At 38.5% G+C, this 144,179-nt stretch overlaps 4 protein-coding genes and 1 pseudogene across 5 annotated transcripts in view; 4 read left to right on the forward strand and 1 right to left on the reverse strand.

Annotated features, from left to right (window-relative positions):
• Nucleotides 1–5,319, forward strand: part of Ccng1 (cyclin G1) — a 7,339-nt gene extending 2,020 nt beyond the window's left edge. Inside the window, exons 3-6 of the mRNA XM_020184015.2 lie at nucleotides 1,314–1,567; nucleotides 2,566–2,644; nucleotides 2,725–2,823; nucleotides 3,040–5,319. Of these exons, the coding sequence (XP_020039604.1) occupies nucleotides 1,314–1,567; nucleotides 2,566–2,644; nucleotides 2,725–2,823; nucleotides 3,040–3,231 (624 nt within the window). The 3' untranslated portion in view covers nucleotides 3,232–5,319. The remainder of the gene's footprint in view (nucleotides 1–1,313; nucleotides 1,568–2,565; nucleotides 2,645–2,724; nucleotides 2,824–3,039) is intronic.
• A 4,862-nt stretch (nucleotides 5,320–10,181) lies between these two features.
• Nucleotides 10,182–20,124, reverse strand: Nudcd2 (NudC domain containing 2). Its single transcript, XM_074057715.1, has 4 exons — nucleotides 19,872–20,124; nucleotides 17,357–17,405; nucleotides 16,999–17,150; nucleotides 10,182–13,192 (listed from the first exon to the last, which is right to left on the reverse strand). The coding sequence occupies exons 1-4, from the start codon at nucleotides 20,058–20,060 to the stop codon at nucleotides 13,109–13,111; spliced, it is 474 nt and encodes a 157-aa protein (XP_073913816.1). The 5' UTR covers nucleotides 20,061–20,124; the 3' UTR covers nucleotides 10,182–13,108.
• Nucleotides 20,125–20,586: 462 nt separating this feature from the next.
• Nucleotides 20,587–54,810, forward strand: Hmmr (hyaluronan mediated motility receptor). The gene is made up of 18 exons (XM_074057714.1): nucleotides 20,587–20,742; nucleotides 24,403–24,501; nucleotides 24,857–24,936; nucleotides 26,561–26,608; nucleotides 28,268–28,456; nucleotides 29,550–29,636; nucleotides 29,720–29,820; nucleotides 33,401–33,475; nucleotides 33,594–33,769; nucleotides 34,211–34,359; nucleotides 35,819–36,033; nucleotides 39,038–39,154; nucleotides 46,205–46,351; nucleotides 47,323–47,475; nucleotides 47,557–47,656; nucleotides 48,971–49,147; nucleotides 53,254–53,416; nucleotides 54,063–54,810. Exons 1-18 carry the CDS (start codon nucleotides 20,697–20,699, stop codon nucleotides 54,080–54,082), a joined length of 2,142 nt encoding a protein of 713 aa, XP_073913815.1. The 5' UTR covers nucleotides 20,587–20,696; the 3' UTR covers nucleotides 54,083–54,810.
• Nucleotides 54,811–56,049: 1,239 nt separating this feature from the next.
• LOC109699091 (phosducin-like protein 3 pseudogene) lies at nucleotides 56,050–56,894 on the forward strand (annotated as a pseudogene).
• A 14,205-nt stretch (nucleotides 56,895–71,099) lies between these two features.
• Nucleotides 71,100–87,704, forward strand: Mat2b (methionine adenosyltransferase 2 non-catalytic beta subunit). 2 transcript variants are annotated; one of them, XM_074057716.1, is made up of 7 exons: nucleotides 71,100–71,349; nucleotides 79,092–79,286; nucleotides 80,707–80,821; nucleotides 80,984–81,136; nucleotides 83,217–83,410; nucleotides 86,297–86,410; nucleotides 86,770–87,704. In XM_074057716.1, the coding sequence occupies exons 1-7, from the start codon at nucleotides 71,320–71,322 to the stop codon at nucleotides 86,938–86,940; spliced, it is 972 nt and encodes a 323-aa protein (XP_073913817.1). In that variant the 5' UTR covers nucleotides 71,100–71,319; the 3' UTR covers nucleotides 86,941–87,704. The 2 variants fall into 2 exon arrangements, with proteins under 2 accessions (XP_073913817.1, XP_020039217.1); XM_020183628.2 differs by lacking the exon at nucleotides 71,100–71,349 and adding an exon at nucleotides 73,993–74,183.
• Nucleotides 87,705–144,179: the final 56,475 nt, after the last annotated feature.

Here is a 144,179-nt window from a genome sequence, read left to right on the forward strand (position 1 = left end):
ATGTTCAGCAAGTAACTGAAACACACTGCATTAATGTTTCCTTGTCTTAATCAAGAGTGCTACATCATTTATTAGATATATTCTGGGATGGAAAAGTTTAATATCAAACTGTTAATTGCAGTTTTCCAGTAGGAAAGCTGGCTGTTTAAAAGAAAAAGAAACTTTCCTTGGTAGATTGGATATTTCCATTTATTTACAATTGTTTTTAGATTTAAAGAAGTTTGTTAAAGTCAGGACGGTAGATTGCGGTTAAAAATTAGGATTTATTTTTTAATCACTACCTATATATAAAGTTCTAATTGTTTTTGGTATTTGACATTTCCAGCTGGACTTTGTGTATAGTAGAGAAGGGAGTATCATGAAGGAGTATTTACATAGTTATTTCCCTATACTGGATAAACAAAATATCTGTGTAGCTCTTTAAACTTAACTGTTAAAGATACAGTCTGCCTTCCCTGTAATACCTCAGGTCACTAGAGAATAATGGAATGTCACACTCAGAATGAAACTCATGTTTTAGCTCTTAGTGCTTCGTGTATAGGAGGAACAAATACTTTGTTGAATGGTTCAAAAAACTTGCTCAATAGATTGATCAAATGACTCTTTAGACACTTACCATGGGTAGGCACTGCCTTTGAATCTCTAACTTGCACAAATGAATAATATACAGCTGTCCCTTAACTATAAAAGTCAAATGTGAGATGACTGCATAAATAAATGTCACATAGCATAAGTCAATACACCTGTAAAGAGGCATCTGTTTACTGCTGAAGGTTGCAAGGGGAGAGCACGGATACTGGTAAATGCTTCTTAAAGTTTCATTTGAGCTATAGCTTAAAAGACTGAATAGAATTGTGATTACACGTTACACAGTAGAAGTTTATAAAATGAATAAATGGGAGTGGTAATGAATTATAGGCAGAGTAAATAGCTTGTACTATAGCAGCATTAAAAAACTTGCATATCTGTCACTACAAAGAAAACAGCCTGAAAAAAATACAAGGTCCTGGAAATAAACCTTACATGTTTCAGTCCTCAAGTTGTCATTGACCAGTTTATTTAGTCAAATTATAACATAATAGAGGCTTATATTTCTATAGTGATAAGAACACAGTATGAATTTTTTTATGCAAGCCAACACAGTGAAACTTGGTTCAATTGGTCAAAAAATGGTTCCAAGTGGGGTACACATGGTTAAGCCACAGTTTAGTTAAAAGTGGATGTGAAGTCCATGACAGCTGAGAAATATGTCTCAAAGGTATAATTTCACAATAGTGTAGGCCTATGGTTGATTTGTTATTTTCTTTTTTTAGGTACAGCCCAAGCATCTTGGGTGTGTTGGACTGAGCTGCTTTTATTTGGCTGTAAAATCAATAGAAGAGGAAAGGAATGTCCCATTGGCAACTGACTTGATCCGAATAAGTCAGTACAGGTTCACGGTTTCAGACTTGATGAGAATGGAGAAGATTGTCTTGGAGAAGGTGTGTTGGAAAGTCAAAGCTACTACTGCCTTTCAATTTCTGCAACTCTATTATTCACTCATTCAGGAGAACTTGCCGTTTGAAAGGTATGTGACATTTGTTTTGAACAAAAGAGGTTTGGAAAACAATCATATTTCCTGGATATTGCATAGAATCAATATCCTCATAGAATTTTAATCAAAATTAGGAAAATGACAGCTGTGGCTCCTTGAATTTTACTGCCTAGCAAAAGTAGAAAGTCACAGTTGTCAGTAGTTTCATAAAGGCTCATTCTTAGAATTAAATCACATTTCAACTTTTCTAGGTTGATTCTACTAGATAAGAATCTAACACAAACTTATAGTAAAAAGAGATTCAATAGGTGCAGACATAGATTTTTTTGAAAAGAAATCTTGAAGGGCCAGTTCTGGTGGTGTACATCTGTAATCCCAGGTACTTAGAAGGCTGAGAGGGGATTGTGGTTTGTGGTTTGAAGCCAGCCCTGGCAAAAGTTAGGGAGACCTGGTATCAAAAAAAATTTTTAAAGACAAGCTGGGCATAGTGGTCCACACCTGTGGTCCCAGCTACTCAGTACAAAGCCAGCTCAGCAAATTCAGTGTGAGACCATCTCTGAAAAATGAACTAAAAAGCAAAAGGGCTGAGGGCACGGCTCAGTGGCAGAGCACTTGAGTAGCACAAAGCCCTGAATCCAATCCCGAGTGACACACAAACACGCAGACACCTTTGTACCTGTGACATGATACTGATTTTTTTTTTTTTTGTCCCAAATCATATAAAACTTGTGTTTGGTGCCTTTGAGAAGTTAATGTCTCTAATAGAAGGGAAATTTCTTTAGTTTAAAACTGATTTTAATGTTTCTAAAAATATTTCTTAACTAGATATAATATTATCTACATAAAATCAATGTTACATGAAAATGGAAGAATAAAACATGTTGATACTATTCCAGGGATGGGAATAGGGGAGATAAAGGAAAATGAGGGAGGGGGTGAATTCAAGTACGACATAAGAACTTTTCTAAATGTCAGTGTATCCCCAGTACAATAATAAAAATAAATAAAATCATGTCACTTTCTTTCTAAAGGAGAAATAGCCTGAATTTTGAAAGACTAGAAGCTCAACTTAAAGCATGTCACTGCAGGATCATATTTTCTAAAGCAAAGGTAAATATTTTATAAAGATTAAGCCTGTTTATATAAACCTATTTTGTATTTGACATTTACTTTATATTTATCTCTTTCAGCCTTCTGTGTTGGCATTATCTATCATTGCTTTGGAGGTCCAAGCGCAGAAGTGTATAGAATTAACAGAAGGAGTAGAATGTCTTCAGAAACATTCCAAGGTATGTCAAGGTCATAGCAAAAATCCTGTTAACAGCTGTAAACTAAACTCAACCCCTTACACTATCTCCTGAAGTGAAATGAAGTGCTGTGTGGTTATTTGAAACTTAAGTAACTATCCTCACGTACTTTTGAAGAAAGACATTAGTAAGATTGCATTTATGACTGGAAACGCAGTAAGACTTTTAATTGATTAATATTCTTAAATTTATGTACAGATAAATAGCAGAGATTTGACCTTCTGGCAAGAGCTTGTATGCAAGTGTTTGACTGAATATTCATCAAACAAGTGCTCTAAACCAAACGTCCAGAAGCTGAAGTGGATCGTTTCTGGGCGGACGGCACGGCAGTTGAAGCACAGTTACTACAGAATAACTCACCTTCCAACAATCCCCGAAACGGTTTCTTAATCGACGCGTTTCATGTTTGTCCTGTGTAGAGAAAACTTTCCGGTGATGTAATTGTCCTCCATAACTGAAGAATTGAAATACTATCTTTAAAGTAAACAAAATGGAGTTTGTCTAGCAAAGGGGAAAACAACTTCACTGATCCCGTCAGCTGATATTTGAAATCATTTACTGTATCTGAGGCCCAGTGCCGAGAGAAAGGAGTTACCTAACCTCTGCTGTGTGTGTTAACCTCTTCATTAACTTAGCCTAGAAAACAGCATCCTCCTCAAAGTAGCCTGAGTTTTTACAGTGTTTTCTTAAATGCATATCGTCTTGCTGTATGTAGACACACGCTTCAGTTCATTTAAAGTTACACAAGCTGAAGTACAACAGGACTAAAGTCTGAACCATATATGAACTCATTTGAGTCTGCTAACATACGCAAAATCATTATGAACTTGGTACTGTACTTAAAGAAAAAGTAGTATGAGGCAAAGGATCTCCACACGTTTCTGGAAAGTGCCGAGGCGTCCCACACTGTAACACAACACTGCTGTAGCAGCAGTTGGGCTCCTAGAAAGCAGTTACATGCATAAAACATGTCAGCTTGGTCATTGCACACGTTACACATTCTTGCCATCTAAATTTGTTAACACAGTAGTGCTTTATCTTTTTTGTGCTCAAAACTCTTAACATTTAACACACTTACATGTGACATGAATCTTAAATATTAACCATTCACTCTTAGCAGTTAGTGGTATTTAGGTAGTTGGTTTGTTGTTGTTTACTTAATATGATTGCAGCAACAACAAAAAACTCTGAGAAGAGAGCTATGGATTTCATTAATGTTACAATGGATATAAGTTTTAAAACCTTAAAACATCACAAATAAACTTGGGAAACCTACCTAATTAACACTATGCTTAGTGGAAGTATGTTTAGATTTGAATTCATCTGTGAAACATTCAAATCAAAGCTAAAAGCATAAATGTGAACTACTAGAAACGAACCTGAGAAGGTAAACTGTGAATCTTCATTTTCTAGCATTGATCTAACTCTATATTGGATCAATGTACTGTATTTAGGTTGTAGTGAAAGTGGTAAACAACATAATTTAAATGTAGAATTTTAAATTATGAGGTTTACATCAAAACCAACATTTCCCAAGGCACTTTTAAGGCATAGTAAAGGTTAATATTCTAGGCAGCAAATGGCTTCCTAGCACCCATAAAGCAAGTTGATATTTCAGAGATGAGGATTTCACTGCTACACAGAAATTACAGTTAAATTTGCAGGTGTTTTATATATACATAAATATAAACCTCACAAGTTTGGCATATTCATTAAATTATCTTTAATATTTCTTCTACAAAACAGGTGATGTTTGGATCCATGATAAAATTTTTACATAAGATCTACTGCCTCTGGTCCCATGAGAGAATTACTATCTATTGTATTGTAACAAAATAAATTACCACTCTAAAAACTTGTTTTCCCCCACTAACAGTAAGTTCAAGCGAGATAAAACACTCCAGAAGTTTTTATTACAGACTGTTTTAATAAAGTTACCATTGCTTCTAATACAGAATTTTGTTTTAAAAGGAAGAGAATACACTTTCACAAATGCCCCTTTTGTGTGTCAAAAAAAACATAGGTATCTTCATAATTATGAGATTGCTGAAGACGTGTTCAGCATTTTCTGTCTCAGCCAGTGAGTGTAAGGAAATGGACAGTGTTAGTGTGTGACAGTTATTCAGCGTTATGTGCAGCTGGAGTCCATCCAGAGTGACTGTGACCAATTCTGACATGTTACAGATAAATGAACTCTGAAAAATAAACCAAAGACCCACAGCACATTTTATCCTTAACTTTTGTAAACCATGTTTTATGGATACCTTTAAGTTTCTCCAAAAGGCTGATATATTTCAATATCTTGAAAACAACAGTATTAATTTTAAGTTGGCACGAGTAACCCATCAACTCCCATTATGTTTGGTACTAAGGAAGATACCTTTCAACAAAATAATTGAAATGCAACTCTTTCCTGGGTGGTTTCTTTCTTTTCTGATTTATTTTACCAATTTGATAAAATAAAATGATAAAAAGCTACCTTTACCTTGTGTATTTGAATTTTGCACTAAAGTAAGATACATGGAAGCAGAAACAGTAAAATCTCTTAACAGTTTAGCTGTCAAAGTGACTACTTTGTTTTCTTTCAGTAGATACAAGGTAAAAAAGTATTTGATGTACATTTTTTTAAAAAACTTTGGAGGCTGGAGGTGTGACTCAGGTGGTAGAGTACATGCCTTGTAAGCAGGAGGCTCTGAGTTCAAAGCGTTTATGCCTTACTAACCACTTTGGTCATTTAAATTCATCACTGCCTTGTATGCACATATGAATAAAAAAATAAATAAATTCATCGCTGCATGGATGATGCATATATCCTAGTTAGGATATATGCAGAAAACCAAAGGAGTCAGTAGCAAATTAAAAAACAAACAATCACAGAGTTTAGCAAGATCACAAAACACAAGGTCAACAAACAAAAAGCAAATATATTGTATACATTTGGCCATGTGCTCCTGGAAGCCTGCATTTCAAAAACAATACCATTTACAATCCCCCTGCCCAAAATGAACAGTAGGAAATAAATCTAACCAAAGATGTAAAGGATCTGCAAACCTAGTTGATCCAGAATGCTGATGGCTGAATCCAAACAGGGACAAAAGGAGACACTAACTGATCAGGGACTGAAAGACTCATGGAATTCCACTCAAAACCCAGCAAGATTCCTAGTAGACAGATTGGGCTAGTTCTGAATGTTAGACAGAAAGATAAAGAAACTGAAATAGGCAAAACAATTTTGAGAAATAGTAAATATGAAGGAATCAAGCAATTCAGTTTTAAGACTTACTGTAAAGTTGTGATAATCAAGGCAGTGTGAAAGAGTAAGCATCCAAAACAAAGCTCACAAAAATCTAACGACTGGTATGGACAAAAGTGCAGACAATTCAACAGGGAATTGATCATCTTTTTAGCAAATGATTTTGAAGCACTTCTGCATAATCATCACAGCTTATATAAAATTAACAGAGTTAAGCATAAGAATTATTAAACTTGAAGGGAAAAATCTTTGTGAACAAAGGTTAAAGAAAGGGTTCCCAGGTATGACATCCAACGTGTGATCAACAAACATGATGAATTGGACTTGACGGAAATTAAACACTATCAAGAAAGTAAAAGTAACCAGGCATGTTGGTGCACAACTGTAATTCCAGCACTAGAGAGGCTGGAGCGGGAGGATTGCTGAGGATAGACTGAACTATAAGCAAGATCCTGTCTCAAAAACAAACGAAAAAGAGTAAAAGCAACTCACAGGAGATACTATTTAAAAATTATGTATCTGATCACACACTTGTTCCCAGAATATGTAAAGAACTCTTAATATTTAAATAAGACAATTCACTTTGAGAACCTATATTCAAATAAATTTGAAAATCTAAAAGAAATGGACAGATTTCTAGATACATATGATCATCCAAAACTGAACCAAAACGAAATTAATCACCTGAATAGACCTATAACACAAAATGAAATTGAAGCAGCAATCAAGAGTCTCCCCAAAAAGAAAAGGCCAGGACCTGATGGATTCTCTGCTGAATTCTATCAGACCTTTAAAGAAGAACTGATACCAACCCTCCTTAAGCTGTTCCACGAAATAGAAAGGGAAGGAAAACTGCCAAACACATTTTATGAAGCCAGTATTACACTTATCCCAAAATCAGGCAAAGACACCTCCAAAAAGGAGAACTATAGGCCAATCTCCTTAATGAACATTAATGCAAAAATCTTCAACAAAATAATGGCAAACCGAATTCAACAACACATCAAAAAGATTATTCACCACGACCAAATAGGCTTCATCCCAGGGATGCAGGGGTGGTTCAACATACGAAAATCAATAAACGTAATAAACCACATTAACAGAAGCAAAGACAAAAACCACTTGATCATCTCAATAGATGCAGAAAAAGCCTTTGATAGGATCCAACATCATTTCATGATAAAAGCTCTAGAAAACTAGGAATAGAAGGAAAGTACCTCAACATTATAAAAGCTATATATGACAAACCTACAGCCAGCATTATACTTAATGGAGAAAAACTAAAACCATTCCCTCTAAAATCAGGAACCAGACAAGGATGCCCACTATCTCCACTCCTATTCAACATAGTCGTGGAATTCCTAGCCAGAGCAATTAGGCAAGAAGAAGGAATAAAAGGCATACAAATAGGTAAAGAAACTGTCAAAATATCCCTATTTGCAGATGACATGATCCTATACCTTAAAGACCCAAAAAACTACTCAGAAGCTTCTAGACATCATCAATAGCTATAGCAAGGTAGCAGGATATAAAATCAACATAGAAAAATCATTAGCATTTCTATACACTAACAATGAGCAAACTGAAAAAGAATATATGAAAACAATTCCATTTACATCAGCCTCAAAAAAAATCAAATACCTAGGTGTAAACCTAACAAAAGATGTGAAAGACCTCTACAAGGAAAACTATACACTTCTGAAGAAAGAGATTGAGGAAGACTATAGAAAGTGGAGAGATCTCCCATGCTCATGGATTGGTAGAATCAACATAGTAAAAATGTCGATACTCCCAAAAGTAATCTACATGTTTAATGCAATTCCCATCAAAATTCCAATGACATTCATTAAAGAGATTGAAAAATCTACTGTTAAATTTATATGGAAACACAAGAGGCCACGAATAGCCAAGGCAATACTCAGTCAAAAGAACAATGCAGGAGGTACCACAATACCTGACTTCAAACTATATTACAAAGCAATAACAATAAAAACAGCATGGTACTGGCACAAAAACAGACATGAAGACCAGTGGAACAGAACAGAGGACCCAGATATGAAGCCACACAACTATAAGCAACTTATCTTTGACAAAGGAGCTAAAAATATATGATGGAGAAATAGCAGCCTCTTCAACAAAAACTGCTGGGAAAACTGGTTAGCAGTCTGCAAAAAACTGAAACTAGATCCATGTATATCACCCTATACCAAGATTAACTCAAAATGGATCAAGGATCTTAATATCAGACCCCAAACTCTTAAGTTGATACAGGAAAGAGTAGGAAATACTCTGGAGTTAGTAGGTATAGGTAAGAACTTTCTCAATGAAACCCCAGCAGCACAGCAACTAAGAGATAGCATAGATAAATGGGACCTCATAAAACTAAAAAGCTTCTGTTCATCAAAAGAAATGGTCTCTAAACTGAAGAGAACACCCACAGAGTGGGAGAAAATATTTGCCAACTATACATCAGACAAAGGACTGATAACCAGAATATATAGGGAACTTAAAAAACTAAATTCTCCCAAAACTAATGAACCAATAAAGAAATGGGCAAGTGAACTAAACAGAACTTTCTCAAAAGAAGAAATTCAAATGGCCAGAAAACACATGAAAAAATGCTCACCATCTCTAGCAATAAAGGAAATGCAAATTAAAACCACGCTAAGATTCCACCTCACCCGTTAGAATAGCCATCATCAGCAACACCACCAACAGGTGTTGGTGAGGATGCGAGGAAAAAGGAACCCTCTTACACTGTTGGTGGGAATGTAGACTAGTACAAACACTCTGGAAAAAAATATGGAGGCTACTTAAAAAGCTGGACATCAATCTACCATTTGATCCAGCAATACCACTCTTGGGGATATACCCAAAAGACTGTTACTCCAGAGGCACCTGCACATCCATGTTTATTGCGGCACTATTCACAATAGCCAAGTTATGGAAACAGCCAAGATGCCCCACCACTGACGAATGGATTAAGAAAATGTGGTATCTATACACAATGGAATTTTATGCAGCCATGAAGAACGAAATGTTATCATTCGTTGGTAAATGGATGGACTTGGAGAACATCATTCTGAGTGAGGTTAGCCTGGCCCAAAAGACCAAAAATCGTATGTTCTCCCTCATATGTGGACATTAGATCAAGGGCAAACACAACAAGGGGATTGGACTATGAGCACATGATAGAAGCGAGAGCACACAAGGGAGGGGTGAGGATAGGTAAGACACCTAAAAAATTAGCTAGCATTTGTTGCCCTTAACGCAGAGAAACTAAAGCAGATACCTTAAAGCAACTGAGGCCAATAGGAAAAGGGGAACAGGTACTAGAGAAAAGGTGAGATCAAAAAGAATTAACCTAGAAGGTAACACCCACGCACAGGAAATCAATGTGAGTCAATGCCCTGTATAGCTATCCTTATCTCTACCAGCAAAAACCCTTGTTCCTTCCTATTATTGCTTATACTCTCTCTGCAACAAAATTAGAAACAAGGGCAAAATTTTCTGCTGGGTATTGAGGGGGTGGGGGGGAGAGGGAGGGGGCGGAGTGGGTGGTAAGGGAGGGGGTGCGGGCAGGGGGGAGAAATGACCCAAGCCTTGTATGCACATATGAATAATAAAAGAAAAATGAAAAAAAATAAATAAGACAATTCAATTTAAAAATAGAAAAAGGATTTGAATAACCATTTGAGGAAAACACAAATGATCGATAAGCACAACAATGACTGCTAAGAGTCTGTAGGGAAAGGTAAATAAAAACTACAGAGATACCACTTCATACTCACAAAATGAGTACAATTAAAAAGTGGTTCTCTTTCTCACTCTAGAGACTATCTGCTTGCAGTCTATTAAACATGTATTCCTTTTCTAATAAACTTAACTATCACTTTCACTAAACAGCAACAACAAAACAAGTGTCAACCTGGATGTGGAGGAACTGGAACCTTAAGACACTGTTGGGAATATAAAACCATGCAGCTGCTTTGGAAAATAAACTGAATTTCTCAAATGAATAAACATAAGAATTATGGTACAACCTAAAAATTCTAGTCCTAGGAAAGAAAGCACATATACACATAAAAACTTGTACATAAATTTTTATAGCAGCATTGTTTAGCATAACCAAAAGATAGAAACATCCCAAACATCCAACTTACAGATTTAACGAAGTGTGACAGAATCATACAATGGGATATTATTCAAACACAAAAATGACATCAGTACATATGCTAGATACGGATGAACCTCTAAAGCACATTAAGTTAAAGAATCCAGTAACCAAATGCCACATATTGTATCATGGCACATATACAAAATGTCTACAGGAAAAATCTATGCAACAGAGAATTAGTGGTTGTTGGCTGATGGAGAGTTGGGGGGAGGAAAGAGATGACAGCTAAAGGGTACAAGGTTCCTACTTGAGATGAAACTGCTCTAAAATTGAGTATGGTGACGGTGGCATTCACTGTGCATAATTATACCTTGAATGGGTAAATGTACTGTATGTGAATTGTTTCAATAAACCTAATTTTTAAAGGTTATGATTCCATTTATATTATATATTCTTGAAAAGATAAGACCATACAAACTAGATTAGTGATTTCCAAAGTTTAAAGGAGGCTGGGTATAGGACATTTCGGCTAATAGAAAGCATTTTAGTATTTGTCAGGTCACTGGACTATTTTAGGGTAATTGCAAAAGTGTTCACATATACCTATGTATGTGCTAAAATTCATCAAATTATACACCAGAAAGTTATAATTTTTCTCTATGCTTATTCAAAATACAAAAATTATGTTAAAAAAAGCCAAATAAAAGAAAAAAAATCTCTTCCCCAAAAATCCATTCCAAAAATTACTGGGTAGAATGAGCAAAATAAGGATCACAGAGTGAGCAGGCTACAGTGGCCCAGAGTGAAGTGCTGGAGCTCAGCACAGGACACGGGAGCCTCACAGGACGAAGGCATTTGCAGGGGGAGATGACCAGCCATAGGGAGTCACATATGTTAAGGACAATAGGAATCAGGTTTATCACTGCTCTTGAAAGGACTCATAGACATGCAAAAGGAAAAAAACTAAAACAATCCTCAAGGGATTGGAACTAGAAGTTTAAGTGTGAGCATACGGTTTTCAATATACAGATACAATGTGTGCATTCCAAATATACACGAACAATAGCTAGACAGTGGCACACAGAGCTTGGTGTTTAAACACTCTTGTCTACTACAGAGAATCTGAGTTCTGAGTTAGGCATGGTGGTACCTGCCTATAAACCCAGCACTCAGGAGGCTGGGGTGGGAGGATCTCAAGTTTAAAGCCAACCTAGGCCAGCCTGGCTATCTAGTGAGTCTCTACCTCAAGAAAAAGAAAGAACCCAGGTCCTTTGGGGAAATGGCTGACTGTTGGGCTAGGGCAGGAATACACGGTAAGTCTGGTGTATCTTGGGCCAGAGAGTAAGATACCATTTAAATAATGATGGGAGCATGTCAAAAGGACACAGAAGCCACCTAGAATGGTCCTTCCACTGTACAGTGTACAAAAATTTCAAGCATCAAAGTAATGAGAATAATAGATTTTAACCCACTGAATAAAATAGAAAATTATGTAGCTATACAAATAAACTCATTCTGCTTAGAAACAAGGAAGTACTTTGAAACTACCTGCTCATAAAATTCTTGCGGAGAGGTACTTTACAGTGGAGAAATCTGCAAACACAACCTTAATTGGCCATCTGAGTGATACTGCCAGCAATGGGATAAACTGAAATTATTAATTCATGATAGGATATGATAACAAGACTTCACTTCCACCATATTCCTGTCAATGATGCATGACCTGAATCTGATTATAAAGAAACATCAGACAAAATTAGCCTTTAATCTTAAAAAGTGCAAAGGTTGTGAAAATCAACAACAAAAAACTAGAATCTGTTCCAGCCTGAAATAAACCACTGATACCTGACATCTCAAGGCAAGTCACAAGGACATTATTGTGACAATTAGTTCAATGTGAATGGACTGAAGGCCTGAGGACTAGACAGTCATCAATGTCAATTTCACAATTTTAGCAGTTGGACTGTAGCTGTGGAGAGAACGTTCTTTCTTGAAGTAAAAACACAGTAAAGTACTCAGAAGTGGCATGTATCTTCAATTTATTCACAAAGAATTTGGGAAGGAAAAAATATTCTATAAACTTCACTTGTAAGTTTCCTATACATTTGAGATTATTTTATTTAAGAATTCAAAAAGACATAAAATGAGTGAAAGAAAACTTGAGTAGATAATTCCCATCTATACATTTGGATCACTAACATCGCAATGATGCCACTGACTTAAGAGTCAGTGATGTGAACTGCTCTCTGCCCCTCACACAGGACACACCAATAACCACACTCACTTAGCTGCTTCCTTTTGTATTAATTCACTCATATAGTTAAGCTTCTAATTACTCTTCCAATTTCTTCACATAAAGTAATCCCGTAAGGAATAATATGCTAATTAAGAATTTTCATTAACTTTCAACATTAATTTACCCAAAATATCTTTGTGAAATGTTTTCCTTTCTTAACATTTTTTTTCAGTATTACAGTTTCCTTGCGTGATCTGGGGTATATAAACAAAGGGGTACACAATTCCTATTCCTGCATCACACTTAACAAAAGATAAACTTAATTTTCCCTGAAGGCACCCTTCATATCATATGATCTGTAATTTTTTTTGTAGTAAAAATACAATTAAATATGAAATCAGTAAAATGCAGCATATAAAACTTCATGCTGAGCAAAAGTAAGTCCAAAAAAAGGTTACCACATATCCACAGAACAGTTCCATGGCACGTGTCCTATGTAAATCATATTTGAATGCAATTTTTAGAACCATATTTAAACATATTTTGCGATTGTTAACTGTAGACGTCCTATTTCTCTTCCACCACATGATCTGATGCTTGGATTAGGTTGGCAACATCTGCAACGATCCATAGAATGTAGCAAAAAAAAACAGAACAGCATTTATTTCTCAAGGTTTGAGAAATCTGGTCCACCTTTTGTGTAGTTTCCTGAGATTTCTGCTCCACTGAAGTCAAAACCAGGATTCTAAAAAATATGAAAAAAATTGCAGTAAGATTTATAAGAAGCAATTGACAGAAAAGGAGATCTAAATGTCCAAAAATATATGAAAAGATACCTGGGGGAAGGAGGGGTAAAGGAGAATGATGGAGGGGTGAATTCAACTATGATGTATCATAAGAACTTTTGCAAATGTTGCAATGTATTTCCAGTACAATAATAAAATAAAGTAAAAGTTAAGTGACCATAAAACCTAAAAAAAGATAGCACACTTCACTGTAGTCACCAAAATGAAATTTAAAATGAGACATATTTCAGCTTTCAGATTTACACTACAATGTTGCCAATAGTATTGGGGAAAAACATATACCTAAATACCTGTGTAAACAGATTTTAATAGTACGTATTTATTTATGTATGTATTTATTTACTTATTTATTTGTTTGGATGTTGCTGTGTATTGAACCCAGAGCCTTGCAAGAGCACAACAGGCTCCCAAGTAGCTGGGCGTACAGGCATGTCCACCATGACAGGCTGACACTAACATGTTTTGAGAAGCTGTGATATGCAGTGTGGGTTCTAAGAGCTACACACATGTTAACACATTTAACAATCAAGACAGTCCTACGCAGTAAGTACTTCCTCAGATTTTAGTCCTTCCAGTGGGCAACTGCATCCATTTATTTAGCTCTACTGTTTGGAAGACAACATTAAATGCATGTGGAGCTTAAGAGTAAACACAACAAAGGTTTCTGCTCTAGTGGAGCTTAAACTACAGCAGGAAGAAACAAATAATAAACAAAGTTTTCTGTAAAGAAACAGGTAATAAATACTTCAAGCTTTGCAGACCACAGTCTCTGTTATAAATGCTCAACAACACTCAACATGAAACTGCTGTGCAGAAAATAATATAAAGCAAATGAGCACAGATGTGTAGCAGTAACACTTTAACTACAAAAGGAGACCATGGGCTGAATTTGGCCCACAGGTTCTAGTTTGTCAGTGACTGACCTAGTGTGTTAAAAGTTCATAAGTGCTGTAGAAAAAATAAATAAAAAGTAGCACAGGATAAGGGAATGGGAGAAAATTATTGCATTAAATGGGATAATCAAAATGTATTTCATTGAAATGAGCTGAAAACAGTGAAGAAGTCAGTCACACTATGGGAGAGCACTCTAGTCGGAAAGACCTCAAAGGAACAGTTTATCATGTTTAAGAATCAGCAGACAGGCCAGTTATGACTATAACAGAATGACAGAGGAGGACATCAGTAAAAAAGAAGAGGCCAGCCATCAGATTACTACAGAAGAGGAACAACTTACAGAGTTCTGAGAAGTGGCATGATGTCATCTGCATTTTAAAAGGACGTCTCTACATGATATTTTGAGAGGAGTGTGGCTATGCAAGAGTAGAAACAGGAGACCAGAATGTAATTGAAGAAATCCAGACAACACACATGAAATGACCCTGATCAGAGTGATTATAGTAGAGTTGGTGATGAGAAGTGGTCAAATTCTGGATACAAATGGAAAAGAACACAAGTGGATTTAGTAACAAAATGGGCAAGGTGTGAGTGAGGTAGGAATCAAAGATGTTTACAAATTTAAAAATTTTTTTTGCTCCCGAAACTAGTCTCCATGAACTGCGGTAAGAAGACTGAACATAGAACAACTCTGCGAGGGAAATTCAGGTGCTCAGTTTGGACATGTTGAATTTGATATGTCTGTTAGTTAGCCAAGTAGAAATGCTGAATAGGTAACTGGACATGCAGATCCAAAATCCAAGAGAAAAGTCTGGACAGACATTTAAAAATCACCATGAAATAGAAGGAAATTATCCACTAAAACTTCTTTAAGTAATTCTTCTCCTAGATGTTATCTTAAAGATGACTATCTTGAGCATAGATAAATGGAACTTCATAAAACTAAAAAGCTTCTGCTCAACAAAAGAAATGGTCTCTAAACTGAAGAGAACACCACAGAGTGGGAGAAAATATTTGCCAGCTACACATCAGACAAAGGACTGATAACCAGAATATATAGGGAACTTAAAAAACTAAATTCTCCCAAAACTAATGAACCAATAAAGAAATGGGCACGTGAACTAAACAGAACTTTCTCAAAAGAAGAAATTCAAATGGCCAAAAAACACATGAAAAAATGCTCACCATCTCTAGCAATAAAGGAAATGCAAATTAAAACCACACTAAGATTCCACCTCACCCCTGTTAGAATAGCCATCATTAGCAACACCACCAACAACAGGTGTTGGCGAGGATGTGGGGAAAAAGGAATCCTCTTAGGCTGTTGGTGGGAATGTAAACTAGTACAACCACTCTGGGAAAAAATTTGGAGGGCTATACATTGATCTACCATTTGATCCAACAATACCACTCTTGGGGATATACCCAAAGAATGTGACTCAGGTTATTCCAGAGGCACCTGCACACCCATGTTTATTGCAGCACTATTCACAATAGCCAAGTTATGGAAACAGCCAAGATGCTCCACTACTGAAGAATGGATTAAGAAAATGTGGTATCTATACACAATGGAATTTTATGCAGCCATGAAAAAGAACGAAATGTTATCATTCGCTGGTAAATGGATGAAATTGGAGAACATCATTCTGAGTGAGGTTAGCCTGGCCCAAAAGACCAAAAATCGTATGTTCTCCCTCATATGCGGACATCAGATCAAGGGCAAACACAACAAGGGGACTGGACTTTGATCACATGATAAAAGCAAGAGCACACAAGGGAGGTATAAGGATAGGTAAGACACCCAAAAAACTAGATAGCATTTGTTGCTCTCAACGCAGAGAAACTAAAGCAGATACTTTAAAGCAACTGAGGCCAATAGGAGAAGAGGACCAGGAACTAGAGAAAAGGTTAGTTCAAGAAGAATTAACTTAGAAGGTAACACACATGTACAGGAAATCAATGCATGTCAACCCGCTGTATAGTTATCCTTATCTCAACCAGCAAAAACCCTTATTCCTTCCTATTATTGCTTATACTCTCTCTTCTACAAAATTAGAGATAATTGCAGAATAGTTTCTGCCTGGTAGTGAGAGGTGGGGGGGGTAACAGAGGGTGTAGGGGAAGGGGGGAGAAATGACCCAAACAATGTATGCACATATGAATTAAAAAAAAAAAAAGATACCTATCTTGGAAGACTTGAACAGTTTCAGAGATGAATGTACAAGTTTGTTTAAGATAGAGAAAAATAGAACAAAAAAAAAAATAATAGAGAAATCAAAATCATATCAAAGAGAAAGAGTTAAAGAAGTCATTACGATACATTCAAACTAAACAACTAAAGCAAGGAATAAGTTTTACCTGTACGCCGTAGAAGGGAAAGAGACCCATGACATACTATTAAAGGAAAGAACAACAGTAAAAGCAGTAAACACAGTGTGAGCCTCCATTTATGTTAAAAAGGAAACAAAAAGGCTAATAAATAAAATGAAAATGAGACAGAGGTATGGAATGGGGGAATGACAGTGAAGGAACCATTCACTTTTTTAATACTATGTAAGTCTATATTGGCTCAATTTTTATAATTTTTTATGAATTGGTGGTGTGCACTAAGTAAACATAAACTCAGATATCACAGCAGTACAAATATCACAGGAGTGCAAACATCCTTCTCAAGAAGAAACATTAGAAGTCCACACATATACCATTCTTGCCACCATTTACTTTCAGTATTCCTCCAAAGAATTTTCATAACTTCTTATAACCACATTTGAGCTTTAATTTCAAACAGTAAAATTAATTTATGATAGTTAGATTCTTTAACTACAGGTACTTATGTACTCCTCTGACTTACTTCTTTCTGGAATCTCTCTAACGTTAGCTTTCTCTGCATTTGGTCTTGTACCCAAGGGTCAGCTGCATATTCAGATTCCAGAAGGGAAGTCCAGCAATTTGCTGCATCTCTCTTTGTCTTTGTAAGAACAATGCGGACCATTTTCCTATCCTCTTAAAAAAAAAAAAAAGTTACAAAGCAATTAGAATTCATCATTGAATTTTTTATTTTTTAAGACTCATTAGGCAATTTTGACAATTTTTTAAACACATTTCTGTCTTTCAAAGCTACAAAGACAAAAGGACTTGATAAAAAAGGGAGAAAGTTACTAACAACCAACACAGAATTAATTTTAAGAGATTCTATGAAGTATTCTTACCCAAAGTCCATGTTCCCTCATCAGCTATTGTAGAATCAAAGAGTTTGCCCTGAAAAATAAACATAGGAATGCTTACACAAATTTTATAATGCAAAAAAACAAAAAATAAACATGAGGTACTAAAAATATAGCATTTCATCAAGTTTTATAAAGCTTTCATGATTAACATGTAACTAATTTCAACCTAAGCTACATCTTATACCATTTTACCACATTTCTAAGTGCTCTTATGCTTCTTCCTAGTGAGTTATACAGAACCCAGTTTAAAGAATTTGGAATATTTACTACAACAAAAAACACAGCATTTTCAAAAGAAAGATGAGGTCACCTTAATTGTTACATGGTGAAACACTACTGATCATTTTGGCCAAATGTGAAAATAACACATAAAATGCTTCAATTTTACCAATTAAAATGAACTATGAGAAGGGATCTGCTAAAATTAAGAAATGCTATATATATATATGCACACACACATATAATTTGGGGGGGGCAGTACTGGGGTTTGAACTCAGAGCCTCACACTTGCTAAGCAAGCGCTCTAACACTTAATTCACCTCCCAACCATTTCTGCTTTAGTTTGTTTCTCAGATAAAGTCTTGTGCTTTTGTTCTGCTCCTACCTCTACTTCCCGGAGTAGCTGGGGCTACAGGCATGTACCAGCACACCTGGCAGAAATGCTATCTTTTAAAAGAAACTTTAAAAAAAACTGGTTCAATCTTTTTTGTTAGGCAATTGATATTTTTAAAAAAGCTTAAAGCTTATGTAGATTTGATGTTAGACTAGCTATGACTAATTTTTCTTTTTGAAACTGTCATGCTGAGGGTACAGTGTGATGCTTACAAAAGTACTTACAATACATCAAATACACCACAGTCAAATTTACCCCCTCCATCATTCTCCTTTACCTCCCTCCTCCCATTCCTGGAATAGTTAACATTTTCCCATTTGCATACATATCTGCACAGTATTCTCACCATACAATTTTTCAAACTCTTTTAATGAAATCGGAGGATTTCATTAAATCAAGTGAAAGAAAACTCCTGCTTAGCAAGTACAAGACCCTGAGTTCAAACCCCAGGAACACCAAAAAAAAAAAAAAAGATACAGTCTCAAAAATATTTTAATTTGTTGACAAACTGAATTTACAGAAAATGAAATTAAAATGTCACCACAATAATCTATAAACTTTGTACTTTTTTCCCCTACTGCTTGAGCCACACCTACAGCACCCTAGCCTTTTCTTTTTAAAATGTTCATACTAATGAAAAAAAAAATCCTACTGGTACATATGTACATCTAAAAGTCCCACAGTTTTTGCTAAATTTACATTAGTAAACTTTCTAAAGTAAATCTGAATTACCATCTTAAACCCTAACTCAGGAAACTGAATTGTACAGCTATTCTGAAGTCACTGTCATCCGAGTGGACAAAAACCAACGTCCTTCCCATGAACCTTCTCAGCACTCCCAGCACTTCTGCAAAACAGGAGCTGAACTGCAGTGTGGGCTTCTTGACAGGCCCAGCATAGTCCAAGTCCTTCAGTGAGGTGGAGACCCCGCTCTGCCAAACCAGCCCGCCCATGACAGCTGACCGTAATGACCATGTCCCCGACGAGGAGGAGGCCACCTGAGACGCAACCTCTAATCCAAGGCCACAAAACCAGAGCCTTAGCAGAGCCGGTATCCCACCGTGTGTTATCCCTTCACGCTGCCCTAAGGGGCCATTAAACATCTAGGGCATCGACCTGAGAATGAAATCCAACTTCAAAATCTTAATTGAGCTTTAATATAGAATTAACATGACAAAGTGGGCCTCGGATTCAAAGGGCATCGGGAAAACAAAACAAAACAGGCCCTAATTACTGCATCCACACATCTCTTCACTGTCTCCTTGACCTCCTCACAAACTTGCAGGAGAATTTCTAGTTTTAGATGAGAAAGTAAACACTGACATGGCCTCCAAACCCGCCTCCTGTTACCCTAGCCTCTCTCTGATGTACTTTCCTACACCTGGGACACCTTTACTAACTATGAACGGAGGCCACCGATCTCCTGGCCTTGATCCCTGGAACACAGCTCACGTGCAGTACCTGTTAAGCTGTTCCCAGAGAGGACCCTCGAAGGAATAAGCAGAAGCAGGCTGACTTATTAGTGAGATAAGCCGGAAAAGAAGCGCGACGGTGCACGCCTGGAACCCTCGCCACGTGGGAGCATCGCGATCAGAGGTCACCTGGGGGGCGTAATTCCCGAGAGCCCATCTCCGAAATAACCAGCGCAAAAACGGGCTGAAGGAGTGGCTCAAGCAGTAGAGCACCCGCTTTGTAAGCAAGGAGCCCTGAGTTCAAATCCCAGTTCCACCAAAAAAAATAAAAAATAAAATGAGATCTTCACACATTTCCGCCACTGGATATATGCTCCTATCAGACCAAACCAAGGCCATTTTCCCGCTTTTCCCGCCTGTCCCCCGGGGTCGGGGAGAAGACTCGGAGCCCCAGCCCGACCTGTGCCTCTACCTTCAGGATGTCGCGGCCGCCCACGGCCAGCGCAACGTGCCGGCTCTGCAGCCCGCACTGGATATCCTGGGCGCGGGTGCCCGGCGGCACTTCAACTTCAATGAACACCTCCTCCAAGGTTTGGTACCACTGGCCCCACGGCGTCGCGCACGGAACCACCCCACTGCGCTCCTCAAACGGGGCTGACATGCTACAGGCACCTCCCGGTACGGCCGCACCAGCGCGCCGTGCGCGTGCGCGCGCCCCCCACGCTCGGGTGACGCCGCGGCCTCGCTCGGGTCACTGCGCATGCGCAGGAGCCCAAGCCCCGTCCTCCGTGGGAGTTCGTTTTCCCCTTTCAAAGCCCATTTAGGACACTGACAGGATCCGTTTAGAAAGACCCAGAAAACTTGACATCCAAAGAACGATGAGGGAGGGTTGGAACCAGTCAGGCAGGCATCACCCGCTCACGTATATGACGCCAAAATGAGAGATCTAGAACTCGCCAGTTGAGAGGTGCGCTTGCGCAACTGCCGCTCCTGCACAAGTTACGGTTGAGCGTCGTTAGAAATGATTGGGCGGGGTTGCGGCGAAGAGTAACGGCCTCCTATTGGCTGGCAGTCTAATCGTACAGGTCACCTAATTGGATGTGAGAAGACCCTACTGCGCATACTCCACTGCTGTCCCCGTAATGGATTGGTCAGCCTCCGGCTGTCAGCTTTCCAATTGGCTTACGTCGGGGTGGGCGGAGTCTGTGCTAGGCGATTCGAATTCAAATGCGCAGGCAGTGATGGTCCGCCGGCAATTCCTGAGCGATTTTTGCATTTGGAGCCGGTGGCCGCCAGAATGTCTTTTTCTAAGGCGCCCCTGAAAAGATTCAATGACCCTTCCGGTGCGTACGGCGGGGAGGAGCAGGGCGGGAATGGGAGACGTTCTGACCCCCCTCGCCCTCCTTGGTCTCCTTCCCCGGCGGCGAGCCAGAGGCCATTTTCGGGCGGAATGGGGCTCTCTGTCTTTATTAAATGCACGTCACACGTGCGAGCGGCGTCGGGATGCCGGGTGCACCCGAGAGCGAAGCAGCCCCTGCCCCCCGGAGCTGGCCCCGGCCTGGCCGGCGTGGCGCAGGCGCTCGGCGGCGCGTTCTCGCCCGGGCTTGGGGACGCCTGCCGCTCGGCCTGAAGGGTGAGGGGAAGCCGCTGTGGGGTCAAGTTAGAGAGCAGCGCGGACAACGCCTGGAATCCAGGCCGCCGGGAGTACAGAGGACAGAAGTTTAGACGGGTCTCTCTCTCTGCCTCCCCTCTCTGTCTCCTCTCTCTCTCTCTCTCTCTCTCTCTCCTCTCTCTCTCCTCTCTCTCTCCTCTCTCCCTCTCTCTCCCCTCTGTCTCTCCTCTCTCTCCCTCTCTCTCTCTCTCCCCTCTCTCCCTCTTCTCTCTCCCTATCCTCTCCCTTCCCCTCTGTCTCTCCTCTCTCTCCCTCTCTCTCTCTCTCCCCTCTCTCCCTCCTCTCTCCCTCCTCTCTCTCCCTCTTCTCTCTCCCTCTCTCTCCCCTCTGTCTCTCCTCTCTCTCTCTCTCTCCTCCCTCTCTCTCCCTCTCCTCTCTCCCTATCCTCTCCCTCTCTCTCCCCTGTCTCTCCTCTCTCTCCCTCTCTCTCTTCTCTCTTCCTCTCTCTCTCTCTCCCTTCCCTCTTCCTCTCTTCCTCTCTCCCTTCTCTCTTCCTCTCTCCCTTCTCTCTTCCTCTATCTCTCTCTCCCCTCTCTCTCTCCTCTCTCTCATCTCAACCAATGAGAGCTGGGTGCGTAGCGCCTGCGCACTTGTCTCCCTAGCTACATCCACAGGACCGTTGGGTGCTGGGCGAAAACCTTAGACCTTATCCAAAAACTGAGAGCTAAGTGGGCTGGGGCGTGACTCATGTGCTGGAGAGCCTGGCTAGCAAGCTGAGGCCCTGAGTTCAAACCCCAGTACCACCCAAATAAGAATGCAGCATAAGTAGAAGTAACTACCATCACATACCACAACCAACGTACTATTGATATGCATCAGTTGTTGCTTTTTAATTTCCCAACAACCCCTGGGTAATCCTATTCACTGTTGTATTGGTAAAACACTGCAACTTACTTTGGGACACAGTAATTCAACTCTAGATAATAGTAATGTTCTGTATATCCCAAAAAGCTAGAATGGATTTTAGTGTTTTCACCATTAAGAAACAATGAGGCTGGGTGTCTCAGGCCTGTAATCCTAGCTGCACAGGAGGAGCACAGCTTTATCTCAGAAACACCCAACACAAAACGGGGTTGGTGGAGTGGCTTAAGTGATAGAGTGCCAGCCTAGTAAACTTGAGGCAGTTCAAACCCAAACACCACCAAGGAAAAGAAACAACGAGAGAGATGTTAATCCTAATTTAAACATTACACCATATATACACGTCTGGAAATGCCACATGGTGTTCCATAAATATATACAACTTATGTGTTTTGTGCATCAGTTAAAATTTAATTCTTTTTAAAGTAAGTGAAAAGATAAAACAATGGGACTAAAATTTTCTCACTAGTATATGAAACCAAATTTACAGAACTAGGGTCTGATTGCCTGCTCTTAACTGCTGCAGTGTCTCAGCATTATTAACTTAGGTGTGCTTGGTATCAGTTAGTAGATGCTAACATCAACATCAAAGCCCACTATTTATCCATTGTAATACTCAACATTAAGTGGTCACTCATTTCATCTGTAACTTACCAGCCAACATACAAATGGAAATGTGCTCACTCTGTTCACAAAGGAAGGCCAGTAAGTTTGTCAGCACAAGCTCCTTTTCTTAATGAAAGGACTCAAGGACCATATTGTGTCCTAAGTATCAAAAGAATTACCCTGTTTCTTTTTTTGGGGGAGGGGTTAGTTGGTTTTGTGTGTGTATGGTGGGGGAGAAGTACCAGGGCCTTATGCTGGTCTAGGCAAGTGTTCTTACCAGTTGAGTCACATTCCCAGCCCTTTTTGTTTTTATTTTATCTTGAGATAGGGTTTCCTAGCGTCTCCTCACTTTGCCCAGGGTGGCCTCGAAGTTCTGCCTCTGTCTCCAAGTAGCTGAGATTGGGGTGTGTGCCATCACGTGGGAGCTTCTCTCCCCTAATTTCTAACAGGTTGTATCAGTGATCTAGTACATGCAAGTGCTGGCAAGGAAACTGCACAGAAAATTGCATTTGCCACAATCTCTTAAACAGTGTTGGTAAGTGCACAGGCTGGGACTTGACCTAGTTCTTCTTGAATCCAAATCCCCATAACTAAAATTTGACTAGAATCCTTAGGGAAGAGTTTTTCAGTATAGTCGTCTTAATTGTTCACAACTTGGATGATGCTGCTTAGTCACTGACCACTGTCCTACTTTTACTAGTCCTTAAGTTCTTTGAAAGTATGGGCTCTGCTGGTGGAGTGGCTCAAGTGATAAGAGTGCCAGCCTAGCAAGTGTGAGGCCCTAAGTTCAAACCTCAGCACTGCCAAAAAAAAAAAAAAAATCCATATTGAGGGCATCATTAAAAAAAGAAAAAAAAAAAAAGAAGAAGAAAGTATGGGCTCAGTGAGGACTAGAATACTAGAATTTGGATTTTTTTCCCTGGATGTTTGCCAGCTTACAGCAGTGATTCCTACACTTTTCCACAGAAGCATCTCTAATAACAGCAAAGGATGACAACCCCTGTTCTCTTCCCCCCAAAAAGCAAGTAGTGGTAGAAGTTTTATCTGAAGTCTTTTCACTTTTCAAGTACTGTATGTCCCAATTACCTTCTTTCTCTATCCCAAGTGAATAAAATAGGTAATCCACACTTAGGCTGATTTTAGGGAACCCCTGTCACCTCACTGTTCACTTTAGGGTGTAAACAGTTGGTGACATGTAGGAATTCTGACCTCGCCAAGATCAACAGTCACTTTAATACTTTTTAAACCATATATCAGAATGAGATACACATTTTATATTTCTGCCTAAGATATTGTTTAGTATTTCTACAAATATAACTGAAAAACTCTACAAAATAATGTCTAACCTGTATGTCATCCTGATATTTTCTGTTGTATTTCACTTTGTTTTAAATGCTTGTCAAGATCCATTAATAAGCCCCTGTCATTTGAAGAGTACTTAGGGGACAACAGTAGTTGCTATGGAATGGTCAATACTCCTTCCTGTTCCTTTTTGTGCATGAGATTCTCGACTGAAGTAAATAGCTTTAATTGTTGGATTCAAACCAGCTAAAGAAGTTTTCTGCTAATAATATTTTTATTATTGCTGATAATAATATGCGTAAGCACTCTGAAATGCCTTCATATTTAGGACTACATTTTTAGTGAGACTGCACAGTGTAAAGATTTTACTTTTTTTCTTCTTCTAGAGACATGGTCTCGCTTGTAGCCCAGACAGGCCTTGAGCTCAAAATCCTTGTGCCTCAGCCTCCTGTGTGCTGGGATTACAGACGTGCACCACCACACCCAGCTTTTAATAACATGTCTTTAACTTAAAACCATAAATAACATTAGATGACATATTCATGTCTTATGTTTTCTCTAGGATGTGCGCCATCTCCAGGTGCTTATGATGTTAAAACTTCAGAAGTATCAAAAGGACCAATATCTTTTCAGAAATCACAAAGGTTTAAGAAACAAAAAGGTAATCATAGATGATAAGATGCTAGTGCATTTCTAAACATGTAAAGCCAAAATTGTATTTAAATTTTATTTCATGATTTTATGAAAGGATCAAGTACAGAATAATGCTTCATCTTTATACTGTGTATAACTAGGAGAATTAAGCAAAACACTACATAGATACATACTTTCCATTTTGGTAATTACCTTAACCTTTCTGTTGGAATATTAGAAAAATCAGAAAGATATTAGATGTATGGTAAATGTCATGCAATTAGTTACTTGGAAATGTATAATCAAAAAAAGAATTTTATGTTGCTTTATATGTGGTTAAAGTGTGTAAATGGCCATGATTGTTTCAATTCATTTTTTTGCAGAATCTCAACAAAATCTTAATGCTGACACAGATACTACCATGCCTACTTCAGCTAAAAGAGCTAGGACTTCAGAATTCAAGGTGAGGAACTTTTATATGACAGATGGCTTAACAACAGTCTTCTAGAAAAGGCATTGCATTTGATTTGAGTGGACAAGTGTATGAATCAGAGTTATAAATAAATCTTTCAATTTTTGAGATAAGTTATCATTAGGCAAGTTTTACATTCTGCCTTGGTCATTACCAAATCTGTTTAAATGTACCCTTAGTTCACAATTATAAAACGGTCACCACTTCTTAGTCATTTCTATATCTAGATAAATTTACCTTACCTTGTAAGCCCTTAAAAATCATGTGATGCTTTGATTTGTCAGTTACCACTGTGAGTTGTTTCATCTGTTTATTTGTCTTTTTGTTTGTGAGGAAGGATAGGTATTAGTGAAGAAAAAGGAAAATTCTGATGCCTAAAATAAGGTTGGTACTCAGAAACTGCTAAGTGGTGGGAAAATAAATTCTTAGTAGCTTTTGATATTGCCTTTGCAAGAGCTACTATTACTATTTACAAATATTTCTGATGAAAATTTTCATCTGAATTGGATATTCTATAGGTGTGAAATACATGGAAATTTTGTATAAGCATAAAATACCTCAATAGTTTTATACCAAGACTATTAGAAAATTTAATATATATGGCTTGAATTGTATTTTTTTTGGACAGGGCAGACATAAACACTCTTTTTTAGAAATGAATGTAAATGGCTTGACTTGAGTTCCTGGAAAAGCAATTCTGAAATTTCTCACTAGTTATAGAATTCACAAACTCCCATAGAAAGCTAAATTACATACAACTGTATATAGAAGCCCCAAATAAAAGACCATTTCCAACAGAAAATGCCATCACTTTTGAAATTAATAAATATGAGGTTGTTGTGCCTTTCCCCAAACTTAGAAACATATAGAACCGATTTTGCTTAAGATGCCTGTGCATTTTCTTCCATTTTTAGATGGCAAAAATACTCTATTTCTAGCCATTGTGTCAGAAAGACTGTTGTAAATGAAAAGATACAGTGTGGAAAGTATATCTTATTTACAATAAATGCTATGAAGAAATTAGAATCAAAGATTGAACTGTTGGAGTTTTTTTTTTTTTAATTCTTTGAAACTGAATATTTGTTTTTCTCTTTGAATAGTAAAAGTTTAAGTTGATTTCATTTGGGAGGGCTCTTTTCTCTATGAGACAGCATAATTAAGTACTCAAAATGTGTTGCTGTTTATCTTTAGATCAGAGGTCATCCAGTTAATAGCTTTATCCGTGAAGCTCCATCTATTTTCTTTTCTTTTCATTGGGCTTCTTTGGAAAAGCTGTAGATTGCTCAGATTGAAATCTTTTAAATGTGAGGTTTTAAGAACCTTTTTCTTCATGTACCAGATAAAAGACCTATAAAAATATTTCATAGACTCACTGCAGTATTTAAAATTAAAACGGGCATAGTGGCACATGCCTGTTAATCCCAGCATGGTAGAGGCTAAGACAGTATTGTGAGTTTGAGGTCACCCTGGGCCTCAAAAGACCAAATAAGTAAATAAATAAATTAGAAATTAACTGTTTAGAACTTTTTTTTTTCTGGTAAGTAGAAATCAAGTTTGGTTGTGATATTCTTGACACTTAAGTTTATTTGTAAATTTTTTTTTTACTTTAAAACAGAAGGAATCTCAAAAGAATGATAAAGATTTGAAGAGACTGGAAAGAGAGGTAAGCAAAGCTTTCAACTTACTGCAAAATAAATTAAATGTGCTAGATAATGGGAAGAATTCTAGAGTGAGAGACTAAGATTCTGTTACACTTTGAGCAGTCCTGCAATGAAGTAAACATGCTGTCCATACCAGTACTGACAGGAATGGCTTATTGGCTTGATTATCATACATCACAGCCTATCTGAACTATGTCATTGTGATATCCTGACAAAGTCAAGTTTGTTAGCATGACAAGGGACAAATTCAAGACAACCCACTTCAGGAAAACCAATAAATGTGTGTACATTTCATAAGATTAAGATTATATATTAAGATTATGGGGATTGAATATTGATACTTACTTATAAGCACACACTCTTCCTATATGCTAATCTGTGTTAAGACAATATAGGGAGAACTGGTGAACTGGTTTGTTGAACATGCAACCCTAGCGGATTAGTTGGATTGTGATGAAGTTCTGTTAACGTGATGCACTGTTCTGCACAATAACATATGCCTTCCTCAAGTAGAGGTATGCTGCCTAATAGGATTGCCACTCAACTCATAAAGTGGTTTTTAAATTAAATAACATTAAACATATTTAAGAACTCAGTTGCCACATGGAGCAAGTGGCTGTCATATTAGACAGTGCATTTTTACCATTTCTGTTTAGCAATGCTGACCTAAAGAATCCACTTGCCTTCCTATCCAGTGCCAAGCTGCTCACTGCAACTTTCCTTCTTTTCCAGTCTTTTCTGTGTTTCTGTTATTGACCAACTCTTCTGGTGAACTATTCTTTTAATATATTAAGATTTGCATATGATTACAGTTAAATGCTGGCTTAGGATCAAGAATGTGTGAAGATAATTGCAGATCTCTACTCTGGTTGCTCTGATGTGTTTTATTTCCTTAAATAATACTAGCTTCATTTTATTGAGGATCCATGCCTATAAGGATATATGTGGTTGATATTTATGCATGTAATAACTGAGTCTCTGACATCGCTGGTGAGTGGCAGTCCCAGGATTAGAACTGATCATTTTTATTAGTTATTTCATTGGGTATAGAATTTTAGGTTGGCAGATTTCCCCAAAAACATTTTAGGTGTCATTTATTTCTCTTCTGGCTTACACATTTTTTTTTGGCAAGTACTAGTCTTTTCGTTTTGTTGTTTGTTAATCCAGTAGTAGCAACAGGACTGATGACTTGCTGACGTAACAACTACTACATTCTACAGAAGCTTCTCCTAGAAGCTCTGCCTCCTTAAGATAAAAACCATGTTTAGCATTTCAAAATGTAAGTTGAATTTGTGTAATTAGAACTAGAGAAAGCAAGAACCTTATACCTTCGAAGCAAATAAGCAGCTATATTGAACTCGTAAATTTATTGAAATCAAAATCACTCTTTTCTTAAAATACATTTTTAAGATGGCAAATATGATTATTCACAAAGCTAGTAAAATTAGAATATCTATGAGCATAATGTTAAAACACGTGGCTTTTCTAGAAGCTTTCATTACCAGTAGCATCTACTTTATTTTTTTTTTGTATGTGAAACTTCCTAATATTTGATCAATGCCAATTTGAAAACTTTAAAAGTAATCAGAACAAAACATGTTTACAAGCCAAATTGGCATTATATCAGTGAATCATTTATCTATCACCTTGTTTTCTTCCAGATTCGTATTCTTGTTCAGGAGCGTGGCACTCAGAACAGACGGATCCAGGATATGGAGTCTGAGTTGGAGAAGATGGAAGCAAAGCTAAATGCTGCAGTCAGGGAAAAAATAGCTCTCTCTGCAAATAATGCTTCACTGGATAAACAGCTTATTGAACTATCCAGGACCAATGAACTGTTAAAGTCTAAGGTATTCGAACCTCATGAAAACACTTGAATAAATAATTATCATGTTTCTTATCACAGTTGTTTGGAAACTAAAGGCTCCATTTTAGCCCATTTCCTTGACTAAATGTATTTTAATTATTAACCTACCTCAAATAGGATTATTTGGTTTTTTTTTTTAATTAGGTAGGGTGCCTGGAACATGAGAGATTATAAACAAACAAATTACTGTGTTTTATGTCTGACATTTTCTCACTCTTCAAAATATGACCATTAATAAAAATGATAGAGTCACTTGAAGTCACTTGAAAGATCTTTCTCTGGCCAAACATGGTAAGATCTGCCTGTATCCCAGCACTTGGAGGCTGAGGCAGGAGGATTCTAAGTTTGTGGCCAGCCTGGGGTACATAGTGAGTTCAAGGCCTGGCCAGGCTACATAGTGAGACCTTGTCTCAAAGAAAAAAAAAGTTTTTCTGTAATAAATAATAGCATAAAAGCAGGCTTCCATCTTAGATTCTTTAGGGAATGTAGTGGGAATTAATTCGTGGAATACATATATTCAGTAAATTTGTGTTTATCAGTAATTAATGTACTAGTAGATCTTAAAGGGCTTAACATAATCCACTTGTTACAAGGAGTAGGTAAATCACTGTTCAGATTAATAATAGTGTGCTGGGCTCTTTGCTTACAAAGGGAGTAAAAGTGCATTAGAATCAGACATTGAGAAGGGAGCAGATTGCTTGGCCTCATCCCAGGAGATTCTGATTTAGTAAGCCTAGAATGGGCCCCTATATTCTGCATATATCAGATATACCAAACAATTTAACGTTAATTTTGTTAAGCACATTTCAGTAAATCCTTTTTAAGAGGTTTGCAACGGACTTTCCAGCATATAAAGGTAAGTGACCACACAAACTACTTCAGAAATAAACCAGAAGGTCACATTCAGGAAAAGACAGAAACAGTACTAGCAGGCAATCAGCTGTTGTACTGGTTGAAAGCTGTTTTCTCTACTGAAGTACACTACGGGCAAATAATAGACATGATGGTAGGTAATCAACATTTAAGTGATTTTTGTATGAAATACTCTGAATTTTTTATGTGTTTGTCATACTTAGTTTACTGAAGATGGTAACCAGAAGAATGTGAGAATTCTAAGCCTAGAGCTGATGAAGCTTAAAAACAAAAGAGAAACAAGAATGAGGGTGAGTGCTGCCTTTGGTGAGTTGTCTGGATCTGGGGAGCTCCATGTTCCTCATTTTCTAAAATGGACTCGTCTGTTGTATAGAGTATGATGGCTAAACAAGAAGGCATGGAGGTGAAGCTGCAGATCACTCAGAGGAGTCTGGAAGAGTCTCAGGGGAAAATAGCACAACTCGAGGGGAAACTGTAAGTGACTAAAAGGAAAGAAATTGTGAAATGTAACCAATTATTATTTTTTCTTCATTTAATAATACGTAAAACATAAAAATTATATATGTTAATGGAGTGCCATGTGATGTTTCAATACATGTATACATTGTGTGATGTTTAAATTAGGTTAAACATAGCCATCTCAAACATTGATCATTTCTTTATGGTGAAAGCATTCAAACTCCTTCTGGCTTTTGGAGCTATCCAGAACATACTTTTCTATGGTGACCTTACTGTGAAGTAGCCCACCAAACTTCTGACTCTCTAACTTAGGACCCATTGGCCAACCTTTCACCATCCTTGCCTTTCCCTTGTTCTTCCTACCCCCAGTAACCTTTGGCATTTGCACTCAACTTCTGTGAGACGAGATTTTTTAGATTGCACATGTGAATATGCTCATGTGGTACTTGTCTTTCTGCACCTGGCTGTTTCACTTAACATAACGAACACCACTTCATTTGTGTGGTTACAAATGACGGGATTTCATTCTGTTATCTAATCTTCCTAACGTGCTGTTGGATTCTGTTTGCTAGTGTTTTGTTTCGGACTATTGTGACCACGTTCATGAAGGATACTGGCCTAAGGTTTCTTTTTTTTTGTTATGTCCTCATCTGGTTTAGGCATAGGGTAATGCTGGCCCTTTTAATGTGTTTGAAAGAATTCTTTCCTCTTCAATTTTTTTGGAAATGATTTTTTAAAAATTGGTATAATTTCTTTAAATGTTTGGCAGAACTCAGTAACGAAGCCTTCTGGTCTTAAGTTTTTCTTTGATAGGACAATTTTTTTTTTTTTTGGCGGCACTAGAATTCGAACTTAGGCCTCAAACTTGCAAGGCGTGCACTTTTCCACTTGAGCCACTCTACCAGCCCCTAATTTTTATTTGTAATCTAGTCTTTTCACTGGTGTATATGGGCTTTCTATATGATTCAGTCTTGGAAAGGTATGTATGTCCAAAAATTTTTCTATTTCTTCTGTGAAACCAAATTTGTTGGGTGTACCAGCAATCTCTAAAGATATTTCTGTGGTGTCAGTTCGTATGTATCCTTCATTTTATTTATGAAATGGATTTACCTATTTGATTTTGAGTCTTCTCTTCCTTAGGCTTCCTAAGGATTTAATCAGTTTTTTGGATTTTTGTTTTAGTCATTCAAAGATCCTACTCTTCATTTCATTTATCTTTTGTAATTTTTTTTGTCTCCATTTCATTTATTTCTGTTCTACTAATTTAAGTTTTAGTTCTTATTTTTCTAGCTCCTAACAATTCTTTTTTTTTTTTTTTTTTTTGGTACTGGAGAAGCAAAAAAAAAACTCAGAGCCTATACCTTGAGCCACTCCACCAGCCCTTTTTTATGATGGGTTTTTCGAGATAGAGTCTCACAAACTAGTTGCCCAGACTGGCTTCAAACCATGATCCTCCTGATCTCTGCCTCCTGTGTAGCTAGGATTACAGGCGTGAGCTACCAGAGCTCGGCTGAGTTACCGTTTCTTGATTTGCCTTTCTTAGCAAGCTATTTTTTACTAATCTTTCCTTATTATGTAACTTACTGCTTCTTTAACTACCCTGTGTCTCTTCTTAAGTGACAGTTGAATCCTAGTCATTCTCAAACATTGTAGGAATGTATTACTTTCATACAACTTTAGTACTAATGATGAGGAGTGGTCTTAGATTCTTCTAGCTAAGAGGTTGTAGTCAGACCAAAACTGGTACAAGAACCTGCTATTATTACTGAGTTGTAGTTTAAATATGATGCAGTTCAAAGCACAGATAAGGATTCAATTTGATGACTTTTGACAATTGTAGACACTTGTGTAACCATTACTAAACAGCGTAGAGAACATTAGCATCCCCTTAGAAAGTCCCTTCATCCCTTCTTGTTCCCATGATGCTGCCACCATGATGCTCTCTACGTCCTCAGTGGCTTTTCCCTTCCACCATCATAAATTTGCCTCTCTGGGGAAGTTCATCAAGCGTGGGATAAGGGCTTCTTTTGTTGAACATAATTCTGGGGGATTTGTCCAGACTGTTACATGTATTCTGTTTCCCCTTTCTATTTCTAATGAGTATCTCCTGTATGAATATATCCCAACTTGTTTACTGTTTGTTCTTTTGTTCTTTTGATCGTTATTTGGGTTGTTTTCAGTTTCTGGCTATGCTGAGTAAGACTGCTACGAACATGTTATGTCTTTGTGGACACATTTTTATTTCTCTTTAGTAAATATCTAGGAGTGGTATTCTTGCATTATAGGATGATAACACATGTAGAACAATTATAAAACCTCAAAAGTGTTTGTGTATCATTTTGTATTTCCTCAGGCAGAGTACTATAGTTCTAGTTGTTCTGTACTGTTACCACCATTCGATGCTGTCAGTATGTATCATGTTGTAATTTTTAAATTTTTTTTTTCCTGGTGATACTGGATTTTGAATTTAGGGGCTCGCACTTGCTAGGCAGGCACTCTTACCATTTGAGCCATGCCCTAGCTCTCTAATTTGTAATTTTTGTCTTGTTTTGTCATACACACACACACACACACACACGTGCTTATAGGCATAAAAAAAATTGCGTAAGAAACTTCTAGATGTACCCCTGGGGAAAGCAGTTGGAGTCAGATACCAGAACAGTGTTTTCATTTTATACTGTTTGGGACTTCTTATTATAAATAGTATTTAAAACATAAAATTAAGAATGGAGTCTCCCACTCAAACATTATGAAGCATTTTTTAACATACATTTCTCCAAGATTTATATTTGATTTTCTTTAGAACAAACTGTACTTATGGTTTTGCTGTGCTTTCTTCCATACATTGTTTTGTTTTTGAGACAGTCTTACCACCTAGCCCAGGCTGGCCTTGAACTCTAGATTGTTCTGCCTCAGCCTCCCAAGTTGCTATGATTATAAGTATATAGCACCATGCCCAGCAAAAATTTGCGATTTTTTATTTCTTAATAAAAATAATGAACATTATTCTTTGTGAAGTGTGTTTTCAAATATTTTGTTCATTTCTTGCTAGGCTGTTTGGAAGACCTAATTACATAACTAATTAAATACCGTCAGCCTGACCAAAGCTATTTGAGTAGGTGAGGAACCAGGAAGGCTACAAGATAAGATTAGTTCTAACATTTGGGATGATTCTCATTATCATAACTCTTGTCAAGAGTTCACTTTCTATAAAATCTTCAGCCTCTGATGTGCATGTATATTGTCAACCTGAGAAGTCACATAAAATAGTGCTGAAGAATGTGAACTCTGGCTGGTCGTGGTGGGGCACTCCTATAATCCCAGCTACTCAAGAGGCAGACACAGGAGGATTGCAGTTTGAGGCCAGCCTGGACAAAATTAGCAGGAGACACTATCTGAAAGGAAAACAGGACTGGAGATTGGGGGCCGGGGGCTGTTGGCTCAAGTGGTAGGCCCTGATTTTAATTCCCAGTACCACAAAACAAAGTTTGAACTCTGGAGTCAAGGTACTTGATACAGTAGTACATCAGAAGTATTTCATATGATCATTAAATAAATAAACTAGTGTGTACTAACATCCTTTTTTTTTTTTCAGTGTTTCAATAGAGAAAGAAAAAATTGATGAAAAATCTGAAACAGAAAAACTGTTAGAATACATCGAAGAAATTAGGTAATGTAAATATTAGCTTTAGGTTGAACCTTATTTTGCTGAACACTGATGGATGCACGATTTTAATCACTTTCCTGTTAATTTTCCCTCATGCTATTCCAAATGTGTTTTAATGCAGTTGTGCATCAGAGCAAGTGGAAAAATACAAGCTAGACATTGCCCAGTTAGAGCAACAGTTGAAAGAGAAGAATCATGAAGTTTTAAGCCTTAAGCAATCTGTTGAGGAAAATGTCTTATTTTCTAAACAAGTAAAAGACCTGAATGCTAAATGTCAGCTGCTTGAAAAAGAAAAAGGTATTATAGTATTTATAGTTTCTTTATTTTAATAAATACTACATATCATAATTAAGAAAAGTACTACTATGTTAAAACAACTTTTTTATAATTATGTAATCAACAAAAAAGCCTGTTCTATATTTTATAATTTGTTTTCTGTTTATTTCAATATATTGCATTATTTGACAGAAAACCGTTGTGTAGTGTCATATCTTTACCACTAGAGGGCCATCTAAAATTGATAAATCACAGAACTAGGTTTGAAGGTTTCCTTATATAGCACCTAATGTATGTTGTATTGTGTATAGTAATGACACAAACTTCACAGTGTAAGGTTTTCATCCTTTGGAGACACACTCTGTATAACATGTTAAAAAAAGTATAATGAGGTATTATGGGAATTTAGATTTCTTAATGTTAATATCTAGTTGCAGTATTTTTAATGTTTTCCTTTTATAGAAGGCCTTGTCAACAAGAGTAGAGAAAGGGATGAAAATCTAAATGCTGAGATGGAAAACTTGAAAGAGAAGCTTACTCTTGAGAAACAAGAATATGAAAAGCTACAACAAAAAGAATTGCAAATTGAGTCACTTTTCCAACAAGAGAAGGTAGTGATTACAATGTTTAAAAAAAAAAAAAGTGCTTATTGTATGTCATAAGTTTTCTGGATGTCAGAGTGTATATTATGTGATCCAACAATTCTTAAGTTTAGAATCTTACCCTGAGTAAATAATCATGGATATAGTGAAGATTTAGTCACAGATCTTCACAATCTGTTCATCACATTTTAAAACATTTTCTTGGTGTTTATTGGGATCAGGCAGACAAGGTAGTTGTTTACAGTTTTCTTATTACAAGAATGTGTAGCATTGGGGAAAAAAAAAGACTTTTAAAATGCAGATTACATGAAAAACATTTTACATATCATTGAAAAAAGCCCACTTAAAAAATACTAAAAACGGGGCTGGGAGTACAGCTTAAGTGGTACAGCATCTGCCTTGTAAGTTAAAGGCCCTGAGCTCAAACCACCAAAAAAAAAACTTGTCACAGGGTGAAAGCAGATAATTCCCAGAAGAAATTGAGATAGTTTGTAAGCATGAAAAGATGATGTATATCAGTAATAGTTAAGGAAATGGATTTTTTTTCCATTTACAGCATTGCCAGAAATTTAAACATTTGATAATATTAAAAAAACTGGGTAGGGTTGAGCCAATAGACACAGCTGCACTAATGTGAAATATTATGTTATTGTACAACCTGAAACTAAAAGAAATGAGTAGATTAGTATTCACTAGTGAAAGATCTCAACTATTTTTCATACTACTGGGATTTGAACTCAGGCTGCTCTGCCACTTGAGCCATACCTTCAGCCCTATTTTTACGATTTTTAAGTGATTTTTATATAGACAATATATATCAGTCATATCCAAAAAACAGTGTGTGTGTATATGCATATGTGTATATATACGTATGTATGTAAATATGCATATGTGTGTATATGTACACATATATGTATATAAATATGTGGCCAAAGACCAGAAGGCATACACATTTTATACTAGGACTGGGGGTTTGGCTCAAGTCATAGAGCACCAGCCTAGCAAGCACAAGGCCCTTATTTCAAACCTCAGTATTACCAAAAAAAAAAAAAAGAAACCAAACTAGTAGTTACCACTAAAATTAAGTTGGGGAGTAGGCACTTTGAAAAAATGGTGATGCATTTATATAACAAAAATTTCTATAGTATAAAAATCAAATATTTTATGTAACATTGAAGTCATAGGACATTGTCATATGTGTAAATAATATTAAGGTGTAAATAGAAGCCAACTGTAAAACAGATGTGCATGTAATTTTAATCTTATAAGCAGCTCATGTGATAGAGCTGCAGATTTTAATAAAAGAAGGGTGAAGTGACATGGCCCACAGTGTTTCACTCCATGAAAAAGTGAATGTGGTTTTAGATTGTATACTTCATCATCTGTGCTTTTGTGTGTGTGTGTGTGTGATTCTGGGAAACCTCAGTGCCATTTCAGACTATTTTGCTGGTTATCTGTTTGAATGTAGGAATTATCTTCTAGTCTTCAGCAGCAGCTGTATTATTTTCAAGAGGAAATGATTAAAGAGAGGAATGTCTTTAAAGAAGAATTAAAGCTAGCACTGGGTGAGCTAGATGCAGTACAGCAAAAGGAAGAACAAACTGAAAAGCTGGTCAAGCAATTAGAAGAGGAGACAAAATCTACAGCCGACGAACTTAAACTCTTGGAAGATCTGCTGAAAGAGTTTGTATTAATAGAGCCTTGAATTTAAATATGACTTTAGATGTGAAAAGGCATTTTCTGCTGTGCTTTCATAAGATTCTCACATCAATCGTGCGTGTGTGTGTGTGTGTGTGTGTGTGTGTGTGTGTGTAAGCTTGGAATTATTTTATAAGTAAGGAATGCAGAGGGAAAGTACATGCAAAGCATAGACACATTCAAGCAAGTATAGCAGCCACAGTTAAACAGTATTGTCCTTTCCTTTTTCAAAGTTCAGAGATTTAATTTAAAGAGATTTTAGTGAGGCTGGTGGAGTGGCTCAAGCAGTTAAGAGTGCCTGCCTAGTAAGCATGACACCCTGAGTTCAAACCCGAGCGCTGGACTGGAGGTGTGGCTCAAATGATAGAGTGTCTGCTTTGCAAGCATGGAGCCCCAGAGTTCAAACCCCAGGCCCACCAAAAAAAAAAAAAAAAAAAAAAAAAAAAATGCAAACCCAAGTGCTGCCAAAAAAAAGAGACTTTATTAATCAAATGACCAAAGTTTTGTACTCTTTTACTATTAACTCTTACGTTTTCTAAAGTTTGTTGGACATCAGCATTATACTAATGAATTTAGGAAAAAAGAAATCCACCCTTTAATAAAGAAAATTACTTACATTGTTTTTGAGGAAACACAAACACTTCAGAACTAGCAATCAAAAAGCAAAAGGGAAAAAAAAAGTCAGCTGTCAAACATTCAAAAATAAGAAATTTATCAAAGTAGAAAGACAAGTCTCATTTTATATTTTTATTCTTAATTCCTCATTACTTCACTCCCATTACATTTTCTTCTCGTCTGTGTTTTTAAATTAAAACAGGCACTTCAATTCTTGACTTTGAATTGCAAATAAAATAAATGATATTTAAATACATGGGACATCAACACTAAAGCATTTTATAGCAAACAATCACAGAGTTGATGTGAACCCATAGTTCACATCCACTTATAATATCTTATGCCAGTCTCTTGTTGGATACTTTTGTTACTAATCTCTTTTTCTATTTTCTTATGATTAGTGATACAAAAAGGTTTTATGTATCCCTCCTTTTGGGGGTACAATACAGAAGTGTAATTAGAGGGATATTTCTGTAATGCAGCCAGTCTTATAGAACAAGGACCTTAAGAAACTGAGTAGATACCAATTCCAGAGAGGAGAGTTGAGAGAGTTGGTTCTCCAACTCCATTTACTCCAACTCAGAGAACCTTTGCTCTAGCAGTCAAGACATAAGGAGTTTATTAGTAGATCTTAACTACTTTGTGATTCTAGCAAAATAGTTTTAATGGCTGTCATTTTCTGCTTCATTAGATATGAAATAAAGGAATTTTATGAGATAATCTTTAAGGTACTTTCTATACCAGAAATTTCAGGTTTATGAAAAAATCAGTTAAGAATTGAAAATCAAAAAAAAGAAAAAGAATTGAAAGTCATTCTTTTAAGGAACAAGAAAAAGTAGTTTATTAACAAAATCTCTAGTAACATTTGGTTGCCTTTACTGTGGTGTGTATATTTTTAAAAATTTCATACTCATTATGGAATTAATTTGGTCAGCTATCTTACCTCAATGTCTCAGTGTCTTATTCTGTAAATGCACAAGCCTATACTCTAAAAATTTTGGCAGAACCAGGTATTGCTGGTTCATGCCTACAATCCTAGCTACTCAGAAGGCAGAGACCAGGAGGATCGCTGTTTGAAGCCATCCTGAGCAAATAGTTCACAAGCTCCTACCTTGGAAAAAAAACTTCCCAAAAAAGGACTAGTGGAGTGGCTCAAGGTGTAGGCCCCGAGTTCAAACCTAGTACCACAAAAATAAAATTTTGTCGGCATTTTGGTAACACGTTATTTCAAAAATATCTCTGAGCTAGCTATAAGTGGCTGATAGCGGGAGACTCATTTCAAGGCCAGCCCTAGCAAATAATTTGCAAGCTACTGTCTCCAAAAACAACCAGAACAAAATGGATTAGAGGTGTAGCCCAAGAGGTCGATCACCTGCTTTGCAAGTGTGAAGTCTAAAACCCCAGTCCCACCAAAAAAAAAAAAAAATCTAATTTGTTGTATATTCAAAAAGATGATCTAAAACCTATTATGTCAATATAAAATAATCCATTGAAGAAGTTGTTGAAGCCAGATGGAGTGGTCCACACCTGTAACCCCGGCACTATGGAAGTTAAGACAGGAGGATCTGGAGTTCAAGGCCAGCCTGGGCTATACAGAAGAACCTTGTCTCTAAAAACAAAACCAAAAAAAAATTGTTTTATCTTTGACTTAATAACATGTTATGTGGGTTAATCATATAATCAGAGTAAATTTATATAGTTCTATAACTTTCCTCAAAAGAACTTTTAATGCCAAGTCTTTCATTGTACTCATTATTTACTGCCTACGTACAGAGATTTAAAGTTATTTATTAAATCCCAGTGCTGTTATCCTTTAGTCTTGCCTGCTTCTTGTTTTTGTTTTTTGCCCTGTGACACTGGGGTTTGAACTCAGGGTCTCATGATTGTGAGGCAGGCACTCTACCACTTGAGCTGTTCCACCAGCCCTTTGCCTGCTTCTTTAAGACTGTTTTAGAATCTGTTTACTTCTTTGCCCTAAATTTTAAACTACCTGCATAAATGCACATAAATTTTGTAACATGTAAATTTAGATGAAAACAGAAGAGTAGGAAAGATGAACCAGTAGATAAATCAGTACATTAAAAAAAAAAATCATGGAAACCAGGTGTGTTGGTTCACACCTGTAATCCCAGCACTCAAGACATTGAGGCAGGTGGATCATGAGTTTGAGACTGACCTGGGCTGCATGGTGAGATACTACTTTAAAGAAGAAAAAAAAAAATTGCTATGAGCATTAGGTCATAAATTTGGACCTAAGCTATACAGCAGCTAATTGCAAAGATGAAGATAAAAAATATCTTCAGTTTCAGTATATTTTCTTTCTTAAAGTAGTGATTTGTACATAGTATTTTATCTTATTTTTCCTTTTTCTTAGGAAAGAAGATGAACTGGAGAAAAGTAATGATGCTCATATTCAGGCTACCCTGGTTTTGCAGGAAAAGTATAATAGTACAATGCAAAGCCTTGAAGATGTTACTGCTCAGTTTGAAAGGTACATTTCTTTGGATCCTCCACTCTAACCTCTGAGCAGGGATGAGTGTTTACGTACAGAAATCTGAGCAAAGCAATCATGTAAAGGATAACTGGTATTACTTCAAATTCCGTAATGCCCAACCATAAATGGGCACTTCTAGTGTCATCTGGTAATCTCACTGTACTTTATAGACATTTTCCTTTTCTTGCGAGCCAAGTGTGGTGGTGCACACTTACAATCCCAGCACTTAGATGGCAGGAAGATCACAGTTCAAAACCAGTCTGGATTACATAGTAAGACCCTGTCTCCAAAAGAAAGGAGGGATGGAGAGAGGAAGGGAAGAGAAGGGAGAGGAAGGGAAATAATCCTTTTCTTACTATCTACTTCAAATTTTAGGCTAACCTTTACTCCTGTCTTTTCTGATATCATTTTGTTTTAAGAATCCAAAAGTTTTTATCCTCTCATCATACTTAATGAGCATCAGCATCACATTTGGACTCATCCTTGTTTGTTTGTTTTGGTTTTACCAGCCCTCACACTTGCTAGGCTTCTGCTACCCCACCAGCCTCTTATTCTTTTAACCTTAATAATCTCTTACTGTCATTTGATCCTTGTCTTTTTAAATTTTTAATCTTTCTATTCAAATTTTAATCAACATGAATTCATGTTTATATGCAGTCATGTTTAAAATACAGAAATTTATTTTTTAAAAACTCAGCTTTGACCTTTACCCATCATTCCCAGCACTGCCCTCCTGCCAGTTTCTTTGTTGTTTGGTTTTGTTTTTTGGTGGATTTTTTTAGTGATACTGTGCACAGAATTTGCGGCTTCATGCTTGCCCAGCACCTTTCTTAACCCAAAAATTCTATGCTTCCTCTCCATCCATCTTTTTTTTTTTTTTTTTTTTTTGAGGCACTGGGGTTTGAACTCAGGACCGTCACCTTGAGCCGCTCCACCAGCCTTTTCTGAAGGTTTTTTCAAGATAGGTTCTCACAAACTATTTGCCCAGGCTGGCATTGAACCATGATCCTCCTGATCTCTGCCTCCTGAGTAGCTAGGATTACAGGTTCACCATCCATCTTCTTTTTTTTTTTTTTTTATTATTCATATGCGCATAAAAGGCTTGGGTCATTTCTCCCCCCTGCCCCCACACCCTCCCTTACCACCAACTCCATCCCCTCCATCTCCCCCCCACCCCCTCAATACCCAGCAGAAACTATTTTGCCCTTATTTCTAATTTTGTTGTAGAGAGAGTATAAGCAATAATAGGAAGGAACAAGGGTTTTTGCTAGTTGAGATAAGGATAGCTATACAGGGAGTTGACTCACATTAATTTCCTGTGCGTGTGTGTTACATTCTAGGTTAATTCTTTTTGATCTCACCTTTTCTCTAGTTCCTGGTCTCCTTTTCCTATTGGCCTCAGTTGCTTTTAAGGTATCTGCTTTAGTTTCTCTGCGTTAAGGGCAACAAATGCTAGCTAGTTTTTTAGGTGTCTTACCTATCGTCACCCCTCCCTTGTGTGCTAAAGCTTTTATCATGTGCTCAAAGTCCAATCCCCTTGTTGTGTTTGCCCTTGATCTAATGTCCACATATGAGGGAGAACATACGATTTTTGGTCTTTTGGGCCAGGCTAACCTCACTCAAAATGATGTTCTCCAATTCCATCCATTTACCAGCGAATGATAACATTTCGCTCTTCTTCATGGCTGCATAAAATTCCATGGTATATAGATACCACATTTTCTTAATCCATTCGTCAGTGGTGGGGCATCTTGGCTGTTTCCATAACTTACTTGGCTATTGTGAATAGTGCCACAATAAACATGGGTGTGTAGGTGCCTCTGGAGTAACCTGTGTCACAGTCTTTTGGATATATCCCCAAGAGTGGTATTGTTGGATCAAATTGTAAATCGATGTCTAGCTTTTTAAGTAGCCTCCAAAATTTTTTCCAGAGTGGTTGTACTAGTTTACATTCCCACCAACAGTGTAAGAGGGTTCCTTTTTACCCGCATCCTCGCCAACACCTGTTGGTGGTGTTGCTGATGATGGCTATTCTAACGGGTGAGGTGGCATCTTAGTGTGGTTTTAATTTGCATTTCCTTTATTGCTAGAGATGGTGAGCGTTTTTTCATGTGTTTTTTGGCCATTTGAATTTCTTCTTTTGAGAAAGTTCTGTTTACTTCACTGGCCCATTTCTTTATTGGTTCATTAGTTTTGGGAGAATTTCGTTTTTTAAGTTCCCTATATATATTCTGGTTATCAGTCTTTTGTCTGATGTATAGTTGGCAAATATTTTCTCCCACTCTGTGGGTGTTCTCTTCAGTTTAGAGACCATTTCTTTTGATGAACAGAAGCTTTTTAGCTTTATGAGGTCCCATTTATCTATGCTATCTCTTAGTTGCTGCACTGCTGGGGTTTCGTTGAGAAAGTTCTTACCTATACCTACTAACTCCAGAGTATTTCCTACCCTTTCCTGTATCAACTTTAGAGTTTGTGGTCTGATATTAAGATCCTTGATCCATTTTGAGTTAATCTTGGTATAGGGTGATATACATGGATCTGGTTTCAGTTTTTTGCAGACTGCTAACCAGTTTTCCCAGCAGTTTTTGTTGAAGAGGCTGCTATTTCTCCATCGTATATTTTTAGCTCCTTTGTCAAAGACAAGTTGGTTATAGTTGTGTGGCTTCATATCTGGGTCCTCTGTTCTGTTCCACTGGTCTTCATGTCTGTTTTTGTGCCAGTACCATGCTGTTTTTATTGCTATTGCTTTGTAATATAGTTTGAAGTCAGGTATCGTGATAGCTCCTGCATTGTTCTTTTGACTGAGTATTGCCTTGGCTATTCGTGGCCTCTTGTGTTTCCATAAAAATTTAACAGTAGATTTTTCAATCTCTTTAATGAATGTCATTGGAATTTTGATGGGAATTGCATTAAACACGTAGATTACTTTTGGGAGTATCGACATTTTTACTATGTTGATTCTACCAATCCATGAGCATGGGAGATCTCTCCACTTTCTATAGTCTTCCTCAATCTCTTTCTTCAGAAGTGTATAGTTTTCCTTGTAGAGGTCTTTCACATCTTTTGTTAGGTTTACACCTAGGTATTTGATTTTTTTGAGGCTATTGTAAATGGAATTGTTCTCATACATTCTTTTTCAGTTTGCTCATTGTTAGTGTATAGAAATGCTAATGATTTTTCTATGTTGATTTTATATCCTGCTACCTTGCTATAGCTATTGATGATGTCTAGAAGCTTCTGAGTAGAGTTTTTTGGGTCTTTAAAGTATAGGATCATGTCATCTGCAAACAGGGCTATTTTGACAGTTTCTTTACCTATTTGTATTCCTTTTATTCCTTCTTCTTGCCTATTTGCTCTGGCTAGGAATTCCAGTGCTATGTTGAATAGGAGTGGGGTAGTGGGCATCCTTGTCTGGTTCCTGATTTTAGAGGGAATGGTTTCAGTTTTTCTCCATTAAGTATAATGCTGGCTGTAGGTTTGTCATATATAGCTTTTATAATGTTGAGGTACTTTCCTTCTATTCTTAGTTTTCTTAGAGCTTTTATCATGAAATGATGTTGGATCTTATCAAAGGCTTTTTCTGCATCTATTGAGATGATCAAGTGGTTTTTGTCTTTGCTTCTGTTGATGTGGTTTATTACATTTATTTATTTCCGTATGTTGAACCACCCCTGCATCCCTGGGATGAAGCCTACTTGGTCGTGGTGAATAATCTTTTTGATGTGTTGTTGAATTCTGTTTGCCATTATTTTGTTGAGGATTTTTGCGTCAGTGTTCATTAAGGAGATTGGCCTATAGTTCTCCTTTTTGGAGGCGTCTTTGCCTGGTTTTGGGATAAGTGTAATACTGACTTCATAAAATGTGTTCGGCAGTTTTCCTTCCCTTTCTATTTCGTGGAATAGTTTAAGGAGGGTTGGTATCAGTTCTTCTTTAAAGGTCTGATAGAATTCAGCAGAGAATCCATCAAGTCTTGGACTTTTCTTTTTGGGGAAACTCTTGATGCTGCTTCAATTTCATTTTGTGTTATAGGTCTATTTAGGTGATTAATTTCCTCTTGGTTCAGTTTTGGGTGATCATATGTATCTAGAAATATGTCCCATCCATCTTCTTGATAGAACTCTCAGCGTACCGTATCCACTTTCTCAACACCTGTCCGATCTATGTTATTTTCCCTTTAAAAAATTGTGTTTTACAAATATAATGTAACATGTACTTATACATCTTACAATGAATGTATTAATGTTAACATTTTTATTTATCATGTTTACTTTAGATCACATTGGGAGGAGGTATCTTTTGCCTTTAACATTTTATAAATACAAAAGAATGTACAATTCTTACATGAATTATGAAGTATAAGGACAAATTCAATGCAAATGAACCCATAAATGACAGCCAATAAGTAAAAAGATTTTTAACAATTAAGTAAAAGTTCTATCCCTATTCCTTTTCTGATCATATAACACTTTCTTATGGCCTCCATTTATTATTTCCTTGTTTCTCCCTCTGTGTATTATAATTTTATACCATACACGTCCATGTAAACAATGCATTATCTAATTTCACTTTTTTCTGAATGTCACCAAAACAAAAAATTGTCTTAATATATGCCATTTACTGGGACTTGTCTTTTCTTTCTGTGTTATGTATGATACTAGGATTAGATCACATTGTTTCTTGAGCTATAATTATTCAGTCATTACTATGAATATTTGATTGTATGAGTATACCTCAATTTATCCATTCTCTCTTTGAACTTTGGGATTGTTTCTCTTTTTTTTTGATCATCATTTATGGTGTTCTTAAGACAATTCTTGTAAGTCTCCTAGTATACATGTGTAAAAATCTCTCTATGTTTATGTCCAACTTTAAAGTTTGTTATAGGTGACTTGCCACCCTTCTTTCTCATTCCTCACCAAAGCTTGCTAGACTTCTGTAGATTTTGCCAGTGTTCTAAGTATAAGATGGACTTATATTGAAGGTAACTCATCACTATTGTGAATTACAAATGTCTTTTTCCCAGGGAATGGCCTATCTTTCCATTTTCTTTGTGCTTTCTTCTGGTGAGCAGAAATTCTCAATTTTAATGTGGTTAAATTTGTAAATCTTTTATGTGTCTCATTTAAGAACTTTCTATGAATAACAAAGACATTCACCCATTTTTCTTCTTAAATATTTTAAAGTTTTACTTTTAATTTTCCACCTAAAACTAATTTCTGTTTATAGTGATATAGAGGTCATATTTGTTTTTCTTTTTTACCTATGGATAATCAGTTGCCTAACACCAATTCATTTAGCAGTACTTTTTTGTTTGTTCCTATATGTGACATAAAACTTGTTTATATTTGTATATAATTTACCTACAATTTTTACATAAGCAAATTTATAAAAAATATATATTTCTATAATAAACTTTATATAGAAAGGTGCATATATGTTTAGTGTTGATCTCAATCCTTTAAAGGAATTTTCCTTCTCACTGGTTTAACAAATAGTGCTTTAAGAGGGTTTTATACGTTCTTTAATTTCATTCACTGTCAATATGCTTATAGCATTAAGATGTTTTCCAGAACTGCGTGCCAGGGGCTCACGCCTGTAATCCTAACTATTCAGGGGGCAGAAATCAGGAGGATCTCTGTTTGAAGCCAGCCCAGGGAAATAGTTCTTGAGACCCTATCTCGAAAAAACCCATCACAAAAAAGGGCTTCTATTTCTTTCTACCTCAAGTCTCTTGTTATTTTATTGTAGTTTTTTTATTGCAGTCAGTGATACAAGTTTTAGTATTGTTACATGCTTGGAAGACTTAACAGAGTTGAGCATATTTTCTAGCATCAAAGTTAAAGAAAATGGGAATAACACTTGTGTCATTTTAATATTTAGCTTAATGGTGGTGGACATTGATAATTTCACAGTATTTAGAGCACTCCAAATACTTCATGGTGACTAGAAATCTTATCCTTTGAAAGAATTTAAGTATCAGCTCAGGCAGAAAGCAATGAATTTGTTAGGATATGTGATCTTCTGGTTCAAATGGGTACCCATAGTTTTAACTTACTTTTTGTTTTGTTTATGGCTTTTTTTATCATATTGTTGTACTGGGGGTACATTGTGACATTTACAAAAGTTCTTATATAGTAGTTGAATTCACCCCCTCAATCATTTTCCTTTATCCCCCTCCTCCCTTCCTCACTTCTCATTCCATAAATCTTAGCCTCATCCTGATCGTTTACTCTCTGTTATCCCCATTATCCAATATACCTTATTTTTCTAGTCTTTCTTTTGAAAAAGAGACCTTACATCTTTCCAGCACCTTATCCAAGTCTCCTTTATCACTTACCTGGGCTGATAAATAATTGTCTTCCTATAGTTTTTCATCCTGCCACTTCCTTCCACAATCCATCCTCCTCCTATCTCTGGGGCCTTTAATGGCACCCCTTCTTCCTCAGGTGAACCCATTATGCCCTGCTGTGGGGATCAGCCCCACACCAGCAGCTTCTCCTCCTCCTGATTCTCATATTCATTAGGCTCTTAGTGGCCTCTAAACTCATATCATCTTTATCCTATGAAATACTTTCCCTGACTGCCTAGCTAACTCTTCTTACCCATCATGTCTCAGCTTAGGTATAAATTCCTCAGAAAGGCTTGTAACATGTATTGCAAATTTAATTATATATTTATTTACCCATTTTTTAATGAAGTATAAAAGAGGTACTTCCCATCATCTCTGCCTAACTATAAACAGTGTGACAGTATATTCAAAGACTGTTTGTTGTTGTGAACTAGTTTTTCCATGTTTGATAGTTAAGTCATCACTATATGTATACTTCCTTCACACTGTAGCCACTTGATTTTTTTCTTCTATGAATGAGTACCACATGTCATCTCAACTCACTAGTATTTACCTCGGAACACTGAATTCTTACCTGTGTAAATGCATGAATATATTAGGAGGTTGTGTTTGTTTTACCAAAAAGTTTATTAAATATACTGATCAGCTTTGTGTATCATTTATACAGTAGTAAGAAAAATGTTTTTCTTTTTAATAAGCTATAAGGCATCAATAATTGTTGAGATAGAAGAACTTAAGATGCAGAACTCATCGCTACAGGAAAAAGTAGCCAAGGCCGAAAAAAATGCAGAGGATGTTCAACATCAGATATCGACAACTGAAAGCACAAATCAAGAATATGCAAGGTCTGTAGAAAATATACAGACTGTCCACACTTGTAGCCCTAGACATTTTAATGTTGAAGCCAGTTTACGTGATGCAGGGACTTGTCCCATGGCTTGCTTCACAAATTAAGAATTTATTGCTGGGTACAGTGACTTAGGCCTTTAATCCTAGCTACTCAAGAGGCAGAGTTCAGGAACACTGTAGTTCAAGCCCAGCCCAGGCAAACAGTTTGCAAGACCCCATTTCAACCAATACAGAGCTGGTCATGGTGTTGACTGCCCGTCATCCCTGCCAAGTGCACTGGTCTGAGCACAAAAGTGAGACCATATCAAAAAATAACAAGCAAAAAGACCTATGGTGTGGCTGAAGTGATAGAGTACCTCCTTCTCCTCAGCAAATGTAAGGCCCTGAGTTCAAAACCCAGTACTGCAAAAAAAAAAAAAAGGAATTGATTCACTAGGGGAAGGGGACCATTGAGAAGGGGCGACAAAAGGTCATGGGGAAGGGGTATGATCAAAGTGTACATTATGTATACTTACGAAAATGTCATGACAAAACCCATTAAAAACATACCAAAATAATCCACTGAGGGAGGTTTTCAAATTTGATCCCAGTGATGCCTGAAAGGACTGAACTATCTGAGTTTCTGGCTTATAAAACTTTTTCTAAACATTGCAGGAAGGGAAAGGAAAAGAATTTATTCAGTTAAAAAAAATGAGAATTTGTGAAGAGTTCCTTGATTTTTGTTTTTTTGTTTTTGCGGGCTAGTGTTGGAACTCAAGGCTTCACACTTATAAACAGGCTCTCTACTGTTCAAACCACTCCCCAGCCCTGTTGTTGTTGTTTTTTTAAAGAAGAAAAAAATAAGCTGGGGGGAGAGGTGGCCCAAACTGTGTCTACACATGTGAGTAAATGTAAAGACGATAAAAGAAAAAGGACACGATTTAAATGTCTATAAAATGTTTAGTGGATTCTTTCTCTCAAATCCCAGGATGCTTGTAGATCTGCAGAACAAGTCGACACTGAAAGAAGCAGAAATTAAAGAAATTACAGATAGTTCTCTTAAAAAAATAATGGATTTGCAAAACCAACTCAAACAACAAGGTGAAGACTTTAAGAAGCAGCTAGAAGAGGAAGAAGCAAGGTAAATTAGATTTAAACCTGAGTGCCATGTAAATCACTTAAAATTTTCTAATGTTTTGTTTAATTTACTTTTCCCATACAGAAAATCTGAGAATGAAAACAAAGTGGCAGAACTAACTGAAGAAATGAATAAATGGCGTCTCCTTTATGAAGAACTATATAATAAAACAAAACCTTTTCAGGTTGGTCATTTAGAACTAAATTTATGCTGGGCTCAGGTGGCTCACTCCTATAATCCTAGCTACTCAGAGGACAGAGTTTAGGAGGATCACAGTTCCAAGTCAGCCCCAGGCAAACAGCTGGCAAGACCCTATCTTGAAAAAACCCAACACAAAAAAGGGCTGGTGGAGTGGCTCATGTGGTAGAGTGCCTGCCTAGCAAGCATGAGGTCCCGATTCAAGTCCCAGTTCAGAAAAAAGAAAAAAAAAAAACCTAAACTTTGTGGCCCACTACAAATCATGACAGTGATTTGGTTTTTTGATAGGATCATGTTGCTACGTTTTTACGGTTCCAATTTAACTTCCTATTAAAATTTCATAAATTTTATTATGCATAAATTTTTCCAACTTACTGAGATATAATTGACAAATTTAATGGTCATAAATTTTATTTATTATTTTAGAGAATTTTTTTTTACATTTACTTACATGTGTATACATTGTGCCACCTCCCCCTCCCACACCCCCTATTGTCAAATTGTAAGGTTAAAAATGCTTTCTAATAAACAATTTGATGTTAACAGATCAGAAGGCTTTCCTGATATAAACATTTGGTAATTTATTTTACTCTATAATATGCATTTTTGTTATGACTTATTGTTTCTCTAATACACTAATCTTTTCTTAAAAAAAGTATAAACGCTAATGTGGGCACAGTTAGAAGTAACATATTGGTTATAAAGTGGTGATAGAGCTGATACAGATAGAGTAAGCTGGCTGGATTTTTCCTTAATTTTTTCTGTTTAATTTTTTTTTTTCTTTTGAGTCTGTCTCCCTATGAACTTGCAGTTCTCCTGCCTCAGGCTTCCAAATACTGGGGTTGTGGGGGTGTGCCACCAAGCTAGCCTAGTGTTCTTTAAAATGAAAAATACAAAGTTTAAAAAGATTTTCTTTAAGAATCTATGGAGAGCCTTGAAGATATGTAAGAATAATCTATTTTTGTTTGCTTACTTGTTTATTTCTTAGGATTTTTAACTTTAAATGAAACTAGTAAGATTTAAATTTTAATAGCCATGTGCTGGTGGCTCACGCCTGTAATCCTAACTACTCTGGAGGTAGAGATCAGGAAGACCACGGTTTGAAGCCAGCCCAGGCAAATAGTTCACGAGACTCTATCTCAAAAAAAACCATCCTAAAGACCTGCTGGAGTGGCTGAGGGTGTAGGCCCTGAGTTCAAAACTCAGTACCACAAAAGTAAATTTTTTTAAATAAAAAACTAAGACAAAAATTAAAAAAGAAAAACAAAAATCTTCATAAAAACATTTTTATCTTTTTCAGCAACAACTGGATGCATTTGAAGCAGAGAAACAGGCACTGATGAATGAACATGGTGCAACTCAGGAACAGCTAAATAAAATAAGAGATTCATACGCTGAATTATTAGGTCATCAGAATCTAAAGCAAAAAATCAAGCATGTTGTGAAATTGAAAGATGAAAATAGTCAACTCAAATTGGTTTGTAAAATAACATTTATTTTTATTAAAGATATTGGGGTGAAGGGCTTATTATCCTCACTATAATATTTAAGTATAATAAATCTTTGGTGTCACAACAGCTTATAGAGGAGGATTTGTCTGAGAATTAATTAGTGTTGTACAGATGAACAGGTTTCCCAAACCCAATTTAATATGTTGAAAATTACTGCTATAGCTGGAAGCAGTTACACAAGTTTATACATCCATTTCTATTTGCCAAATAGCAAATTCTTTGCTGTAAAAGCTATTAAAAAAAAGCAGTTTTTTGAAATGTAATTCACATCTCATACATTTCACCATTTTAAACTGTATATTTTCAGTGGTTTTTAGACACTCCCAAATGTGTGCACATTACCACAGTCCATTTTAGAGCCTTTTTTATCACCTCAAAATGAAATCCTGTACCCTTTGCCTATCCTTATTCTACCCCACCCTTCAACCCTAAACAGCCATTAGTCTGCTTTCAGTCACTAGGTTTCTCCCTTATATACGTTTTTGTGCTCATGGAATTAAATAATATGTAGTCTTTAGCCTGTCTTCTTTCAATTAGTATGATACTTACAAAATTCACCCATGTCCTTTTTTTTTTTTCTTTTATGGTTTCCTTGACCAGAAGAGATTTATTAATGTAAGACCTTTAACTGCATTTTGTTCGTTGAGGTTGACCCCAACTCCTCTTGTGTTCTGTAATTTCTTTTTTGTTTTGGCGGTACTGGGGATTGAACTAGGGGCTTCATACTTGCTAGGCAGGCGCTGTACCACAAATGCATGCAGTATACTTTGAACAAATTCACCCTTTCAATTATATTCCCTTAGTATTTGGTAAACCTTCATATTATGTATATATGTAATGTACATCCTCCTCCTCTTCCTCCCACTGATCCCTGACTACCACCAATGGTCCCCCTTTTAGTACTTTCTCTTTTTATGACCTAATAATAATTGTGTGAATAAAACATCCATAGATATTTGATTTGTTTCTCCTTTTGTCTTAAAATAATGTTACTATAAACGTGTACTTGATGTTTTGTATGGATATATATTTTTTACTTTTCTAGGGTATGCAGCTAGGAGTGAAATTGCTTGGCCATATAGTAACTATGTTTAATCGTTTGAGGAACTGTTCCAAAATAACTGCCATCCTGCATTCCATCAGTAGTAGTGTATTGAGGTTCCAGTATTTCCATATCCTCACCCTCATTACCTGATTTTGATTCCGGCCATCCTAGCGGCTGTAAAATGGTAGTGTCTAATTGTGGTTTTAATTTGGATTTCCCTGAGCACAAAATATGTTGATCATCTTTTCATATGCTAATTGACCTTTACTTACATCTTCCAGGGAGAAATGTCTATTAAGATCCTTTGTCAAGTTTTTAATTGAATTATTGCCTTTTTTGTTGAATTGAGAGTTCTTTATGTATTTTGGGGGTTTTGTTTGTTTTGGGGGGGGTTGTTTGTTTTTGCGGTACTGGGGCTTGAACTCAGAGCCTTCACCTTGAGCCACTCCACCAGCCCTATTTTTGTGAAGGGTTTTTCGAGATGGGGGTTGCAGAAATTTGCTCAGGCTGACTTCGAACGTTGATCTTCCTGAGTAGCTAGGATTACAGGCCTGAGCCACTGGAGCCCAGCCCAGCTCATTCTTCTTTATGGCTGAATAAAACTCCATTGTGTATTTAAACTACATTTTCTTATTCCATTTATTAGTCATGGGGCATCTGGGCTCCTTCCAAACCTTGGCTATTGTAAATAGTGCTGTAATAAACTTCGGTGTACAAGTGGCTCTATCATATCCTGGAGTACATTCTTTCAGATACATGCCCAGGAGCGGTATTGCTGGATTGTATGGTAGTTCTGTTTTTTGAGGGACCTCCATATTGCTTTCCATAGCGGCTGCACTAAGTTACATTCCCACCAACAGTGTAGAAGTCTTCCTTTTCCCCACATCCTCAGCAGCATTTGTTGTTTATGTTATTGAAGGTAGTCATTCTGGCTGGGGTGAGGTGGAATCTGTAGTTCTGATTGAATTTCCTTTATGGTCAAGGATGTTGAACATTTCTTTGTAAGGTCTTGTTGTGCTGGGTGGGGGTACATTGTGGCATTTACAAAAGTTCTTACAGTGTATCAGATATACTTCTTCATATGTTTATTGGCACTTGTACTTTTTCTTTGGAGAATTGTCTGTTCAGTTCATTTGCCTGGGCTTTTCTTTATGGCTATTTTTTTTTTATTCAGTCTCTTCACTTGTTATAGATCTCTTCAGATTGTCTGTTTCTTCTTTAAGTCAGTTTTTTTTTGTTGTGCGGTACTAGGGTTTGAACCCTAGGCCTACACCTTGAGCCACTCCACCAGCCCTTTTTTTGAGATGGATTTTTTTCGAGATAGGCTCTCACAAACTGCCTGGGCTGGCTTCAACCTGAGATCTTCCTGATCTCTGCCTCCTGAATAGCTAGGATTATAGACGTGAGCTACCAGCACTGTGCTTGAGTCAGTTTTGTTAATTTATGTCTGTCTAAAAATTTATCCATTCATCCACATTTTCTAATTTGTTCATATATAGTTCATAGAATTCTCTTAAAGTCCTTTCATTTCTACAAGCTCAGTAGTGTCTCATCTTTCATTTCTGATTCTTAAATCCAGCATCCAGTTACTTTCACAGACAGTTTATATCTGAGATCCATGTCTGATAATTGTTCTTACTTCAGGAGGGCTCTCAGGTGTCTTATTCCCCATTCTATTCTCCAAACTAGCCAGCCTACAGTTTAGCATGCTTCTTAAATCTCCTCCCAATTCCCTTTTATCATACCACCATATAATACTATTACTTTATGGACTCTTTTTTCCTTAGCTTGTCTACACTAGGATTCTAGAGCTGAAATTGGGGACAAAGGCAAACTTCTTAGTGCCACCCCTGCCTGGGGAGCTGAGTTCTCAGTGGACTTACAGGGAAACGGAATGAGGAATGGCTCAGCTTTCCTCTCCTTTTGTGGAGCCATCACCTTATGAGCCAGAAGGATGATCAGACCTCAGCACTTTAATCACACCAAGCACAAGGGCCCCACCCCCACCTCTTATGCATCTTCCCAGGACTTAACCTCAGCAACTGGGAGCTGCTGCCAAGATGAGAAACTCTAATATCCTGTAAGAAGTCTCTGACTGGAAGTTGGCCCTTGTATCTTAACTACAGCAGTGAGGCATGGATCTCTGACTTACTGGGCTGGGAGTGGGAAGGGAGGGAGCGGTTTAGTTCAAATGCCATAGACTTCTGTTTCCTGCAAGTTTTTTCATAGTTTATCTTTGTTCTGTTTTGTTTTTGAAACAGGGTCTCACTATGTAGCCAGGCTGTAATCTTAATCTCCTGGTGAACCACCCTACCAAGCTATTTCCCTCTGTTGCCTCTGGTGGTCATTTTTATCCAAAAATTAAAATTACTATTTTATGAAACAGCCAGAGTTGCTCAAAAAGACAACTCCCAGGATGGGTGCAATAGAACACATCTATAATCCCAGCTATGTGGGAAGCAGAGATGAGAGGATCATGGTTCAAGTCCAGTATAGGCAAAAAGTGTAGTGATACCCTGTCTCAAAAACAATTGGACATGGTGATGCATACCTGTAATCCTAGCTGTGTGAAAATAGGAGGATTATGGTCCAAAGCTAACTGCCTGCAAGAAGTATAAGACTTTACCTAAAACAAATGAGAGAAAAAAAGGGCTGGGTAGGAGTTTCCCTTAAGGCTATACTATTACTTTATGATCAATTCTGCTTTAAAAAAAATCTAGATTTTGCCTGAATAAATCTATTCTGTTAAAAAAGAAAAATTTGATTTCAGCAGTTTAATTTTGAATTGAACTTTTACCAGAAAAACACCTTCATAACTATAGAAATAAGAAAATTTAAAAGATTTTTATCTCCATTACAACTGTTCAAAATCATTTTGTAATTCAGTCACAACATGTGTATGTAATAGTTATTTTTGCCACTAAGTGTGATGCATGAACAACTGTAGAACCTGCCAGCAATATTGGTAACATATTTCATTACCATGATCTTTAATAATTGTTTATTCTTTATATTTTTCTCATGTAGGAGATATCAAAACTCCGATCTCAGCTTGCTAAAAAGAAACAAAGTGAGCTTAAACTTCAGGAAGAATTGAATAAAGTTCTGGGTATCAAACGCTTTGATCCTTCAAAGGCTTTTCACCATGAATGTAAAGAAAATTTTGCCATCAAAACCCCATTAAAGGAAGGTAAGAAATTAATACATGTATAGAACTGTTATCTTCCTTCATATTTGCTTTCACAGCATTTAGCAACTTAATTTTTCTATGAACTGTGAAAATTTGTTGATACCTTCTGATATAAAAGAAACTCTTTAGTAAGATTGATGTATACAATGCCTTTCTTCCTCCTTCCTACTCGTCTATATATTCAAATCCCCTGCCCTTCAAGCCATTCAAATTACATCTTCTAGCATTCTTCCCATCCCTCAGTGATTCCCTCTGTAAAACCATACATTTCAATGTGAATGTCGCTTAGGTCCTTAAGTTTTTTTTCTAATTTGTAGTCTTATAGAAGTAAATTTTCTTTCTTGACTGTATGTACTATTCACCAAAAATCCAAGTTGATTGGAACAGTGAATAAAGGAATATAAATAAAATTTATGCTGCAAAATGTAAAGCATTGTTTGTTCTGTCTTCAAGAAGATAGGCCTGGGCCTGGGGGGGTGGCTCAAGTGTAGAGCACCTGCCTAGCAACTGTGAGGCCCCGAGTTCAAACTCCAGTACTGCCCAAAAAAAAGTAAAGAAAAAGACTATAGATCCATTTTTATTTATAATGATTAATGAAATCATTTTAATTTAAAATACCAATACTTCTTTTTAATAATCTTTCCAGGCAATACAAACTACTGCTGAGCCCACGTGCCCCCTGAGGAGACATTGCCTCAAGGAATGGATGTCAAAGACCTGTTGAAGATAATTTTATCCTTACTGTTGCTATTTGTTACTGTTGTTAGGTTTATCATGGGTATTTTATAATGTATTTAATTTTAACTACCTATCCTTAGGTACATGAAAGTAGGTTCATTACTTTAACCAAAATGTAATTTGGTTCTTTATTTTCTATTGTTAAGACTTCTGAACCATCTAATTTGCTTTCCACCTTCCAATGCACCCTATCAGATCAACATTTCTTTAAAAATCACAACCAAATTATCTTTCCCCTGTTCTGATCTCCAGATTCAAGGTTTCAATGTTCTAATTCCCAGATTTTTTTTCAACTTGATTCTGGAGGTCTTTTCTAATCTTAAAAGAAGATTAGAAAGGCTAAGCACCTTGGCTTGTTCATTCTGTCCATCTTTGCACTTCAAATAGAAATAGGGACAGTTTACCTCCATAGTAACCTCGTTATCTTTGATCAGAGTCACTGAGTTATTTAATAACTTAAAGGTTCCAAGGCTCTATCCCAGTTCTGAATTAAAATCTATAGTTTGAACAATAAACCTGCATTTTTAAGAAGCTGTTTTGATAATTCTTACACTAAAAATCTGAAAAACTCTTCAGGTAACCTCTTTAGAGAATTTGTCATTTATATGTGTACTGAACATTTGTGTAATATGAAATAAAGTAGTATCACACAGTAAGTCATTTGCCCAATTATTCCATTTTGATTTTATAAAGTTACATTAATACTTCTATTTAAAATGTACTTCTTGTGTCTGTCCCCACCTCACCTTCTCTCTCAGAATCACAGATGATACTACAGAAAGTGGTAATTCTGCCTCTAATATGTATGATTCACAGTTAGCGTGTTATTAAAAGCCACGTTTTTGTAATGTTGATGGACCAACAGGGACAGCCACAATCCTCATAGCTTTTCATAGATTCTTTTGTTAACTCAGTTTTAAACCACGATGTAGAAATTAGAAAAATTGTCCAATAAAGTCAAATGGATCAAAACTGCTTTTAGCTAAGCTAAAGTAAGAGTAAAGCGAACAACCAGGCACCCTGTTCAAAATTCTGCCCACTGGATTTCCCTTCACTGTTGTCATGAATGTATGTCCCAGAAAGTGACATTCAAGCAACTGCATGCAACTTTCTTGTGCCTTCATGGCCTACTTGGGCCCTGTCACATGCATACCACTTCCATGTGGCTTGGTGTGTCACAAAGCACCCAGTTCGTGATTGGCTGCTCAGATTGCATGTTAACTTGTGGTCCATGATCAAGTCTTAAGTTTGTACTAAGGTCCAGTAGCAGGTCAAAAGAAGTGTAGCTATCTGCAGAGGATGGCAGGGCTTTGCTCCAGCATTCTAAGGGCCAGTTCACTACAGGAGCCTTCTAAAGAAACCAATCAACCTCCCCATCTGCAAGTGACACTTCAGGCACCATTGGATCTGCCAAGTTGTATTAGCCTGAGCAGCAATGTAGCTCACACAATAATCTGCACTTGTTGCCTATCCTGGGCCCTCAGGATGGGCCACAGAAACACCCAAATGAGGAACACATGACCTCCAAAATCGAAAGCAGTAGACTAGGCACCGGGCCTCTTCTGGATTGTAGGTAGGACAGGTGCAACCACTTGCCCTTTGTTTTAGGACTGAGGCAGAAGGCCCTTGAAGTTTTTTCAGATTTATTTCCATTCTCTGGTATGCACCTTTCTTAGCAGTACATTGCTACTTCTCACACAGGGGGCCCAGTCAGCATTAGTGTCACAGTGTAAATGGACCAATGTAATGTGTTGTGGAATGAAAAGGCAATCAAGATCTCTGCGTCCTAATTACAACATAAGTCTGCAGAGTTGACATACCTCAGGTAGGACAGGAAGGTGCATTGCTGGCTTTGCCCTCTGAAGGCAAACTGCATCGGGTTGGTTTGTACAACGATGGAGGAAAAAGGGCCCAGGGCATTGGCCAGATCAGTAGTCACATGTCAGGTACCAGGAGCTGCATCTGTTTGCTCAGTGAAACTATGTCTAGTACAGATGCTGCAAGTTAAGCTTATGATATCCACTGGAAAAAGGTAAGAAAATAGAACAGAGACAAGGTGCAGGACCCCAATGCAGGCACTGAGTGGAATGACATCTTACACAAAAAGGGCATCCTGCCTTTGAAGGACAGTCTGCAAGACTCAGAAAAGGAGGAGGAGGAGCAGCAAATCCTCTAGCAGTCAGTGGTGAAAACATGACTTTGGAAGAGCTGGAAGAAAATGAAGATGAGTTCAATGAGGAGGATGAACAGACTGTTGAAATGTACAGGCAGTGAAGATTGGCTGAGTGGAAAACCGCTCAGCTGACAGATAAATTTGGAGAAGTTTTGGAGATCTCAGGAAGAGATGTTCAAAGTTACCAGAGTCAGTGAGGGCATGTGGATAGTCTTGCACCTTTACAGACAAGGGATTCCCCTGCATGCCCTGATAAATCAGCACCTCAGTAGACTTGCCAGGAAGTTTCCAGATGTCAAACTTAGTCAAAGCTATTTCAACAACCTGCACACCCAGTTATCCTGATAGGAATCTGCCCACAATATTCGTTTACCATGAAGGTGGTATCAAGGCTCAGTTCATTGGTCCTCTGGTGTTTGGTGGCATGAACCTGACAAGAGGTAAGTTGGGATGGAAGCTGTCAGAGACTGGAGCAATCAACATGGATCTGGAAGAGAACCCTAACAAACCAAAGACAAGTTGCTGTCCTTGGTGTGGGACTGTTTGTGTGGTACTGGGTACTCATGAACTATACCTTGAGCCACTCCACCAGCACTTTTTTGTGATGGGTGTTTTTGAGATAGGGTCTTGAGGACTATTTGCCCCACTGACTTTAAACAGCGGTCCTCCTGATCTCTGCCTCCTGAGTACCTAGGATTACAGGCACGAGCCACTGGCACCCGGTACTTTGAACTTTCTTGATGTGAAAAATCATCTGGGTTGTTTTGTTTTGTTGTTTTTTAAAGAAAGCAAGAATGAATCCTTTTCTTAACCTTTCTACAATTATGTTTTAAATATTTTACGTTTGAGAAATAATCATTAGTAGAAATTCTATTAAACTTCTAGGAACTTTTTAAATGACATTTCTTTAAAAAGACTCAATTGGATTGTCAGTATGTCAGATATCTGTTTTCCCACATATAGTTTAAGTAGGCCATAAAAGTGTCCACTATTTTTTGACATAACTATATATAGAAAGGAATATGGACTTTTAAAAATTATGTGAATAAATTATACAGTGAAAATTGCAAACTAAAAAGGAACAGAGCACTTGAGATCTGTGGATAAATGTCAAATGACCTAGTATATGGATAACTGAAGCTCCTGAGACAAGAAGAAAGAATGGAAGAGAATTATATGAAGAAATAATTTTCATATTCTTAAAATTAGTAAGACATCAACTTATAAACTATGAAGTTAATCAAAAACCAAAGAGAAGTTTGAGCACATCACAAAGAGCTAAATAACAAAATATCACCATAAGTCACATTCCTTTGGGCATATCCCTAGGAGTGGGATTGCTGGATCATATGGCAATTCTATGTTTAGTTTTTTTAAAAAGCCTCCATATTGTTTTCCAGAGTGGTTGTACTAGCTTGTATTCCTACCAGCAATGTATGAGAGTTCCTTTTTCCCTGTATCCTCGCCAATGTTGGTGGTGATGGTATTGATGCTAGCTATTCTAACAGGAGTGAGGTGGAATCTTAGTGTGGTTTTGGTTGCATTTCCTTTATGGCCAGGGATGGTGAACATTTTTTCACACGGTTTTTGGCCATTTGGACTTCTTCCTTTGAAGAGTTCTGTTTAGTGCAGTTACCTACTACTTTATTGGTTCATTGATTTTTGGGGAGTTTAGTTTTTGAGCTCCCTGTATATTCTGGTTATCATTCCTTTGTCTGATGTATAGCTAGCACCTTCCTCCCACTCTGTGGGTGGTCTCTTCAGTTTAGAGACCATTTCATTTCTTTTGTTGTGCAGAAGCTTTTTAATTTCATGTATCCTGTTTATCCATCCTTTCTCTTAGCTCCTGAGCTGCTGGAGTTCTACTGAGGTTATTCTTGCCTATACCTATTGCTTCCAGAGTATTCCCTGCTCTTTCATGTACTAACTGCAAGGTTTCAGGTCTGATATCAAGGTCCTTAATCCACTTTGAGTTGATACTAGTACAAGGGTGGCAGGCATGGATCTAGTTTCAGTTTTCTGCAGGCGGTTAGCCACTTTTCCTAGAAACCTTTGTTTAAGAGGCTCCATCGTATGTCAAAAATAAGGTGGGCATAGCTTTGTGGCTTCATATCCAGGTCCTCTGTTCCACTGGTCTTCCTATCTGTTTTTGTGCCAGTACCATGCTGTTTTTATTGCTACGGCTCTGTAGTATAGTTTGAAGTCGGGTATTGTGATACCTCCAGCATTGCTCTTTTTGTTCAGTATTGCCTTGGCTATTCTGGCCTTTTGTGCTTCTAAAATCTAACTTTAGGGTAGTTTTTTCAATCTCTGTGATGAATGTCATTAGGATTTTGATGTGAATTGCATTGAACACGTAGTTTGCTTTTGGTAGTATAGCCATTTATACTACATTAATTCTACCAATCCATGAGCATGGGAGATCTTTCCACCTTCTGTAGTCTTCTCTCAGTCTCTTTCTTCAGTGGTTTGTAGTTCTCCTTATATAGGTCATTTACATCCTTTGCTAAGTTTAGGTATTTGGGGGTTTTTTGAGGCTATCGTAAATGGAATTGTTTTCCTATATTCTTTCTCAATTTGTTCATTGTTGGTATATAGAAAGGCTACTGATTTCTTTAAGTTGATTTTGTATACTGCTATATTGCTGAAGCTGTTTATGATGTCTAGTAGTTTTGGGGTAGTTTTTTAGGTCTTTGAAGTATAAGATAGTCAAAGTATCTCTATTTGCAGATGACACTGTTTCTTTATCTATTTGCATCCTTTTATTTCTTCTTCTTGCCTTATTGCTCTGGCAATTCCAGGATTATGTTGAATGACTTTAGGGAAAATGCTTTCAGTTTTTCTCCATTAAATATCATGTTGACTATAGGTTTGTCATATATAGCCTTCAAAATATTGAGGTACATTTCTTCTATTCCTAGTTTTCTTAGAGTTTTTATCATGAAGTGTTGAATCTTATCAAAGGCTTTTTCTGCATCTATTCAGATGATCAAGTGGTTTTTGTCTTTGCTTCTATTAATCTGCTGTATTACATTTATTGATTTGTGTATGTTGAACCACCCCTGCATCCCTGGGATGAAGCCTAGTTGGTCATGGTGATGATCTTTCTGAGATGTTGTTGAATTCAGTTTGCCATTATTTTATTGAGGATTTTTGCACTGTTGTTCATTAAGAAATTGGCCTGTAGTTCTCTTTTTTGGATGTGTCCTTGTTCGGTTTTGGGAGGAGTATAATACTGGCTTCACAGAATGAATTAGGCAGTGTTCCTTCCCTTTCTATTTTGTGGAAAAGTTTAAAGAGTGTTAGTATTAGTTCTTCTTTGAAGGTCTGGTAGAATTCAGCAGAGAATCCGTCAGGCCCTGGACTTTTCTGTTTTGGGATACTATTGATGCTTCAATTTCATTTCGTGTTTTAGATCTATTTTAGGTGGTTAATATCCTCTTGGTTCAGTTTTGGCTGGTCATAAGTATCTAGAAATTTGTCCATTCAAGATTTTCCAATTTATTGGAATATAGGTTCTCAAAGTAGTCTGTTGATTCCCTGGGATTTCCTTGGTGTTATCTCCCCTTTTACATTTCTGATTTTACTAATTTGAGTCTTTTACCTCCTCATTTTAGTCAGATTTGCCAGTGGCTTGTCAATCTTTTCTTTTTTTCCCAGAGAAGCAGCTTTTTGTTTCATTGATTCTTTGTATTTTTTTTTAATCTCTATTTCATTAATTTTGGCCCTGTTTTTATTATTTCTCTCCTGCTTATTTTGGGTTTTGCTTTTTCTTGTTTTTCTAGGAGTTTGAGATGTAACATTAGGTCATTTATTTGAGATCTTTTTGTCTTTTTAATATGTGTGCTCATGGCTATAAACTTTCCTCTTAGAGCTGCCTTTTGCTGTGTCCCATAGGTTCTGGTAGGTGGTGTTTTTATTTTCATTAACTTCCAGGAAACTTTTGATTTCCTCTCATATTTCTTCTATGGCCCACTGAATGTTGAGCAATGTCTTATTCAGCCTCCAATTGTTTGCATTTTTTTCTGCTGTTATTTTCCTTGTTGAGTTCTAGTTTTAATGCATTGTGATCAGATAGAATGCAGGGGATTATTTCTATTTTATTTTCTGAGCCTGCTTAGTGCCCTAAAATATGGCCTATTTTGTAGAAAGTTCCATGGGCTGCTGAAAAGTTGTTGGATGAAATATTCTGTAGACATCAGTATGTTGTCATTTAGTTCTAAGATTTCTTTGTTGATTTTTTTGTTTAGATGACCTAACTATTGGTGATAGAGGGGTATTAAAGTCTCCCACTACCACCGTGTTGGAGTCTATATGAGCTTTTAAGTCCTTTAGTGTTTGTTTGATGAAATTGGGTGCACTGATTTATTGCCCCTTTTATTAATATGAAGTGTCCTTTTTTTTTTTTAATCTCATTTGACCAATGTAAGTTTGAAGTCTACTTTGTCTGATACAAGTATTGCTACTCCTGCCTGCTTTCAGGGGCCTTTGGCTTGGTATATCTTCCAGCCTTTCACCCTAAACCAGGCTTATTTCTGTCAATAAGATGGGTCTCCTGTAAACAACAGATTGTTGAATCTTCCTTTTTAATCCAGTTTGCCAACTGGTGTCTTTTGATGGGGGACTTGAGTCCATTGACATTCAGTGTTAATATTGATAGGTATGTGGCAGGAATCCCTGCCATTAGTTGTTTTGGTTATTTAAGGATTTGATTGTGTGCAGCCAAATTTATGCTACTTTCTGATTACTTGTCTTTTCTTCTGTGGTTTGATGCTTCCCATCCTCTCATGGTTTTGTTTGCTTTTGTGTTCTGTGTGCAGAATTCCTTGTAAAATCTTCTGTAGTGGTAGCTTGGTGGTCATATACTGTTGTAGTTTCTGTTTGTTGTTAAGGATTTTTATTGCTCCGTTTTTAATGATAGTTTTGCTAGGTAGACTATCCTAGAGCTTATTTCATCCATTGCCTGAAATACCGCACTCCATGCCCTTCTTGTTTTTAAGGTTTCCATTGAGAAATCTGTTATTTTGATGGGTTTACCTTTATACATTATTTGTTTTTTCTCTCTTACAGTCTTCAATATTCTTTTTTCTGTTCTCTATGCTTGTTGTTTTAATGATAATATGCTGTGGGGAGGTTCTATTTTGGTCAAGTCTATTTGGTTTTCTGGAGGCTTCCTGTACCTACATAGGCAAAACTTTCTTGAGATTTGGGGAATTTTCTGTTATTTTATTGAATATATTACATATCCCTTTGTCTTGCACCTGCCCTCCTTCCTCAGTGCCCATGATTCTCAGGTTTGATCTTTTGATGGAGTCATTGAGTTCTTGCATATTCCTTTCCTAGCTCTTGACTTGTTTGACTAAGATTTCTTCTTTAATTTCTACCTTATCTTTGAGCTCTGAGGTTCTGTCTTCCAATTGTTCTAGTCTGCTGGAATGGCTTTCCACTGTATTTTTTGTTTGACTAATGTGACTTTTTATTCCAGGATTTCTGTTTGATTATTTTTCTCTGAGGTTTTCCATATCTTTGTTCAACTCTTTTATATTTTGTATTGTCATCTTCAATTTGTATATCTTTTTATAGTGTTCTTTGTTTCATTTTGGTGTTTGTTGACGTCCTCTCTGAGTTCATTTGATTCTGTGTCTTCTCATGTTTTTTATTTTTGGTGTCTTGAAATTTCTTGAGTATGTCTTGTACATTCTGGTTAACCATATCTAGTATCTTCTTCATGAATTTCTCAGATTTCTTCTTTGAGGATGCTTTGTGGGTATTAATAGGCTCCTTACTCACATTTATGATTGTTTTGTTGGGGTCAGAAACTGGGTATCCATTTTATTCATTTCCCTCTGAATCTTGAATTTTTTTTTTTTTGAGGAGAGTGGAAACCCTTCTTCACATCAGTCCACTTGGTGCTGTGCAACTGTGTTGTTGATTGGCTGTTGGTGGTTTTAATTGCCTCTTTTCTTCCCCTTGATTTAATTTTTGTGTTGTGATTGACTTGGTTGTTAGTCAGGTTGATGTGCTCTTTCTGTCCCTGGCCTGGAGGTATAATTTAGCAATAACATTCATAGGTTCTATGCCAGACCAGTTTACATATTATATAGAAACCTCATTGGTGATAATATCTATAAATAGTGGGAGTTGGGGGGGAGGTTATTAGGGTATAGAAATTTGGGAAATTCATAAAGGTGGCACTAAAGGGGGTATGGGAAAAGGGGTGGATTGGTGGGGGAAGAGGAAATGGGGACTGCTGGGTTTTGTGGCCCTTGTGTTTGGGGGTATTTATGTTGTCATAATGGAGGGTGACAGCCTGGTTTTGACAAACTAGTTGTTCTTGGCTCGGAAGGTGTTGGAAAGTCTGCTTTGACTGTACAATTTGTTCAAGAATTTTTTTCTTGAAAAATGTCCTACAATAGAAGATCCTTATAGAAAGAAAGGTCTAAAGAACTGTTCTCCAATTAAACAGTGCCATTATTCCAACTTTGTTAAACCTACTAAATTCAATGGACTTTCCTTAGGCTGTACTCATTAAGAGGCAAATTTAAGCTACTATTACAGTTACTTAAAAGCTGCATTTGCTGAAAAGCACTGACACCTTACTGAGCCAACAAATTATCTGAAGGCAGGGTGAAAGTTTGATATTTCCCCTTCTATTTTGCGTCTCTATCCTTTGCTCTGAGCCATTGTCTCCTGCAATAGCTTTGTAGCCATGAATTCAGGAAAGGACCATCAGGGACTCTGCAGGACAGACCACCTGTCAAGCAGCAATTACTCTCAAGTGTACAAGGCTCCACCTGACCAATCCTGAGGCAACGAGCTACTGTACCATGTGTGGCTACCACTTAAGACCACCTGAATACACCTGTGACTGGGACTGCTTAATAATTAAGCATTCCTTACCCATGCCTTCCAGTTCCTCCTCCTCTGTTTAAACATAGAGCAGAGGACTGTATAAAGAAGATGTGTTGGAATGCTACCTTGCCTCTTCCAGAGACATGTCTGTCACATAATAAACCTCCTTTCTCAGCTCTTTACCATTACTTATCTCTTCATTTGATGTATTTGGGTGAGTGGCTGGATCTGACCTATGGTAGCCAGGAGTTTTGGCCTAGAGCTCCAAACTCCTGTAACATTACTATATCAGTTCGCACATTCTAGCCACTTTTCAGTATCACAAGAGATTTTTACTTACATCATAGCCTTAAAGTATGCAGCTGGGAAAACCAGAGGCTATGTCCAGTATTAATGCTGAGATGTTCTTCACACACCAGTGTTGTACGTGTGTGAAAATGGAATACTCTATGCTGTAACACTGTGTATTGGAGGATTCAATAATGGAGTGAGTTTTTCTTGCTCCTGGTTATTACTGAGCCTAACTGGGGGCCACTGGAGATGCAGAAAAGACACAGGATAGACAGACAAACTGGGATTACATGCGTTGGGCACTCAGATGGAGACACAACCCTCATTGCTTCTTTTCTCTATTCTTTAAGACCTTACTCCTTTGTAGTTCTTTAAAACTTTGCTTCTAAAATCTTCTTTAAAACCTTGCTTAAAACCTCTTTCCTTAGGCTCACTTTATCCCATGTTTTCTCTTAACTTTTAATCTCTGAAAGTCTTTGCCCCCAGGCTTGCACTGTTTTAAAACCTCTGTGCTCGGACTTGCAAACAACAGCCATGCCTAAAAACTGCATATGCATAGTCCTGGTCCCATGTTCTCTTTAGGTTTTTTTAGCTTAGTTTTTCTAAAGTTCTCAGTGCAGACTTTCTATCAACCACTCTTCAGCAATTCCTCTCTAGCAATTTCCCTTCAGTCATTCTTTTCCCTTCCAAAAGCCTTCCACACCAAAAAAGCCCAAAGCAAAAAGCCTTCCCCATCAAAAAGCAAAAGCCTTAAGCAAGAAAAGCCCCAAAGCAAAGGAAAAAAAACCCCAAAGCAAAAACCTTAAGCAGAAAGCCCCAAAGTAAAAAGCCTGGCTTCCTCCTTCATTGAATCTTTTATACACAGTGGTAAACAGGGTGGAGCAGCAGTTGGGGGTGGGGGGGCGCACAGCATGGCATTATAAAAGGAGAAACCTGTGTTCCTGCTTCTCTCAATGTAAACAACTTAGAAGCAGCTGTTCTGCATTTCCCTCTCTGTGGTCCGGGCTGTGCCAATCTCAGCCTACAGATAATCTTAGGAAAAACACTTAAGCTGTATTTTACCTTGCTTCTAACAAGTTCTCATAGGCTTCTTGTAATCCGCTCTCCACAAGATAATGTGAATCCTGGAAGCACCACTATTTGGCATAATTGAAAGAAAATCCAAAGAGCTTCTATAGAGACTACTCCGGTTTGCTTCCCTTCTTTGATATTTGTAGCTTATAATTTTTTAAACAAAAATTTGATGTGTACCATTGTAGAAAACAAGTCCTTCAGCTAACATAGCTATATCTATCTATCTATCTATCTATCTATCTATCTATCTATCTATCTTATCTATATATTTTGGTACTGGGATTTGAACTCAGGGTCTTCACCTTGAGCCACTCCACCAGCCCCTTATTTTTTTGTGAATGGTATTTTGAGATAGGGTCTCATGAACTATTTGCCCAGGCTGGCTTTGAACAGTAATCATCCTGATCTCTGCCTCCTGAGTAGCTAGGATTACAGGTGTGAGCCACCTGCCCCTGGATGGGTCTTTATTTCTTCAGTAAGGCTCCTGCACTACATAAAACTTGTATTGAATAAATCTGTATGCTTCTCTCAGGTCAATTTAATTCTCAAGTCCACGTGAGAAGGTCTAAAATGGTAGAGGTAAAAGTTTTCCTCCCCCATGTTAGCATTTGATATAATGAGTCATTTTTAGGTATGAAATGCTATCTCAAGTCTTCATTTACATTTGCCTCACATTAAACATACTTTATGTGTTTATTGGCCATTCTTACATTTTCCTTTGTGAAATGTCTGTTAAATTTTTTGCCCATTTTAAGTTACAGAGTTGGAGTTCTTTAAATATTTTGAACGTAAGTCCTCTTTGAATACATGTATTAAAATTATTTTTTCCCAGCCTATAGTTTGGTTATTCTGTTTGTGTGTGTGTGTTGCACTAGGTTTGAACTCAGGGTCTCATGGTTGCCAAGCAGGTGTCCTTACTGCTTGAGTCACTTCTCCAGCTCGTTTTTTGTAATTTTTTTTTTTTTCAAATATAGAGTCTAATGAATTATTTGCCTGAGTTGGCTTTGAACATCAATTCTCCTGATCTCTGCCTCTTAAGTAGCTTGGATTACAAGCATAAGGCACCAGCGCCTGGCTGCTTATTTGTTGTCTTTTTTTTTTGCTGGTACTGGATTTGAACTCATGCCTTCACACTTGCTAGGCAGGTGCTGTACCACTTGAGCCACTCTGCCAGCCCTAGTTTTCTCAATGGTGACTTTTATTGGGCAGAAGTTTTTCATTTTGATGAGTTTTAATTTATCAATTTAAATATGTGTACTTTGATTTCTCCATTGTATCTGACAAATACTTGTTTGCTTTTTGGTTGTAAACATATTCCTCTGTATTTCCTTTTAAGCTACATATTTTAGCTTTTACATTTTAACAATGCTAATTTTAAAGATATATTTAAATGGAAACACCAAAAAAATGTTCTTCACAATTTATAGACCCTCTGAAGCCTCCCACAGTTTGCCATGTGGTGCATATTCTAAATGAAGCAGAATATTAAAGTTAAGTGATTTCTTTTTAGCTCAATTTGAATGGCAACTGTTGTTGCTTTTAAATTAGGAAGAGCCATAATCCAGAAGAGTGGTTCAAAACTTAACTGAACATATTCATCACCCTTCAAATTGTTAAAATTACCTTGCTCAACTCCTAGAGATTAATTTCATTCCATAAATTTTTGTGGTGCAGAAGGGTTTGGGAATTACTGATGTAGAAGTCCTTAAAACTTAGCCAAATTTAAGGCCAGCCTGTTAATGGCACTGTGATCAGAAGACTTCCAAATTCTTTGTCCCTTGTGGAAGAATCCATGGCAGGATACATGGGTGTAAATGGAGTTTAATAAAAGTTAGGGAAGGGAAATAAAAAGGGGAGCATAAAGGGGCCCAGGGGAAATCTGGAGGCAGAGAGGGACTCTCCTCTTCAGGTGCTTTTAAAACCTGTGCTGCTGCGCAGAGAATCTCCACTTCACGTTAAACAGAGAAACCAGGAGGGCCCCCGGGCTGCCATACACCCACGCCCAGATGGCTTGGAAAGACGTGGACAAGCTTAAGGTTGATTAGTACACTTTCCATCCCCTCTCACCCTTCCATTCTAAATATCGCTACTGCTATTATTACAAGCCAGAAAATACTTAATTGCACACAGTACAGGGACAATAACAACACCAAGGGCAATGACAGGAAGACAGAAAAAACAGTGAAACCAGTTTCCCCACAGCAAAAAAATTAGTACAGGAACCAGAGGGAAATGAAGAAAACAGATACTTAGATTCAGACTCTAACAAAATGAAGAAAACTATGCCAAAGAATGCAATGAAGCCCACAAGAATAATTTAAAAGAAGACATACTACAGGTACTCAATGAGAATTTTATAGAGATGATACTGGATAGGGTCAACCAAAATGTATAGGAGACACTCAAGAAATTTTAAGACAACAAAAATAAAGAATTTGAAAAAGCAAAAGAAGAAATAAAGGAAACCATAGAAGCACTGTATAAACACCAAAATGAAACAGAGAACATGATTAATAAACAGATAAGTGAACTCAGGACAAAAATAGACAATATTAAAGAGGAAATGACCCAGGATATGGAAAACCTCAGAAAAAAGAATGAAACAGAACTGCAAAACAAAACGGAAGGCCAATCCTTCTGTTCTGAGACAGAATCTCAGAACTCAAAGATGAAATGGTAATTAAAGGAAAAACCAAAGAACTATTAATTTTACAACTCAAGACCTGTGAAAAGAAAATGCAAGAATTCACCAACTCCATCAAAAGACCAAACTTGAGAATCATGGGCATCGAAGAAGGAGAAGAGGGGCAAGCAATGGGAATGCGTAATCTATTCAACAAAATAATAACAGAAAATTTCCCAAATCTAGAGAGATATTCCCATACAGATACAAGAGGCCTCCAGAACAACAAACAGACCAGATCAAAATAGAACTATCCCACGACATATCATCATTAAAACAACAAGTTCAGAAACTAGGGAAAGAATATTGAAGGCTGTAAGAGAGAAAAAACAAATAACATACAAAGGTAAACCCATCAAAATCACAGCAGACTTCTCAACAGAAACATTAAAAGCAAGAGGAGCATAGGGTGAGATCTTCCAGACACTGAATGAAAATAACTTCAATCCCAGGAAACTCTACCCAGCAAAACTATCATTCAAAATAGATGGAGCAATAAAAGTCTTCCATGATAAGCAGAAACTAAAACAATATGTGACCACAAAGTCACCACTACAAAGGATTCTTCAAGGGATTCTGCACACAGAAAGTGACACCCAACTTAACCAGGAAAAGACAGGCAGCACCAAACCACAGGAAAAGAAAAAGCAAGACAGTAGAGAGTAACCTCAACTTAGGTACACACAATCAAACCTTCAAACAACTAAGACAACTAAATGACAGGAATCACCACATACCTATCAGTACTAATGCTTAATGTTAACAGACTTAATTCACCCATCAAAAGACACCGCTTGGCAAAATGGATTAAAAAGGAAGATCCAACAATTTGTTGCTTATAGGAGACCCATCTCACTGACAGAAATAAGCATAGGCTTAGGAAGAAAGGCTGGAAGAAGATTTACCAAGTCAATGGCCCCTGAAAACAGGCAGGAGTAGCAATATTTATATCTGACAAAGTAGACTTCAAACCTACATTGATCAAACGAGATAAAGAGGGATATTCCATACTCATAAAAGGGGAAATAGACCAAAAGGAAATAATAATTATCAACCTATATGCACACAATGTCAATGCACCCAATTTCATCAAACATACACTGAAGGACATAAAAGCATATATTAATGCCAACACAGTGGTTGTGGGAGACTTTAACACCCCATTATCATTAATAGATAGGTCATCCAAACAAAAAATCAATAAAGAAATCCAAGATCTAAAATATGCAATAGATCAAATGGACCTATTTGATGTCTACAGAACATTTCATCCAACTTCTACACAATATACATTCTTCTCAGCAGCCCATGGAACCTTCTCGAAAATAGATCATATCCTAGGACACAAAGCAAGCCTCAGCAAATATAAGAAAATAGAAATTATAACATGCATACTATCTGATCACAATGCAGTAAAAGTAGAACTCAACAACAAAAGTAAAGACAAAAAACATGCAAACAGTTGGAAAGTAAATAACTCATTACTTAATGAACAATGGGTCATTGATGAAATAAAAGAGAAAATTAAAAAGTTCCTGGAAGTCAATGAAAATGAAAATACAACCTACTGGAACCTAAGGAACACAGCAAAGGCAGTCCTGAGAGGAAAGTTTATAGCCATGAGTGCATATATTAAAAAGATTGAAAGATCCCAAATCAATGACCTAATGATACATCTCAAACTCCTAGAAAAACAAGAACAAGCAAATCCCAAAACAAATAGGAGAGAAATAATAAAAATAAGAGCTGAAATCAACAAAATAGAAACCAAAAAAACCATACAAAGAATTAATGAAACAAAAAGTTGGTTCTTTGAAAAAATAAACAAGATCGATAGACCCCTGGCAAACCTGACTAAAATGAGGAGAGAAAAAAACCCAAATTTGTAGAATCATAAATGCAAAAGGGTAGTTAACAACAAACACCATGGAAGTCCAGAAAATCATCAGAGACTACTTCGAGAACCTATATTCAAATAAATTTGAAAATCTTAAAGAAATGGACAGTGAACTAAACAAAACTTTCTCAAAAGAAGAAATTCAAATGGCCAAAATACACATGAAAAAATGCTCACCATCTCTAGCAATAAAGGAAATGCAAATTAAAAGCACACTAAGATTCTACTTCACCCCTGTTAGAATAGCCATCATTAGCAATACCACCACCAACAGGTGTTGGCGAGGATGCGGGGGAAAAAGGAACCCTCTTACACTGTTGGTGGGAATGTAAACTAGTACAACCACTCTGGAAAAAAATTTGGAGGCTACTTAAAAAGCTAAACATTGATCTACCATTTGATCCAGCAATACCACTCTTGGGGATATACCCAAAAGACTGTGACACAGGTTACTCCAGAGGCACCTACACACCCATGTTTATTACAGCACTATTCACAAGAGCCAAGTTATGGAAACAGCCAAGATGCCCCACCACTGACGAATGGATTAAGAAAATGTGGTATCTATACACAATGGAATTTTATGCAGCCATGAAGAAGAATGAAATGTTATCATTCGCTCGTAAATGGATGGAATTGGAGAACATCATTCTGAGCGAGGTTAGCATGGCCCAAAAGACAAAAATCATATGTTCTCCCTCATATGTGGACATTAGATCAAGGGCAAACACAACAAGGGGATTGGACTTTGAGTACATGATAAAAGCTTTAGCACACAAGGGAGGGGTGAGGATAGGTAAGACACCTAAAAATTAGCTAGCATTTGTTGCCCTTAACGCAGAGAAACTAAAGCAGATACCTTAAAAGCAACTGAGGCCAATAGGTGAAGGGGACCAGGAACTAGAGAAAAGGTTAGATCAAAAAGAATTATCCTAGAAGGTAACACCCACGCACAAGAAATCAATGCAAGTCAACTCCCTGTATAGCTAACCTTATCTCAACCAGCAAAGGACTGGTGGAGTGGCTCCACTTGTAGGCCCTGAGTTCAAGCCCCAGTAACACAAACCAAAAACCTATGACAAGCTATAGGAAGTGTTTTCTGTCCAATAATCAATGAGTGGTTCCTAATCCAGGTGAAGGCATGCCATTACCTGGTTCCATTGACCTTTGAGGCAGGGGAAGTAGCTGGGCAGACTCTGGTATACACCTATGTTAATTCTCAGGTTCCCCACCCATGAGGGAAGAAGTTCTCATGCTTTCTAACTTACTGCAATTACAATGGGGCTCTGAAGGCATGTCAGCGATGGATCTTAGTCCCAAACTTTCCCTAATTCTAGCCTGCCTTACATCCACCCACCATTTACTCAAACAGGGAACAGAACAGTGTTAACGGAAATGACAGTGCATTTTAACCTATGTGTACTGTTATCACCAGTACTTTCCTTTTTCTTCTTCTTTTTTTTTTTGTACTGGGGTTTGAACTCAGGACCTATACCTTGAGCCACTACACCAGCTGTTTTTTTGTTTTTTTTGTGACGGTTTTTTTCGAGATAGGGTCTCCAGAGCTATTTGTTGGGGCTGGCTTCCAAAGATAATCCTCCTGATCTCTGCCTCCTGAGTCTCTAGGATTACTGGTGCCCAGCCCCACCAGTGCTTTTCATTGTCCTTTGAACCTTTGAAATGGTTAATTATAAAGCACTGAGAAGAAATGCACCAATTTTATTAAACATATTTTACAATAAGGTGTGATTGAATTAAATATTACAGAACAGGAAGCAATTGCACGGACTGTATGCTTTCCAACTGTTGGCTCAGGCTTTCCTTCTGCAGGAGAAAATTTCAACAAGTACTGAAAGGAAATTGTAGGGGTTTTTGTCGTTTTGTTTTTGTTTTAATAGTTCTGCCATATGGTTTTGGTAATGGATCATTGCTTGGCTGGCATTAAACATGAAACTTCTCATTGGGTATTTTCGTAACTAGCATGGGGAATCAGCTGCCAGCTTACTGCACTGTGGAAAACTGCACGAGATTCCGGGATTGGAGTCAAATGCTAATTTTAAAGGTCAAGTGAAGCCAGTGCTCACGTTTTGGCTGCCTGTGCTCTCTGCAGGCAGAGCAGACAAAGACCCAGCCAGAGGAGGCAGACGCTGAGATCCATCCCTCCGATCCTCTGCTCCTGAAATTTTTGTGGAATCATGCCTGAAATGCCGGAGGACATGGAACAGGTAAGCGCTAGCAATTCAAGAGACATTCTGGAGTAAGTGGTGCTTTAAAAGCATTCCAGAGCGCCTGGTAGGAGCAGTGTGGGTGTGAGAAGAAAATAGAAACCCTCATTGTTCATTTCAGACACAACCTTGGGACACAATAATAAACTGATGTCAGTTACTGACCCTCAAAACCAGGTGAAGTCTAATTAATTGACAAAAATAAAATGCAAAACAGGGTAGTTTCATTTACCAGATTCAATGGAATAATACAGGTGAAGTTTCTGTTTAAATAAGGATTTTATGCATAGTTGTGTGCTCTGGCTTTTGTCTTTGTGACTTGAATCTGCTAATGTAACTTTTCGGTCCAGGCTGCACACATTAAACTTGTCCACCATGGGAGAGGTTGGATGTTGCCTGTAAAGGAATGTCATTGCATACATGTTAGATCCGACCCTCACTAAAGAAAATGATTAAAAGTTATACCTAAGCAATGCCCGGAGAACTGCTTTCAACTTTTACCCAGCAAATATCAAGCCAGATACTTAAATGTAGGCAAGTAAACTTTTTGTTCCTCACTTATAGAATCAAAATGCTAATTGCAGTCCTTGACTGTAACTGTTGAATGTAATTTTTACTTCCTCCAGGAAGATTAGATTACATCACACATTCCAACTAGAAATTTACAACAGAATCCTCCCGTTTTAAGGCTAGAGGGTGAAGAGGATCTTGAATCTGTTCTCTGCAGCCTGACTTTTCCTTTTGGTTAGTTTCTTTTGAGACGGGTCTCCCCTATGTATCCCTCCTGCCTCAACTTCCCCAGTGCTGGGACTACTGAGATGTACACTGTGCCTGGCTCTCTATCTTTTCTTTGTTGCCCAGGCATTATGCTTGCTAACCTTTGGGACAGTCCTCACAATTTAGGAGCAGAAAAAGCCTGACTTGTTTTTATGGTTTTTTTAAATGCAAAGCGTGCATCCTCAAGCTCCCATTAGTCACTGTTTTAAAGAAACTTTTATGTTTACATGAATAAGGAGATAGGTTCTTTAAGGACTAAGGAGCAAGGAAAGTCATGAAGTAGAAAAAAAAAAGTCAATGATGTAGAAAAAACTTTTTTTTTTTGTTTTGCTGTACTGGGGCTTGAACTCACCATTGAGTCACTACATTAACCCTTTTTTTGTGAAGGGTGTTCTGAGATAAAGGTCTCTCAAACTTGAACACTAATCCTCCTTATCTCTGCCTCCTGAATAATTGGGATTACAGGCATTAACGACCAGTGCCCAGCTAGAAAAAAAATTTGGGTTTTTTTGTTTTGTTTTTTTCTGATAAAGCTTTTGAAAAACAAGTTTTTAAAAGGCTGTCTTTAGCTCTAAAAATTAACCAAAATATTATGAAAATAATTGCTTGGGGGCATGTTTTCAGTCTCTGCTGGATGTATGAACCAGGACAAACTGTTGGGTAAAAAGTGGGCGAATCTTCCCTGGTTTTTTTACGAATACATTTCTCAGGCATGGCTGACAAAGGACTTTCTAAAGTTTTGAACCAGTAGGGAATTCAGTTAGGTGCTAGCTCTCTAGCTAGAGAAACAGAAATCAACAATTTAGAGGTTTTCTGATTTGCTTTTAAAAGCCCTGCAAGTGGGTCTTTTTTGGTTCCATCTTTAGTTTTCCTTTTTAATTTAACTTTTATTTGCATAAATTAATAGTACAAATAGGTTTAATTGCAATATTTACAACACGCATACAATTCGCTTTGATCAAATTCACCCCCACTCACTACATTACTTTTTTTGGGGTGGGGTGGGGGGAGGGCAGTATTGGGGCTTGAACTCAGGGCCTACACCTTGAGCCACTCCACCAGCCCTTTCAAGATAAGGTCTTGTGAACTATTTGCCCTGGCTGGCAATCCTACTGAGCCTGCCTCCTGAGTAGTTTAGGATTACAGACTTGAGCCACCTGGCACTTTCTTTCCCCATCTCCCTTCTGGGAGCCCAAAAGCCTCAGTTGTTTCTCTGGAGTCTTGACTCCTGTTAAATCCACTAAATCAAGTCTTGGGCCTTACTATCACAGTTTTTCACTCTGTAGTTATGGATAAAATCTAAGAACCGAGAGTTTTTGAGATTCCTAAACATCTTCCACATCTTTTTATTTTTAGTTAGCTAAAAAGTTTTGCATTTTTGAAATTTTCTCATTTTTTAAAAACCATTCCAGAAAAACAAATAGATTCCTGAGGTGTTGCTGACTCAGGTGCCAACACTTATTTTTATTCCGTGCCTTTTTCTAGACCTTTCAGAAGCCATCTAGAGGTGTATCTAGTAAGTTTGCCCCTCCCCCGCCTCCCTTAACTTTAAAGATAGTTTATTCTACTTTATATGTTACACGATCAGCTCATTCTTAGGCACTGCGTATTATGCAAAGCTAGAACTCTAGGCGAGTCAATCCGATCTTCTTCAGTAAAGAAAAACAAAAAGCAAAAAAGACGTAGGAAAAAACCACACCCTAAAGAAACTTCCTAAACAAAACTGGAATTCATTGTTTGCAGTCAGGCCCCCTTGTTTTGAGTGTCTCTTTAAAAAGCGGCGCGTGGGCTGGAAGCGTCCCGCGCAAGCCCGCCCCCTTTCTAAGGCGTGGCAGAGCGTAGCCAATCAGCAGGCGCGGTTGGTCGGCGGAAGCCGGAAGCGGCGGGCGGAGGTCGGCCTGGGCCTAGGAGAGGCGGGCCGAGGCTGAGACTCGCGGCTGTTTTGGGCTGGAGGTGGTGGCGGCCGCAGCACCTGCGGCTAGAAGACGGCTGGCATGGTGGGGCGGGAGAAAGAACTCTCCATTCAGTTTGTTCCCGGGAACTGCCAGCTGGTGGAGGTAAGGGAGTCAGTCCGAGGGGCTCGAGGTGTCCTGGGCGCGTCCCGCCCAGTCGGCCGCGGGACCCGGGTGGCGCCGCGGTTTGTTCACTCGGCTCGCCGGGCGGGGCATGGGGGGAGTGGGCTTGTTTGGGTTCTGCAGCTTCGTCACCTTTTGTTCCTATTGCTTGATGTCGGAAATAACTTGCTGAACTCTCAGTCATGGTACTCGCTTTGCAGAATCTTGGTGACTGCGACATGTCGTGGCTCCATTTCACAAATGAGTGAACTGAGGCACAGAGGGTCAGCTGTTGGAACAGGTATCCGAGTCCAGGGCTGTTTGACCGCCTGGGGCTTTGGCCCACCACGCTTTGCACGATGGAGCACTGTCGGTGGGAAAGCCATGCTAGATCCCCTCTCCTGCCGCTGTCTCGCCCCCGAACATTCCTGGGTCCCTGAGAAGGACGTAAAGAAAACAGCAAGTGGCTGTTACTGCAGATGCTGTTTTGAACTCAGGGCTTCGCACTTGCAAAGCAGGCCGTCTACAGCCTGAGCCACAACTCCAGCCCTTTTTTGTGATGGGTTTTTTTCCGGAGATAGGGTCTTGAGAACTATTTCCCGGACTGGATTTGAACTTCGATCCTCCTGATCTCTGTCTCCTGAGTAGCTAGGATTACAGGCGTGAGACACAGCGTCCCACAGTGCAGAATTTTTACATTTCCCAAACGTGAAGTGTTTAGTGTTTTTCAAATCACGTTCGGGGACTTGGTAAAGTTAGGACACACTGGCTCTTTAAGCTTTTATGTTGTCTGTTCCTGTGCTCACCTAACTTCTCAGTGTATGTTACCAATTGTATGTGTATGCATTGTGTGTATAAAGGTTAACATATGCCCACAGTGGGAGTCCAGTAAAAACATGAAAATGGCACAGCTAGGAACTTGGCACATACTTGTTGCTCTCTCAATACCTGTAGAACTAAAACTTATTCCACCATCGTGGGAGTTCATGTCTTAATAATGTTAGAGAACCATCCCGGACAGGTTAGGTTCATGTTGGCAACACTGTCTGTTGAGTGCACTTAGGGTGGGTGACAGTAGAATTTAAAAGTTCACTAAAGTGTAAGGTATTATATTTATCCTGAGCTGGGTCTGAAGCCCATCAACTTTTGTTTTTTTAATCTTTAGCCAGGCACCAGTGGCTCATGTCTGTAATCCTAGCTAGCTACTTGGGAAGCTGAGATTGGGAGGATCATGGTTTGAGGCTAGCCCAAATAGTTCATGAGACCACATCTCCAAAATAACCAGAACAGAACCGACTGGAAGTGTGGGTCCAGTGGTAGATTACCTGCTTTGCAAGTGCAAAGCCCTATGTTCAAACCCCAATCCCCCCAAATATTTTTTCATGTCCATAAATATGTCCTAGGTTGAATTCCATGTACCTAAGAGTTTATACAATAAGAGGCAGATATGATTAGAGTAACTTAAGTAGTGTTTGTTCATCTTTACCAGTATAATAAAAATTGAGAAAATACACTGCTTAGGTAGACAAAAATTTTTAACCCTATTGTTTGTGTGAACCAGCTTTTTAATTTTTCCTTCTGAATTCCTTGAAGTGTTGGATATTCCTCTGTTTTGAAGGAAGTAAAGTAATTCATGGAGTGAGAGTTCAAAGTAATATTTAGAAGGATGTTTCTTTTGCTAACAACAAAAACAAAAACTGCTTTTAAAAGCTTCAGGCAAGCTAGGCTCCAGTGGCTCATACCTGTAATCCTAGCTACTCAGAGGCAGACATCAGGAAGATCTCCTTCCAAACCAGCCCTGGGCAAATAGTTTTTGAGTGCCTATTTTGAAAGAACCCAACACAAAAAAAGGACTGGTAGAGTGGTTCAAGTGGTAAGAGCACCTGCCTAGCAAGCTGGAGGCCCTGAGTTCAAGCCCCAGTGCTGCAAAAAGTAAAGCTTCAGGCAAAGTTCAGTTTATAGAAACTCAAAGATAAAAGAGATATTTGTATGGCATCTTTTAATTTTAAAATGATGCATATACATCAATATACATTATTGATGTGCAAACCATCAATAAATTTGGCCATCCAAAGGAGAAAAAAAATCAGTTTTGCTCATATACAGGTAGAAGAAGAGAACTGTGTGAGAAGGGGAAAAGTAAATAAAACTCTTTTTTACCCTACTGAAACCCTTTGTGGTGAGGATCATATGAAAAGCATTAGAATTGTAGACTTAAAAGGTGGAAGAGCTTTAGTTATCTTGTCCAAACGAGTAAGGTCAATGTAAGTGTAATAAATTCTCAGTGCCTCAGTTTGTGACAGCAGATAAAACTTTACAGTCATGAAATCAAATGTAAGTTCAGAGAATTGAGACAAAATTCTGTGTATTTGTTTTGAGAATAGAAACAGTTAAGACTCAAGTTCTGGACCCAGGTTTTCCTTTTTTATTGTGGACAAACCTTTAACAATCTGCTCTACAGGATCCTCACTTTGGAAATTACACAATTCTGTAACACTAGCTAGTTTTCAGGTATGAGGTTGTGTACTATAAGTTCCTTTTCAGTAAATGCTTGCATTTCAGATCGCTACTCTCCTAACAAAAAATTCTTGAGTTTTGGCATCTGACCACTGGTAACTAGTACTCTGTTGCACATTTTCTTCTAGGGACCTTACTCATTACCCCAAAGTATAAGGATGTAAAGTTGTATTTTCCCCATGTAACCCCAGTCCTATTTTTAAGTGATGACTGCAGGTCCTGAATCTGCATGCCTGAATCCCTCTCCAGGTGATTGTGATCATCACTGATCTAAACTCTGCTTCTTGTTTGTTTACTTCCCTGGAGTGAAGTAACAAGTGAGAAACCAAATCATGTTTTGTTTTTTATAGTATTTATCCTGTGAAAATTGTTTCCTTAATTTGTCCCGACTAGACTTGGCATGTTTTTTCTCTCATTACAGTTGAGTCTTTGTAGAGCTGTTTTCTTGCCAAAATTCAAAGAAAATACTTTTCTGGCTGAAGTCCTTGTTTTTATACATCAACTGGCTTAGAGCCAAATGTTGCAACAGAGAGCCTGGATGAAACTTCTTCACTTTTTTTAATGTTTTGAAACTGGTTGAATTATGCAAAAATAATCTTTAAGAGTTTACCTTTATATTATTTTTCCCTGTTAGCCCTTACATTTCATGTGATAGAAGTACCTGATTTTTGATACCCTGAAAAAAAAGGTGTGCAGGAGCATATGCTTGTTAAATAATTTAACTGAAGTAAGAGCTTCAGTTATTGTGCATATAACTTTTTTTGATAGCACAGAATTAGGAGAAATAAAGACTTCAAGTTGATAAGATTTAATAAAACCTCTTTTTATTGCTTTGAGATCAGGTTTCACTTACGATGTAGCCCATAGTGTCTTTTGATCCTAATCCTTTGTAAGTTAAGGTTTAAAACTGTTTGAAAAAAAAATAATAATGCAAGTTGTTTTTATTCAAGGTTCTGGGAGGAAACAGTGTTACTCATCTGGGAAGAGGAAAATTTTGAAAGGGCGCTTTGGATATATAGAATGTTACTGTTGAACATTCTGTGTATCCAAGATTGAACTCGGGACCTCTTGCTTGTCATGCAGCCATTCTGCCACTTGAGCCACTCGGCCAGCTCTAAAATACTGTTTCTTGAGTAGTGGTTCTTTTCAATTTCTGTGTTCAAAGAATTTTTCACTATAGCAACATGCATCAATTTAAATTTTGCCTAATACTCAGACTCATCAGTATGTGAAAGAAAGTTTGGGATTAAAAATTAATTGGACTTGGCATGGTGCCTATCATCCTATCATGCAGGAGGCAGAGGCAGGAGGATCTCAAAGTTGAGACCAGCCTTGGATATATAGCAAGATCTTACAAAACCCCTGAAGATTAGAAATGTTAACTTATATAAACTTACTGGGAGATAAAACCCAAATAGTTATCAGATCATAAAATCAAAAAAGCTTAATACTTTATTATGCAGTTGCAAATCATCAGTCATAAAAAAAATACCTTCCATCACTAACATGATACCTAAATCTGCGTAATTATTTGTGGTATTATGTTCTTTTTTTTGAGATTAAAGTTTTCTTAAGTGATATAGTTGTTGATACAGTTTGATTAATCTTTTTTATAACTTTAGAATAGAATTGACTTTATTGATGTGACATGCATCAGAAAACTATTTTGACTGTTGAAAAATGGAGGGTGGGAGGTAACAGGGTTGAACAGACCAAAGTGAAATATACTCACAAAGGGGATACATTGAGAAAGCCTTTTGAACATTGATTTAAATATTAATAATGAAAGATAGGACTGTAAAATAGGTACAGTGTGTGTGGATACTTTTGGGATGGGAGAGTGAAGGAAGGAGATTAAGGTGAGGGAATATGGTTGATGGACTTGATACATGAAATAGGACAAAGAAACCTCCTGCAATTTAAGTGGGGCGAGGAGGGATTCGAGGGGGAGATATGATAGGGATGGTGTAATCAGTGTACAGTGTAAGTCTGTTTGGAATTGTTACTCTGCATTCCCCCTATACAACGAATATATTCTAACTAAAAACAAAACACTGCCTTGAGACAGGTGTGATGGTACATGTTTGTAATCCCAGCTGCTTGGGAAGCAGATGCAGGAAGAGCTCCAGTTGAAGGACAGCCAGGGCAAAGGTAGTAAGACCCTCTCTCAAGCCAAAGCAAGAGGGCTGATGAGGGCATAGCTCAAGTGGAAGAGTGCTTGTCTTGCATGGGTGAGCTTCTGGGCTCAATCCCCAGTGCCTGAAAAAAAAAGGAAAAGAAAAGAAACTACTTCAATTTGAGGTGTTTCTTAGTGAACCATAATGGTGACTCATGTCTTTGAGAGAATTACTTTCATGCCCATAATCTGTTGTTTTTTCCCCCTCCACTTTTTAGGAGGAAGTAAACATCCCCACTAGGCGAGTTCTGGTTACGGGTGCCACTGGGCTTCTTGGCAGAGCCGTTTACAAAGAATTTCAGCAGAATAACTGGCATGCTGTTGGCTGTGGTTTTAGAAGAGCAAGACCAAAATTTGAACAGGTTAATCTGTTGGATTCTGAAGCAGTTCACCACATCATTCATGATTTTCAGGTACGCTTTGATCCATTTATTTTAACATCTGCATGAATTACATGAAGAATTATCTGGATGAGTAGAAAATGTGCTTGCTGTCAGGAAGTAACTATGCTTGAAAGCCCTAACTGTTAAGTAGCGACAGTATAGCAGTATATGTTGCACTTTCCTGTTTCTGTTTTTGGTGCTGCTGAGCTTAAACCCAGTGCCTCAAACTTGCTAGGAATTGCTGAGCTATATCCTCAGCCTTATAGCACACTCTCTTTTAGCGTGTCAAAGTATATGTAATACTTGAAAAGATTAGGTTGAGACATTAAGTGAAAAAACAAAAATATGAAGTATTTAAAAAAAAAAAAAAAGCTTACGCAGCAGTTTCTAAGTAACTTTCCGTGCAAAATATTGTTTTGGATTTTCCCCTGTAAACATTATAACACCTAAATATACATTATCCTTTCCATTTTGGAGTTGAGAGAATAAGTTATTTGCCATGGTCAAAGAAAAGTTACAGAAGAAATGTAGGCTTTTCTTTTTGCTGCCATATTGGGGTTTGAACTCCTCAGTGCCTACACCTTGAGCACTCCACCAGCCCTTTTTTGTGTATTTTTGAGAACTGTTTCCCCAGGCTGGCTTCAAACCATGATCCTCCTGATTTGCTGGTACCTGGCAAATCTAGGTTTTGTTTCTAAAAGTGTGATCCTGGGCTGTTGGAGTGGCTCAAGTGGTAGAGTGCCTGCTTAGCAAGCATGAGGCCCTGAGTTCAAACCCCAGTACCACTACTACCAAAATAAATAAATAAGTAAATAAAGTGTAATACCAGGAGCACCTGTATCAGAATCACGTAAGAAACTTGTTCTCAGGCCTCACACTCAGAGATCCTAATTCTAGTAGTGATAATTGCTCTTCCCTTTATGACAAAGTTATTAAATATTTGGTGTTGGGAATGTAGCTCAGTGGTAGAGCACTTGCCTAGCATGTTCAAAGACTCAGGTTCAATCCCCAGCACTGTTTTAAAAAATTAAATCATATTAATTACATAAGCAACTTGTCTCTCCCACCACATTGGAAGATGAAACTTACTTTGATTTAGAAATGCAATTTTTGACAAATTCCACTCCATTCTCCAGTTTTTGTCTGATGTATATATATGTGGTAGACTTCTTGCCTAACATTCTTTAAGCTCCTGGGTTTGATCCCCCAGCACTACAAAAACAACAAAATTGTGTTTTTCTTTTTGTGGCTTATATGTATATTTCCAGGAACCTTGACCTTTGATGGGAAAAAAGGAAACATGGCAAAACCACATTAAGAATTACAGTGATTTATTCTTTAGTCATACAGATGATTTAAGGATCATTTTTCTCTGAATGGATTTGCTGTAGGAAGCTGGTTTCCTCTTTCATTCCTTTTGGATTAAAAATGCATCATTGCTTCCTTTCAGCCTCATGTTGTTGTGCATTGTGCAGCAGAGAGAAGACCAGATGTCGTAGAGAGTCAGCCAGACGCTGCTTCTCAGCTTAATGTGGCTGCTTCTGGAAATCTAGCAAAAGAAGCCGGTAATGACAACTTCATCAAGTTTCCATCAAATATTAAATCTTTCACTGAGTTTGTGTAGATCACTTAGATTGGTTTACTCTGTGTGATATATTAAAACAATTCTAAATTCCGCTGAAAAGTAATGACATAAAAATTTTATACATCTTTTTCTTTTTTTGTAGCTGCAATTGGAGCATTTCTCATCTACATTAGCTCAGATTATGTTTTTGATGGAACAAATCCACCGTATACAGAGGAAGACATACCAAATCCCCTAAACATGTATGGCAAAACAAAATTAGAAGGGGAAAAGGCAGTCCTGGAGAACAACACAGGTAAGACAGCCTCGTTGGCTCCTGATTGTTAGGACTGTTCTCTGATTACAAGAACCACATGTTTTTAGCTTAAAATCAAGCAATGTAATTTATTAGAAATTAGAAATACAGTGGGGAAAAAAAAGATTTTTTTAAAATCCTAAAGAATCACTACTTTGTGAATTCTCCCAGACTTTTTCCATTATCACTGTATACATGCACATCTTTGTGCGCAGAAAACAAAGTGCTAATTTTTATAATCTGCTTCCAAAAAATAGGGTAGTATAATTTCTTTCAGATTGAAGTATTTTCTTAGACTGAGGTATTTGGTTATATATGAGTTTTCTTTTTTCGTTGTATGTGTTTGTGTATACATATCCCTGTAAGTATGTAAAAAGTACATCATCTTTGAAAAAAATTTAAAAACAAACTTAAGTGGTACAAATGACCTTAAGTCTGTAATAAGTGAATTGTATGCCTTCAAGCAGCTACTGCATTGCTACATGCCTGTGACTCTTTAATCTTTGGAAATAATTATAAACGCCCCCAAAAATTAAAACCGTAAGAATGAAATCTTAATGTTGACTAAGAGAGATTAGCATGAAGTATGTGTTTGTTTGGAAATATTTTTGATGATTAAAACAAAGTATCCACTTTGTTCCATAACCTGTTTTTCCACACTAAAATTAATGCCTCTGATTAAACTATAGCTTTGAGAAGTAGCCCCAAGCATAGAATGCCCTAGTAGTGGACATTTAGTTTTTCTACTTCTTTAGCGTTTTAAATTACCCTGTAGAAATCATCCTAGAATACATTTCTGTCTTAGTCCATTTTATGCTGATGTAACAATACGTAGATTATTTATGGAGGCTAGGTAATTCAAGATCTAGGTGCCTGCATCTGGTGAGGGTCTGGGTTGCTTCCTCACATTGCAGAAGGACAGAAAGGAATGCTTTCCCCTCAGACTCTTTCATAATGGGACCTACCCATCCTAGCTAGTGGAGCCTTCAGGACCTAAACATCTCCCAAAAGGCACCAACTTCCAACACTGATGTGTTGCAGATTAAATTTCAGCCTGGAATTTTGGAGGAGACACGGCATTCAAACTATAGCAGTAGCTATGTTTACTTGTCCTATAATGTAATTGTAAAATAAAATTTATTTTGACTGGCAGCTAAAATGCTAAGATTATAATCCTCATCAGGGACCAATTAAAATCTAAGAATCTGAAAGTTCCTTCATCAGTGGTTTGAGAGCAATGAACACTCAAATCCCCTTCACCCAAGGTTCATCATTTGTTAGTGTTTTGGCACATGTATTTTTTGTGTGTACCTTGCTGAACAGAGTGATAACTAGTTGAATTTAGTTCTAAAATACTTCACTGTGTGTCTTAAGGACATTTTTTATGTAATTACAGGGTGGTAGCACACTTACAAAATTTAACATTGGTGTAATGCTTCAGTCAAATACATAGTCTGAATGGGTGTTTTTCCAGTTGTCCACAAAATGTTCTTTATTTAATTCTGCATCCAATCAGGATTATTTATACTTAGTTGTCATGATAGGTTTTCATTTTAATGGTCATAAAATGTTGAAATTATATATAGAAGTACCCTAAATGACAGTAGATTTTAAAAAATATTCAGGACAGAATGTGATGATTCACTCCTGTAATCCTAGCTTCTTGGGAGGTGGAGATTGGGAGGATCAAGGTTGGAGGCCAGTTCTGGGTAAAAATGTGAGACCTAACTAAAAAATAACTAAAGCTAAAGGGCTGGGGTTGTGGCTCGAGTGATAAGCGCTCTTGCCTAGCAATCTCAAGGCCTCAAATGCAAATTACAGCACTGCCCCTCCCCCCAGAAAAAATTCAGGGTCACATTTATTAAGTTGGCAAGATTATAGGCGAATTATACCTTTTTTTTTTTTTTTTTTTTTTTTGCAGTGCTGGGGATTGGACCCAGGGCCTTGGGCATGCTAGGCAAATGCCCTACCACTGAGCTACATCCCAGCCCGGATATTTATGTTAAAAGACAAAGCTTTTACTTTGATACTGTTTAAATGCATACACTTTCTTACGCCAGAACTTACTGTATTCATCCAGGAGCTGCTGTTTTGAGAATTCCTGTTCTGTATGGGGAAGTTGAAAAGCTTGAAGAAAGTGCTGTGACTGTCATGTTTGATAAAGTGCAGTTTAGCAACAAGTCAGCAAACATGGACCACTGGCAGCAGAGGTTCCCCACCCATGTCAAGGATGTGGCCAGCGTGTGCCGGCAGCTGGCGGAGAAGAGGATGCTGGTGAGAGGCTTGGGAGGGAGAGGTGGTAGCTTCTCTTTGGAGATCCGCTTTGTTTTTTCTGTGCCATGCTTGGGAGTATTGCAGGGTGCAAATTAAAAGTGTTCTTTTAAAACTAAGAGAGAAAGTAGTTTACAGATGGTGGCCTGTATTCTTGAAGAATGAAAATTTTATGTTTGAATTTATTTCTTACATATCATTGTTACTGCAAAGTGGCAGAAAACTTATTTGTTCTTTAGATAAAAAAAGTCACTTAATGCCTTTCAGGTAGTTTTTCTGATAGTGCCAAGCAAGAATCTAAGTAGAAATTTTTTTTTTTTTTTTTTTGGATCCTTCTTAAAAGTTTTATTTTCCAAAATTGCCTTCAGTAGGATGCTAGGCTGTGGCCCCAGCTCTGGGGGGAGGCCTTTACACCCTCCCAGTTCTTTTTCACACCACACTCCCCATAGCAGTCTGGCTGCAGCAAACAGAAAATCTCAAAATAGAATAAACTGCCGTATTTTGGGAACTAGAAACAAAACATTTCATTTACAGATCCTTAGCCTAAAAACCTATGTGTTTTCTAAGCAACACCACTTTATCCCCCCAATTCCCAGGACTCACTGAAAAGCAAAAGCGGGACTTCCGGCCCCTCTGCCCAGCAGCCCAGACCTGAAGTGCAGGTTCCTCAGGCTCACGTTTCTGATCTTCAGACTTCACAGCGGTGATAGTCCCGTGAGAAGGGATCCAGGCCTGGGTTCTCTGTGTATTCTGTTCTCAGTGCAGTGGAAGGGAGCTGGGGTTCACATATTTTTCTGGCCCTGCCTCTGGTTAGTGCCCCAGAGAGTCTGGAATGCCAGGGACCTGTGCATGTCTTAGAGCAGGAATAGGTCTCTCCTCAACCAGCCCCTACAGATGACATAATGAAAGGGGTCTGCGGGAACTAGGGGCTTTGAAGAAGACTCTGACATCAGGCGACATGATGCCTCCTTTCAGAGTAGTCTTCACGCATAAAAGGCCCAAGGTGCTCATCTGAGCACACGTGTGCACTGTGGGAGACCAGGTTCACAGGCCCTCTCCAGAAGGTCCCCTGAGAGAGTTTTTCCTCCATTCTTCTGCCTTCTTCCAGCCCCGGTCTTGTTCCTGGCTGCAGCTATCCTGTGCCCAGAGCTGGCCCTAACCAGGCATGCACCCAGTGTAGCATTTGGACAGAACTGACCTAGGGAGAGGTCCAGAAATGACTCCTTTGAGCCTCCTTGTCTGTACCCTGCACAACTCTACAAGGCTCCTATGGCTTGTGCTGCTGGGGACTCTCACTGTGTCCTGCTGGCTGCCGGGTCTTGCCCTTAGCCTGCTTGCCCGGGGCCCCAGGATCAGGGGTGCTCTACTCCTGCTGGTAGAAGGCTTACCACTTTCACCATTTAGGTTTTTAAAATTTATTTTGCAGCACTGGTGCTTGAACTCGGGCTCATGCTTGCTAGGCAGGTGCTTTTACTGCTTGAGCCACTCCCCTAGCCCTTTTTTTTATGATGGGTTTTTTCTTAAGGTGGGAGTCTCTTGCACTGTTTGCCTGGGTCTGGCTTTGAACCTTGATCCATCTGATTTATGCCTCTTGAGTAGCTAGGATTATAGGTGTGAGCCACCAGCATCAGGCCACTCTTACCATCTTGATCCAGAATTCAAGCACACTGAAAGGTCAGTGTATGAATAGCTCTGCTGGGAGTCAGGAAGCAGAGTAGGGAAAGGCAAAAGCAGCTGAAGGTGAAATTTCAGGCAGGAGATTCTGGAATATTAATTACCCTTGGAGATTGACCCAGCCTCAAACCACACTTTCCATCTTATGTAGTTTTTGGTGATGGGCTGACACAAGATACAGAAACCGAGCACTGCCAACTCATTCCATTGCTCAAGAGGCAACGGAATTCCCAGATGCCAGCCTCATAAGCAAAGCCTCCAAAGAGAATGGGTACACAGGATCCTTGCAGAGAACCAAATTGCCTGCTGCATTGAGCAAGGAATTTGAATTAAGCTTCCCAAAAGACAACTGGACTTAGTGAGCCCAGAGCACTCTGGCATGGAGGTTGATGCCTTTAATCTCAGCACTTGGGAAGCTGAGGCAGAAGAATCTCAAGTTCGAGGCCAGTCTGGGCTACACAGTGAGGTCCCTTCAACTGGCCCTGTCTGTGGTCTTTAGCAAGTTTCAGGGAAACCATACTGTGCTGTGGTTTCCATAAAAGGCTGGACAGCTTTTGCATTGTTGAGTAGTGAAACTTTTTTGTCATGCTGGGTCTTTGGCCCCTTCACTTTGTAGTTCCCACTCCAGGTTCTAGGCTGATGGAGCAGTCTTGAACCTCGTACTCTCAAAGCCCTTTTTAAAGATATTTGAATAGGATTTAATTTTAGACATCTGAGAAACTTGGCACTAAATAAAGGATCTGTAAGATTCGGGCTGATTTGCTTTAGAGTATTAATAATGGTATGACCATAATTTTTCGTACATAAAAATTTATATTTATTTTGAATATTATACCGTGACAATATTTATTAAGATTTAATCAGCTCATCTTGAAAAAATGGCTTTTATTTGGTTTCAGTTTTAACTTCTTTAAGATAATTTACAATATTCATTAATATGAACTGTTTCCATAAAAATTTCTAATCATTTTTAGGACTTTTACTAATTGAGGAAAATTTGGAGCCATTTATAATTTTATTTCAAGAAACTTTTTAAGGCTTAATTCTGGAAATTGCTTTTTGGGAATATTTACGGGAATTTGATTTTAGATATTTTTTTGAGTTCATTTGAAAGGGTTGCAGTTTAGTTCCTGGAATTCGCTTCCTTGTCAAACCTCACTCTACTCACCTCAAACACTGGAATCTGTCTTGAATTTCTCATGTCCTTGTTCCCAGGATCCATCAATTAAGGGAACCTTTCACTGGTCGGGCAATGAACAGATGACAAAATATGAAATGGCTTGTGCCATAGCAGACGCTTTCAACCTCCCCAGCAGCCACCTAAGACCTGTAAGTCCCAGCGCTCGAGCTTCCTGGCCTTTTCAACCAATAGTACTACTTGTGCCATTTTTGCTGTTGATATGAATGTGTTGGGTAACTTCATTTTATTTTGGGTGTGATACAATGGTAACTTCATGTTTAGACAAGTTGCAGTGAACTTGGCTTGTGTGTTGGCTTTGTAGTGGTATTTCTAAATTTCCATTTCTAAAGTCCATGAGTGCTCTTTATAGGAGAAGAATTGTCTTGATGCTGGCAGACATTTTATTTAATATGATAAAAATCAAATTAAGGGCAAAATGAAATAAAGTATGTAAATCCTCAAGATGCGGACCTTTATTTACTACTGTTTGTTTCTGCTTTCTTTAAAGATTACTGACAGCCCAGTCATAGGCGCGCAACGTCCAAGAAACGCTCAGCTTGACTGCTCCAAATTGGAGACGCTGGGCATTGGCCAGCAGACACCATTTCGAGTCGGAATCAAAGAGTCACTCTGGCCATTCCTCATCGACAAGAGATGGAGACAGACAGTCTTTCATTAGCTTATGTGTTGGATTTTCTTTTTAAATGAAAAGTATAGTATGTGGCACTTTTTAAAGGAAAAAGGAAATAGTTTTGTATGAGCTCTCTTTAATTGTGACTTATGATCTTTCAGGTAAATGATGCTCTTGCACTAGTGAAACTGTCTGAAGAAACCGAGGCGCAGCACTGCCTTGTTTGCAGTGATGATTCTTCTGTTTATCACTTTGCTTGTTCTGGCTTACCTTGTCGTCTGAGTAATGTAAATTATGATTCTTAGGTATCTGAGAGCCAGATATGCTGTAGACTTACTTTGGATGAAATGCATTGTTTGTTCCTGTAACTTCCATCTTTTCAGGGTTTTTTTTTTTGTTGTTTTGTTTTCATTTTGATTTGGTTTTTTGCAGTTGTTAACTCTTGTTGATTGTTTTAAAGTACGTGAAAATCATATGAAAATCATTGGTGTTCTTTATTTGCTTTGCTCGAACTCAGATCAAAATGTTTGAAGAAAGAAATTTTATTTTTGCAACTTGAGTACAGTACAGTTTTTATGCTTGAGATACTTCAATATGCTGTGTATATCAGGATTCCTACAGCTTGATGCTTCCTGCTTTTGTGGCAGCATACGTGAACACTCGTGTGTGTCTGTGTGTTTTGTAATATAAATACACAACTACCCTTTCAGTCCATGTGTTGACATTTCATACGTGTGGTTGTACCAGTGATAATGAACCTCTAAGTCTTTGACCACTTATGAATAACAATAAATACTACTGCTGGCACCTCACACTCAGTTTTCTTGTTTACTTTTTAAATGTTAGGGCCAGCCATTCAAACCAGTTGTTTTGTTACTTGAATTTTTTTAAATATGTTCTTGCCATGTAACCTATTTAGAAAATATAGTTTATATATTGATAGATGCACAACAGTGAACGCTTGAGATCTATCTAGATTGTTACAGATCCTGTATCTACTCATACCACCTGGTTAGCTGAAAATAGCTCTACAATCTTGCTATATTACATTTATATGCAATGCTCCTGAAGAATGTAGAATATTCCAGTGTATATTACGTCATTTTTCACATGATCTTAGCTTCTATACTTTAGGTCCTAAATAAGAAAACCTGAATGGTGAGGTGTGTTACTTGACCTCTACTTGACTTGCTTAAAGGTCAGTTGTAGATACTCTGATTGCACTTTTGGGAGTGTGTTTCTCCCAGGTTATGCTTTTATTCCTTAATTGGACAGAGTATTTTCTAACTTCCTAATTAACACAGGTTTTTGGCACTAAGAGTGGGTTAGACTTGGGTGACTTGGCTTAAGCAGCAATTCTCAAACCACATTATGTTTTGTAATTAACTGGGGAAGTTTTACTGAGTCTTAGCCCACTGAAATACAATTTGAGGCCTGCTAACCTATTTTTAGATATTTTCTGGGAACTTCTAACATGGCCAGTTTAGCACTTATATTTGGCAACCACTGAATTAAAGCTTGTTTGTTTCATTTTGTTTTGAGAAAGGAACTCACCATGTAACCCACATTGGCCTGAAACTTGCTATCCTCCTTCCGCCTCCCGAGAGCTGGACTACAGGCAAGTACCACCATGCCCGGCTTAGGCACATCTTTATTTACAAACTATTCGTTTTGAAATTTCATTCTTACAGAAAAGTTACTGTAAGTATATAAAGAATGCCTGTATCCCCTTTTCCGGATTTCTGAGTTGTAAGTTTAAGTACATTGATCTTGTCATTTTCTGGGCTTTGTTTTTGTTTTTTCGTTTGTTTTGTGGTACTGGGGTTTGTGTTCAGGGCTTCATGCTTGCTGTGTAGGCACTTTACCACTCGAGCCACACCCCAGCTCTGTCATTTTCTTATATATTATTTTTCCTGAACTAGTTAAGTCATAGACATGTCTTAGTATATATACCTCTGTATAATTTCTAGAAGGCTGTACTTAATAACCCATAATTAGGATAAGGACATTAACTTTCAGTGCTGTCTAATTTATAGACCCCATTCAGATTCTATCATTTGTCCCATTAGCATCCTTAAAAGGTTTATCCCTTCCAGAATCACTCAAGATTTTTACTCTTTGACCTTGACATTTTTTGACATCTCTGTGTGTAAGAATCCAAAAAGTCCACATGAATACTTCCAGCCTCAGCCTGATTCCTCGGGGTCTGTGTTGGCCTACCTCTTTCTGTAGTTGTAGCGCCTTTCTCTGACACACCTTGCTTTATTTTTCTCAGTATGCTCAGTGTTCAGTTTGTCTACAATACCATTCTTAGAATACCAGCAAGTTCTCCATGAACCAGCTAAACACTTCCAGCCTCCAACCTCTGGCCCTGGTGCCCGCGATGACATGGGCCACTCCATCTGGTGGGAGCCCCCACTCCAGAGCCCATCAGCTACTGTACGAACAGCCACACCGGCCACCACACACCAGCACAGCACCAAGGACTGGGAGCATCATTTGATCAACTTATTGCTGATAAACTTCAGGTTATGTAGAGCTTTTGGAGTATGTTTTTAATGAACTCAGTAAAATGTTCAAATTCATGGAGTAAAAAATGTTCAAATTCATGAGACTTAACCATTATGTATATCACTGATGTCTATAAACTCAGCTATATGCTGTAGGCCTCAGATGTGTCAGTCTGCAGAAGAAGAACTCAGAAAAAAAGTCACTACCAAACTAGAAGCAGCTTGAGGTACAATGTGTGACTGTGAGGATGAGAACACATAGTAACACATTTCTCCATCACACTATGTGCTTGAAACACTGTCCCAAGGTATTTGTTTACCTGGATTAGTATACAGAATAGTAGTCATTTTAGCTACTCTAACAAAAAAGTAGGAAGCACTCAGTTCAGTAACAAAACCTTTGGAAGAATTTACTATTGGAGTCTATTACCTCTGAAACTAAATCATCCTATTAAGAACATGACTTGAGCCACTTGTGCCCAGTGAGAAAAGGTCTTTTTTTTAAAACTGTTCTGGAGGTTCCAGTCCAAGGTGATGCTCCATTGCTTTGAGGTCTGGTAAAGGCAGTATATGACTGAGGAGAGTGCTGGAGTCAACACCTTATATCATGAACCAGGAAACAAGAACAGAAAGAGGTTAGGGGTCCCATGACCCCCAAAGACTTACCCACAGTGACTTAAAGACCTCCTGCTAGGCCCCACTCCTAGAAGTCCTAACTACCTCAGAATATTGTCACCCTGTGCACCAAGACCTTTGGAAGACAGCCAACATCCACACTGCAGCAGCAGCTGAAAGTCCTTTTCATGATTAAATGAAAGTATCACCTGCTTCGCAGAAATGGCTGCAACCAAGGTGTTTACAAATGTAGCATGGAATGTACCAAATGCCTAAGGAAGGGTGAGGCTTTTGGGTAAGGGTACTACTCTTGCATAAATATTACCTCCATTTTTAGTTATATTAGTTATGAGTTTCATAAACAAGATTACTGTTAGTGGTATTTATTGCCTTTGTGATTTTTAGAAATATTTTCCAGATTTTCTACAAGCGTATTTTGAATATTCTGGAAATTTTAAAATATTTTAAACAGGGGAAGTTATTTCTATAACATGTTTTGCCAAACAACTTTTGAAAGTTTAATGTTTGCCACACAAATGGCAAAATACTTGACTTTATATGCACATAATTATATCTGTAGAAATTGGATGCTTTGACATTCAAGTATTTACTTGCAAATGATTTATATTGAAAGAAGGCCGTGAAATTGCTCAGCTCTGCTGACAATTGCTTTCTGTGGACCCCCTTCTTGATTCTAATTTGTAACAATTCCAATTTTCCCCAGTTTGTTATAGAACTCAAACGATGATGCTTTCGAAATGTAAATTTGGTATAAATTCTTCAGAATGTTTTATGTGAGATGTTAAATGTATCCTGGATAAATCCAGCACTTGGGCATGTTGAAGGGCTGGGAGTGGTTTTTATTTTCCGTACACAGTATCACCCCCGGGTTTTATGTGCTCAGTGTACATTAGGTCCTCCTCAGACAGTTGACAAAGTGGGTGATTCTGACCTTCACAAGTTTCCTTCCAAGTTAGGATTCATCCTCAAACTAGAGGATGGGGATGGATGATGAAAAAAATGAGTGCTGTGTAATGATACCATATGAAATGACATTATCTGGTTGGGTAACATGTCTCAAAAATACGGAGAATTGTTATAATGTTGATCCAAAAGTATTCTTAATTTCTCCTGATGACTCATTACAGATCCATCATCTATGATCCGGGTAAGTCTGCCAAGCATTAGTAAGTTTAGTAAGTTTAACACATTCTTTGGGTGCAGATGGGTTCATCAGGCCCGGGTTATTTAAGAGTTGTTAAGACTTGAACTATGATGCATAAATTGGTTTCACATCAATCTTTGATTTTTTTAAATTGAGACAGTCATGCATATAAGAAGTGCATAAAATACACTTTAAGGAATAATGATAAGCACCCATTTACCTGCCGCCCAGGTTAAGAAATACAGTGGCACAATAACCAGGTACAGTGGTACACACCTGTAATCTGAGCACCTGGGAGACTGAGGCAGAAGGATCGTGAGTTTGAGGCCAGCCTGAGATACATAGTAAGTTCCAGTCCAGCTTGAAATATGCAGTGAGACTTGTCTCAAAAAATTAGTTAAAAAATATAGCACTGCCAGTACCATAGGAGCTTTTCATATGCATTTCCCCTCTTGTCTATATTAGAGTTTGAGGGACAGTGAACCCAACAGGATTGCGTGTGTGTGCATGTATGTGTAGAGTGTTATTAAAAGGAATTGGCTCACACCATTATGGAGGTTGGTAAATCTAAAATCTGCAGGGTGGGCCCACTGCCTGAATCAAAGTAAGTTTATATGCCAGATCAAGGTAAGAGCTGATGTTGCAGGTAAATTCTGAAGGCTATCTGGTGTCTTGTTTGGAAAAGACCTTTTACTCAGGCCTTTGACTGATGAGATGAGGCCCACCCACATTATGGAGGGCAATCTGCTTTACTCAGAATCCACGGATTTAAAAGATAGTATCCAAAACACTTTCACAGAAACTCCTAGCAATGTTTGGACAGCTATGCCACTTTCCCTCCCAGAGGTAACCATTGTCCTCTCCTACTTAATTTTTTAATTTTATTTTCAGTACTGGGGGTTGCATTCAGGATCTTTGACTTGCTAGGCAGGCAATCTATCACTTGAGTCATGCCACCAGTGCTTTCTGTGTTAGGTATTTTTCTATTAGGATCTCACATACCTGGGCCTCACTATGCCTAGCTTATTGGTTGTGATGGAATCTTACTAACTGGCTGGCTGGCCTTGAGCTGAGATCCTCCTAGTCTCAGTCTCCTGCATACCTGGTATGAGCCACCATACCTGGTCCCTACTTTTTTTTTTTTTTTTTTTTCTTTCTTTGGTAGGTCTGGGGTTTGAGCTCAGGGCCTTGGGGAAAAACAGGTGCTCTGTCTCTTGAGCCACACCTCCAGTCCATTTTGCACTGGTTATTTTTGGAGATGGAATCTCAATGACTATTTGCCCTGGATGATTTTGAGCTTTGATCCTCCTGATCTCAGCCTCCCAAGTAGCTAGGATTGCAGGCATGAGTCTCTGGCAATGGGCGCTCTCATTTCTTGTCAAGGCTGAATAATATTCCATTCTATGTATTATCACATCTTTGATTATTAGTCTGTTGATGGACATTTGGTTACTTCCACCTCTTGGCTATTGTGAGTAATGCTGCAATGAAGATGGAAGCCAAATATCTTTGTGAGAAGTTGCTTTTACTTCCTTTGTGTAGATACCCAGAAGTTCAGTTTCTGGATCTTATGGTAATTCTGCTTCAGATACTTTGTGGAACTCCATATTGTTTTCCATAGTGGCTGCACCATTTTGCATTAACTTCAAGAGAGCATAAACATTCCAATTTCTTCATATTCTTGCCAATACTTGGCTGTTTTTTGGTTTTTCTGATAGTAGCCATCCTAATGGGTGTGAATTGGTATCTTGACTTTCTAAGTATATTGATTTTCTTTACAGTTACTTAGAATTTTTGTGTCTCCAACTGTATGCTATTTAGTTTTGAAAAATAGGTACAAACACATCTAGTGGGGGATGGGGGTGGGGAGGGGAACAGGAGAAAGCTCCCAGGAAATTAACTGAATGTCTCTAACTGCAGATTTCCCGAGAGTTTGCAGAGTGTCAGGATTCAGGAGCAAGGGTGTGGATGAGTCTTTGGAATATGGTCTTCTCCAGGAGAGTAGTTTGTGAAGGGACTAGAATGCTGTAAGGGGAGCTGGGTTACTCTTATTTTCTGCTTTTAGGCTAATTGTTCCCTACCTCTGGGTCTCAGATTTATTCCTCAGAGGTAAAAATAAGGGTGGTCACCTGTTCAGTCATCATGGCATGGAGAACAGAGTGAGAACAGATTAACAATCTGAGCCAGGCTCACCTGGCATTTTTAGGTTTAATGAACCAAACAAAAAATAAGATGGTACAACTGCAAAAGCCCTCCTTACTCCAGTCATTTTGCTCCAGTTTGAACATTTTGCCTTGTATTTCTGATCTTTGACTATCATTTCAGGATTTCCTTTTTCTCTAGTGTTGGGTCACTTGTTATCTGTGTTTCATTTCACTCACCTTGTTATGCTTTCAGGTTCCAGTTGCACATCCTTCATTAGCTTTTTTGAGAAAGGATCCATAAGAGATAAAAAACGTTACGACTTGGCCAAGTGCCTGCTGTCACATCTGCAGCCCAGCTGTGCTAGGACAGTAGGACAGGATGCCAAGAGACAGAAGAAAACCCCCAGGAGGCATGGGAGACATATGTTTACTGGAACTTATGATCAGAAAGGGTCCAATGGTAGGCGCTTATCCCCTCCACAGTGCTCTGTGCCCAGTCACAGCATAGACAAGGGTCTTAGAGGTTGAACTCTGTAAACACCAACGTTGTTAGTTCTGTTCATTGTATAACCAGGCTCCCAAGGAATAGATCCCTTTGGTGTACATGTATGAAAGCAGGATCATTGTTTCTTCTATGGGTGACACTTGCCCACCTGGTTCCCAGTGGACGTGTGGCATCAGTGTTTCTTCAGGTCACACTGAAGCCTGGCCCACATCCATAGTTCCTGTGACTTGCAGAGTCATGGGAATGAAAGGGGAGTCTCAGAGACCTAGCATTTAATATTTAATATCCCCTTTTCAGGGATCGTACAGCTAAGTATAAAATCTTAGCCAGGAAATCATTTTTTTTTCTCAGAGTTTTAAAGACATTGTCTCACTGTGTTTATGTTTCCAGTGTTGCTGTTGGAGAAGTCCAGACAGCCACAATGATTCCGTGTCCTCGATGTGTTTTCCTCCCCTCTGGAAGCTTGTCAAATCCCCTCTTTGATATTTGGAATTCTGTCTTTGGTTTGTGATAGAATCTTCCTATGTGGCCCAGGCTGGCTTAAAATTCTGATTGTCCTGCCTCTGCTTCCTGAGTGCTGGGTTTCCAGGTGTGAATCACTATGCCTGGCTCCGTTCTGTAGGTCTGTGTTCATCCATTTCCCTGTGCACTGGGTAGGTCCCTTCGGTCTTTGAACTTGAACCCTTCACTCATTCAATGTTAATTTCCTCCTTTCCATTTTCTTTTCTTTTTCTTGCACCTAAGCATATCACACCTAATATGACTCTGGTAGGCCAAACAACACCCCTCACCTCCATGCCCAAGTCCCCCAACCTATCCTGTGCCTATCATTGTATATGGCAAAAAAGACTATGCAGATATGGTTAAATTAAAGTATCAAGATGAGAGTATTAACCTGAATTATCTTGGATTGTCCCATGTAATCACAGGGATCTTTTTGTTTGGTTGATCTTTTTAATTATTTTTTTTTGCCATACTGGTTTTGAACTCAGGGTCTACACCTTGAGCCATTCCACCAGTGGTTTTTTTGGTGATGGTTTTTTTACAAGATGGTCTCACGAATTATTTGCCTGGGCTGGCTTCAAACCACGATCCTCCTGATCTCAGCCTCTTGAGTAGCTAGGATTATGTGTGAGCCACTGGTGCCCAGCTGGTTGTTGGGTTTTTTTTTTTTGGTCTTGCAATATAGCCTCAATTCTCCCGCCTCATCCTGCTGGGATTATAGACATGGCAATATGTTATACCATCAGTAGGAAGTTAATACACACTTCTCTGATTTTCATTTATTTCTTTCCTATTTTTCAACACTCTTTTTACTGTATGTTCTGCGATATTGCCTTGCCTTCAAATATTTTCTTCCCAATTCTGCAACTAAATTTCATACTGTTTGGAAATTGGTTCTTACCATATATCCCAGACTGGCATTGAATTTACAATGCCAGCTTCCTAGTGCTGAGATTACAGAGGTACACTCCCACACCCAATTATAATGCTATTTTTTGGAGAAAAGGACATTTGGAGAGTAAACAGAAGCTGTTAGACTTAAGATGTTAACAAAAAAACAATTTACAAGTGTTGTGTTACACACCTGTAATCCCAGTGCTTGGTTCTCAGTGGAAGAAGCAGCCTCAGATATGTACTGTTAAGCTTTTTCAGTGAGAGTGCATGAAGGTGCAATTTGATCACAGAAAAGTGGAGCTAGAAGGAAGATATGGCTGAACCCACCAGTGCCTCAATCCCTTTCCATTAGGTACCTGGACAGCCAGGAGATTAGTGGGGCTGGAGGGTCATCTGCCTGCTGTCTTCTCTTAAGCCATCTTCCTCCTGCTTAATGTTGATAAATCATATAGGTTCCACAATTAGTAAAGTAGACAGCCATTGTCAGAAGTGAACTTACCTTTTATATAATAGGCTTTGTTCCTGGAAGTGTGCATGTCAACTACTGGAGATCTGGTCCTTGCAATACAGGATGTTTACTTTGGACTTTTCGCTGCGTTATGTTGGAGTTGTACACAGTTCAAAGTTGCTGGGGTTATTCAGTCTTCATATGTTCAGCTAGTCCTCCTGGTTTTAGTGCCTTGCCTGCATCCTTAACCTGTCCATTTCCCCATCCTCAACCCAGGCTGAAACTTATGATGTTGGTGTCTCCAAAGAACGAAAGTCTGTTAATCTGGATGTTGGGAGGGGATCTGGGAATTTAATTTTACTCCTTTCTTTTTACTCTATCACTTCTGCATCCAAGCTTCAGAGGTATCTGGTTCTGAGGTTTTTGAGAACTTTCGAGATTAAGTTAGTTTAGTTCTCAGCTCTCTACAATGCTGGCTATAATTCAGCTTTTTGGGTCAGCTAAATCCTTTATCATCAGTCTCCTTGCTTTCCATCTTGCAAAACATTGTGGTGATTGTCTTCTTCCCTGTTCTCTCTGTCCTTGTTCTATCATTTAAAATTTTTTTCACTGCTGTTTTGGGAGGAAACAAAATTTGGTCCAAGTATTCAATCTACTGTCTTACTGTTGATTTTATGCGCTTGGATCCTGAACCTCCTGACCCACTTGAAGAGCTGAAACTCTCAGTGTCCTTTACTTTGATACCTTACGCAGCAGTGTGAATTACAACTCTTTGCCATTATGCTTTGGGGAAAGTTAATTAACTACAACTGGAATTGTAAGTATCTTAGCTGAGGTCATCGTTTAATACAGATGAAGCACATTTTAGCCATTTTATTTTTGTATGTCAATATTGGCTGCTTCACCTGGAAAAAAGTGATGCTATTATTGTTCATGATTCCTATTGTTTCTGGAATATCTTTAGTTGCAAAGATCAGAATATGCCTTGAGCTCCCATGGACTTCTTATTACAGACTCAAGGCTAAGCTTTGAACTAGAGGACAACCAATTCTCTGATTCCTGCCAAGAGCAATTCTTGGAAGATGATTAAGGGTCAGCATGCATGTTAACATTGTTGATCTGAAACAAAGCTATTAATTTTCAACCTTCACCCCATGCCCCAATCGGTATTCTTGATAATAGCAGCTTTCTGAAATGAGTCTTTATATTGTCTGCTTATGAAATACAGTTTTATGTTAGCAAACAGTATTTGAATATTCACTGCATAGAGGACAGTGCTGAGTTCTAAATTCTATATGCATTAAAATTAATATCCTTTTGTATTTGGACACTTCCAGGATGATCAGGGTGTGGAAACAGGATATTGTGTGGTGGAGACCATATTGGTTTTCCATGTGTCTTACCATAAACATGGTGGCTTAAGCAGTTCAAATGTATTATCTTACAGTTCAAAGGTGGGTCAGACAGAGGTTTCAGTGAGAAAAAGCAAGGTGTCTCCAGGCTGCGTTCCTTTCTGGAGTCTCTCTAGGGGCCAAAAAATTCCCAGTACACTTGTGGGTAGAATTCAGTTCCTTGCTTGTGTGGGAGGGAGCAAGTTCCCTGTTTTCTTCCTAGTTGCAAACTGAGGACTGTTCCCAACTTTTAGAAACCACCACATTCCATTTTAAAAGCCCCCTTCCTCCTTTATATTTTAGTTTGTAATGTGTGTGGATAGGAAATTTTATGATTTAAGATAGGTTCTTACTCCGTAACCCAGGCTGTTCTCAAATTTGCAATCCTCTTTCCTCCTGAGTGTGGGATTACACACATGCACTGCCCTGCCCAGCACCTTCCAACTTTTTTTTTTTAAATTATTGTTGTACTGAGGGTACATGGTGACATTTACAAAAGTTCTTACAATATATCATAGTTGAATTCACCTACTCCATCTTTCATCTTCCTCCTTTAAAAAAGCCAACAGTTGTGGGTTGAGTCCTCATGTCAAGTCTTTCCAACTGTTCTGTCTCACTTCTCTCTGAACCACAGCCAGGAAAGATACAGAGTGATTGGATCGTGGACTCCCTGAGAGGCCAGGACCATCTCCCCATCTGAGGTTGGTAAACTTAATCACATCTGAGAAAGCCCATTGCGCCATCTCAGGATCTGGGAGTTAGAGTATAATACATTTTGTTCTGAAAGTGAAAAAATGAAATCATTTAGATTGGCAACTTCAAAAGTCAAGGTAAAACCATTCTCCTAAAATGAAAAAATGTATTATCATTTGCTTAAATGTGTTAAATGAAGATAGTAAAAACACAACTGGCTTTTAAAAAAATGTGTATATTTTAATCCATGCATAGTAACTGCACATATTTATGGAATACAGTGTGACATTTACATACACTGCAAGCAGCTTTTAATGGTGTTCCTTTTCCAACCAAAATTTTATTATTTTACTTTGAGTAATTTAATCTTTATTTAATCTTTGGTTAAGGTTCTTCAGAATAACAAAGATTATATTTTTATCTCTTTTGTAAATATTTATTATCCCTGTCCCCAAAATGACAGCCATTGTAATAGGTAGATAAAAAGGGGGCAATTTCTTTTCTATTCTTAGATACTGACAAAGTCATTTGAATGGGAAGCAAATTAAAATGGAGATACTAAGTAGTTTGAGACAAATACCTCCTTTCTTTGCTCTCTCTTACCCGAAAACTTCAGCATCTAATTCTGCAACAGACTGCAATATTGTCTACTGTCTTTTATCATGCTCCAAAAAGCACTTGATTATCTTGGAAGGGCTTCAAAAGCAATTAAGAAAATCCCTTATGTCAAGTTACATTTCAGACAGGACAAATTAGATGTATAGGGAAATGTCCTGATAAAGTACTTGAGAAATAATGAATCTGTGTACAATTTGTAATTGCTCCTGCAAAAAATTTACAACATAAAAGGGCCTGTTAACCTGAGACTGGAATCTCAGTGATGGATTTTTTCTCTGTCATTACAAATGCAAATGTCCTATGAAATTGAGCCCAAAGCATTTTTAAATGTCCAAAATGTAACTCAAAACATTGTTTATTACATTTCTGTCTAGGCTCTTCACTGCATCACAAGCTGCTTTGTAAATGGTGGTTTTTTTTTTTTTTTTTTTTTTTAAGCCAGCAGGTCTACAATGAAAAATGGCCGATTTGGCTGTGTAATGCAGGGCCTGTCCTGAAGGGCAGCTCCCTGCCAGAATGGAGGGTCGGGGTTAATACAAATGCCACAAAAGGATGGTGATGGATGGCAGTTGGAAAGGCATTTTACGGGTGTCAGGTCCATGAGATTATTGCATTTGGTTTCTCCTTTGAGCATTAAGGACAGACAGATGCTCTTCAATCTGCTTAACCCTGTCCTTGTGATTAGAGAACAATGCAGGCTCCTTAGGTCATTGATAATGGCGATGGGTTGGTGGGTGAGTGCTGGAGGCTGGGAATATTCAATCAGAAAGCAGTATCATCTAAATGGAACACTTTTATCACAGTGCTGGGAAATTCAAATGCAATCCCCTTCCCTTCTGAATTGCTGTGTCCCCTCTGAGTAAAATAATTTCAACCCTTCCAAAGGACTTGGAGTTCATCCTCAATTCCCTGACTTTTGGAGCCTGAGTGTGCCCATTGCTGATTGCTCACACCCCATGGTAAACATTAGCAAGTGGGAAGTTACTATAGGGTTATTATACAAAATTTATGGACTACTTTTTATTTCTGAAATGTTTGAAGGTCTCTTAAATATGAACTGTTTCCAAATAACCTTGGGCTCATTTTTCATCTTGATCCAAATCCCATGGAAGCAAACCAATCATGAAGCTCTCAGAAAAGTCACTGGGAGCCCCAGGCTCAGAACCCAGCTGTGCAGCATGAACTATTAGGCCCAGTGCTGCTGGAAGCTTTGAGTAACTGAACCATGGGGACAGATGCACATTTAGGAATCAAAGTTGGTGCTTTTGTTTCCTGAAGCCTTTGCCTGAGCTGAACAAGTGGAATAAATCCCTCATTGGAGTTCAAATTGTATAGACCTCATTTTATACACAATTTCTTTTGAGATGATTCAACAAAGTGATGTCTTTTTTGTTTAAAGAGCAAAGCCAATAAGAAAACAAACTTCAGGGCATTCTTATTCACAGGATGGGTGATTCTGGAGTTTGTCTTCATTAGTGTTCTGTTCCATGTTTATTGGTCCATGTTCTCTCTTGGTGAGCTGGTTCCTACTCATACCCTCGTAGGTACAGTCACGGAGGGTGCCCCCATTATTTTGCTGTCTTGATGGCAGTTTTACAACTTGATCATAGTCATTTTTTATCTTTCAACAAAATGTTTTTCCCAACTCTTTCCAGAGCCATCAGTTGACACATTTCTAGTGTTTACTAAGTACTGGTCTTTCTAAGTACTGTGTAAATCCATTTTTGCTTGGTAGTTACTACTATTGTGCTCATTTTACAGGTAGAGGAACCTGGACAGAGTGAAGGTAAGTATGTGGTTTAAACCTCACTGCTGGCAAGTCAGGAGAATTCATGTCAGCACTCATGCTTAGTGATCTGGCCCCAGGGCCCACACTGTTCACTGCTTGGTATTGGCTCAGTAGTGGGGAGAAAATCAGCTTTCAGGTCATTGAGACCTGGATTTGAGTGCCACTACCAGCATTTATGCAATTAGCATCAGGGATATTTGACCTTGGGCAAGGTAAGTACTTTCTTTGAGCTTAAGTTTCTCAGCAATAAAACAGTGATATTTGAGTCAATAAAAATGAAATAAGCACCACAGATGTTCCTATAGTTTGCAAATGAAATGTCCTCTAAAGGCCCCTCCTACTACCACCCCCTTTTTTGTGGTACTGGGATTTGAACTCGGGGCCTGTAATTTGAGCCACTCCACCAACCCTTTTTTTGTGATGAGTTTTTTTTTGAGATAGGGTCTTGTGAACTATTTGTCTGGATTGGCTTCAAACCTTGATCCTACTGATCTCCACCTTCTGAGTAGCTAGGATTACAGGTGTGAGCCACTGGGGCCTGGTGAAAATGGTGAAACCTTTAAATGGTGGGTACTAGTAGATTACTGGGGACATGCCCTTGAAGGAGATAATGGGACCTCAACTGGTATTGGGATGAATGTGATGAGTTATACACTTTTTTTGGAACAAAAATGAAGGTTTTTATCTTTTATGTTATACTTATTATAATAGCAATTAGAATTTCAAGCTACTGCCAGGTCTGTCCTTGTCTCCTGGATACCATGAGCTGAACAGGTCTCCTGTACCACTTGTTCCTGCCATAATGAGCTCTGCCAACACAGGCCTAAAGGCAACACAGCTAAGAAATCATGGATGGAAACCATGAGCTAAAATCAACCTCTTCCCTCATTAATTTCAGTCATCTTAGATATTTTGTTACTGTAACAGAAAGCTAACACAAAAGTTGATGGCCATAGTAAGTGATTAATAAAGTTTAAGGTGTTAGCTAGCCAACTCCTCTTCAAGGGTCTCTCCTTAACTGCGATTTGCAAATGAAATCTACTGATTTGTGTGTGTTGATGAGGAAGGTGGGTTTCCACACCCCCCCCAAGTCCCCTGGTATTGGGGTTTTGAACTCAGGGTCTCACACTTGCTAGGCAGGCATCCACCTCGAGCCACTGTACCAACCCTTTTTTGTGTTGGATATTTTTGATAGGACATAGGGGATCCATTTGCCCTGGCTCGTGATCTTCCTGATCTTTGCCTCCTGAGTAGCTGGTGGCCAGAGCCACCAGTGCCTGATGACGAAGGTGGTTTCTTGTTGCCTCATTCTGAGTTAACTTCAAGCATCATGACTTTAGGTTGGTAGATTTTCAACGTTCTACTCTATCTATGAAAAGGCTACAGGTTCTCTGAAATTGTACCAAGTCTTGGGAGTACTTGTTTTTTACCTGCAACTTTTCTATTTCACTTACCTGTGCTCATTAATAATGTGATCATCAGAAAATATTTTTAATGAAGAAATGCAGCAGTAGCAACCTGCCATCTGCTTGTGTCAGATCCTGAAGAACTGGTGGGCTGGCCGGGTGCTCCAACAAGGGCAATGACCCACGGCAAATGCTTCTGCAGCAGTCAGAATCCTCCCTGCCCGTGAGGCCAGCTGTTTCCACCAGCACATCTTTCCAAGCTGGAACCACACGGTCTATTAATTTTTCAGTGGCAAATACAACTGCAGGTGGCAGTAGGCAAGACTGGGTTGCAGGATGAATGTGATGAGTTACATACTTTCTGGGAACTAAATGGAAAGTTTTATCTTTTCTGTTACACTTACCACAATAGCAATTAGAATTGCAAGCTACTGCCAGTCTCAGTTATATTTACTCATATGAGATAGGAAGAATATAAAAATGTTTGTAATTGTGTTCCAGTACTTTCCCAAGTAAGCTCTACATTATTTTCATAACCAGTTTAGATGAATCTTTTTTCTCTACACCTTGTTATTTACTTGGCTTGATCCTATGTCTGTCCAAGTTTGTTACTTCACAGACATTGAGTATTTTCTATGTGTGATTTTCTGTGCATATGGGAATATCAAGATAAATAAAGCACAACCCTTGTCCTCAGGAACTTGAAATCTAATAAGAACTCCTTAACATGTAAGATGTTACATGTATTAATATTTTTTGAACAACAGCTATTTGCAAACTTCCAGTTATTTAGGAATCCTTCCAGTGTTGGTCTGTGCATAAATTAAGCATATATTTATGTACATATTCCTTTTTAAAAAATACATTTGGAAGGATGCTGTAAATACTGTTATGCTCTGATTTTTATTAGACAATATGATTTGAGGTTATTTCATAGCTGTACATATATATCTGCTCTTTTTTCTTTTTTTTGGCATTGGAGATTGATCTCAGGGCTTGCTGGGCAAGCACTCTAGCATTTGAGCCATGCCACCAGCTCTCTGTCCTGTTATTTTTAATAGCTTCATAGTATTACCTAATATGGAAACCACTTACTTTCTTTTCTAAAATTGATTTTATTGTTTTAACTCCACTGAGGCCCATTGAATTTAATCTTTCACTTTATCATCTGGAATTTCAGAGCCTTTGTTTGTGGGACAGGACCTCTACCTACCACTTGAGCCACTCTGCCAGCTCTTTTTGTGTGTGTGCTGGTAATTTTTGGGATAGAGTCTCATGAACTATTTTCCTGGGCTGTCTTTAAACCGTGATCCTCCTGATTGCTGCTTCCCGAGACACTAGGTTTATAACTGAGAGTCCCAGCACCTACCATAAATGTTTTAATTGATTGAAAAACTGTTAAGGCAGAAAGCTTTAGTGACATTGAGGATTTTGACACAGAAGTTTTAAATTTTTTTATTATTGTGCTGGGTGGGGGTACATCTGGGTATTTGCAAATCTTCTTACAATGTATCAAATATATCATACTTGAGTTAACCCCTCCCCTGCTCTCTTTCACCTCCCCTCTCCCCATTCCTGGAATCATGTTTGCATTCACATGCATGTGCCACATCCCCCACCCCACTCCCCCTCTCCTGCCTCCAGGCAGAACCTGCTCCATCCTCCTGTTCTCTGATTTTGTTGAAGAGAAAAACATAAAAGATAATAAGAAAAACATGGTGTTTTTGCCAGTTTGAGATAAAGATAGCTATACAGAGAGATTCCTAGTATTGCTTCCATGCACTTGTGTATTACAACCCACATTGGTTCATCTCTACCAGACCTCTTCACTTCTGGTCCCCTTCCCATAGTGGCTTCTGCGAGTTTAAGATTACTATATTCTCTCCTCTACAGTGAGCACATCAACCACATTCAAGTTTTAGGTTTCTTTCCCTTTCCCTATTTCTCCTGTGTGCATTTTCCCTTTAGTGTGTGACCCATGTCCAATAATATTTCTGCATTTGTTTTGGGTCTATAATCCACGTATGAGGGAGAACATGTGATTTTTGGCCTTTTGAGCCTGGCTAATTTAAGATGATGTTCTTCAGTTCCATCCATTTACCTGTGAATGACAAAATTTCATTCTTTGTGGCTGAGTAAAATTCCATTGGGTATAAATACATTTTCTTAATCTGTTCATCAGTAGTGGGGCATCTTGGCTGTTTCCATAGCTTGGCTATTGTGAATAGAGCTGCAATAAACATGGGTGTGCAGGTGCCTTTGTAGTAACCTGAGTCACATTCCTTCGGGTATACCCCTAGGACTGGGATTGTTGGATCATATGGCAGATCTAGTTTTAGTTTTTAAAGGAGCCTCCATATTGTTTTCTAAAGTGGTCATATTAGCTTACATTCCCACCAGCAGTTCCTTTTTCCCTGCTTCCTTGCCAGCATTTGCTGCTGGTGGTGGTCTTGATCGTAGATTCTAACAGGGGTGAGGTGGAATCTTAGTGTGCATTTCCTTTATGGCCAGGGATGGTGAGCATTTTTTCATGTGTTTTTAGCCATTTGGACTTCTTTCTTTGAAAAAGTTCTGTTTAGTTCAGTTGCCCGTTTTTTTTTTTTTTCCTTTTTCTTTTATTATTCATATGTGCATACAAGGCTTGGTTCATTTCTCCCCCCTGCCCCCACCCCCTCCCTTACCACCCACTCCACCCCCTCCCGCTCCCCTCCCTCAATACCCAGCAGAAACTATTTTGCCCTTATTTCTAATTTTGTTGTAGAGAGAGTATAAGCAATAACAGGAAGGAACAAGGGTTTTTGCTGGTTGAGATAAGGATAGCTATACAGGGCATTGACTCACATTGACTTCCTGTGCGTGTGTGGTACCTTCTAGGTTAATTCTTCTTGATCTCACCTTTTCTCTAGTTCCTGGTCCCCTTTTCCTATTGGCCTCAGTTGCTTTTAAGGTATCTGCTTTAGTTTCTCTGCGTTGAGCAGTTGCCCGTTTCTTTATTGGGTCATTGAATTTTTGGCAGTTTAGTTTTTTGAGCTCCCTGTATATTCTGGTTATCAGTCCCTTGTCTGATGTATAACTAGTAAATATTTTCTTCTCTGTGGGTAGTCTCTTCAATTTAGACAACATTTCTTTTGTGCAGAAACTTTTTACTTTCATGTAGTCCCATTCATCCATCCTTTCTCTTAGCTGCTGAGCTGCTGGAGTTCTACTGAGAAAGTCCTTGCCTATCCTGTTGCTTCCAGAATATTCCCTGCTCTTTTCTGTACTAACTGCAAGGTTTCAGGTCTGATATTAAGGTTCTTAATCCACTTTGAGTTGATATTAGTACAGTGTGATAGACATGGATCTAGTTTGTTTTCTGTAGGCAAATACCACTTTTCCCAGCAACATTTGTTGAAGAGGCTGTCTTTTCTCCATCGTATGTTTTTGGCACCTTTGTCAAAAATAAGGTGGGCATAGTTGCATGGATTCATATCCCGGTCCTCTATGATGTTCCACTGGTCTTCACATCTGTTTTTGTGCCAGTACCATGCTGTTTTTATTGCTATGGATCTGTAGTATAGTTTGAAGTTGTGATACCGCCAATGTTGCTGTTTTTCTCAGTATTGCCTTGGCTATTTGTGGTCTTTTGTGTTTCCAAATGAACCTTAGGGTAGATTTTTTAATCTTGACACAGAAGTTTTGAACGTCACTGAAACTCATTATGAATTTTCTCTGTGACTATTTTCAAGTGAATGACATTTTCTTGGATTTATATTAAAAAAAAAGACACCCTCATTAACTCACAGTTGTAACAACATAAATGTTAACTAAGAAAACACTGACATTGTTCTGGGCATGGAACACTCATGGGAGTGATTTGTAATAACATGGTGCCCTGTTGTGTTAACACCCAGGAACACAGATAAAATTTATGCCTCACTGCTCTTGTAACTGGGGCCTTGATTACTCCCTGTTTTTTTTTTTTTTTTTTAATAATTGTATTTAATTCTAAGAACACTTGACATGGAGCTAACCTCTTAACAAGTTCTTAAGTGAACGATGCAGTGTTGTTCATTTTTGGAGATAAGGCACAGTAGACCTCTAGAACATATTCATCTTGTGTCATTTGGGTGTTGTGCTCGTGGACAATAACTCCCGATCTCCCTCCTGCCTCACTTGGGAAGATATCTTTCACTCTCTGTTTCTATGAGTGTGTGAGTGTGACTATTTTAGATATCTCAGCCTGGCTTCCTTCATGTAGCATATGTTCTCAAGGTTCATTCACATTGTTGCAAATGGTGGAAGTTCTTCCTTTTGAAAGGCACAATAGTCCATTGTGTGTTGTGTATTCATATACGCCATTCTCTTTTCTTTTTTATTTCCCTTACTTCACTTTCTTTGTCCATCTGCTGATGAACACCTGGCTGTCCCCCTGTGTTGGATATTGTGAATAGTGCTACAATGAACACAGGAGTGCTAATACCTACTTGAGATCCTGATTTCAGCCCTTTTGGAAAAATACCCAGAAGTGAGATGGCTAGATCTTGTAGGAGTTCTACTGTTAACTATTGGAGGACTCTCCATACCATTCACAGTGGTTCTATTAGTTTGCATTTCTGCTAGCAATGAACAGGGTTTTGATTTCTCTGTATCCTTGCCACCATCGTTGCCTATGTATTTTTTTCTTGCTGGCCACTCCACCGGTTGTGAGGTGATCTCTGTTTTCTGTTGAGACAGGCAGTCATTTATGTAATCTATGCAGGCCTGCAAATCACCATCCTCCTGCCTCTGTATTCAGAGTGCTAGGATTACAGGAGTACACCACCATGCCTGGCTGTCAGGTATCTTATGGTGGTTTTGATTTGTATTTCCCCAATGTCTGGTGAAGTTGAATTATTTTTCATACACCTTTTCACTATCTACATTGTCTTCTTTGGAGAAATTCATATTCAATTTTTTTAGCCCATTTAAAATAAGATTAAATTTTTTCCTCAGTTCTGGGGTTTTTGAATGTGCACTTGCTAGGAAGTTGTTAACTTGAGCATCCCATTTTTGCCTTGGTTATTTTTCAGGTTGGGTCTTGTGAAGTTTTTGCACAGGGCCAGCCTCAGACCTTGATCCTCCTATCTCCACATCCTGTGTAAACTGGGACCACATGTGCATACCATCATCCATGGCTTATTTGTTGAGATGGTGTTTCACAAACTTTTTGCTTCAGTTGGCCTCAAACCACCATCCTCCCAATCTTTGCTTCTCAAGTAGCTGGGAAGGATTTATTTGTTGTTACCAAGTTATAGGAGTTCTTTACATATTTTGGAAATTAATCCCTTATTTGAAAGATTTGCAAATATTTTCTTCCAGCCCCTAGACGATTGTTTTCTTCTCCTCCTCACTCTTATTTTTGCCATTGTTTGTGTTTATTTATTTGCTTTTTCATTTTAAGGCGACATTAAAAAAAATAACATGCTCAGCAACATTTAACTGATAATTTCTCATTTTTACTACAATGAGAACTAGCACTTACACAGTGATGATGTTTTAGAAAATCTGAGATGTCTCATTGCTGAGGAAAGATGAAATCTAAGCTAATTGTGATACCCATATTTTATTCTTCATTTTTTTAGTGCACTTAGTATTATTCCAGATGTTTTACATGCATCATGTCACTGTATCTTCACGTTGTGTGAAGTAGATATTATTCTTTTTGACAGACGAAACAAAGGAAGGGAAACTAAGTAGCAACATTTTATAGCAAGTAGGGTTGGAATTGAGATCTAGTTGTACTCAAAGCCCATATTAAGCTGGGTGCTGGTGGCTCACGCCTATAATCCTAGTTAATTGGGAGGCTGAAATCAGGAGCCTTGAGGTTTGAGACCAGCCCAGGCAGATAGTTCAAGAGACCCCTATTTCCAAAATAATCAGAGCAAATTGGACAGGAAGTGTGGCTAAAGCGGTAGAGCTCCTGTTTGCAAGCCTGAAACCCTGAGTTCAAACCCCAATGCGAGCCCCCCACCATAAAAAAGTTTGCAAAGCCCATATCATTTCTTTTCTGTTGCATTACATCTACATTTTTGAAAACTGTGGATGTAAATATTATGCTCATGTATACATCACATACATGTGCATATCACACATTAATCAGAATAATTATTTAAACTAAGCAACTGTTCATTGTAATTTAAGGTTTAGGGTTTAGGCATGCACACTGTAATGCCATATTTATCTCTTCACTTTAAAAACCCTGGGCCAGCAATGCCAAGTAACCAATATGATTGGTATGACTTTTATTTCGCCCTTCGATCTGTCTGTGTTGGGGCGGAGGTGATGAAATGAATTGACAGAACAGTCATTATTTAGTGTTCACTATGTGCTATACTCAGGAAAGAGCTCTGGAGCTTAGTGTGTGCCAGAAGCTCACCTAGCGCATGTCAAAGCCTTCTTTTCTTGAGGAAACCTACTGGACTCCTTCCAATCAGAATATATATTACACTCTTTAGGCAGAATACTCAATTTTCCTTGCTGAAGGAACTAGATCAGTGATGGGCATTTGATCTAAGTTGCATTCATTTGGCCTCTCCATGGGATTTTGGCTACAACCATCAAGAAAGGATTTTTCTCCTTTTCTTCTTAGGAAAAGCAGTTGTAAGGGTAAGCATCAGTGACTTGTCTTAGCCACTGTGTGCTGTCTCTTTCCAAAGAATGAAACCAAGAAAAATAGAACAAAGAGTTTGGAAGAATGATTTGAACACTTAATGATATCAGTGGAATCCTTTGATTTAGCCATGCTTGAAGCCAGTTTTGCTGCCTTGAGTTTTCCAGTGACATAAGTCTCCTTGGAGAAACGGTTCATTCCAAAGGCTGGAAATACAAAGTGAGCACAGATGTGAGAAAATGAGGATATGCTCAGAAAATAAGGGAGGCATGTTAAAAAGACGCAGGAACTAACTTGAAAAATCTCCTAATGGCGATTGCAGCCAAGAGAAAGTGGCACAGTAATGAATTATAGCCCATAGAATAAATATTCTGTAAGTCTATGATGCTGTAAACAGGAAATGTACAAATCAAGGAGATGGGACAGCTCTTCTGAGAGTAGAATTCCTTCATAAGCGTAAGCTGCTTAGGGAAATAGACATTCACCATTTGTTCATTTGTGCTAAATGTCACAGTAATAATTGTTGTAGCAACTCATTGGTAGATGCTAAAATTAGTGGGTGAAAGCATAGGGGAGAAATCACATATTTGCCTCATCTCGAGGTATCACCCCGCAAAATACTATTTGCGAAGGAAAACCCAGCAACTCCACAAGGAAGAAGCCTGTGGATGCCATCTTGATCCAGTGATCAAAGTTAACCTGATCAGCAATGGAACATCATGACTTGTGTATATTGATAACCTGTACTGAGAAGGAGTCATCGAATCTTAGTCTATAGCACAAGAAAATATCAAACTCAATTTGAGGTATTTTTACAAAATATCCAGTATTCTTCAAACATTTCAAGGTCAAGAAAAAGACTGGGGAGCTACTCCAAATCAGAGGAGACTCAGGACATATGAAGCCTGAATTCAGTGTGGTATTCCGGAATAGAACAAAGGCATTATTAGAATGATTGCCAGAATTTAAGCTGGGTCGTTAATGTGAGAGTATCTTATCAATGTTTGTTTCCTGGTATGATAATTTTATAGCAGTTACCAAGTCATTTATTTTAATTTTACTTTGGCAGTACTGGGGTTTGAACTCAGGGCTTTGTGCTTGCTAGGTAAGGGCTCCACTGACCAAGTCATTTATATGTGGGGAATCTGGATGAATGGTACTTAGAAACTCCATATAATATAGTTGCATTTTTTTGAAGTATAGAATTATTCTAAATAATTTATTTCACAGTTTTATTGTCATTTAAAATGATTTTAAGTTGAATTTCTCTCATCTGAAAACCAGAGTGTACTGATTTAATAAAACATACTGATCTTGTCTAATTTTTAACACAAGCCTATAATGTCAGGCTTATTATCTTCAATTACTGATCATGACACTAAGTCTTAGGTAGTTTAAATAAGTTTTCCAAGATTACACAATAAATAATAGAGCAAGGATTTGAAACTATGCCTGCCTGCCTTCAAAATTTTATGCATATTATAAGAACAATCAACTAAGTGCATAAGTAATCTTTATTTTAAAACTTACCATATTTAAAAAAAAAAAACCTCTGCTTTGTTCTAGAAAGGACTTGAGGCAGAATACTTGAGAGTTGCCTGTAGGTAAGGCAACATAATGGCAAAGTGTTAGAATATATTTTGGTGTTTGTCTTATAAGCATACAGGAGAACTCAAGTAATTATATGGTGTAGGAGGCCATGTCAATTAGCCTCAATTTGGTCTTGTAAAAATAATTGCCATATGACTGACAATATGATCAAATAAACCAGATAAGCATTTTTCCAATGGGATATATACTTGGTTTAAACCTTTGATGAACTGTTTTTCTATATTGAAGTAGTTTAAGGAAAAGCAAACAGTAGGACATGTTAAAATGTCCATTAACTAAACATTGTGAAAGGGTATAAAATGCCTCCAGCTGCCAAAAAGCCATTAGGCTGCAAATATGCCTTGGTTACCTAACCACACATTCCCTAAACATTTAGTTCTAATTAATTTTCTTCATTACACAACAATGCCTCTCCTAATTACACTAGAGAAATTCTATAAACCTACTAGCTATTCAAAGTCTTTATTGCACAAATTATTCTGGTAGGTCCCTATTATAAGCAAATCCTCACTCTCTAATTTATACATACCTCATCTCAGCGGACACGAGCTACTTAGTAAACCCTTGACAGCCAGGCAAAGTAATCCTGTATGTGAGCATATTTCAAATTAGTAATTTTAGTGAGATGGAACGTCAAGGATGAATAATTTAAAACATATCAAGGTAAAGGTGAAAAGTACAAGCGCAGAAAGCATGTAGCATCTGAATTCATACACATGTTGTCAAGGCTTGTGATCCTGAATCAGCAATAGAAGCTGACTCAAAAGGAACAAAATTCCTCTCTCTCACTAACCCATAAGTGCAGAGGGTAGAAGTGGCAGTCTCCAGGCATCACTAGTACAGGCGATATAATAACACAAGGAGTAAACCAAAGGCTTTTTAAAAATTTTATTATACATATGTGCATACAAGGCTTGGGTCATTTCTCCCCCCTGCCCCCACCCCCTCCCTTACCTCCCACTCCACCCCCTCCCTCTCCCCCCCACCCTCTCAATACCCAGCAGAAACTATTTTGCCCTTATCTCTAATTTTGTTGAAGAGAGTGTAAGCCATAATATGAAGGAACAAGGGTTTTTGCTGGTTGAGATAAGGATAGCTATACAAGGAGATGACTCACATTGATTTCCTGTACATTGTGTTACCTTCTAGGTTAATTCTTTTTGATCTCACCTTTTCTCTAGTTCCTGGTCCCCTTTTCCTATTGGCTTCAGTTGCTTTTAAGGTATCTGCTTTAGTTTCTCTGCGTTAAGGGCAACAAATGCTAACTAATTTTTTAGGTGTCTTACCTATCCTCACCCCTCCCTTGTGTGCTATTAAGCTTTTATCATGTGCTCAAAGTTCAATCCCCTTGTTGTGTTTGCCCTTGATCTAATGTCCACATATGAGGGAGAACATACGATTTTTGGTCTTTTGGGTCAGGCTAACCTCACTCAGAATGATGTTCTCCAATTTCATCCATTTACCTGTGAATGATAACATTTCGTTCTTCTTCATGGCTGCATAAAATTCCATTGTGTGTGGATACCACATTTTCTTTTTTTTTCATTTTTCTTTTATTATTCATATGTGCATACAAGGCTTGGGTCATTTCTCCCCCCTGCCCCCACCCCCTCCCTTACCACCCACTCCGCCCCCTCCCGCTCCCCTCCCTCAATACCCAGCAGAAACTATTTTGCCCTTATTTCTAATTTTGTTGTAGAGAGAGTATAAGCAATAATAGGAAGGAACAAGGGTTTTTGCTGGTTGAGATAAGGATAGCAATACAGGGCATTGACTCACATTGATTTCCTGTGCATGGGTGTTACCTTCTAGGTTAATTCTTTTTCATCTAACCTTTTCTCAAGTACCTGTTCCCCTTTTCCTATTGGCCTCAGTTGCTTTAAGGTATCTGCTTTAGTTTCTCTGTGTTAAGGGCAACAAATGCTAGCTAGTTTTTTAGGTGTCTTACCTATCCTCACCCCTCCCTTGTGTGCTCTCGCTTTTATCATGTGCTCATAGTCCAATCCCCTTGTTGTGTTTGCCCTTGATCTAATGTCCACATATAAGGGAGAACATACGATTTTTGGTTTTTTGAGCCAGGCTAACCTCACTCAGAATGATGTTCTCCAATTCCATCCATTTACCAGCGAATGATAACATTTCGTTCTTCTTCAAGGCTGCATAGAATTCCATTGTGTACAGATACCACATTTTCTTAATCCATTCGTCAGTGGTGGGGCATCTTGGCTGTTTCCATAACTTGGCTATTGTGAATAGTGCCGCAATAAACATGGATGTGCAGGTGCCTCTGGAGTAACAGTCTTTTGGGTATATCCCCAAGAGTGGGATACCACATTTTCTTAATCCATTTGTCAGTGGTGGGGCATGTTGGCTGTTTCCATAACTTGGCTATTGTGAATAGTGCCGCAATAAACATGGGTGTGCAGATGCCTCTGGAGTAACCCGTGTCACAGTCTTTTGGGTATATCCCCATAGTGGTATTGCTGGATCATATGATAGATCAATGTTTAGCTTTTTAAGTAGCTTCCAAATTTTTTTCCAGAGTGGTTGTACTAGTTTACATTCCCACCAACAGTGTAAGAGGGTTCCTTTTTCCCCGCATCCTCGCCAACACCTGTTGTTGGTGGTGTTGCTATTGATGGCTGTTCTAACAGGGGTGAGGTGGAATCTTAGTGTGGTTTTATTTTTTTTTTTTCATTTTTCTTTTATTATTCATATGTGCATACAAGGCTTGGTTTATTTCTCCCCCCTGCCCCCACCCCCTCCCTTACCACCCACTCCACTCCCTCCCGCTCCCCCCCTCAATACCCAGCAGAAACTATTTTGCCCTTATCTCTAATTTTGTTGTAGAGAGAGTATAAGCAATAATAGGAAGGAACAAGGGGTTTTGCTGGTTGAGATAAGGATAGCTATACAGGGCATTGACTCACATTGATTTCCTGTGCGTGGGTGTTACCTTCTAGGTTAATTATTTTTAATCTAACCTTTTCTCTAGTTCCTGGTCCCCTTTTCCTATTGGCCTCAGTTGCTTTAAGGTATCTGCTTTAGTTTCTCTGTGTTAAGGGCAACAAATGCTAGCTAGTTTTTTAGGTGTCTTACCTATCCTCACCCCTCCCTTGTGTGCTCTCGCTTTTATCATGTGCTCATAGTCCAATCCCCTTGTTGTGTTTGCCCTTGATCTAATGTCCACATATGAGGGAGAACATACGATTTTTGGTTTTTTGAGCCAGGCTAACCTCACTCAGAATGATGTTCTCCAATTCCATCCATTTACCAGCGAATGATAACATTTCGTTCTTCTTCATGGCTGCATAAAATTCCATTGTGTATAGATACCACATTTTCTTAATCCATTCGTCAGTGGTGGGGCATCTTGGCTGTTTCCATAACTTGGCTATTGTGAATAGTGCTGCAATAAACATGGATGTGCAGGTGCCTCTGGAGTAACAGTCTTTTGGGTATATCCCCAAGAGTGGTATTGCTGGATCAAATGGTAGATCGATGTCCAGCTTTTTAAGTAGCCTCCAAATTTTTTTCCAGAGTGGTTGTACTAGTCTACATTCCCACCAACAGTGTAAGAGGGTTCCTTTTTCCCCGCTTCCTCGCCAACACCTGTTGTTGGTGGTGTTGCTGATGATGGCTATTCTAACAGGGGTGAGGTGGAATCTTAGTGTGGTTTTAATTTGCATTTCCTTTATTGCTAGAGATGGTGAGCATTTTTTCATGTGTTTTCTGGCCATTTGAATTTCTTCTTTTGAGAAAGTTCTGTTTAATTCACATGCCCATTTCTTTATTGGTTCATTAGTTTTGGGAGAATTTAGTTTTTTAAGTTCCCTGTATATTCTGGTTATCAGTCCTTTGTCTGATGTATAATTGGCAAATATTTTCTCCCACTCTGTGGGTGTTCTCTTCAGTTTAGAGACCATTTCTTTTGATGAACAGAAGCTTTTTAGTTTTATGAGGTCCCATTTATCTATGCTATCTCTTAGTTGCTGTGCTGCTGGGGTTTCATTGAGAAAGTTCTTACCTATACCTACTAACTCCAGAGTATTTCCTACTCTTTCTTGTATCAACTTAAGAGTTTGGGGTCTGATATTAAGATCCTTGATCCATTTTGAGTTAATCTTGGTATAGGGTGATATACATGGATCTAGTTTCAGTTTTTTGCAGACTGCTAACCAGTTTTCCCAGCAGTTTTTATTGAAGAGGCTGCTATTTCTCCATCGTATATTTTTAGCTCCTTTGTCAAAGATAAGTTGCTTATAGTTGTGTGGCTTCATATCTGGATCCTCTATTCTGTTCCACTGGTCTTCATGTCTGTTTTTGTGCCAGTACCATGCTGTTTTTATTATTATTGCTTTGTAATATAGTTTGAAGTCAGGTATTATGATACCTCCTGCATTGTTCTTTTGACTGAGTATTGCCTTGGCTATTCGTGGCCTCTTGTGTTTCCATATAAATTTAACAGTAGATTTTTCAATCTCTTTGATGAATGTCATTGGAATTTTGATGGGAATTGCATTAAACATGTAGATTACTTTTGGGAGTATCGACATTTTTACTATGTTGATTCTACCAATCCATGAGCATGGGAGATCTCTCCACTTTCTATAGTCTTCCTCAATCTCTTTCTTCAGAAGTGTATAGTTTTCCTTGTAGAGGTCTTTCACATCTTTTGTTAGGTTTACACCTAGGTATTTGATTTTTTTTGAGGCTATTGTAAATGGAATTGTTTTCATACATTCTTTTTCAGTTTGCTCATTGTTAGTGTATAGAAATGCTAATGATTTTTCTATGTTGATTTTATATCCTGCTACCTTGCTATAGCTATTGATGATGTCTAGAAGCTTCTGAGTAGAGTTTTTTGGGTCTTTAAGGTATAGGATCATGTCGTCTGCAAATAGGGATATTTTGACAGTTTCTTTACCTATTTGTATTCCTTTTATTCCTTCTTCTTGCCTAATTGCTCTGGCTAGGAATTCCAGTACTATGTTGAATAGGAGTGGAGATAGTGGGCATCCTTGTCTGGTTCCTGATTTTAGAGGGAATGGTTTTAATTTTTCTCCGTTAAGTATAATGCTGGCTGTAGGTTTGTCATATATAGCTTTTATAATGTTGAGGAACTTTCCTTCTATTCCTAGTTTTCTTAGAGCTTTTATCATGAAATGATGTTGGATCTTATCAAAGGCTTTTTCTGCATCTATTGAGATGATCAAGTGGTTTTTGTCTTTGCTTCTGTTAATGTGGTTTATTACGTTTATTGATTTTCATATGTTGAACCACCCCTGCATCCCTGGGATGAAGCGTACCTGGTCGTGGTGAATAATCTTTTTGATGTGTTGCTGAATTTGATTTGCCATTATTTTGTTGAGGATTTTTGCATCAATGTTCATTAAGGAGATTGGCCTATAGTTCTCCTTTTTGGAGGTGTCTTTGCCTGGTTTTGGGATAAGTGTAATAGTGGCTTCATAAAATGTGTTTGGCAGTTTTCCTTCCCTTTCTATTTCATGGAACAGTTTAAGGAGGGTTGGTATCAGTTCTTTAAAGGTCTGATAGAATTCAGCAGAGAATCCATCAGGTCCTGGAGTTTTCTTTTTGGGGAGACTCTTGATTGCTGCTTCAATTTCATTTTGTGTTATAGGTCTATTCAGGTGATTAATTTCCTCTTGGTTCAGTTTTGGATGATCATATGTATCTAGAAATCTGTCCATTTCTTTTAGATTTTCAAATTTATTTGAATATAGGTTCTCAAAGTAGTCTCTGATGATTTCCTGGACTTCCATGGTGTTTGTTGTTATCTCCCCTTTTGCATTCCTGATTCTACTAATTTGGGTTTTTTCTCTCCTCATTTTAGTCAGGTTTGCCAGGGGTCTATCGATCTTGTTTATTTTTTCAAAGAACCAACTTTTTGTTTCATTAATTCTTTGTATGGTTTTTTTGGTTTCTATTTCGTTGATTTCAGCTCTTATTTTTATTATTTCTCTCCTTCTATTTGTTTTGGGATTTGCTTGTTCTTGTTTTTCTAGGAGTTTGAGATGTATCATTAGGTCATTGATTTGGGATCTTTCAATCTTTTTAATATATGCACTCATGGCTATAAACTTTCCTCTCAAGACTGCCTTAGCTGTGTCCCATAGGTTCTGGTAGGTTGTGTTTTCATTTTCATTGACTTCTAGGAACTTTTTAATTTCCTCTTTTATTGCATCGATGATCCATTCTTCATTAAGTAATGAGTTATTTAGTTTCCAGCTGTTTGCATGTTTTTTGTCTTTACTTTTGTTGTTGAGTTCTACTTTTACTGCATTGTGGTCAGATAGTATGCATGGTATTATTTCTATTTTCTTATATTTGCTGAGGCTTGCTTTGTGCCCTAGGATATGATCTATTTTGGAGAAGGTTCCATGGGCTGCTGAGAAGAATGTATATTGTGTAGAAGTTGGATGAAATGTTCTGTAGACATCTACTAGGTCCACTTGATCTATTGCATATTTTAGATCTTGGATTTCTTTATTGAGTTTTTGTTTGGATGACCTATCTATTGATGATAATGGAGTGTTAAAGTCTCCCACAACCACTGTGTTGGCATTTATATATGCTTTTAGGTCTTTCAGGGTATGTTTGATGAAATTGGGTGCATTGACATTGGGTGCGTACAGATTGATGATTATTATTTCCTTTTGGTCTATTTCCCCTTTTATTAGTATGGAATGTCCTTCTTTATCTCGTTTGATCAATGTAGGTTTGAAGTCTACTTTGTCAGAGATAAGTATTGCTACTCCTGCTTGTTTTCGGGGGCCATTGGCTTGGTAAATCTTCTTCCAGCCTTTCATCCTAAGCATATGCTTATTTCTGTCGGTGAGATGAGTCTCCTGTAAGCAACAAATTGTTGGATCTTCTTTTTTAATCCATTTTGTCAAACGGTGTCTTTTGATGGGTGAATTAAGTCCATTAACATTAAGTGTTAGTACTGATAGGTATGTGGTGATTCCTGCCATTTAGTTATCTTAGTTGTTTGAAGGTTTGATTGTGTGTACCTAACTTGATGTTACTCTCTACTGTCTTGCATTTTCTTATCCTGTGGTTTGGTGCTGCCTGCCTTTTCATGGTTAAGTTGGGTGTCACTTTCTGTGTGCAGGATCCCTTGCAGAATCTTTTGTAATGGTGGCTTTGTGGTCACATATTGTTTTAGTTTCTGCTTATCATGGAAGACTTTTATTGCTCCATCTATTTTGAATGATAGCTTTGCTGGGTAGAGTATCCTGGGGTTGAAGTTATTTTCATTCAGTGCCCGGAAGATCTCACCCCACGCTCTTCTTGCTTTTAATGTTTCTGTTGAGAAGTCTGCTGTGATTTTGATGGGTTTACCTTTGTATGTTACTTGTTTTTTCTCTCTTGCAGCCTTCAATATTCTTTCCTTAGTTTCTGAACTTGTTGTTTTAATGATGATATGTCGTGGAGTAGTTCTATTTTGATCTGGTCTGTTTGGTGTCCTGGAGGCCTCTTGCATTTGTATGGGAATATCTTTCTCTAGATTTGGGAAATTTTCCGTTATTATTTTGTTGAATATATTACGCATTCCCTTCGCTTGCACCTCTTCTCCTTCTTCGATGCCCATGATTCTCAAGTTTGGTCTTTTGATGGAGTCAGTGAGTTCTTGCATTTTCTTTTCACAGGTCTTGAGTTGTTTAATTAGTAGTTCTTCAGTTTTTCCTTTAATTACCATTTCATCTTCAAGTTCTGAGATTCTGTCTTCTGTTTGTTCTATTCTGCTGGATTGGCCTTCCGTTTTGTTTTCCAGTTCTGTTTCGTTCTTTTTTCTGAGGTTTTCCATATCCTGGCTGTTTTCTTCTTTATTGTTGTCTATTTTTGTCCTGAGTTCATTTATCCATTTATTCATTGTGTTCTCTCTTTCACTTTGGTGTTTATACAGTGCTTCTATGGTTTCCTTTATTTCTTCTTTTGCTTTTTCAAATTCTCTATTTTTATTGTCTTGGAATTTCTTGAGTGTCTCCTGTACATTTTGGTTGACCCTATCCAGTATCATCTCTATAAAATTCTCATTGAGTACTTGTAGTATGTCTTCTTTTAAATTATTCTTGTAGGCTTCATTGGGTCCTTTGGCATAGTTTATCTTCATTTTGTTGGAGTCTGGCTCTGAGTTTCTGTTCTCTTCATTCCCCTCTGGTTCCTGTACTAATTTTTTGCTGTGGGGAAACTGGTTTCCTTGTTTTTTCTGTCTTCCTGTCATTGTCCTTTGTGTTGTTACTGTCCCTGTACTGTGTGTAATTAAGTATTTTCTAGCTTGTAATAATAACAATGGTAATATTGAGAATGGAAGAGTGAGCTGAGATGGAAAGCAAGAAGTTAAAGAAAAGGGGAAAACAAATATACAGACAAGAGGGAGAAAGCAGAACAAGGTATCAGACAAGAGAGTTTCAAAGGTATAAACAGGGAGTGTTAGTGTACTAATCGACAGTAAGCTGAACAGACAATAGAGTGACAGTGAGAGGATTGAAAATCAAAGATAAAAAAAATAAAAAATAAGTATATGAAAGTAATATCTATTTATAAAAATGAATTAAAATAAAATGGAAAATAGAAAATTAAAAAAAACAAAAAAAACCAAAAAACCAAAAAACTTCCAAGTTTATATGCAATGCAATTTCAGTCTTAATAATTTGGATGTCCATCTCAATCTCCAGTCCTGGAGTTGGTGCCTCAGATGTTGTTCTGTAGTTGTCTCATCAAAGGGGATGCATAAAGTAGAACAAAACTACACTCACACACACAAAGAAAAAAAAAAAAAAAAAGCCCCACCAAGTGTCCCCAGTTCAAATGCAATACAGTTTCAGTAAGTTTTTCGGCTTGCAGGTGTAATTCGGTTGTTCTCTCATCAAAGGTAGGGAGAAAAAGAAAAAAAAAGCGTCTGGAGACAGTTCTGAGAGTGGTATCTGCAACTGTGGCTTGCCTGCCTGCTGCTCTCCACCTGTAGCTGGCGGCGTTGTTTATGCAGATCTCTGGGGTGAGCTAGCGCTCACCTGGTCCCACAGGCTTTGTTTGCTCAGAGTTCTCCTGTGTGGGGGAGGGGGGCCTCTGCTACAGGCTTTTCCCTTTCCAAGCACTGGGAAAGGCGACACTGCCCCGCGTTGTCAGGCCTGCGTGTTTATTTACAGTTCACGTGGGAAGTGGGTCTTCCCTCCTCTCACAAGCGTCCCCGCTCCTGGTTGCTGGCGCGCCCCGCTCCCGCCAGAGCCTCTCCGGCCCGCCCGGCTCGTTTATTTACAGTCCCGGAAAGGATTCCCTTCCCCCAATCTTCAGCGCTCAGGGCGCCCCACCCTCTTTCCAGCGTGTCTTAACTGTTCTTATTGCTTAGTACTCAGTTTCTCTTTTTTTCCTGGGTGGAGGTCAGTCTGTCCAGGGGGCTATGCTGCTCTGGCCCAGGCTTGTCTGTGGGGGAACCGCGGTACCGCGAAGCTCACCTGGTCCGCGTCTTCCCAAGCCGTATGGGCGCCGGCCACTGGCGGCCCGGGGGCCTCCTCGGTTCTCTGTTTAACGTGAAGTGGAGATTCTCTGTGCCGGCTGGAGATGTGGAGGAGTCAAAGTTATGCCTTTTCTCGGTGATTATGCCTGCAAAGTGTGTCTCCAGCGTCTCTCCAAGATTTCACTATAGGAGGGTCGCTTTCTGCTTCCTACCTCTAGCCGCCATCTTGGAATTCCCCCCTTAGTGTGGTTTTAATTTGCATTTCCTTTATTGCTAGAGATGGTGAGCATTTTTTCATGTGTTTTTTTGCCATTTGAATTTCTTCTTTTGAGAAAGTTCTGTTTAGTTCACGTGCCCATTTCTTTATTGGTTCATTAGTTTTGGGAGAATTTAGTTTTTTAAGTTCCCTATATATTCTGGTTATCAGTCCTTTGTCTGATGTATAGTTGGCAAATATTTTCTCCCACTCTGTGGTGTTCTCTTCAGTTTAGAGACCATTTCTTTTGATGAACAGAAGCTTTTTAGCTTTATGAGGTCCCATTTATCTATGCTCTTAGTTGCTGTGCTGCTGGGGTTTCATTGAGAAAGTTCTTACCTATACCTACTAACTCCAGAGTATTTCCTACTCTTTCCTGTATCAACTTAAGAGTTTGGGGTCTGATATTAAGATCCTTGATCCATTTTGAGTTAATCTTGGTTTAGGGTGATGTACATGGATCTAGTTTCAGTTTTTTGCAGACTGCTAACCAGTTTTCCCAGCAGTTTTTGTTGAAGAGGCTGCTATTTCTCCATCGTATATTTTTAGCTCCTTTGTCAAAGACAAGTTGGTTATAGTTGTGTGGCTTCATATCTGGGTCCTCTGTTCTGTTCCTCTGGTCTTCATGTCTGTTTTTGTGCCAGTACCATGCTGTTTTTATTGCTATTGCTTTGTAATATACTTTGAAGTCAGTTATTGTGATACCTCCAGCATTGTTCTTTTGACTGAGTATTGCCTTGGCTATTCGTGGCCTCTTGTGTTTCCATAAAAATTTAACAGTAGATTTTTCAATCTCTTTAATGAATGTCTTTGGAATTTTGATGGGAATTGCATTAAACACGTAGATTACTTTTGGGAGTATCGACATTTTTACTATGTTGATTCTACCAATCCATGAGCATGGGAGATCTCTCCATTTTCTATAGTCTTCCTCAATCTCTTTCTTCAGAAGTGTATAGTTTTCCTTGTAGAGGTCTTTCACATCTTTTGTTAGGTTTACACCTAGGTATTTGATTTTTTTTGAGGCTATTGTAAATGGAATTGTTTTCATACATTCTTTTTCAGTTTGCTCATTGTTAGTGTATAGAAATGCTAATGATTTTTCTATGTTGATTTTATATCCTGCTACCTTGCTGTAGCTATTGATGATGTCTAGAAGCTTCTGAGTAGAGTTTTTTGGGTCTTTAAAGTATAGGATCATGTCTTCTGCAAATAGGGATATTTTGACAGTTTCTTTACCTATTTGTATTCCTTTTATTCCTTCTTCTTGCCTAATTGCTCTGGCTAGGAATTCCAGTACTGTGTTGAATAGGAAACCAAAGGCTTTTAAGGGCAGGCCAACACCACTGTTCAGTAAGCTCAGTGAAGTGGTGTAATGTGACAGGTTCAAGGTTTACATTCCAGTTGTAGAGCTGGGAGTAGAAGTAGGATCCCAACCCCAAGTTCCAGAGCAGAGCTGTCTCAGATCACAGTATCCCTCTATAGGCAGTTTAGTATCAGAGTCTTTAAACTGGCTGATGACCTAGGGCAAAAGAGTTCAATCCCTGGTTAAGCCATTTTTGGTTTCTTTTCCCAGCCACACAAAAGTTTATGACCTTAGTTATCAGGATTTGTGAGCATGGTATGTGGGCCCATCAGTACAAATACATCCTTAATATTTCAAACTCAAAGTCAACTGATGGTGTTTTAGTGGCTTCATTGTCTATAGCTACAGGCTGCTAAATATGACTTTTCTTTCACGGTAATATGGTAGAAAAATAACCTAGAGTTTTGCTACTCAAATTGTGGTCTACAAGTCAGGATATCAATACCACATGGAATATTATTAGTTTCTAAACTTACAATTTGCATTTTAACAAGATTTTCAGGCAATTCGAATTCTTGCCGAAGTCTGAGCAACATGGATTTGGAACAGCACTTCTCAAGTTTTAGCATGTGCCAGACTCATCTGGAAATCACCCCATCCTTCAAGTTTCTCCTTGGTGTGAGCTGAGGCTCAGAATTTGCATTTCCACTGTCTCAGGAGGCTTCTGTGACAGCACCTTCTTGGCTTCATGACATAGACTTTAGCTAGGAGTTTTGTGGTTTTAGAGATTTCTTGATGAAAATTTTGGTAGTCATAGACATTACCAGAGATATTGTTCAAAGAGTATGCGTGTATGCAGTCTTTTTAGATGACTTCAGAAATCTATATCTAAAGGATAATAAGTCAATACTTCGATGTTGGAGGTTATTAAGTAATGCAGATTCCTGGGCCCCACCACGACTACCAATAAAGCCCCAAGGAAAGCCTAAATTAGTAGGTTCTCGAAGAGGTTCAGCAATCTCCATTTGTAATAAACATCCAGATGATTCTGAGACAGGTGACCAATAGACAGACTTGAGAGGCATTGATTTAAACCACGAACATCCTAGGGAAAGAGCAGAATTTGTGCCACTCAGCAGTGGAGTGTCAACGTTCTTCCAATATGGCAGCACACACTTCTCATAATCCAGCAATAGAAGCAATTTTAGGAAATCAGTCTACTGGCCCTTCCCCCACTGATGCTCTAGTAGAACTTGCAATTTACCCCCTCCCTTTCTTAATTAGGTCTGGCCAGGAGTGAGCACTCAACCACTGCCTCTTTAATCTATTTATCTGTCTTACAACTCCAATTAACCAGGTGCAGCCATCCATCTGGTTAATATGAGGACAAGCTGTTAATTTGTGAGTGAAGGAAAAGTCTACAGACATTAAACAAACTAGCAAGGGGCTCTGGAAGGTAAGATATACCCCAATCTTTGCAAGGCTGAGTGAGGGAATAGGGGAATTTATTTTAATGAAAGAAGGAAATGTTCTTTGGTGGTGGGAAGGGAATTCACAATGTAAACAGTTCTTGGTACCCATGTGACTTGCCTCAGGTCATCTCTGACCTTAGTATCTCCAGTGGTAAAAAAGAAAGATAAAAATAATCACTCTTCATCTCAGAGAAGTTAGGAGACTCCATGAGATCAAATGTAACCAAACACTTTATAAAATGCAACAGAAATCTTTTGCCAAATTTTCAGAAGCAGTTCTTTTTATTTACTTTATGCAAATATATAGGGGGATAGGTTCCCATTTCATGCACACCTTGCACATTTTGCAATTAGTGTCTGCCAGCAAGCAGATTGTATACCTTCATTACATGGTATCTTTATTGTATTTAGTGTTCCAAGTATATTTTGCTTTCAGATTCTAAAATCAGAATAGATTCCCTGATCTCCCACAACCTATTCTTACACATTAACCTGTATTGGAATGACATGGAGAGTGTGTTGAAATCCACACAGGTGGGCTTCATCTGGATTTTTTGATTCAGTTGGTTTGGATCTGCGAGGGGGGAAAGAATGCATTTTTTGACTAGGTCATGTTTTAAATTATATTTGTTGCAGAGCATACTTTGAGAACCAACTGCATTAAAACAATTCTTCCCCTGATAGTAAAATGCAGGTTGACCATCCCTAGTCTGAATTTGTTCTTTGAGATAGGGTCTCACTGTGTAGCCCAGGTTGGTCAATGCTACTGCCGAAGCCACCTGAGTGCTGAGATTGCAGGTAGGCACCACCATGCCCAGTGCTTAATTTGAAATCTGAGATGCTCCAAAACCTGAAAAATTTTGAGCACTGATTTGATGTGACAAGTGGAAAATTCTGCACCTGACCTCACACGATAAGTTGCAGTTAAAATGCAGGTGTACCAAAAACACAGCTTAAAATTATGTTCAGGCCAACTGTATAAATTATATATGAAGCATAAATGAATTTTGTATTCAGAGTTGAGTCCCATTCCCAAGACATCTCATTTTGTCTATGCAAATAATCCAAAATCTGAAATAATCCAAAAGTCTGAAACATTTCTGGCCTCAAGTGTTTTGGATAAGGGATATTCAACCTGTATAAGCTTTTCCTACCTTAAAAAGTTAATATCCCCCACATAAAATTCCTATTTCTGGGTGCCAAATTAAGGAATAATTTTCTAGATTTAGAGCTGAATGAGGTAGCAGGAAGTGCACACCTGTGACCTTGGATGCACTTCTGTAAACAACACAGTGCTAAGCATGATTTCTCTCTTTTCACATGTTCTTTGAATTTTTAAAAGCCTTCCAACTACCCCAGGAGTTTATGATCAACCAGGGAGACCAGAGAGACCCTATAACACATTTTGTGAATAATTACTGAGCAAAATAAACTATAAATGTAAAACAGCACTACCTGAAGTTCCCAGGTGAGCTCGAAGTCACATTCCTGAGAGGAGAAATCAGGATTTAAATTCCAAATGCTGAGAAAAGCTACTTTATCATTTCAGTATTTTTTACAACCGGCTAGAGGCAAACCTCCTGACTTGAGTTCAATCAGAGATGGGGTAAGACTTAGTCCTACACTGTTTAATTACATAAAGTTGGGAAGTAGTGGTTCTCAGTATGATTGGTGCACTATTTGCAGCAAAATTGTTTTTGGAACCTATTCAGTGTCCATATTAATAATGACCTACCATTTTTCTGTCTGCCTTGACCTGTCAGGGTAATGTAGCTACCCAGAGACATGGGGAAGTGACAAAAAAAAAAAAATAAATGGCCTACCAAAATAGAATCTTAGGAGCAAGGTTTCAAAATTCATGTAACCAGTGCTTTAGATAAATCTTGTGTTTGTTTAGTTGAGAGGACACTCTCTGGAAACTTCTCCCCAGCCCCATCCAGTGCATGGAATGTTGGGATTACCACATTGTCCTTCAAACAACTCTGTGCACAGATGTTAAAAAGCTGGCAGCTGTAAAGACAATGCTGAGTTTTCAGTAGCTTTTCAGTTGCTGGATACTTACAAGGTCCCAGTGTAGACTTGATATGATCTGTGACAAGAGTCCTTTTTTTGCACCTGCAAGGGATGCAGAGATCCATGCTGGTCAAATGGGAGGTGGTGAAGAAAGACTGATATTTACATAAGAGAAAAGGAATCCAAAGGGAGAGAAAAAGATCAGGTCTGGAGTGACTGGAAGAGTTGGCTGCTATTGGCTGGTTCCAGTTTGGAGCTTAACAAACTGGGTTAAGAGGTCAACTTGCTTTCTTAAGAACTTGATTTCCAAAAAGAAAATTGCTTTCATTTAATCCATGGAGTCTCCAAAAGGGAGAAGAGATGATGAGGGCAGTAAATATAGTTCTGTGGTCTAATTGTGAGCTTCAGGGCAAGGGAGTCTTTTTTTCTTGAACTCTACAGAGTTCCTTTCTAATTATGAAATTAATACATATCCAGTGCAGACACATCTAAAAGAAGCAATAAGTGAAAATACATCTAATTACACCAAGCTCGTCTGGTGATGGTTACTGACTACATATTGGTGTAGATTTTCAGATTATTGAATAAACAGAAGCACACAGAATTTGCATTCTCACCTAATAGTTACCATTTTTCCACCTTAAAATATATTCCATGAGCTGATTTTTTAAATTCCTTCATAGCTTCTCATTGTATTGAAATTGTGGTTTATATATGTAGTCATTGATGACAGGATGTAGTATCTGTTGATTTCCAATAAGACTACCTTATTTTGTACCAGATAGTTTTTCCTAGCTCTTACCTAACATTCAAGGGATGGTTTTCTGATAATAGGAGCTGTTTCATTTCCCTCCCTCCAAACCACTTACATTTTCATTTCATCCTTTGAAAGCAAATGTGATCATCCCAGTCTCTTGTGTTTCATTCATTCATTCATTTATTCAACATACGTTGAGAATATGGTGGTGACTGAGTCACAAATCCTGTCTTCCATGGGTTTTATTCTGGAGAAACCCATGGGCAATATACAAGTACAAATAAATATGTAGTAACAAGCAGAGAAGAATCACTTAAATAAGTCTAGACTTATTACTCTTAATTGTAAGAACAGCTGCTCTATTACCAACACTATAAATGTCCACAATGTCAGGACAGCAGGCTGAGGTCACATATGGTAGTTTGAGGGGAATATGTGACACCTCTTGATCAGCCACTGATCATCCTCCTGGTTCCCCCTTTATCCACCATATAAAGAGACTGATTATAGCTTGATGCTTGAAAATTTTTAAGTTAGGTGGAGATCACCAGGCCTATTTTCTAAAGTAGATCATTGCGCTCACAATTGCCTTGCCTTTAACTTAGTTCCCATTGTTTTTTTGTGGCTTTTCTTTTGTTGTTACCTTTTTTTAATTTCTTTATTTCTAAAAATCAATGAAAGGCTTATATTGGTGTGAGCAGTGATAGGAGTCTAGTTTCTCTTTTCAAGTTGAGCAGAATGCTATTTATTGCGTATTTCTGGGGTCAAGCAAATCAATAAAAGAGGACAACAAAAGCCTGCCCTTCAGGAGACCTAGGCTCACTGTGTTCGTATTATGGCAAAGCTGGGCCTTTATGCCTCAAGAGAAAGGGATAGATCCCAATAATATCTGCTCTGTGAGGCAACAGATGAGGAGAAACTCGTCTGAAAAGCGGTTATAGTTCCTCATTGGGATTTCAGATGTCAGTTCATAGATGAGCTTCTAATGAACCAGAAATCTGGCTCCCGTGGGTTCAATGAAAGTCTGACATTTTTTCAGAAGTAAAATTTAGAGTGACTTTTGGGTCATTTTAGAGAGTATTGAAGCATTTTGCTTTCAAATAGAAGTTCTTTTCTGTTAGTGCTAAAGATAAAAATCTCCACAAGCCTTTACAGGTTTCTAAGCATTGTAGCTAAACATCGTGAAGCATTTTCTCATCATTTTTCTGTGATTCAAACCTGTGCAAGCTGAAAGGGAATGCTAATGTAGGGTTAGCTTGTGTAGACCCAGGTGGTTTCTGCGGGCTTTTATTATACTGTACATTTCTTTAGTAATCAGAAGAAGTTATTTTGACTGTTATGTAAACATTCTTCAGACCAAGTAAAGATGGAGTGACACATCACACATTATACATATTCCCAGGGTAGAGGGGGATATCATCCAGCTCTATCTATGGAAAGAGCATTGGGAAGTGTAAGGTCAAAACTGTGTAGTCTGATCATTGTGCAACCTATTTGCTTGGTAGGATGAGATTAAATGTCTATGGATAAAAAAATAGATCAGTTCTGAGGGATTTTGTGTGTAATCTTTCTGGAAGAGGTTGTCTCATGTGTGAAGAACTTTCTAGGCTCTATTCTTTAAATGGATAGGGAAGGAAATGATAAGTTGAAATGAAGCCTTTCAGATGTTGTGACAGAGCCTCAGGTCTGACCACTGAAGCTGACATAGGACGCATGGTCTCTGTTGAGGAGCTCGTCGATGCTTCGAGATCTACATAGATGAGATGATCAGGCTCAAGCCCATAGGGTCTCTATGGGCAGTGAGGTCCTGAAGGCTCCCAAAAGCTTTCTTCAGTGTTAAGCACAGAATATGTTTTTAAATAACCAGTCTTCTTTTGCCTTTGTGCTAATCCCCTAGCAAACTAAACACATGTTTCTGAACTGTACTTAATGCATATCCAATGACTAGTTTCCTCAAGGGTTCATGGAGTCTTTCTTGTGCTCCTTGAGAGAAACTTAAGCAAGTTCACATACACACACACACACACATGCACACATGTACTTGCACACATTTTTGACATGCCTCACACACATCAAACCTTTAGTCTTTGTAAGAGAACTCTCTGCTCTCTTTGGACATGCGTGATCTTGCTGTCAGTGAAGCCAGGCCTATGGACTCAGTTCTAGAGCTCTCTGGATGCCTCCTATTGAACAGAATGTCAGTTTATTTTTTTGGTCTTTTGACTTCCAGGTGAAACTATCTTGACTATGAGATAAAGATTTTTTTTAAAATTTTTTATTTTATTCATATGTGCATACGATGTTTGGGTCATTTCTCCCCCCTTCCCCCCACCCCCTCCCTTACCCCCCTCCCCTCCCCCTTTCCCCCCTCCCCCTCTCCCTCCCTTACCCCCCCTTACCCCACACTACCGGGCAGAAACTATTCTGCCTTTATCTCTAATTTTGTTGAAGAGAGAGTATAAGCAATAATAGGAAGGACCAAAGGTTTTTGCTAGTTGAGATAAGAATAGCTATACAGGGAGTTGACTCGCATTGCTTTCCTGTACATGTGTGTTACCTTCTGGGTTAATTCTTCTTGATCTAACCATTTCTCTAGTTCCTGGTCCCCTTCTCCTATTGGCCTCAGTTGCTTTAAAGTATCTGCTTTAGTTTCTCTGTGTTGAGGGCAACAAATGCTATCTAGTTTTTTGGGTGTCTTACCTATCCTTCTTTGTGTGCTCTCGCTTTGTCATGTGCTCAAAGTCCAATTAGATAAAGATTTATCTTTTTCCTATTTTTTTAAAAAGAAAACTCATGGACACTCATAGAAAATAGGAAAAAAGGCTGGGAGCAGTGGCTCATGCCTGTAATCCTAGCTATTCAGAAAGTGGATATTGGGAGGATGGCAGTTCAAGTCCAGCCTAGCAAAAAGTCATCAAGAGCACATCTCAAATGATAACTGTGCATGGTGGCATGTGTCTGTTATCCTTGCTATGTGGTGAGCCTAAATAGGAGAATCATCTGGGCAAAAAATGTGAGACCCTATTCCAAAAATGACTAAAAGCAAAAGGAGCTGGGGGAGTGGCTCAAGTGGTAGACCACTTGCCTAGCAAGCACAAGGCTCTAAGTTCAAACCCCAGTACTATCAAAAAAGCAAAAACAACAAAAACCCCCCAAAAAGCTGGGTGCCAGTGGCTTACCCCTGTAATTCCAGCTACTTGAAATCAGGAGGATCACAGTTCAAGGCCAGCCTGGGCCATTAGTTTGTGAGACCCCCATCTCCAAAATAACCAGAACAAAATGTACTGGAGGCATGGCTCAAGTGGTAGAGCACCTGCTGTTCAAACCCCAGTCCCACCAAAAAAAAAAAAAAAAAAAAAGAAAAATTTAAAGACAAATCATGTACACAAGAAACATTTGGACTTATTTTCAGTCAGTCTTTGTTTTAATAATGTTGACAGAGTTTTTATCATGTCCTGAATACTTTACACTCATTTGAGGGACAGCTGTTGTTATCTTAAGTATTTGGAAACCACTGGGCCACATGCAGTTCAGAGGAAAATATATGTAATATAGCCACAGATGTACATGCCATAATCAACATGACATGCTCAAACATGCATCATAATATGTTCCTTTGTATGAGCTTCTCTGTACTTTACATTACTCAATATGATGTCATAAATATGGAAATAGGTAAGCTTTGGAAATATCTTTTGTTAAGACAAATTATTTCAAGCTATGCCTGCTGAAGCACAATGTATTTAATATGTTCTCTCTTTTTTTGTTCCAGTGGTGGGTATTGAACTCAGGGCCTCGTGCATCCTAGGGATGCATGCTCTATCATTGAGTCTCATCCCCAGCCCTGTTGTTGGCTCTTAAAATTTCCTATGTTTTCAACCCATTTGTATGTTCTACAACATGAGGACAAAGGTGTTTATTTTCTGAAGGTTGGATATTTCCAAACATGTTGGGGCAATTTTTTTGATTGTCTGTCTGGAAGTTGTCTCATGTGGGGTTATAAAAAGATTTTGAATATGAGCATTTCCAGAAAGGCAGAATGGCCTTTAAAGCAACTCTAGCTGGGTGTAGTGGCCTATGCCTGTATTGCCAGCTACTAAGGAGGTAGAATATGGAGGATCAAGGTTCAAGGTCAGTCTGGGGAAAGAGTTAGTGAGACACCATCTCAACCAACAAGCTGGGTGTGGTGGAACACACTTGTGGTTCCAGCTATTCAGGAGGCATAGGTTGGAGGATCATCTTCTAAGGCTGGCCCTAGGCGAAAACACAATAACTTATTCAAAAATTAACTATGGTGGAAAAAAAAAAAAAAAGGTTGGGGGTGTGGCTCAAGTGGTAGAGCACCTGGATAGCAAGTGCCAGCCCTAAGTTTAAACTCCAGTAAAGGGTAGAAACCCACCTCAGAATCTTCAGCCATCTCACTCTGCAACCCTTTCTGTCTTCTGATTCTTCTATGAAATTCCATATACATCTTATTTTTTTATGGGGTGGGTAAATCTTAATTTTGTAAAGTTACAATTCAAAATATTTATAAGGATAATACAATGAATTATTGGGTAGTCAAAAATCACTTATTGTGAACATTTTATACCATTTGCTCCATTATTTTTAATTGTTTATATATACATACAGTTTTTTCCCCTGAATGACTTGAGAGTAAGTTTTAGATGTCATGAATATGTAATTTGGGTCCCCTGAGAGCAAAGATATTCTCAAATTACAATGACCCAAATCAGGAAATTCAACATAGTCAAGGTATCCTATCTAAACCAATTTGTAGTTAAATTTTGACAAGTTTCCCAATGATATGCTTTATAACTTTTTGGGGGAAGGGTAGGATCCAAGTAAGATCTGGCATTGCATTTAGTTGTCATGTATCTCTATGTCTTAACCTGATCAGCTGTTCTGCCTTTCTTGGTATCAGTATCGATTAAGCATATAGGAAAGTGATTTTTGTAGACCGTCACTCAGTTTGTGTTTCCTCACAATTGGATTCAATTTAGCATTTTCTGGCAAAATATTGAGTAACTTTGTCTTCAGTGTAACACATCAGGATACCCATGATACCTCTTGGTTCTACTACTGTGGTGCTAACTTTGATCCCTTAGTTTCAAGGAGTTGAGATACAAGTGTGCTCCCTGAGGTCTCAGTTGTTGATTGATTCATCCCTAGCTGTGTGCTATTCTGGGAGGTTATGGAAATTAGGAGGTGGGTTCTAAGTTGGAGGAAGTGTGCACTTGGTGTTGTGCATCTGAAGGTTATAGCTGGTCCTCAGTCCCTTCCTCACTCTCTGCTTCCTGTGCACCATGAGGTGAAGGAGCTCCTCTACTCTGGCCTCCTGATGCCATGATGCTCTTCCCAAGAGCACGGGACCAAGTGACCACGGACTGAACCTCCTGAATCCATGAGTCCAAACAAAACTGTCCTTTAATTCATGTATGTGAGTTCACAATGGCACAGATCTGCCAGACTTCTCCACTGGAACAGTTTTATTTTCTCTGTGCAAATGATAATTCATCAGGCAGTGTTTTCAGATTATGTAAATATCCTCTCTCCTTTTCCCTTCCACTAATGAGTTTTAGCAGCTCCTCTTATTTCCATGACTCCAAAACCTGTGCATGCCAGGCGAGCGCCCTACTGCTAAGCTACATATCTAGTCAAAAGGAAATCTTTCTACCTACTCCCATACCTCCCATATGTGCTCTCCCCTTGTCATGTGATCCAAGTCCAACCACACTGCTGATAGAAAACCCAAAACATGAAAGCATCTGATGTCCTCACCCCAGAGGAACTAATACAGAAACCTTAAAGTGGCAGAGGTTAACATGAGAAGGGGATCAGGAACCAGTGTGAAGATCAGTTAGAGATGAATCAACTTGGGTTGTAACACATTTGTACATGAAAGCAATGCTAGGAATCTTCCTAGCAAAAATACTTTGTCTTTCTTATTATGCTTCTGTCTTCTCTTCAACAAAATTAGAGATAAGGGCAGAACAGGTTCTGCCTGGAAGTGAGGGGAGGGGTGGGGGGACAGGATGGGGGCGGGAGGGGAAGTGGGGAGAAATGACCCAAACAATGTATGTGTATGTGAATAAATGAATAAATAAATAAATAAAAACCAGGAAAAAAAAAAAGGAAATCTTTAGGTCTCACCTAGATGTGGTGCTTTGACATTCAGAGCAGAGCGATCTAACCCACAGGTGAGGGCAAAGCAGCCTTTATTCACTCATTGAGCAAAGAATGCCCCTGTGGGGCAATTTAAAATAAATAATACATGTACCTTCAAGGAATCACGAACTACTTCAGAATCTCAAAAAGGGACTTTCTTTCATAGTAAGACTTGTAAAATAAGGAAAATCCTTAATATTATCTAAAAGCCAATGTATATCAATATTGCTTTGATTATTAAAAAATAATCTAAGTAATGCTCTTTATTGACTGAATTTCTAAATTTGATCTGTTAATTATTTTTTGGTTCTTTTAGCTCTATTTTTCTTCTTCAGCTACTTTCTTCCCCCCACCCCCATGTCTTGGCTTGTTGGAGAAACAAGGTAATTGTCTTGTTGGGTGAGGTGGTACATACCTGTAATTACAGCACTTGGAAAGCTGAGGCCGGAAGATCCTGAGTTCAAGGCCAGACCGAGTTACATAGTGAGGACTTGTCTGAAAAAAAAAATAAGAAAAGAAAAAGATAATCGGACCATAGGAAGTTCCACATTCTGGGTTTGGCCCATGCTTCCCTCTGGTGTGGTCTTACTTGCCTTATTATCTCTGGTATTCTGTATGAGTGGGAAGGTAAAAACCAAAGGCACATCAGGTCCCTTGTCAGTTCCTGCTTTGTTTGGTACAGTGTCTGTCATGTCAGTGTCATGCAGTTTACATTTCATTGCAGCAGGTGTTATTTGGTTGGTCAGCCTTTAGTGATGCTAATATCAGTCAGGATTAAGGTGGTGATAATCTTATTTTTTTAGTGTAAAGTTTCCCATTCAAATTTGAGTTAATCTCTTTTATCTATTGATGACTGCGATGAGTTGAATTGTGCCTCCCAAAAAGTACATGTTGAAATTCCAAATCCTGATGCTTGTGAATGTACTCTTATTTGGAAATCAGGCCTTTGTAGATAAAATCAAGTTTGGGCGAGGTAATTTTGGTGGGCCTATAATCCAATATGAGTGCGTCTTTTTTCTTTTTTTTTTTCTTTTTTAAGGCAGGGTCTCCTTACATAGTCCAAGCTTGCCTGAAAATCACTATGTAGCCCAGGCTGGCTGGGATTACAGGCATGTATACCATGTCCAGCAATGACTATGTCTTTAAAATAGGAAAATGTCAAGTGAAGATAGAGACACAGAGAGCATCAGGTGATGACAGAGGCAAATGTAGGAATGATATAACTGAAAGTCGAGAAACACCAGGATTGATGCGGTCACCACCCAACAGGAGAAGGAGGCAAAGAGAGATTCTATGAAGTCTCAGAGGATGCACAGCCCTCCTGACACCTTGATTTTGGGCTTCCAGCTTCTAGAACTACCAAGAACAGATTTCTGTTGATTTTAGCCATCCAGTTTAAGGTTGCTTGTTGCAGCTATCCTAGGAAACTAAAGCATGATCATTGATGGATTGGTTTTATTTCATTAAAGCTTGAGAAATGGTAATTTTTGAATTTAATCTTTTTTTCTACATTTACTAGCAGGAATTCTTTGAATAGGAGAACTTTCTCTCTTTCACTAAGACTTTTCATTGCCTTGAAATCTATTTACCTAGAAAGGTGTAGCATATGCTGACTTTTTAACCTCTTTTCGTTATCAAATTTCAAAGTAATAAGTTAGTGAAATTCATTGAGTTTATTTAATTCCCCTCTTTCCTTTTCCCCTCTTTGAATAGATTATGGACTTATGAAGAGAATTTATTTAAGGAAAATGTCCTTAATAAATTGTTCTGGGCCTCTGGGCTTCTCCCAATTGTAAATGAAATGTAGGATTGGTATCTTACCCTTGAGTAAAATGTTCTCCAAGAAAAATGACCTTGTTAGGATGTCTAAAAAATGTCTTTTGGTGCCCCAGTGGTAGCCTATTGATGTTCCAATAGAGTCAAACTTGAATTTGGTTCAGATAATTCTCTGAATCCCAGTATAATTATATGACTATTTGTTTTCCAGCTTGATAAATCTTATATCTCCTTGGAACTATGACCACTCTATATCTAGAAAGAATTAAACTTAGAAATGCTCTTAGCATTTCTTTTTATCTCAATGCCATTATAAATTGTGAGGAGAATTCCCTTTTTATGGGGCAGATAAGCAGAATTATGAAGAGTTGCATTAGAACAACTGAATGGAGATTTGTGTTTACTGTGACCTTGTCGTCAAAAATAAAAGTTTGAGCCCAAGAAGTAGTGTATTGGAGGAAAAACGGCAGATTACTTAAAACTAGAAAAGTCTAGGAAATTCCAGATATATGGTATTACGTGTGACTCATCTCTCCCCACTAAATTCAGTCTCCTTCGGTGCAAGGCTGTGTCTAACTTATCATTATATCCCCCAAACACCCAGTGAAATGTTTTTGAAGAGTAGGTACTCATAAATAAATGACTTTAATTAGAATTCAGAGCAATTAAAGTTCCTCAAAAGACCAATAGAGTTCAGACAAATTTAGAGCAATGGAAAACATCGTGGGAGAAAATGGAAGGGCTCCAATTACCATACAAAGAGTACAAAATAATGTGGAAGTGCATGGAGAAAGACACCTACAATATAAAGCAGGTTGTGTCATGACACAGTACCCCATAATATAAAGCCATATGGAAGGTAATGTTACCATACAATTTTTAAAAGTTAGATGAATGCACACATACACGCACACACCACCTGGCCTTGTGTGGTAGAGGACAAGTAGCAGTCTGGGGGCCCAGGTCGATGGACTGATGAGGCTGACAGGAAGGAGCCACAAGCAAATAGGAAGCAGAACTTCCTGCCTCCTGCCTTCCAGTCTCCCTCTAGTGAGAACCAGGGTGGAGCAGCACATGGAAGAGTGGGCTTGCAGCCAGTAATAAGAGCTCTACTGAGGTCCTGGGAGGGAGAGGAGTTGCTCACACTCTCACCTTTCATATTCTTCTGCTTTGTTTGGATGGAGTCCACAGTCACCAAGTCTCCCTTCTTTTTTTCTATTAAGAGATGACTTGTATACCCTACTTCTTAAAATTTATTTTTGGCCATACTGGGGTTTGAACTCAGAGCCTTGCAAGTGCTCTACCTCTTGAGCCACACATTAGCCCTTGTTGCTTATATTTTTGTTGTCATATCTCTGAATCCATTGCTTAATGAGAGGTCATAAAGATTTAAAGATTTACAAGTTTTCTTCTAAGTGTTTTATAGTTTTAACTTTTTTACTTATGTCTTTGACCCAAATTCAATTAATTTTTTGCATGAGAATATTCAGCTGTCTCAGTATTATTTGTTAAAAGACTATTATCTCCCCAATTGAATTATCTCAGCACACTTGTCAAAATTCAATTGATTTCTGGACTCTCAACTCTATTTAATTGATTTATATGTCCACCCTCTTTTTTTTTTTTGGCAGTATTGGGGTTCGAAATATGGACCTTGAGCTTGCTAGGCAGGAGCTCTATCATTTGAACTGGGCCCCAATTCTTTTGTTTTAGCTATTTTTTGAATAGGGTCACTTATGCCTGGGCTAGTCTGGATAGTGATCATCCTATGTAAACTTCCCACATAGATGAGATGACAGGAGTGTACCACCAATCCCAGCTGTTACTGGTTGAGATGGGGTCTTGAGAACTTTTTACCTGGGCTGACCTGGAACTGCTATCCTCCCAATCTTTGCCTCCCAGGTAGCTGGGATTACAGTGTGAGCCACTGTGCCTGGCTTATGCTATTACTACCCAGTCTTGATTGCTGTAGCTTTGAGGTAAATTTTGATATTTAGAAGCTTGGATTTTAAAACTTTGTTTTCTTTTTCAAACTTGTTTTGACTATTGGGAGGAGCCTTGCCTTCCAAATGAATTCTAGGATCAGCTTGTCAATTTATCCAAAAAAGGTACTTAGGATTTTGAGAAGATTGTATTGAATCTCATGTCTTACAGAAAAACAATGTTATTTTTTATTTGACCAGAAAACTTATGCTTTGAAGGTGCTAACTCTTGGTAACAGGCAAATATTATAAGCTGTATTAAAATATCTCAGATAAAAATAAAAATGTCTCTTTTATAAAACCTATCAATTAGTAACTTTCAACTTATTTGGGTGAATTAAATATTTGTGTAGCATTGTGAGGAAAGGCATCCTGTCTTGTTTTACTGAATTCTGTATCCCCAGGCTAAGCCCAGCAGCTTGCATGTAGAAAGTACTCAAAAAATTCTCAAGAAATGGGGGGAAAAAACAAGAATTGTGGACATCTGGACCGGGTTGTGGCTCAAGTCGTACAGCCCTTGCCTAGTCTGCATGAGGCCCTGAGTTCAATCCCCAGTACTGGAAAAAAAAAAAAAAAGTTTTAGCTGGGCATGGGTAGCTCATGAATGAAATTCCAACTGTTTGGGAGGCAGAGATAAGAGGATTGTGGTTCATGACAAGCTCGGGCAAAATGTTAGCAAGACCCCATCTCAGCCACATGAGAGTGGACATGGTTGTTGGGGATGGTGGTGCCCTCTGTGTTCTCAGCTATGGGCAGCAAATGTAGGAGTTCTGTGGTCCAAGGCTGGCCTGTGCAAAAGTGTGAGACCTTATCCAAGAAATAACTAAAGAAAAAAGGGCTGGAGCCATGGCTTAAGTGGCGGAAAGCCTGCGTAGCAAGTACAAGGCTCTGAGTTCAAACCCCAGTACTGGAAGAAAAAAAAAAAAGAGAAAAAAAAAGGAAAGTGGACATTTCTCTAACAGTCTGGAGAGCAAGAGTGGGAGGATATGTGAGCTTGATCAGCCCAATATCATGTCTAAGGTATGAGACTAGATAAAAAGAACTCAGCATGACCTGATTCAAACAGACACACGATTTGTGACTTATATGAGATGTTCAGAATTCTGGCAGTGGGAATATATGAAGTGACCAAATAGGACTTTTTGTTTTTGTTTTTTTAAGACAGGGTTTTCCTATTGTCTCTAGGTTGGCCTGGAACTCACTGCATCACTCAGGCTCATGATTCTCCCGCTTGTGTTTCCTGAGTGGTGGGATTACAGATGTGCACCACCACACCTGGGTAAGGAATATTCTGAAATGAGATTGTGGTGATGATTGTACTCTGTAATTTTCCTATAATTCATTTATTTTTACACTGAAAACAGTGAATTTTAGGGTATATAAATTATATCACACAAACACTATGTGAAAAAGAACTCCAGCTTGAGATGGAGGCCTTCACCAATTTCAATTTTTGTAGGGGAAAGTGATACAGGGAAGGCAAGTCAAAGGGGGCTGTATTTCACTGGCAAATAAGGGGACGAGAAGCAGAGTGATTGAAAGAAATTGTGGCTATACAGAAGCAGTTGGGACTGACACTCATAGAGAAGGTGCTGAGGGATCACTGGGCAAGAATCCCACTGGGGAATGACGGCAAACAAAGGGCCCCACAATACCGATGAGAGAATGAACTATAGGCTCTACTAGAGGCTGGACTAGAGGCTGAACCCATCTGCCCAGTTCTTGACAGTAAGAAAACAAAGAAGGTCGTGGGCTTGCTTTTCTGCACTACCAGGGGATCCCATTTGAAACAGTCTAGGGCAGGGCTGGTCACCCTGGTGTGAAAAGATGAGAAGGCAGCCTTCAGAGCAACCTGACGCTGTGAAAACTTCCTAGTTAGAAGCCATCACTTCAGCATTCACCCTTGTCAGGCCAGCCACCGATGGCTCAGAAGGGAAAGAAAATGATTGATCGTGGCCCCGACAGGTTACAGGGGAAGAAGTAAATGTTCCACAGATGGCTGTGGCTCACACTGGCCAGGCTCTCTGACTCCCAGTCCTGACCCTGGACGTTACACCCAAGAGTTTGCACCCCTTAGAGTCTCTGAGTGCAAATAGCAGGTCAGAGTCTTCTTGCTTCGATACTTTTGCTCACTCCAAGCTGCTGATGACCTGACCTTCAGAGTTGGCTTTATTTATTTTCAATGCCAGCTCTCTTATTGTCCTCCAGCATGAGTGATGTGCCAGGAACCATGCTAACACCTTCCAAACTCATGTTCATTCCACACCAGTTCAAGGAGATAGGACCTGTCAGTCCCATTTTACAGATGAGGTCTAAAAACTGACTTGGATTAACTTGCCGGGGTCATGCAGCCAATAAGGTAGAAGTGGAGCGTCAATGTAGGTGTGTCTGATGCCAAATCCCATTTTCTCAGTCACTCTGCTATGCCCTCTTACCAGACGTCCAACTGTGCTGTGAATCTTCATGTGTGCCCCAACTCTCTCCTGTGGTAGGGTTAGGATGAAAGTACTCAGGGTTCATCTGGTTGACACCAGGAGTGGCCAGTCACTCAGACAGCGTTTCCCAACAGACTGCAGCTGCAGATACCTGCAGTTATATCAGAAGAAGGGCCAAGGGGTCCTTTCTTTTGTGACCACACAGCCTGGTTTTGACCCTTACTGGGAGCTGCTTTGCATTTATGTGCTGGATCACAGGAGCTCAGACTAGCCACTAAGTTTCCAGATCATCACACGAACAACCAATCACATTCAGGAAATTTAAATTGAATAGTTGCACCTAAATCCAAACTAGAATGTTATGATAAAAGCCTACAGGTCTTTTTGGTCCATCTTGGGAAGATTTTTTTTTTTTCCTATTTAAGGGTCAAATTTTATTTATTTATTTATTTTTAATTTAATTTTTATTGTATTATTGTTGTACTGGGGGTACATTATGACATTTACAAAAGTGCTTACAATATATCTTAGTTAAATTCATGTTCTCCCTCATTCTCCTTTATCCCTCCTCCCCCCCGTTCTTGGAATTAGTTTCAGCAGGTCTCATTTTTCCATTTTCATACATGTGTACAGAATATTTCCTTCATATTCACCTCCTTCACCCTTTCCCCACATCCTCCCTGCTCCCTTTGGAAAATTTTGATGTCCTAGGGATGAAAGTCTTATCTCATCTTCAGTGATGATAAAGATAAAATAGATGGAAGTAACTCTGTTTTTCTGGTCAGTTGAATTAGAGAGTCTTCTATCACAGATGTGCCCAGAATCTTGTTTTATGTTTAGATACTCTATTGTAATTCACTGAGTCATGTAGTGTGGGGAGGGGAGGAAACAGAGGTGTGCTTCATGTAGTCATGTTGTACCCATTCTGTCTGGTTCACCTTGCTAGGGGAGTTTTCCTTTCTTTTCTCTGTTCGGGTCCTGAATTTCTGGTATTCCTTTAGATGATGCTTACCTAGGAATGTCTGCAGGATTATCTTGCCACTATGGGCTTAAATGATGCTGCCAAAGGTGACCATACAAGCCAACGGTGCAGAACCAGTAGGAAGTAATAGGACACCCTGCCTCACACCCTTGCAGGAAGACAGTGAGGTGGGAAGCCAGGAAAGGACACGGTGGCAGAGATGTGACTGATGTTGTCATTAGGTTCATGAGTTGAGCCTCCTTGCTATCCAGCCGTTTTTTAATGACACTTTTTTCTCTTTATTTTTTTCTCCCTTCCATAAGAAAACTCACTTTGAAATGAATCTCCCAAGTCTGGGGTCTGATTTGAATAGAGATTTTTATTACAAATGATATTTGTGTTATTTAAAATGAATGTTTCTACATATATTGCTCCATGTTATAAATGATTTATATTTGTGGAAAGTACATTTTTTAGATACAACTTTTAAAACCTCCTTGGAAAATAGATGCATTATTTATTCTAACCACACGAGGGCAGTGGTGTCACATGTTAAAAAAATGCCTGCCTACTGCCTTTCTGAACAGATGGCGCATTTGTTAGACTTCATTGGATGTATTTTTCCTTTATTGAACCACAAGGGAATTTCACATTTGCAGGTAGGATGGGGAAAGATAGTTAAAATTTTATTCCATATTTTTATCTCGTTGTTTATGCCGATGAAGGTAGCAAAGATAGTTGATTTATCCTCATTTTTGCTGTTTTGAGGTATTGGTGTGCTAACAAGTCGAGGTGAGTGTTCACCAAGATCCTGCCAGAAGATGCTCTGTTGATTTTTCACTTAATTGTAAATGTCACAAAGGTAATGCACAAACCCGTCCTTCCCCCGCACCATTTCGATATGAGTCAAATCCTGTTGCTCCCAGGACCTCCTGGGATTTAATCTTTCTCTACATCATTTAAGGAGGTAGATTCTGAGAAGGGACCTGTATGGCCATTCTTGACCCCTGTGATCATAAAAAAAGTATCCCTTTTTTCAGGTGGGCTTCCTAACGTTCCCGCTGGGTTCCTAACCTTCTGGCCCCTCCGTCCACCTCCACGCCTGCCCCCACCACAGATTCTGCAGGTCTTGACTCAAAACTGATCAGCTCACCCTTCCCAAAGATGGGGCGATGCAGAGGTTGCAGCATGAAGAGCGACAGTGTTAGCATTCTTCTGGTGGGCATATTTCATTTGCCACGCTATACTGGCCTGTACAGGTTTTAAAAAATTATTTAACAACAAATAACAACACTTAAAGGCGAAGAGTTCTCATTAAGCATCCAGGTTCTTTGCTTTTCTGGAAGCATTGGACACTGTGATTATGGCCAGTCTGCACAGTCCCCTGGCAACAATTGGGGATCCCCCCCCCGCCACCCCCTGACACAAAGGGAGGGGCCTTTGTATTCAGAGTTGCATAGTCTTTGTCACAATAAAAAAGGAAAATGAGGATTTAATGCCCATGCCTGTCTCAAAGTAGAACAAATGAGAGACAGAGTGAGAGAACGTAGAGCTATGCATTGCAGCGTTTAGAGAAATTGGCCTCCGGGGCATTTGAATTTCAGCACCTGGGAGAGCTCCATATTTGGGGGCACTCAGGGTTCTGGTTGGAAAAAGGACCTCATGGGGTCAGGGGAGGGGGGGATAAGCTTATTCAACCTCACAATAGCCCAGACACTCCTTTATCTGGGCAGTTGAGAGCTCAGCCACGCCCTTTTTCTGACCTTCCTCTTGGGAGCAGTGGCTTTTCAGGCTGGTGCTCCACAGAACCTCCTATTACTGGTTTGGCAATTTGCAGACTCATTGCCTGAGTAGACTGGGAAGGAAGAAAGAGTAAAACAAGGGAATGGAAGGGGAAAGTGCTCTGGATCCTGGATGTCTGACCTGGATGTCTGTCCAGCCTGGTGGTGGTAACTAAGCTGAGTGCAGCTAGAATAGGCTGGAGGAACAGACAGGAAACCCATTCTTGTTCTGCAGGTACATCTGCAAAGGGCCCAAAGCAAACAGCAGAGGAAGTTTGCTTCCTCTAACTTTCCACAACTTTGCTCTTTCTAACCCTCTGTTTACCAGTCAAGCTAAGGCTCAGTTGGGCTTTCTTTGCACATTCCCCTCCACAGGTGCCACCTTCCAGGTGGAGACCAGTGTGCTATGCCAACTTCTGTCTCTGGGAAAACCACTGCTCATCTAGCCTCAAGGGGTTCAAATTTGGGAAATGGGGAGATGAGAAAAAAAGCCCATAGACCTGGGGAGTTCTAGACTTAAATGTCACCTGTAGACAGAGATGAGTCAAAAAGAAAAATGACAGAACCTGGCCTTGGATGAGTGATGGTTGCACAAAACTGCTAAATCAGGCTACTCAAAGGATAGAAGCCACCTAAAATATCTCTGAGTGGTGGCATTGGCTCTGTCACCTAAATGGAGTTCAATACTATACCAAAATTGAGTGTATCTGCTAGCATGAAATAAAATGACTATAATAATAACTAGCATTTAGAATAAAAAATGTTGCCCAAAGGTAGAGTTTGGTGAATTTTTAAAAACAATAGCACAGATTTTATGCAACTTTATTTCCTAATAAATTCTCTCCTGTATGGGAAGTGAGGATTACTAATAGCATAGAGACCAAGAAGTATCACGAGAACCTTGGGATTGGGTGAGCAATTGTTTTTATTGCCCTTGAAACACAGCCTTCCTCCCCACTGGCCTGTGGTCCACCCTTCTTGGCACTTGTCTCCATGCAGATTTGGAGCTCTTAGATCTAGGCATTCCATCTTTGCTGCTTGTACTATGATTGCATAGTTCAGGAACTCCCCTCTTTTTGTCCCTTTGGGCCTTCCAGTTTTGTGACCTGACCCTATTTTTTTTAATCTGAATTTTCAACCCTTCCCAGCCACAATTTCTGGTTAATCTTTGCTTTCCTTTATGCCTTTTGTTCTCAGGCTGATATAGGGGGCAGGCAGGGAGTTAGCCAATCTGACGTCTGAGGACAATGGTTTGGATGCTGACGCTAAAGGATGGCTTGTGACATGTGGCAGGGTCTTGCTGACCCATAGTCTCCAGAATCTGCAAAAAATAATAGCCCCAGTCTGACCATGTAAGGCCATGAATGCCCCTGCTGGACATATGGGAGGAATGGATGACATAGCCCAGTCTCTACTAGTTAATGACACAACCCAGTTTTCCAGGACTGACAAGCCCATGTCTATAAAGACCAATAAAAGCTTGAGGTCTTGGCACCCCCAGTGCAATGCTCCTTCTTGAGCCTGCCCACCCTCCCATTGGAGAGTGCACTTTTGCTTTGCTTTGTATTAATAAGCCTGTTCTTGCTTAAGTCTGTGCCCATCCTTAAATTTTCTCTGATAAGGCCAGGATCTTTCTGGCCCCTGACCCAGTGCCCCAAATCCAGTGACAAATTTGGGAAGCAGGTGACTTTATATTTCTCTGATTCTAGTAAGCCTACTTAATTCCTTATTGATATGCGGGGGATCCAGCTTTTCAGTTTTATTCTCTCATTCTGGATTATTATCTTGTAAAACTTGCACGACAATGGAGAATTACTTCTCCATCCCTGTATCTAAAAAGACCAGATAATCATCCATCTGTTTTCTTTTTGTATCCTAAACTGTAACTACAGGGTTAATATGTAAAGAAAGACTTTTAAATTCTTTGTGTTTTTTCTCTCTCTTCTGCCTTCTTTTTGCTTGTACTAAGATAGCTTTGCTGTTCAAAGTCACTGGGAAGTTTTACTATTTGAGCCATGACTCATGTAAGACCAAAGGCAGGGGTGGGGGGATATGCAAAGACACCCTTTTAAAAATCCACGTGCACCCAAGTCTACATAACACCTGTAGTTATATGTAGTCAAGGTGACCATTATTTGTTTTATTCTGTCACGAATATAGTTTGGGTTAAAAAACAAAGTAAAAATGAACCAGTGAGGAGGAGATAAGAAGTTATAAAAAAGGTTATAAAGAAAGAGCATTTTTTAAATAAGAAATGATCTTGTATGAAAATCAGATTTTGTCCTAAAAGCGAAGAATTGCTCCCAAATGAAAGTAGGAAGATAAAGACAACACCAGAAGCTAAAAAGCATGTCTCAGAAGGATTGAGTTAGGGTTTATGCTGTGACACGATTGATGGAATAAGGTAGGACTTGAGGAGGCATAAGACAGGTATAAGTAAGAGGACATTTTCTAGATAAAAAGGTTTTTACATGATAAAATAAGGTTTTGTCTTAAAGTAAAAGATTGTTCCAAAATGAATACAGACAGATAAGCGAAAAACCAAGAGGGTTTAAGCATGCCACAAAGGATTGTGGTAGGGTCCATGATGAAATATAATTTTTAGGAAACCCAATGCTATTTTAATAAATTTATGAAAGGCTCTAAAGCCAAAACATTCAGCTCACCAAAGCAAAGAAAGATTAAGAGGTACATGCACCTGTATGGCACCTCCTTCCACCATGCCAGACCTTCAGTCTGGACAGCTTGCTCTCCTTTATGGGAGAATATTCTTTCCTCGCTTAATAAACATGGCTAATATTTCTCTATGCTTTGTGTCTTGATTAAAATCTCTTGTGGGAATGCAAGAACCAAGGACTCCAACTCCCATTAGCAAGTCCATCTGTACTTTCTGTCATGTCCTTCTTCTTTTTTTTTGATACTGGGGCTTGAACTCAGGGCCTTCACTTTGAGCTACTCCGCCAGCTCTAACTATTGCATATAGGGTCCCTCAAACTAGTGTTGGATATAGGAATTTACCACTCTTCTTTCTTTCTTCCTTCCCTCTTTCCCTTCCTTTTCCTTTCCTTCCCTTTCCCCTTCCCCCTTTCCCTTTCCTCTTTCCTTTCTTTTTTTCCCTTTTCTTTCCCTCCCTTCTCTGTTTTTCCTCCTTCCTTCCCTCTTTCACCTTCCTCACTCCCATCTTTCTTTCTTTCTTTTTTTCATGGGGCTTGAGTGCCTTAGTACATGTGTTGGAGGACACAACTCTAACCATTATAATTGAGGTTACTGAATTCCTACATAAGGTAAACTGAAGGCTAGACTCTGGGATTCTATTTTCAGGCTGGATGCGCTGAGGGCACTGACCAGCCCAGCCGTTGTTCTGTAGAACTCATATTTCTCATCTAGACTGTGCTGTTACCCTCTTGCCTGATAACTCTGAGCTTGTCCTGTGAAGCATTCTAATAAAGGCATCCCTGCTTTGGCCTGGTTTGTCATTGCAAGGTCTGGCACCCTACCCTGTTTCCAAACTGGACTCGGTATTGCTAGTCTTGCCACCATGACCCTGCTTACAATTCTACTGCTTTTCTCTTTGTTTGTCTTTCCTGGTGAGCCTGTGTGGTTATCCCAGTGTTCATTGGTGACTCTGTGCCTTTCTCATCCAGCCTAACTGTTCATCAGGTATTTGGCATAAATTAGTTGTTGAAGAGTTCAGACTTCGGGCCAGACAAACTGAGTCACATTCTTCTACCTTTTTATACTTGTAAATGCTTCAGTAAGTTACTTTACTTTATTCTTAAGTTATTTGTGGTGCCTGGAATTGAACCCAGGGACTTTTGCATGCTAGGCAAGTACTGTACCACTAGCTACATCTCCAGCACTCAGTATTTTTTTTTTTTTCAGCACTCAGTATTTTGAGACAGGGTCTTCTGATAGCCCAGGCTGGCCTCAAACTGTTGATCCTTCTGCCTCTGCCTCTCGTGTGCTGGGGTTACA

This window comes from Castor canadensis, chromosome 16, assembly GCF_047511655.1.
Source record: "Castor canadensis chromosome 16, mCasCan1.hap1v2, whole genome shotgun sequence".
In the NCBI taxonomy this organism is placed as follows: Eukaryota; Metazoa; Chordata; class Mammalia; order Rodentia; family Castoridae; genus Castor; species Castor canadensis.

What these genes read in the sequence shown, in the direction of transcription:
- Hmmr (XM_074057714.1), top strand. Translation starts at nt 20,697, where the DNA reads ATGTCTTTTTCTAAGGCGCCCCTGAAAAGATTCAATGACCCTTCCG. An exon ending in ATGAACTGTTAAAGTCTAAG is followed by an intron (nt 28,457 to 29,549) that starts GTATTCGAACCT and finishes TGTCATACTTAG; the next exon opens with TTTACTGAAGATGGTAACCA. An exon ending in CTAGAAGAGGAAGAAGCAAG is followed by an intron (nt 47,476 to 47,556) that starts GTAAATTAGATT and finishes TTTCCCATACAG; the next exon opens with AAAATCTGAGAATGAAAACA.
- Nudcd2 (XM_074057715.1), bottom strand. Translation starts at nt 20,060, where the DNA reads ATGTCAGCCCCGTTTGAGGAGCGCAGTGGGGTGGTTCCGTGCGCGACG. An exon ending in GCGGCCGCGACATCCTGAAG is followed by an intron (nt 17,406 to 19,871) that starts GTAGAGGCACAG and finishes TTTATTTTTCAG; the next exon opens with GGCAAACTCTTTGATTCTAC. An exon ending in TAGAGAGATTCCAGAAAGAA is followed by an intron (nt 13,193 to 16,998) that starts GTAAGTCAGAGG and finishes CATATTTTTTAG; the next exon opens with AATCCTGGTTTTGACTTCAG.
- Mat2b (XM_020183628.2), top strand. Translation starts at nt 74,121, where the DNA reads ATGGTGGGGCGGGAGAAAGAACTCTCCATTCAGTTTGTTCCCGGGAAC. An exon ending in AAATCTAGCAAAAGAAGCCG is followed by an intron (nt 80,822 to 80,983) that starts GTAATGACAACT and finishes CTTTTTTTGTAG; the next exon opens with CTGCAATTGGAGCATTTCTC. An exon ending in TGGCGGAGAAGAGGATGCTG is followed by an intron (nt 83,411 to 86,296) that starts GTGAGAGGCTTG and finishes CCTTGTTCCCAG; the next exon opens with GATCCATCAATTAAGGGAAC.